At 45.5% G+C, this 143,645-nt stretch overlaps 4 protein-coding genes across 9 annotated transcripts; 3 read left to right on the top strand and 1 right to left on the bottom strand.

The window, feature by feature from the left end:
- Positions 1-54,698: 54,698 nt before the first annotated feature.
- FAM210B (family with sequence similarity 210 member B) lies at positions 54,699-66,060 on the top strand. The gene is made up of 3 exons (XM_060079044.1): positions 54,699-54,922; positions 63,307-63,482; positions 63,697-66,060. The coding sequence occupies exons 1-3, from the start codon at positions 54,737-54,739 to the stop codon at positions 63,911-63,913; spliced, it is 579 nt and encodes a 192-aa protein (XP_059935027.1). The 5' UTR covers positions 54,699-54,736; the 3' UTR covers positions 63,914-66,060.
- A 1,122-nt stretch (positions 66,061-67,182) lies between these two features.
- AURKA (aurora kinase A) lies at positions 67,183-85,720 on the bottom strand. Of its 2 annotated transcripts, XM_060079325.1 has the most exons (10): positions 85,619-85,704; positions 83,248-83,396; positions 81,709-81,752; positions 78,925-79,204; positions 76,876-76,930; positions 75,588-75,779; positions 74,657-74,795; positions 69,993-70,141; positions 67,966-68,140; positions 67,183-67,824 (listed from the first exon to the last, which is right to left on the bottom strand). In XM_060079325.1, exons 2-10 carry the CDS (start codon positions 83,339-83,341, stop codon positions 67,645-67,647), a joined length of 1,308 nt encoding a protein of 435 aa, XP_059935308.1. In that variant the 5' UTR covers positions 83,342-83,396; positions 85,619-85,704; the 3' UTR covers positions 67,183-67,644. The 2 variants fall into 2 exon arrangements, with proteins under 2 accessions (XP_059935308.1, XP_059935309.1); XM_060079326.1 differs by lacking the exon at positions 83,248-83,396 and having other exon boundaries at positions 85,619-85,720.
- A 122-nt stretch (positions 85,721-85,842) lies between these two features.
- CSTF1 (cleavage stimulation factor subunit 1) lies at positions 85,843-97,279 on the top strand. The gene is made up of 6 exons (XM_060079327.1): positions 85,843-86,173; positions 88,310-88,510; positions 90,218-90,495; positions 90,660-90,857; positions 91,616-92,006; positions 95,054-97,279. Exons 2-6 carry the CDS (start codon positions 88,342-88,344, stop codon positions 95,311-95,313), a joined length of 1,296 nt encoding a protein of 431 aa, XP_059935310.1. The 5' UTR covers positions 85,843-86,173; positions 88,310-88,341; the 3' UTR covers positions 95,314-97,279.
- A 5,472-nt stretch (positions 97,280-102,751) lies between these two features.
- On the top strand, positions 102,752-140,083 carry CASS4 (Cas scaffold protein family member 4). 5 transcript variants are annotated; one of them, XM_060077774.1, is made up of 8 exons: positions 103,050-103,092; positions 112,312-112,443; positions 125,396-125,818; positions 130,505-130,606; positions 132,435-132,518; positions 133,253-134,557; positions 135,993-136,070; positions 139,081-140,083. In XM_060077774.1, the coding sequence occupies exons 2-8, from the start codon at positions 112,426-112,428 to the stop codon at positions 139,489-139,491; spliced, it is 2,421 nt and encodes an 806-aa protein (XP_059933757.1). In that variant the 5' UTR covers positions 103,050-103,092; positions 112,312-112,425; the 3' UTR covers positions 139,492-140,083. The 5 variants fall into 5 exon arrangements, with proteins under 5 accessions (XP_059933756.1, XP_059933759.1, XP_059933757.1 ...); XM_060077773.1 differs by lacking the exon at positions 112,312-112,443 and having other exon boundaries at positions 102,752-103,092; XM_060077775.1 differs by lacking the exons at positions 103,050-103,092; positions 112,312-112,443 and adding an exon at positions 103,109-103,233.
- Positions 140,084-143,645: the final 3,562 nt, after the last annotated feature.

Genomic DNA, 143,645 nt, shown 5'->3' with positions numbered 1-143,645 from the left:
GCAGGGTATAAGGCAAAAGGGAGTGGTGAGAGTGTGGCAAACTGAGGGCCATGTGGTCCATCTAAAGAAGAGAGCTGCTCTTCAGCACCAAGGGCTGTCATATGGGAATTTTAGGACCAGAGTCGCCTGATAATCTGATTTTCCTGGGGATCTAAGAAATCCAGATGTTTAGGTGAAATTGCCCAATTTTTAAAATACTATATAGGTCAACCATAAATGCCTTCTAGGCCACAGTGGACCCTGTGAGGGCCAGTTACACCTCGTGGCAAGATGACAGCAGCCTGTAGCCAATTGGCTTCCAGATTCAAGTATGAATGAGAGTCTCCTTCCCAGGATTCCCAGCCCAAGCCTCCTTGCACTTGATTGGCTCTGACTGGGTCACATGTCATCCCTGAACCAATCACTAAGGTCAAGAGATTATGATGTGGTGATTGACCTCCCTCTGGGTGGTGGGCCACTGGTAGAGTTATGAGCTACCCAAGCACATGATGGGAGAGTGGAGGGAAGATTGCCAAAAGAAAACTGAAAACCGGAGAAAGGGATGCTGAGAAGGCAGATAGATGTTCACCATAAGACACTTCTAAAAGCCCTCACTCAGTACCCTGCTTTGCACAGCTGCTTCAGAGGAGCTTAACAATTCTGAAGCCAGTGCAGAAAGACAACCCCCAACTACTGACATTTTGTAGCATAATAATTCAAATAGGGCCAGCTATGTAATTTGCAGGACCCAGTGAGGTGCCTTTTTCAAAGAGTAGGGGAGAAATGCTGTTAAAGGTACTAAAACATAAAGTCTTTTCCTTTTTACCGTGGTCTCTCAACTTACCATGGAACCTTTTATTTGTTACGTAATGTCCTAAGTAAGGAAAAATTACAATTTTAAACTATGAGCATGAATTTCACTGTTTATACTATGCAATGCCAGTTTAAATGCAAATGAAAGGGCATTTAACTCCTGTGTAGAATTACCAGAATTACACAATTTGTATTTTGTAGTTCATATGTGCATATGCAATTCATCCTTACCAGAACAGCAGAAACACTGCAGAAAACTAGCTTGGCTGTTTTTATTTCACTTTTTGATAAATGCACATTCTACCAACACTGTCTACCTTCAGCTACTGATGGGTAAAGAAGACAGAAAGGAAAGGATCTCTGGGGCACCCCCATCCTTCTCTTTCCTCCTGTAGCATCATTTTCGTTTTCTTTTCTTTTTTATTTTTTAGCACAACACGGGTCTTTTTTATAAATTTTTAAACAAAGTGCTCAAATCCAGGAAAAATCTCACAGATGAACTAGAAAAGGAAAGTGATCATTAGAGCCTAACTGAGGAATACGTCCTTGGAATTTTTCATTCTTTCTTTGGTAAACATTGTTTACCATATATATTCCCCCATCTGAAAAAGCCTGTAGATGCAGATGAAATATCATTTTTCTTTCTAGTTAAGTGCCTTAACCTTTCAGGTGTTGAAATTAGATATGCTAGACATCATATCAAACTAAATGGCAGCAAAGCTGACATGATCAGCCCAAAGGTAAAACATGCAGCTTAATTCATCCAAAAATCCTTCCTTCCAGATAATTCAAAACCAGTAATGACACTAAACCTATACTGCATTCTAATGAGTCAGCATATTTTTATCTAATTTTAAAATTCCTCCAGGTAGCAGTTGTCTTGGTGTCATGAAGAGAAAAATTATAGTGAAAATCATAGGGTGCTTTTCAGTAACTCTTCAAAAACAAATGTGTCTCAAAGGAGAGAAATAACCAAGATTTCAAGATGTAGAGGAAACAAATAATTTGTACACATATAGTTGCTTGCAAGCAAAAATTGAGACAATTAAGAAAACTGTATATGAAAAAATTAAGTTCAACACAGCTACAGTCTAGTTTCTAATAGTATACCAAAGGAAATGTTAGTACGTAATTTTTATTTTTAGAAAAAATGTTAAAGGGTAGACCCATCTGGAGCCCATGAGGAAATTTTGTTAATTCTTCATAAAAAGAATGGTCGGATGGTCTTCCCTGGTGGCGCAGTGGTTGAGAGTCTGCCTGCCGATGCAGGGGACACGGGTTCGTGCCCCAGTCTGGGAAGATCCCACATGCCGTGGAGTGGCTGGGCCCGTGAGCCATGGCCGCTGAGCCTGCGCGTCCGGAACCTGTGCTCCGCAACGGGAGAGGCCACAGCAGTGAGAGGCCCGCGTACCGCAAAAAAAAAAAAAAAAAAAAAAGAATGGTCAGCTCATACAGGGAAGTGAAAAAGGATAAGACAGGATCGCTTGGTCATTTGTGTTTCTTAGCACAACACTGTCTTCCTTCTGCCTTCAAAGCAGGTTCTGGTTTGAATAGAAAAATTGGCCTCTCAAGGCTGTCAGTGTCCCTGCTTATTCAGATGCACGCTGCTTATCTCGTACTCTGAGTCGTGCTGAATTCCCGTGCACTGGGTCCGCTGGAATTCATAGGGCATCGTGGAAGCTGTGTGCAAATGGGGCAGCTAGGAACTGCAGCTGCTACGCACATTCTATGTGTCTCCTCTACTCACAGACGTGTGACTGTCCCATCAGACTTCACTTGCAAAACGAAAGCTCAAAGACAGAATTAGGGCTTCCCTGGTGGCACAGTGGTTGAGAGTCCGCTTGCCGATGCAGGGGACATGGGTTCGTGCCCCGGTCCGGGAAAGATCCCACATGCCTCGGAGTGGCTGGGCCCGTGAGCCATGGCCACTGAGCCTGCACGTCCGGAGCCTGTGCTCCGCAACGGGAGAGGCCACAACAGTGAGAGAGGCCCACGTACCGCAAACAAACAAACAAACAAAAAAAAAAGACGGAATTATTAAACGGTATCAGGATGGTGACAGCAGGACATTACAGTGAGTGCAGAGCACCTCTGGACGTGGCATCGGGACAGCTGCCCAGGAAGCTGGCGCTGGCTTCAGGAGATACAGCAGCCCTCATGTTGACACAGACACTGTATCATTCCCGATATTTCAACCCCATCATCACCACCCAAAACAACAGACTCCCAAAAGGTAGTAGTTTAAAATAGGTTGGCAAATAGGAAAATAAAAGCTCTGTAAAAGCTGATGCGAAGTCCAACAGCATTGCCTCTCGTCTAATTATATGTTGTTCTTCTCCCTAACGCTCCTTTTATATCCATCATCGTCGAGTTGATACAGACTGAGCTGTGCCGCCTGCTTGTTTTCTCACAGAAAAATGTCCAGAAATAAATCAAGCCACCATGTGTACCTTTGCTAAAGAAGTTTGCTAAAGGAGCCTGGGTCCATGAATCAAGGCCCTGGAGACCTATCACTGACCGGTGGTCCACAAAGAAATGACTCACGCTGAGTGCATTTGGAACAAATTGTCTCTTGTTTATAAAGGGTCTATGGAGCCCTTGATCAATGCCAGTAACTCTTTTAAAATTCTCTCATTAATCCCCAGGACAACTGTAAAAGGTAAGAAACTATTATCATGCCCACTGTATAGATGGGCAAACTGAGGTACGGAGAGATTCATTAACACCTGGCAACACAGCTAGTAGGCAGTTGTCCAAAAGGTCATTGCAATGGTCAGAAAGTCCAAGGTCTAAGATAATCATTTAGTCCTGTTTTTCTCACCAGGCATAACACAACCCAGCCAAAGAAAATAAATCTTTACCCAGCTTGTCTGAAGCTAATGGAGGCTTCCTCTAGCCCCAGCCCTGACTATATGTTGTAATAACCTGGGCTGCTCTTAAATATCCAGATGCCCTGGCTTCACCCCAGACACCACCTCTGTGGGCGGGGCAGACCCAGGCATCAGTATTCTGTAATGCTGCCCCCTGGTTCCAGGGTGTTGCCAAGGTTGAGACCCAGAGGGGCCTGGCCCGCTCTCCCTGGTCGGTGGTGAATGATTGGGCACCGGCACATGAGAAGAGCCACCGTTTGGGAATGACTTATATTTTAATATAACCTGCCTACCTCCTCCTCCTCTTTTTTTTTAAGAAATGATTTATTGCACCAGTGATAGCTCTGACCCTAACACTGGCATGACCTAAGGCAAGAGTCCAAATTGAGGTCCACACACCATAAGTCTCAGTATTTAAGTTATAAATCGAGGTATTAAATTGTTAAATAAATATGTTCTATCCTCCCACCTTGACCAATACATCCACCTAACCACAAAATGGAAAAACAAAACAAACACACGTAAAGCAACAGTTCATCCAAACAATCACGGACATGGACAAATTTGAAATAAATTTTATTTTCTACCAAAGACCAAAGACTGTGATTTGCTCTGGAGCAGGCCCGGGAATGGGCAAGTGCATTACAAAGAACTCCTCCCTCCCTCGCTGGGCTGCCATCTGGCTTCCTCAACTAATCCCACGTGCAACCCGTAGACACTGTTTTCCTTTCCTCCTTTTGAGAAGGGAGGCCTTCCATCCACCACCGAGGCTCATGTGCTCTCCCAGCCCCACTGGTACCACCTGGGTACCTATAAAGGGCACCCAACATGGAAGCCATAAGGTTTCTCCTGACTTCCTTCTGGCCAGGCCTGGAACCTGCTGCCCACGAGGTGCCCCAGCTCCCAACCCCACCGACAATACCCCTGGTCCTGGCCACCCTTCTTCCCTTCCTAGACTCAATCTTGTACCCCAAAGGGCCTTGGCCACCCCTCAGGCTGATGGGGTACCCACTGATGGCTCCCAGGGAGGTGGACCCAGAGGAGAGACACATGCAGGCCCTGTGAGAAGACCTGGGGACCTGTGACCAGGGAACCCTGGGGATTCTCTGGTACCAAGGGTCCTGGTACCCCAGGGTGGTACAAAAGAGAGGGCATGGGCTGGGGTGGACCTGCCCCCTTGTCCCCATGGACTCCTTGCCCCAGTGCAGCCAAAAGTCCCCTCCCTTAGGATGAAAGGATGTTGCTGAGGACAGGGACCATCCTTTACCCCTACTTTGCACGTGAGCAAGAGGCTGATAAATGTAAAGAACTCCCAAAAGTCTATACCCACTGGGTGGCGCCAGGATTTGAACTGAGCTCTAACTCCAAAGCCCATGTTTCTAACCTATTCCTTTTCTCCCTCTCCCCACTGTCAAAATGCACCCCTTTTACATGGGTTCTGCAAAGCCCAGCTACCCCGACAAATGTCCTAAGCCCCCCCCACTGACCGTGATCTTCCCAGCCCTGACCCGACATGGTCTCTAACAGGGATCAAACTAGGATCTGAGCACCTCAAAAACCCTGGGGTCAGCCTTAGAGGAGAGTTCTAAAAGAATCTACTTCCAAGCTCTCAAATGCCAAGGGTGGTCTTTCCAAACCTGGATCTGAACACATTCTGGGTGCTCACCCAGGAGTGCTCTGAGCAACCCGCTAACCCCCCTTTTCCTACCTTGCCTGTCTTAGCCACTCTTCTCCCACTCTACAAAAGGAAAAACCCAGAGCTTCCCTGGTGGCACAGTGGTTGAGAGTCTGCCTGCCGATGCAGGGGACGCGGGTTCATGCCCCGGTCTGGGAAGATACCACATGCCGCGGAGCGGCTGGGCCCGTGAGCCATGGCCGCTGAGCCTGCGCGTCCAGAGCCTGTGCTCCGCAACGGGAGAGGCCACAACAGTGAGAAGCCCGCGTACCGCAAAAAAAAAAGGAAAAGCCCACATCTCCCCACCCTGAATTTCACTCTGGTGCAGCATCCCCATGTCCAAACCATGAGGGGCATCACACAAAAAAAGAACATTCTAAATACTGGAGCAAGTGTTGAGAAAACAAGGGACCCAAAAGTCTGGGGATCAATCCTTCCCTGAGTCCAGTAGCTTCCAACTCTCTGCTTTCAACAATATTACAGCAGGACTTGATTGAGTTGTCAGCTCGCAGATCATTAAAAATAAAATTTCTGACAAACCAACATGTGATTTTTGGCATATAACTCAGGAGTTTAAATAATTGAGTGACATTGCTGTAACAAAACCCTTTCATTTCCATCCATGCAGTGTGAACAAGTTTTCTCAGAACTTACATCTATAAAAAATGAAAACTAAGAACAGAATTAATGCTGAACTCTGTATCATTATGGTAATAAGTAATTTCCTCCTTCTAAACAGCCTTTCTAAAAAGCCCTATCCATCTTATTAAGAGATGAAGTCCAATAAAATATTAGTTTTTAGGCACAATAATTATTTCTCATATTTTAAAAGGAATTTGTGTTATGTGGACCAATTATATTAATACTAATTAAATTGCAAATTCAATCTAGAGGTTTTTTTAAGCCCTGAAATCCTTAGGGTGCTAACAGACCATGATTTTGCTTCAGTGTATATATGTCTGCTTGCAGAGAACTATGATAATCAATAAACTTTCTGAAGCATAAAAAAATATTTCATTACAATAAAACTCTCTGTGGAAATGAAAAGAAAGATTGTAAATTCAAGGAGGAAAAGGGACAATGTAAAACCTTAAAGAATTGGTTCATCCATTTTTAAATAAATCATGGTGGGTATCAAATTGTTATGCTGTTTAGGTTCCATTAGGTACAATTTCTTAAAACATGTAACATTTCTATTTTAGAACATCAACATTTATAATATGCCAGAAGGAATATTCTTTGCAATCATTTACACTTACAAAGAAAAATTATGAATGTCGGCCTCAAAATGTGTGAGGGGAATTCACCATTTTTCAAAATGCTTTTGGGTGGCGTGCAAGCAAAAAACTACTGAAACCGCTGGCCTGTACCATTCACTTGGTCGCCACTGCCCACCTTGGCACATGGCTCGGTTTGAATGGCTACTTTGTGCTGTATTGTTTGAATTCCCTCATGGCAGCCTTGTTTCTCCAGCTCAACTAGAAGAGGAGTCACAGGCTGTTTTGTGTCCCCAGTGTTGGCAAAGTATAGAATAAAGCTGAGCCCTGACGCCAGTGTCTCTTGATCAGCCTCTTTTAACTCACAAATAATGTGAGTTGAAATCTCAAGCCTGCGGGCTATTGCACGTGCTCCATGGTCACTTCATAAGCCCCTCTGGGTCTTACTTCCTCATCTGTAAAACAGGGTCGAGGCCACACACCTACGGTATTGATGTTACAGGATTTTTACAAGGCTCAGAAAGAATCATCTTCCCTCCTAGCTTTAACTCCAATTTTTCAAATATTACCTTGCAGCCTATCTGCTTGTACTGAGCTCACAAACCCCCCTAAAACAGAAAAGCCAAAAGCCCTTCCCCCAAAAAATCAATGTTCCTAACGACCACCACCCCAAACAAGGGAACCTATTCCATCTTCCTTCCCCAATGAGCCAAACACGGCCTAAAATTCCTTCACAAAACTCCCAGCTCTCTAAGCCACCACCGATTGATCTGTGAGGCCAATTTCTCTCTGTTGTGTTTGACTATTGATTGTTGAGTGTCGGGTATATTGATTATTGAGCTTTTGATAACACCTCCCTCCCGGGAATTCAGAGGTCTCGTGGTCGAGCCCTTGGTCCTAGAGACCCACACTCTCTCCAGCACTGGCCTGGAAAGCAAGGAAGGCGTGAGGGTACCAGGAAAAAGGAAACCACAGAAGTGGTGCCTCCCCCTCCCCTCCAAAAGAGAAGCTGGGAAATGTCTCCACGTGCTTACAGACACTATGCAGCGTCTCTGTTCCTTTTGTGACTCTTCCCCCTACAAAGCCCGGTGGTGCTATTTCAGAGCTGCCTTCCTGTGGTTTGTTTCAAGAATCTGACTAGGGCAGCATCGCTGCCCCGCCTTCTGCTGCTGTTGTGCAAGAGGCTGGGTTGGTTTTGTTTTTTCTTTTCTTTTCTTTATAGAATTTTTAAAGGTTACTTTCTATTCACAGTTATTACAAAATATTGGCTCTATTCCCTGTGTTGTACAATACATCCTTGGGCTTATCTTACACCCAATAGTTGGTGCCTTCCACTCTCCCACCCCTCTATTGCCCCTCCCCCTTTCCTCCCCCTTCCCTCCCCCCACTGGTAACCACCAGTTTGTTCTCTGTATCTGTGAGTCTGCTTCTTTTTTGTTATATTCACTAGTTTGCTGTACTTTTTAGATTCCACTTATAAGTGATATCATAGAGTATTTGTCTTTCTCTGTCTGACTTATTTCACTTTCTTCCGGGACCAGGGCTCGAACCCGTGTCCCCTGCATTGGCAGGTAGATTCTTAACCACTGTGCCACCAGGGAAGTCCCAAAGCTGAATTTTCTGTCCCAAGCTAAGGTAAGCATGAGCAGAGACCAGCAGGCATAGATCATGGCAGAGATAAATCCTGAAGCCCCTGCCAAATATCTCCTCCTATTCTGCACTCCTTGTCTGGATGTGGAGACAGTTATACTCAAATATAAGATGTATTTCGCTCCCCTACAACATGGAGAAGAAGACAAACGACAGTAGCCATAGATTATCCCTCTGCTCTTATACAGTGGGACAAGGGAGATTATCCCTTCCTTACAGGTCCTGGGTGGTTATACCCAGATCTTCATGGAGCCCCAGTGAGCTGAGGTCCAGACGTCAGTCCTTGAGGTACCCGTCAAGCCCTCCTTGGCTGGGATCTCTAAGTCTGTGGTCCTGCCCGCTACATCCTACATGACACCATCCTGAGCCTCTAAGGCAACTGGACCCCCCAAACCCAGGCAGGAAGTGCAGTGCCTCTTTGGTTGGAAAGCTACCAACTATGGGGCCGCAAGGACACGAGCCTCATCCCATAATCCTCCATAAGCATGTAAGACTTCTCGTGGGACTTACCACAGGATGCCCTGCTCTCCAGCATGATTTGAATACCCAGGTCATCTCCTTTCTACCCTGTATATTTCATCTCCTGCTTAGCTAGCTATGCCTGCCTAACAGATTACCCTCAACGCTTAGTAGCTTAAAACAACAAACAGTTTCTGCAGGTCAGAAATCGGGTAAGTGGTTCAGCTGGACGGCTCTGGCCCAAGATCCCTCACAAGGTGGCAGTCAAGGGAAGCCACCCCTGATGGAGGGTCTACCACCAGGCTCACTCTCAAGGCTGTTGGCAGGAGGCTTCAGTTCCTCCCGTGAAAGCCTCCCCACAGGGCTCCTCAACAGTGTGACTTCTTCCCTCAGAGTGAGTGAGTGATCCAAGAGTAAGAGATACCAACATGGAAGCCACAGTGGCTTTTGTAATCTAAGCACAGAAATAAGGCACCATCACTTCTACCACGTTCTGTTGGTCACACAAACCAACCCTAGGATAACATGGGAGAGGGCCACACCGGGCATGAATACCAGGAGGAGGGCATGATTGAAGGTGGGCTACCATGCCTGGCTACCTGTCTGTACCCTCTACCTAATGAGCCCCTTGAGAGTGAAAGCTGGGTCTTGTCCACCATCGTGTCTCCCGCACCTGACACATAGTCTTATCCTCTGGGTCAACAAATACCAAGTTCCAAGGGCAGGTATCATCCTGTCAATCTTCACAGCCACCATAGTGCCTTGTCTCCAAGGAGGGCAAGGTGGCAGCAAGGAAAGCAGGCAAGAGCCAGCTTCTCTATTTAGGACGAGGAAGAGAAAAATCAAAATAGGCAGGAGAAAAACCAAACACCTTCTCTCCAAAGGAGACGTTGTGAGCAGCTTCCTACTGTGGAGATATCCCCATAACTGTGGAAAGACATGTGGGACGATCATTGTAGCCAGAAGACAAATTCAAATTCAGGATCTCTGCCCTGTTGGGGGCAGGGCAGGGGTCCTCTTTGATAGAAAAGCTCTTACAGAAGACCATCCAAATTATTACTAATATTAATAGCTGTAAAATGGGGATAATAATATCACCAACCTCACAAGGTGTTGTATGGCTCAATCGAAATAAACGTTTGTGACTGGCTTAGCAAGGCATCTGGCAATCAGGACAAAAACCAATAAATGATAGCTACTTTTATTTGGTGGATATGAGTACCAAGTCCCAGACAGCTACAACCTCCGCCAGCCACGGAAAGGGCAACATTCTCTTCTCTGAGGAGTTCTGCAAATCCTTTCAGACAAATGAAAAGGAAGGAAAAAGTATTTACACTAGAGCTGGCTGGCTATGGGCAAACAATGAGATTATTTTCTAATTAAGTGGCTGCTAGAGAGATACTTCCTCTGAAACCTTTTGCTTTTCATCTTCAATGAAATGTAGCTGCCCAGAAAAATAATTAAAACATTGGAATGTCACACAAGTACGTCATCCCATTTATTAATTTACAAGAAATTTTTTGTGGGGGAGGGGATTTTCATCAAAACTGAAGATAAGGGTATCACATCCATCAGGATCCAGGCACACTCAAGTTGAGTCATTTGAAGAGGCAATAATAAAATACCTATCTACAAACGTTGGGGAAATCACAAAAGATAGGGAGGTACCCCAGCTCTAGAAAGCATACACAGATACCACCTGTAGGCTCAAAGGGACATGGGGAAAGAATGGTTATCAAAACCTGGAAGGAGAGCTTCATGTGGAGAGGGCTGCCCAATGCCTGATTGGAGCCATATTCTTTAGCCAAGGCATGCAACCATCTCAAGTCAAACCTGCAGGGAATGAGGCGGGGGAATAGACACCCAATCTCATTCCTCACTCTCATCCCTCCCTCCAGTCTCCTGATGGAGATCCCCATTGGTCAAACCCAACCTGAAGCCAAGAAAAGAGAGCCCAATGCGTTTCCAGGGGTAGAGAGCAAGGTGGAGAAGAGTGGAGAGGGGATCTGGAAGGTCAGATAGAAAATATCCAATACATATATTTACGAATTTATAAAGAAAAATAGCAGTAACACATGTAACAAATACGTATGTTTACATAAGTACATCATGCAATCTTTTTTTTCTAGAAATAAACAGCATAACCACTGAGAAAAGATCGGAAAAGACAGAGATCGAATAGCTAAGCATACAAATTCAGGAAGGGCAAAAATACTACTGTAAAGGTGCAACAGATTATCATAGGTTGAGTGTAAGGCTACTCCAGAACTTAGTGCAGTTAGGACACTGTAAACCTATCCACAGTATTTTTTTTTCATGTTTCTGTAGCTAGGAATTTTGTGCTTAAACAAGATGCACTAGCACCAGATACAATGGTTTGCTACTTAATTTAATTCATGATATCCTATGGGGTTTTTTAAAATTCATCTTTATTGGAGTATAATTCCTTCACAATACCATGTTAATTTCTGTTGCACAAAAAAGCGAATCAGCTATATGCATACACATGTCCCCTCCCTCTTGAGCCTCCCTCCCATCCTCCCTATCCCACCCCTCCAGGTCATCGCAAAGCACCGAGCCACTTCCCTGTGCTCTGATGCTGCTTCCCACCAGCCAACTATTTTACATTCGGTAGTGTATATACATCGATGCTACTCTCACTTCGCCCCAGCTTTGCCCTCCCACCCCATGTCCTCAAGTCCATTCTTTATGTCTACTGCTTTATTCCTGCCCTGCAACTAGGTTCATCAGTACCTTTTTTTTTTTTAGATTCCATATATATGTGTTAGCATACTGTATTTGTTTTTCTCTTTCTGACTTACTTCACTCTGTATGACAGTCTCTAGGTCCATCTACCTCACTACAAATAACTCAATTTCGGTTCTTTTTATGGCTGGGTAATATTCCATTGCATATATGTGCCACATCTTCTTTATCCGTTCATCTGTCAATGGACACTTAGGTTGCTTCCATGACTTGGCTATTGTAAACAGTGCTGCAATGAACATTATGGTGCATGTCTCCTTCTGAATTATGGTTTTCTCAGGGTATATGCCCAGTAGTGGGATTGCTGGGTCATACAGTAGTTCTATTTTTAGTTTTTTAAGGAACCTCCATACTGTTTTCCATAGTGGTTGTATCAATTTACATTCCCACCAACAATGTAGGAGGGTTCCCTTTCACCACACCCTTTCCAGCATTTATTGTTTCTAGCTTTTTTGGTAATGGCCATTCTGACCGGCGTGAGGTGACACCTCGTGGTAGTTTTGATTTGCATTTCTCTAATAATTAGTGATGTTGAGCATCTTTTCATGTGCCTCTTGGCCATCTGTATGTCCTCCCTGGTGAAATGTCTATTTAGGTCTTCTGCTCATTTTTAAACCGGATTGTTTGTTTTTTTGATATTGAGCTCCATGAACTGTTTGTATATTTTGGAGATAAATCCTTTGTCTGTTGTTTCATTTGCAAATATTTACTCCTTTGCTGAGGGTTGTCTTTTTGTCTGGTTTATGGTTTCCTTTGCTGTGCAAAAGCTTTTAAGTTTAATTAAGTCCCATTTGTTTATTTTGTTTTTATTTATGTTACTCTAGGAGGTGGGCCAAAAAAGATCTTGCTGTGGTTTATGTCAAAGAGTGTTTTTCCTATGTTTAACTCTAAGAGTTTTATAGTGTCTGGTCTTACATTTAAGTCTTTTATCCATTTGGAGTTTATTTTTGTGTATGGTGTTAGGGAGTGTTCTAATTTCATTCTTTTACATATAGCTGTCCAGTTTTCCCAGCACCACTTATTGAAAAGGCTGTCTTTTCTCCATTGTATGTTCTTGCCTCCTTTGTTGTAAATTAGGTGACCATATGTGTGTGGGTTTATCTCTTTATTCTTTCCTGTACCACTGATCTAGATTTCTGTTTTTGTGCCAGTACCATACTGTCTTGATTACTGTAGCTTTGTGGTATAGTTTGAAGTCAGGGAGCCTGATTCCTCCAACTCTGTTTTTCTTTCTCAAGATTGCTTTGGAGCCCGGAGGAAGATGGCGGAAGAGTAAGACGCGGAGATCACCTTCCTCCCCACAGATACATCAGAAATTCATCTACACGTGGAACAACTCCTACAGAACACCTACTGAACGCTGACAGAAGACCTCAGACCCCCTAAAGGCAAGAAACTCCCCACATACCTGGGTAGGGCAAAAGAAAAAAAAAGAATAAACAGAGACAATAGGATAGGGACGGGACCTGCACCAGTGGGAGGGAGCCGTGAAGGAGGGAAGGTTTCTACACACTACAAGCCCCTTCGCGGGCGGAGACTGCAGGTGGCGGAGGGGGAAAGCTTCGGAGTAGCGGAGGAGAGCACAGCAACAGGGGTGTGGAGGGCAAAGCGGAGAGATTCCGGCACAGAGGATCGGTGCCCTCAGGCACACACCAGCCCGAGAGGCTTGTCTGCTCGGCCGCCGTGGCGGGCGGGGCTGGGAGCTGAGGCTTGGGTATCGGCTTTCAGTCGGAGCGCAGGGAGAGGACTGGGGCTGGCGGCAGGAAGAGAGCCTGAAGGGGTTAGTGCACCACGGCTAGCCCGGAGGGAGTCCGGGGAAAGGGTCTGGAGTTGCTGAAGAGGCAAGAGTCTTTTTTCACTTTCACTTTCGTTTCCTGGTGTGCGAGGAGAGGGCATTAAAAGGGCTGCTTAGGGAAGCGCCGGAGACAGGCGCGAGCCGCGGGTAAGGCGTGGACCTCGGAGACGGGCGTGGGCCGCCGCCGCCGCCGCCGCCGCCGCCGCCGCCGCCGCCGCCGCCGCCGCCGCCGCCGCCGCCGCCGCCGCCGCCGCCGCCGCCCACCGCCCGCCGCCGCCCGCCGCCGCCGCGGCCCGCCGCCGCCGCCGCCGCCCCCGCGGCCCGCCACCGCCGCCGCCTGCCGCCGCCCGCCGCCGCCGCCGCCGCAGCCGCGGGGCCTGTGTGCGAGCGCGGGTCACTGTCCGCCCCGCCTTCCGGGGGACCTGTGCACCCCGCCACTGCCGGGGTCCCGAGACCCGGGGACGGCTTTCCCGGGAAAGCGCACGGAGCGCCACGGGCTGCTGCAACGTCACGCCGGCCTCTGCCGCCGCAGGCCCGCCCCACACTGCGCGCACCTCCCTCCCCTCTGCATGAGTGAGCCAGAGCCCCCGAATCAGCGGCTCCTTTAAACCCGTCCTGTCTGAGCGAAGAACGGACGCCCTCCGGCGACCTACGCACAGAGGCGGGGCCAGGTCCAAGGCTGAGACCTGGGAGCTGTGAGAGCAGAGTCAGGGAAATCTCTCTGTGCAGCCTCGGAGGCAGCGGATTAAAGCTCCACGGTCCATTTGATGTGCCCTGCGTCTGTGGAGTGCATGAATGGACAGCGAATCATCCCAAATTGAGGAAGTGGACTTTGAGGACAAGATTTAAGACTTTCCCCCCTTTTCCTCTTTTTACAACGAATTATTCCAAAGTAAGGAGGTGGACTTAGAGAGCAAGATTTCAGACTTCTTGCCCTTTTCCTCTTTTTACAACGAATTATCCCAAATTGAGGAGGTGGGCTTGGAGAGCAAGATTTTTGATTTTTCCCCCTGCTCTCTTTTTGTGAATGTGTATGTGTAATCTTCTGTGTAAGATTCTCTCTGTATAGCTTTGCTTCCACCATATGTCCCAGGGTTCTATCGGTCCGTTTTTTTTTTTTTTCAATAATTACTTTCTAATTTTAATAACGCTACTATATTTCATACTTTATTCTATTTTACTTTACCTGCTCTTTCTTTTTTTCCTACCTTCCCTTCCTCCCTCCCTCCCTCCGCTCTTCCTTTCCTTCTTTCTTTTTCTTTCCTCCCTCCCTCCCACCCTTCTTCTTTCCACTTTCTTTTTCTTTCCTTCCTCCCTCCCTCCCTCCTTTCTTTCCTTCTTTCTTTCCATCCTTCCTCACTCCCTCCCTCCTTTCTTTCTTTCTTCCTTCCTTCCTTTCTTCCCTTCTTCCTTTCTTTCCCTCTCTCTTTCTTTCTTCTACTAATTCTTTCTTTCTGCTTTTTCTCCCTGTTATTCTGAGCTGGGTGGATGAAAGGCTCTTGGTGCTGCAGCCAGCAGCCAGTGCTGTGCCTCTGAAGTGGGAGAGCCAACTTCAGGACACGGGTCCACAAGAGACCTCCCAGCTCCACATAATATCAAGCAGCGAAAATCTCCCAGAGATCTCCATCCCAACACCAGCACCCAGCTTCAGTCAACGACCAGCAAGCTACAGTGCTGGTCACCCTATGCCAAGCAACTAGCAAGGCAGGAACACAACCCCACCCATTAGCAGAGAAGCTACCTAAAAACATAATAAGGCCATAGGCACCCCAAAACACACCACCAGACGTGGACCTGTCCACCAGAAAGACAAGATCGAGCCTCAACCACCAGAACACAGGCATTAGTCCCCCCCACCAGGAAGCCTACACAACCTACTGAAACAACCTTAGCCACTGGGGTCAGACACGAAAAACAACGGGAACTACGAATCTGCAGCCTGCAAAAAGGAGACCCCAAACACAGTAACATAAGCAAAATGAGAAGACAGAAAAACACACAGCAGGTGAAGGAGCAAGATAAAAACCTACCAGACCTAACAAATGAAGAGGTAATAGGCAGTCTACCTGAAAAAGAATTCAGAATAATGATGGTAAAGATGATCCAAAATCTTGGAAATAGAATAGACAAAATGCAAGAAACAGTTAACAAGGACCTAGAAGAACTAAAGATGAATCAAGCATCGATTAAAAACACAATACATGAAATAAAAAATACTCTAGATGGGATCAATAGCAGAATAACTGAGGCAGAAGAACGGATAAGTGAGGTGGAAGATAAAATAGTGGAAATAACTGATGCAGAGCAAAATAAAGAAAAAAGAATGAAAAGAACAGAGGACAGTCTCAGAGACCTCTGGGACAACATTAAACGCACCAACATTCGAATTATAGGGGTTCCAGAAGAAGAAGAGAAAAAGAAAGGGACTGAGAAAATATTTGAAGAGATTATAGTTGAAAACTTCCCCAATATGGGAAAGGAAATAGTTAATCAAGTCCAGGAGGCACAGAGAGTCCCATACAGAATAAATCCAAGGAGAAATACACCAAGACACATATTAATCAAACTGTCAAAAATTAAACACAAAGAAGTCATATTAAAAGCAGCAAGGGAAAAACAACAAATAACACACAAGGGAATCCCCATCAGGATAACAGCTGATCTCTCAGCAGAAACTCTACAAGCCAGAAGGGAGTGGCAGGACATAATTAAAGTGATGAAGGAGAGAAACCTGCAACCAAGATTACTCTACCCAGCAAGGATCTCATTCAGATTTGATGGAGAAATTAAAACCTTTACAGACAAGCAAAAGCTGAGAGAGTTCAGCACCACCAAACCAGCTTTACAACAAATGCTAAAGGAACTTCTCTAGGCAAGAAACACAACAGAAGGAATATACCTACAATAACGAACCCAAAGCAATTAAGGAAATGGGAATAGGAACATACATATCAATAATTACCTTAAATGTAAATGGACTAAATGCTCCCACCAAAAGACACAGAGTGGCTGAATGGATACAAAAACAAGACCCATATATATGCTGTCTACAAGAGACCCACTTCAGACCTAAAGACACATACAGATTGAAAGTAAGGGGATGGAAAAAGATATTCCATGCAAATGGAAATCAAAAGAAAGCTGGAGTAGCAATTCTTATATCAGACAAAATAGACTTTAAAATAAAGACTATTAGAAGAGACAAAGAAGGACACTACATAATGATCAAGGGATCAATCCAAGAAGAAGATATAACAATTGTAAATATTTATGCACCCAACATAGGAGCACCTCAATACATAAGGCAAATACTAACAGCCATAAAAGGGGAAATCGACAGTAACACAATCATAGTAGGGGACTTTAACACCCCACTTTCACCAATGGACAGATCGTCCAAAATGAAAATAAATAAGGAAACACAAGCTTTAAATGATACATTAAACAAGAGGGACTTAGTTGATATTTATAGGACATTTCATCCAAAAACAACAGAATACACATTTTTCTCAAGTGCTCATGGAACATTCTCCAGGATAGATCATATCTTGGGTCACAAATCAAGCCTTGGTAAATTTAAGAAAATTGAAATTGTATCAAGTATCTTTTCCGACCACAATGCTATGAGACTAGACATCAATTACAGGAAAAGATCTGTAAAAAATACAAACACATGGAGGCTAAACAATACACTACTCAATAACGAAGTGATCACTGAAGAAATCAGAGAGGAAATTAAAAAATACCTAGAAACAAATGACAATGGAGACACGACAACCCAAAACCTATGGGATGCAGCAAAAGCAGTTCTAAGGGGGAAATTTATAGCAATACAATCCCACCTTAAGAAACAGGAAACATTTCGAGTAAACAACCTGACCCTGCACCTAAAGCAATTAGAGAAAGAAGAACAAAAAACCCCCAAAGCTAGCAGAAGGAAAGAAATCATAAAGATCAGATCAGAAATAAATGAAAAAGAAATGAAGGAAACGATAGCAAAGATCAACCAAACTAAAAGCTGGTTCTTTGAGAAGATAAACAAAATTGACAAACCATTAGCCAGACTCATCAAGAAAAGAAGGGAGAAGACTCAAATCAATAGAATTAGAAATGAAAAAGGAGAAGTAACAACTGACACTGCAGAAATACAAAAGATCATGAGAGATTACTACAAGCAACTCTATGCCAATAAAATGGACAACCTGGAAGAAATGGACAAATTCTTAGAAATGCACAACCTGCCAAGACTGACTCAGGAAGAAATAGAAAATATGAATAGACCAATCACAAGCACTGAAATTGAAACTGTGATTAAAAATCTTCCATCAAACAAAAGCCCAGGACCAGATGGCTTCACAGGCGAATTCTATCAAACATTTAGAGAAGAGCTAACACCCATCCTTCTCAAACTCTTCCAAACAATTTCAGAGGAAGGAACACTCCCAAACTCATTCTACGAGGCCACCATCACCTTGATACCAAAACCAGGCAAGGATGTCACAAAGAAAGAAAACTACAGGCCAATATCACTGATGAACATAGATGCAAAAATCCTCAACAAAATACTAGCAAACAGAATCCAACAGCACATTAAAAGGATCATACACCATGATCAAGTGGGGTTTATTCCAGGAATGCAAGGATTCTTCAATATACGCAAATCAATCAATGTGATACACCATATTAACAAGTTGAAGGAGAAAAACCATATGATCATCTCAATAGATGCAGAGAAAGCTTTCGACAAAATTCAACACCCATTTATGATAAAAACCCTGCAGAAAGTAGGCATAGAGGGATCTTTCCTCAACATAATAAAGGCCATATATGACAAACCCACAGCCAACATTGTCCTCAATGGTGAGAAACTGAAACCATTTCCACTAAGATCAGGAACAAGACAAGGCTGCCCACTCTCACCACTCTTATTCAACCTAGTTTTGGAAGTTTTAGCCACAGCAATCAGAGAAGAAAAGGAAATAAAAGGAATCCAAATCGGAAAAGAAGAAGTAAAGCTGTCATTGTTTGCAGATGACATGATACTATACATAGAGAATCCTAAAGATGCTACCGAAAAACTACTAGAGCTAATCAATGAATTTGGTAAAGTAGCAGGTTACAAAATTAATGTACAGAAATCTCTGGCATTCCTGTACACTAATGATGAAAAATCTGAAAATGAAATCAAGAAAACACTCCCATTTACCATTGCAACAAAAAGAATAAAATATCTAGGAATAAACCTACCTAAGGAGACAAAAGACCTGTATGCAGAAAATTATAAGACACTGATGAAAGAAATTAAAGATGATACAAACAGATGGAGAGATATACCATGCTCCTGGATTGGAAGAATCAATATTGTGAAAATGACTCTACTACCCAAAGCAATCTACAGATTCAATGCAATCCCTATCAAACTACCACTGGCATTTTTCACAGAACTAGAACAAAAAATTTCAAAATTTGTTTGGAAAAACAAAAGACCCCGAATAGCCAAAGCAATCTTGAGAACGAAAAAAGGAGCTGGAGGAATCAGGCTCCCTGACTTCAGACTATACTACAAAGCTACAGTAATTAAGACAGTGTGGTACTGGCATAAAAACAGAAAGATAGATCAGTGGATCAGGATAGAAAGCCCAGAGATAAACCCACGCACATATGGCCAACTTATCTTTGATAAAGGAGGCAGGAATGTACAGTGGAGAAAGGACAGCCTCTTCAATAAGTGGTGCTGGGAAAACTGGACAGGGACATGTAAAAGTATGAGATTAGATCACTCCCTAACACCATACACAAAAATAAGCTCAAAATGGATTAAAGACTTAAATGTAAGGCCAGAAACTATCAAACTCTTAGAGGAAAACATAGGTAGAACACTCTATGACATAAATCACAGCAAGATCCTTTTGGACCCACCTCCTAGAGAAATGGAAATAAAAACAAAGATAAACACATGGGACCTAATGAAACTTCAAAGCTTTTGCACAGCAAAGGAAACCATAAACAAGACCAAAAGACAACCCTCAGAATGGGAGAAAATATTTGCAAATGAAGCAACCGACAAAGGATTAATCTCCAAAATTTATAAACAGCTCATGCAGCTCAATAGCAAAAAAACAAACAACCCAATCCAAAAATGGGCAGAAGACTTAAATAGGCATTTCTCCAAAGAAGATATACAGACTGCCAACAAACACATGAAAGAATGCTCAACATCATTAATCATTAGAGAAATGCAAATCAAAACTACAATGAGATATCATCTCACACCAGTCAGAATGGCCATCATCAAGAAATCTAGAAACAATAAGTGCTGGAGAGGGTGTGGAGAAAAGGGAACACTCTTGCACTGCTGGTGGGAATGTGAATTGGTACAGCCACTATGGAGAACAGTATGGAGGTTCCTTAAAAAACTAAAAATAGAACTACCATATGATCCAGCAATCCCACTACTAGGCATATACCCTGAGAAAACCATAATTCAAAAAGAGACATGTACCAAAATGTTCATTGCAGCTCTATTCACAATAGCCCGGAGCTGGAAACAACCTAAGTGTCCATCATCGGATGAATGGATAAAGAAGATGTGGCACATATATACAATGGAATATTACTCAGCCATAAAAAGAAACGAAACTGAGCTATTTGTAATGAGGTGGATAGACCTAGAGTCTGTCATACAGAGTGAAGTAAGTCAGAAAGAGAAAGACAAATACCGTATGCTAACACATATATATGGAATATAAGAAAAAAGATGTCATGAAGAACCTAGGGGTAAAACGGGAATAAAGACACAGACCTACTTGAGAATGGACTTGAGGATATGGGGAGGGGGAAGGGTAAGCTGTGACAAAGCGAAAGAGAGGCATGGACATATATACACTACCAAACGTAGGGTAGATAGATAGTGGGAAGCAGCCGCAGAGCACAGGGAGATCAGCTCGGTGCTTTGTGACTGCCTGGAGGGGAGGGATGGGGAGGGTGGGAGGGAGGGAGATGCATGAGGGAGGGGATGTGGGAACAGATGTATATGTATGACTGATTCACTTTGTTATAAAGCAGAAACTAATGAAAAAAATGGAAAAAATAAAAAAAATTAAAAAATTAAATGTAAAAAAAAAAAAGATTGCTTTGGTTATTCAGGGTCTTTTTTGTTTCCATAAGAACTGTAAGATTTTTTGTTCTAATTCTGTGAAGAATGCCATTGGTAGTTTGATAGGGATTGCATTGAATCAGTAGATTGCTTTGGGCAGTAGAGTCATTTTCACAATATTGATTCTTCCAATCCAAGAACATGGTATATTTCTCCATCTGTTTATGTCATCTTTGATTTCTTTCATCAGTGTTTTATAGTTTTCTGAGTACAAGTCTTTCACCTCCTTAGGCAGGTTTATTCCTAGGTATTTTATTCTTTTTGTTGCAACGGTAAATGGGAGTGTTTCCTTAATTTCTCTTTCTGATTTTTTGTTGTTGATGTATAGGAATGCCAGAGATTTCTGTGCATTAATTTTGTATCCTGCAACCTTATCAAATTCATTGATTACCTCTAGTAGTTTTCTGGTGGTATCTTTAGGATTCTCTATGTATAGTATCATGTCATCTGCAAACAGTGACAGTTTTACTTCTTCTTTTCCAATTTGTATTCCTTTTCTTTCTTTTTCTTCTCTGATTGCCGTGGCTAGGACTTCCAAAACTATGTTGAATAATAGTGGCAAGAATGGACATCCTTGTCTTGTTCCTGATCTTAGTGGAAATGCTTTCAGTTTTTCACCTTTGAGTATGATGCTTGTTGTGGGTTTGTCATATATGGCCTCTATTACGTTTAGTTAGGTTCCCTCTGTGCCCACTTTCTGGAGAGTTTTTATCATAAATGGGTGTTGAATTTTGTCAAAAGCTTTTTCTGCATCTATTGAGATGATCATATGGTTTTTATTCCTTAATTCGGTAATGTGGTGTATCACATTGATTGATTTGCGTTATTGAAGAATCCTTGCAACCCTGGGATAAATCCCACTGGATCATGGTATATGATCCTTTTACTGTTTTGTTGGATTCCGTTTGTTAGTATTTTGTTGAGGATTTTTGCATCTATGTTCATCAGTAATTTTCTTTGTTTGTAGTATCTTTTTCTGGTTTTGGTATCAAGGTGATGGTGGCCTCGTAGAATGAGTTTGGGAGTGTTCCTCCCTCTGCTATATTTTGGAAGAGTTTGAGAAGGATTGGTGTTAGCTCTTCTCTAAATGTTTGACAGAATTCACCTGTGAAGCCATCTGGTCCTGGACTTTTGTTTGTTGGAAGATTTTTAATTACGGTTTCAATTTCATTACTTGTGATAGGTCTGTTTATATTTTCTAATTTTTCCTGATTCCGTCTTGAAAGGTTATACCTTTCTAAGAATTTGTGCATTTCTTCCAGTTTAATGGGATCATACCGTGAGAGAGACTCAGAAGATTGCAATGCAGGTTCGTGGCTTGGCTCCCCTAGCTCTGTGACCCTGGAAAAGTTTCTCAGCCTTTCTGTTTCTCAGTGTCCTCTCCTATAAAATGGGGATAATAATAGTGGCCACTTCATGAGGAGCAAATGAGTTAAGGTTTTCAAGCGCTTAAACTAGCGTCTGGCTCATGATTGGCGTTCAATGGATATTTCTTAATTTGTGTTCTACTTAATGACTGGGAGACAAACCGAGTCTGATACTGGTCTTATGACCAGGTCCCACTTACTGATGAACTGCAGATGCTCCCAAAGAAAACTGCAGAGGAAATGGCAGAAAACTACAACAACAACAACAGTCAAAGATCTTGTGCAGACTGGCATTTGCAAAGAAGCTGTTTTCTATTTATGTCATCAATATTTGAGGCACAATTTAGAAATAAAGATGTATCATATAACTGAGAGTTCCATTTGATAAATAAGATACAAATATTAACCACCACTATTTCGACAGTCTCTAAGAGAAGGATCTTCATTATTAAGGTAGCTCCCACTTCCAGGACTTCTCAGGTCACAATTAATATCAAATCATGAAATTAACATCAAAATATGGGTAAGACACTTGGGAGAAGCAGCTACTGGAGGAAAGTCTGCTGTTGTATTTTCTCCTAGTGCCCTTTGCTCTAATAACGGCCACAAGTGTTATTACATAGTACTTGTGGGATTTTTAGTATTATCCTCCTTTGCCTCTGTAGACTACAAATTCCATGAGGGCAGGAATAATGTCTTCCTTTTTAACTTTCACATCTCCTTTGCCTAACACAATGCTTGCCACACGGTAGGCATTCAATGGATATTTCTTGGATGGACAGATATAAAGATGAATGGATAAAAGAAAAGATGAACACATCTCAGGACCAATCTTTGTAGGTTTTACCCTCTAAATGGAGATATCTGTGCATGTACCATAGTGCAACAGTTAAACAGCTCTCAGTGCTTAAAGCAGGACACACTGAGATGTCTTGATCAGTTGTGAGGTAGGTTGTAACAGCTCCAAAGTTTGTGTTTGATTTATCATTTTTCCCAAATTACATCAGATGCAAGATTTTCCTTATAAGAACATCTCTCCTTGGTGCTGGGTACCCACCTCCGGGAGAGTTCATATGGATGAGTACTCCCCAGTGCACCTGCCACCAGCTTTTGTGTCCCCAGGGGGGCGGGTCCTGGCTGCCCACACGCACATACTGACTCCCCAGGAAGCCCTCCAAGACCAGCAGCATACTGAGTTGTTTTTCAAAGAAAACAGAGCGAATACATAAATCATGCAGCAAGCACACATGCAGAGGAGAAAATTTTGACTCAACACCTGCAACCAAAGTTTCATCTCTCCCATGGAACCAAAGGACCTGAATATGACCAGAACTTGAATGCCAGATCCCTCTCAGAAGCAAAGTGTCCCATGTACAAGAAGATGCTGTCTTGCAGAAAAACAAATATCATATGATATCGCTTACATGTGGAATCTTAAAAAAAAATGGGGGTACAGATGAACTTATTTACAAAACAGAAGTAGAGTCACAGATGTAGAAAACAAACGTATGGTTACCAGGGGATAAGGGTGGGGAGGGATAAATTGGGAGACTGAGACTGACATATACACACTACTATATACAAAATAGATAACTGATAAGGATCTACTTTATAGCACAGGGAACTCTACTCAATACTCTGTAATGGCCTATATGGGAATAGAATCTAAAAAAGAGTGGATGTATGTATATGTATAACTGATTCACTTTGCTGTATTTGAAACTAACACAACATTGTCAATCAACTATACTCCAATAAAAATTTAAAAAAAAACAACAAGATACTATGTAGAAGCCCCTTTACTACCTTACCATAAATGGCTGGGTTCCAAAGGCGTCCAAATGAAACCTGCACCACCAGCACTTCAGCATAACAACCCTCCTCCCTAACTCATGAAAGTTTGAACAAACCCTAGATCAGGGAGATGAATTTGAGCCCTGCTTCCTGTCTTCTTTCCTGTCCACCTTGCAATAAAGCTCTTTCTTTTCTAAAAAAAAAAAAAATCTCCCATCCTCACTTGCATTCAAACATGCTTCCTCAGATAGGAAAAGGGGGAATGACATGACAGCGAGAGTCCCTCAAACAAAACATAAACCCTGTGATGGAGCAGAGACCTTCATTCCCCACCGAATATCCACGTCCTTACTTCCCAGCCCCCTCGCAGTAGGTTAGAGCAATGTGACCAGTTCTGGACAACAGACTGGGAGCAGAAGTGGCGTGTGGCACTCCACAACCAAAGCATGTAAGACCCTCCAGATGATGCAGCTACAAGACCATGAAGCCCCTCTCAGCCTGAGTCATCAGGGACTACAAGAAGCAAAGGCTCCCCACCAACCCATGTCGGACATGTGGAGCTAGAAAAAAATCAACTTTCACGGTGTTAAGCCATCAAAACAGATAGCTGCTTGTTCCCTCAGCATAGCCTTGCCTATCCTGACTGGTGCCATGGTCTGGGGATGCCCTGGAAGAGGCTCAGGCACGTGGTTGACGTCACTCCCTAACTATGAATGTTAGGAATTGTTTTGCCAACAATCTTGGGTTTTAGGAAATGTTTCTTTAGAAACATTTTGTAATTATGAGAGATGTGCTACATGCAGAAAATAACATAACAGGGTACCAACCACACAAATTTGAAAAACTTTCACATTTTGCCATATTAGCTTCAACTCTTTTAATTAGTAAAACGTTACAGCTGTAGCTAATGCCCCACTCCACACCCATCCCATTTGCCTCCCAGAGATAACCACCAACCTATGTGTCTGTGTGTGTCCTTCGAGGAAAGTTTACTCTGCTCATAAACAAAGTAAACTTGGCATAAACATAGCAATCTGATACCTGAACTTTCTGCTTTGGGGGAAAAAATGAGAAAACATGATGATCTTATGCTTTTCTTTTAAAAAGAAGGATTTGTGACATTAACTACCCTTCCTCTTTTTCCATTTTTTTCCTTCTTTCTCCTGGTTTGCAAAACTATTTTAAGGTAAGAAATATGTGACTTTTATTTTTAAACACTGGCTTCTTAAAATCAAGGATATTTTATTAGTTTCAGTTTTCTCGAGGAGAAAAAATACCAGTTTCTGTTTTTGTTTTTGTTTTAGATTTTAGTGAAACCTCTATTTAGCTCTTGAATCAACTGCTTCTGTTCTAGTCCCCACATGGCCTCCTATGAGCTGGGTAACCTTGACCAATTTTCCTAACCTTTCTGTGCTTCAGCTCTCTTGTGTATCACTCAAGGTCCAGGATGAAATGAATGGCACACTTGAGAGAGGCCACTGAAGAGAATTTAATAAAGGATCAACTGACGAAGGCACAGGCATGACGAAGAGAAATCAGTAAGAAATGGGAAGATCCCCCAGAGCTGGTCATAGCAGAAAGCCATCATTAGCCTGAACAGAGGGGCAAGGGAAAGCAGTGGGGTCCAGAATCCGCTGTGACCCTCAGCTGGAGGAGAGAACCACTTGCCAGGAGCTGTGGCCTTAGGTGAGGAGCTCAGCCTTTGCCCTCTTATGACATTATGACTTAACGTTCAGTCTCCTGCAGGCCGCCATTGGAGAAACACAACTAGAATCCAGAGGACAAAGGAGCAGGATGGATGCTGCCCCACGGGCCATGCTGCCACAGCACCAAGCCTAGTAAGGAAGATCTGAAGGGCACACAGAAAATCGAGCACAGCCCACCTGTACAATTAGGACAATAACAGCACCTCTGTCACAGAGCTATTCTGATGATTACATGAAAAAACATATAAAGGACAGTTTCTGGCACATATAAATGCTCAACAAACGATACCTTATAGCAGAATTATTAACTAGCCCACATAATCAATATATATCTGAAGTACTGAATATGCCTACTGATATTAAATAACTATAGAAGTGAATTCTTTCTGAAAACCTGGGGGATTTATTTGTTTATTTATATGTTTGTAGCAAGAAATTTGCCAAAGAAGTCATTTCCAAGCTGAATGTTTTCACCACACACTCAAAAAGAAAATCTTCATTTACTTTCACTGGGTCTGTACTGTGATCTAATATCCATTGTCCTTCAGGAAAAAAAGCAGCTCTTACAAAATGGAGATGATTTTTCTTCAAAGAAATGGCCACTCCAGATTTGCTGAAAGTGATTCAATATTTGGTTCAATATTTGTCCCCACGCTTGTGTCAAAATCTGGTTCAAAGAGAAGTTTTAGGTTTAACTATGGCCTAGGGAATGCAATGCTGGCAGGCGTTTCAGTATAAAGGATTCCTGCAGAAAGTTTCACTTGGTCTTCTCCCCTTGAAAGCAAAGGATGAGTTTTCAAAAACCAAAATACTGATCAAGATCTCAACCCTAAAATGCAAAATGGAAGACTGCCATCAATATCAATATATAATATATATTATGCTATAGTATCTAGAATATATAATCCAATATTAACTCAACATATAAAACATATCATCTAATATGTAACATATAATCCAATATTAAATATTGGAGGGTTGTCGTATCTTGTGGCCAATGACTTTGTACCAGATATAACCAGTGATTTGTGTAAGCCTGTAGCAACTCTAGTTATACAGCTTGAGCAATTCATTCATAGCACTCAAACCCTAGTTGCGTAACGTTACTCACTACTCGTCCTTGGGCAAACCACCTCCATTCTCTCCACCTCCCTCTGGATTGGGGTGGGGGGTGGGGCAGAGTGCCCACTTCAACCTGTAGCTCTACCACTTATGAACTAAATGACCTTGAGCAAATTATTTAAACTTGAAATGTGACAGAAAGAGGAGTTGGGAGGATTCTGAGGGTTTTGGCTTGAATAAGTATACAGGATGGTGTTTGCCCTTTCTGGTGTCATCGAGTCAGCAGCCTGTTCTTTTTTATTGGTTTATAATGAAAAGTTCCAGGCCTCGATCTGGACTCTCATCTAATGCCAAAGCCCGTGCACTTTGGTCCTTTATACCATATTCCCATCATGGTTTGGCAAGTAAGCCTGGACACTGAGTCTGAGCTAACAAGTCAGTCAACAGCAAGCTCTGAGGACACTGCCCACTCAGCATCAATTTCTGGACTCAGCAAGGTTGACGTGATTTGCCAAGGGTCCCACAGGTCAGAACTGGTGCTTTAGGCTTGTACAAACGTATCCTGCTTGCCCTGGGTGAAGCTTCCTCTCTGAAGCAGCAATTATTAACCTTCTAGAGATGCTGGACCACTCTGAGAATCTGATGAAAATGATGGATCCCATCCCCTTAAAAAGCTAGGCATACAATAGCTACACAGACAATTTCTGGAGGTTCACAGACCCTTCCTTTAAAGCTCATCTGTAAACCCACTCGGGAACCCTGGGCTAAGAATCCCTGCCTTAGAAGCAAAGTTGAAAATAAGTAAATTATTACCAAGATACTTTTAATTGTTTTGAATAGGTAATAGACACACCTGAGAAAAAATACTAAAATAAAGGAGTACAAATGAGTATTAGATCGTCTCTCTCCTAGTTCTATCTTTTAGCATCTCAATTCCCCTGATCGGATGCATCCACTCCTAACAGATTCTCCTATAGACATCCAGAGACGGAGTGTGTATGTGTGTGTGTGTCACCTTTCTTTTCACACACAAAGTAGCATACTGTACACATTATTCTGTTTCTTGTTGCCTTACCCTCCTATGCTTGCACAGCTGGCTCTTACTGATGAACTTTGGGATGTTTTAATCTTTTCCCATAAAGAAAATACCGCCCTGGATAACCTTGAGCATCCCTGTTTGTGCTCATTTCGGAGTATATCTGTAGCAAAAGCTCCCGGAAGTGGGATTGAGGGTCCAAGGACACGTGCGTTTTACGTTTCACAGACTTTCCAAATTGCCCTCCAAAGGAATGCTACCTATTCACACTCTCACCAACAAAATCACCAAGCATTTTAATAACACTGCCACGTTTTCCCCAGGATGGGAAGTATTAATTGTTCAATTAAAAAAAAGAAATCCACTACATGAAATGCTTTCTGGCTTCTCTTGACTAAGCCAAGTTATTCCACAAATTATTCTCACAAACAAAAACAAATCATCTAATCCATATGTTCACATTTAGCACAGGCCAAAAAAGCAAAGGCAAGCCCCAGGTAAGCCTTCAGAACCCTTATCTATCAATGCGGGGCTCTTTCTTGATAATAGCCCTTTCATCCCATAATTAATGGATAGACAGACCGATGTCTTATCAGAATCAAAATCTGTTTCAATTCCAAAGGAACCTCATATGAACAACTCAGAACAGAGAGAAAAGTTTAAAAAGATCAAAATCCCCAGGGAAATTAAAAATGCCAAGGCCAGAATCCATTCTCATTTCAATTAGTTCCAGCAAAGAACTACTGAATCAGAGTTTCCAATGCTGCTAAAGCAATTGCTCATTAAGGCAAATTGAGAGAAGGCTCAACCTTGCCGTTTTCCCTTCAGGCCGAGCAGAACATCCCATGCATTCCGAATTGGACACATGGTACCAAGTACATATAAAAATGAACAAGAAATTGTATTAAAGTACAATGTGGGGGAGAAAAATAAACTTGAAACTGGATATATGGGCCAAGATTCTGTCCACGAGGTGCAAGGGACTGAAGCTCAAGCTGGCTTCAGGAGAAAAAGTTAAAAACTCAGAAAGAGAATGTGCCCCCTCACCCTCTGTTAAGGCCCTCTGACGCTGCACCGCTGCCCAGTGGGGTTTATGACTTCCTGTCTTGCCCCAGGGTTACTCCTCTGGGATCCCTTGCCCTGCGCTGTCTCAACGGGACACACACTCAGCTACCTTCCGCAGCCCCCTCTTGACCCCTGTCAATGTGCATTGAGTCCCCCCCAAGCTCAGCAAATACAGTCAGCTTCCTCTGCTGCCCCTGCCTTCAGGCTCCTCCAGGCCAAAGAGGGGCACATGTCCAAATGCCCACATGGCAAGCTCCCCCAAGCCCTCCCTTGTGTTCTGCTGCTGCAGCATTCTGGGGGTTGGGGGGAATGAGGGTGGTCTACAGGTTTGAAAGCTCAGCAAGGATCCAGCCAGAGATGAGATGCCAGGATCCCTCGAGGAGGCACCATTTAGCAGATACTGTCAGTGCCCTGGCCCCATCCCCCCAGCCTTTCCATTTCTGTGCTCTCTGGTATGACTTAAAACTGCACACATGCAACTCTTTTCTCTGTCTGTGAAAGCCTGCTCAGCCTGCACATGGCATGGTGGAAATTTATTAAAGAATTAACATCCCTGGGAAGCAGACTCCAATCTACGACTGATAGGGGTTGGCGGATAAGTCCCCCATCCCCCTCAGCCCTTGGGTGGATAACTCTTAAGTGCGTGGTCTGTACTATCTCACGGCACTGCCCACAATGGTAACTTGCTTGATGACACACCCTGTATTGACTGCCTTTTCTTCCCTGTTCTACCTCCGCACCCGCTACCTATGTTTTCTGAGACGACCTCTCAAATAAACTACTTGCACTTGAATCTGTGCCTCCGGGTCTGCCTCTAGTAGAGCCGATGTCAGGAAATCAAAACTTTCCCAGAAGACCCCACAGGCAGAATTCTGCTTATGTCCCACTGGCCAGAAGTGAGTCACATGACCACCAGCTGCAAAGCAATCTGAAAGTCAAGGTTTTTAGCTGGTGACATTGCATTGCAAACAAAATCAGTGCTGTCTTTCTGTGTTTGGCTTATTTCACCTAGCATAATGTCCTCTTGGCTGATCTATGTTGTTACCAGTGACAGGATTTCCTTCTTTTATGGCTGAATAATATTCCACTGTGTGTGTGTGTGTGTGTGTGTGTATACATATGTATATACATACACACACACACACACACACACACACACCATCTTTATCCATTCATCTGTTGATGGACATTTAAGTTGTTTCCATATCTTGACTATTGTAAATAATGCTGCAGTGAATATGGGAGTGCAGACAGTGATTTCATTTCCTTTGGATAAATACCCGTAAGTGGGATGACTGGATCATAGGGTAGTTAATTTTAATTCCATGAGAACCCACATACTGTTTTCCGTAATAACTGAATCAACTTACATTCCCACCAATAGCGCACTAGGGCTCCTTTTTTCCCAAATCCCTGTCAATACTTGTTCTCTCTCATCTGTTTGGTAATAGCCATTCTACCAGGTGTGGGGTGCTATCTCATTGCGGCGTGGATGTGCATTTACCCATGACTGGTGGTACTGAGCACCGCTAAGCTCGTGGTGATCCGTTCCACCGCAAGGGAAAGCTAGCCTTTGAGGAGCAGGAGAGGTTGCCTGATGGCTCTGTGCATCTCTGAGCTCCCAGTCAGCTGAGGAGGAGAGGCCACCTGTTGGTTAGGATGGGCCTGGGAGAAAGTGCCTGGGCTCAACATGGAATGGACGCAAGCTGGAAGGCAGCCACCACCAACAGGATGAAAATGGAGACCACCGAGCCACACAGCTGGTCAGGTGACACAAGGAAAACTGTAAGCTCAGATGTACTGCAGAGGCTGGAATATCCAGATCCTCCCCTGTCTTTCTTTTGCCTCTAGTTTATTCTAAGGCAAGACTCCTTACCATGCCCACAAGCCCCTGCAAGGGCTTACCCTGCTGCCCTCCCTGACCTCCTTCCTCTCCACACTGCCCCTTCACAGATATTTTATTTATTTATTTATTTATGCATGCATGCATGCTGCGTTGGGTCTTCATTGCTGTGTGTGGGCTTTCTCTAGTCGCGGTGAGCCGGGGCTATTCTTGGTTGCGGTGCGCGGGCTTCTCATTGCCGTGGCTTCTCTTGTTGCAGAGCATGGGCTCTAGGCACACAGGCTTAGTAGTTGTGGCACGCAGGCTCAGTAGTTGTGGCTCGAGGGCTCTAGAGCGCAGGCTCAGTAGTTGTGGCACATGGGCTTAGTTGCTCCGTGGCATGTGGGATCTTCCTGGACCAGGGCTCGAACCCATGTCCCCTGCATTGGCAGGCGGATTCTCAGCCATTGCACCACGAGGGAAGTCCCCACAGATACATTCTTATCTCATCATCTTTATTTCAGTGCCTGGAACATACCAATCTCTTCCCACATCTAGGCCTTTGCAATGTATGTTCCCTCTGCCTGGAATGCTCTTCTCTTGGCTCTTGCTTTGAGTGGCTCCTTAGTTAGGTCCAGCAGAAATGTCACTTCTTTTTTTTTTTTTTTGCGGTACGCGGGTCTCTCACTGCTGTGGCCTCTCCCGTTGCAGAGCACAGGCTCCGGACGCGCAGGCTCAGCGACCATGGCTCACGGGTCCAGCCACTCCATGGCATGTGGGATCTTCCCGGACCGGGGTACAACCCGTGCCCCCTGCATCGGCAGGCGGACTCTCAACCACTGTGCCACCAGGGAAGCCTGTCACTTCTTTTATTAGAAGGCTTTCAAGCAGCCTTCTCTAAACGCTCCATCCAAAGGAGGTCCCTCCATCTCATACTCTATCTCTGCACCCTGTTTCTTTCCACTGCAGCACTCGTGAGAATTTGCATTTAGATAATGTATTTGGTTGTTTGCTTTTTCACTATCTATCTTTATCACTAGGAAGTACGCACCTGTGGCAGCTGGGATTGTGTCTGCCTATTTAATCTCTGCTTCCCCAGGACCTAGCAGGGTGCCAGGTCCTAGAAGACACTCGATCATTTTAAGTGGACAAATGGCCTTCCTACCTGAGCAGAAGTGCTCCCCTGCCATCCCTTTTCCCCTCCTCTCATAAGACCAGCAAGGCCCAGAGCCTTCAAAGTTCTGCTTTCTGAATCCCAGACATGCTCTTCCCAAGTCTTGGTGATCGTTCACCAAGGTAGAACTATTGATTAGCCCCATTTTACAGATGAAGAAAACGAGTCTCAGAGAAATGAAGAGATCACAGAGCACCTGAAATAGCAGACCCAAGACTTGGACCCACTTCCGTCCAACTCCAAAATCCATGTTCCTCCCATGAGCATCTGTCACCTCCAGTTTTCCAGAGAAGGCTTCTCGAGAAATCTTAACATCCCGAGTACTCACAGCAGCCAGTCCGTGCCAACCCAGGTGGAGGAGAAAAGTGTAAGAGAAATCTGGCTGAAAGGAATTTGAGGCAGGTTCCAAGGCAACAGACAGAGAAGGAGTCCCCACCAGAGGAAAGTGCTCCCTGGAGACTGTGGGCTCTGTACAGACACGGGCTTGGTCTTGCTCAAGGCTGCACCTTCAGAGGTAAGAACAGTGCCTGGTAGGTGGTGGGCATTCAGTAAATATGGTTGAAAGAACTTAAAATGCTAATATCAAACTGTTAGGAGTTCATAGGTAGGTACACAGCAAGGGTCTCAACTTGAGTAGAATCCCCACACATACGGGCAGGCTTGCCAAGCATCTCAGTTATACTGGGGTTTCTCAACCTGGACACTATGGACATTTGGTGCCAGATCATTCTCGTCATGGGGGCTGCCCTGTGCACCACAGAAGTGAGCAGCATCCCTGGCCTCTACTTTAGAGGCCAGCACACCTCCCCCTCCACGTGGTAACAACCACCAATGTCTCCAGACATTCCCAGAAGTCCCCTCGGAGGGCAAAACCACGTTCCTAACTCATGAGAACCACTGACTTACGTGCAGTTGAGCCTAATCCTTATTGAAACATGGGCTCAGACCCTCAGAGATTTTTGCCAGAACAAGGAAATAAACTACCAGGATGCTTGGCTTGCCTTCCTTTCTTGTATAAAATTGACAATCTCTGTTTCAGGAGAAATAAGGGGAGGGAATCAAGAAGACTCTGCAGGTCACCATGAGACAACTGACTCAGGACACCGCTGGGGCTAGTAGGGGGCTTGGAGCTGCAGTCATGTTGATTCCTGGAGAAGCTGCCAAGGTAAATTTTCCAAGTGTATGGCTAGGTAACATCTGGACTTAATCTGAAATGAGGTTTCACTGCCTTCTCTCACCTTGGGATAAAAAAAATTTTTTTTTTTTTGTTCAGCCTAAATCGGAGTCTCTAACACTTAAAATGAGAGATTCTTGAACAGAAGGAGTAAGCCATACTACAAACCACAAAAAGATAGTGGGGGAAGGATACTCCCTCCATCTGAAATGCTGCCGGATTAAAAAACAAAGATCAAGGTTTCTCTTACTTTGGGGGTGTGATCTTTCTAGGAACAAGCAGTGCAGAAAACATGGATAAATCAAAAGAATTTTCTAAGTGGCACCATGAAAGCTCTGTGCACTTAGAATCCCATTCTCCCGAGAGTTTCTTATCTGAATTGTTAAATACGCTAATCAGTCCAGCAGAACTGATGCCACCTTCCTCGTGAACCTTGAGGAAAAGCAGACTCTGAGTCCCAAACAGACTTTCACACCTGCCCCTCCTCCACTCTTTAGAATGTAAAGAGGAATGAATGTGTTTTCGTCTTAACTGTCAGGCCTGCTCCGTGGGGGGCATCAACTCGACAGAACATCAGAGGAAACAACAATCACAGGAGGGTTTTCTATTCCAGGTTGTGAAAGAAAAGCTCAGGTTGGAGTTCACCAAGCGTTTTGCTTAAACGTGACCATTTAGTTCCAGACAAGGGAGCAGGTGGCGGTGAGAGGGCTCTCGAGGGTGATTTTTAAAATAGGCTTCTGATATCTGGAACATTTTCTTCTGACAAAAGCTTAAGGGAGGGTGGGAGAGAGGGAGATGCAAGAGGGAAGAGATATGGGAACATATGTATATGTATAACTGAGTCACTTTGTTATAAAGCAGAAACTAACACACCATTGTAAAGCAATTATACTCCAACAAAGATGTAAAAAATAAATAAATAAAAATAAAAATAAATCTTAAGGAGGATCTCAATAAAAAGCAGATACAAGAGGAGCCTCTGGGACTTCCGTGGTGGTCCAGCGGTTAGGACTCTGCGCTTCCAATGCAGGGGGCGAGGGTTCTATCCCTGATCGGGGAGGAAGTTCCGCATGCCACACGGTGCAACCAAAAAAAAGAAAGAAGGCTTTTTCAGAGAAATGGGAGGTCTAGAAATCCACCCCAGGCAACACTTTGCACCAGCAACTTCCCCAAAACCTCACCATGGTCTGCCAAAACAACTTGGAGCTCTGTGCTCTCGGGGACTGGGTTTTCCCTTTGGCACTGGGTTGCTCCATGGGTTTCCAATAAACTGTCCTTGCATCTGGAGCTCGTTTCTCTGTCCACCTGCTCCCGCTCGGTGGCCTGGGAGCCGATTCTAGAGACTGGCTTACGAAAGTCCCCTGTCGCAGCCAATGGGAGGCAACAACAGGAGGTCCAAGGGCAGGAGGAGAGAGCAGTCAGGACATTTCTTCCCCACGGGCTCCCAGGATTAGTCAGCTCGGGCTAGTTTTGAACATGGCTATCTAAGCCCAATTTTCTGAGTCTGTTTCCATTTCAAACACCGTGGTTCGGATTTGGAGCTGAGAAATGTGGTCCCTGATATAAATGTGCCTTAAGTTCGATCCTTCCCTGAAGAACAGTCACATTTTTTTACCTGGAAGTGGAATCTACTTTGTTGGTTGCCTGAGAGACAAAATGCACTGTTTTGTACCATTTAAATGTTAAGAGGGCTCAGACATTTTTCTGCAAAAAGCCTATTTACCTGGCACTGAGTTCCCCAGGTCTCCCAGTTTCACAGGTTAGGGAGTTCTCTTTCATTAGAAAGTTTTTTAGAAAATGTTAGGGATGGATTTCATTTATATCAATTTCTTGCTGTGCTTTCAACTAAATTCCAAATTAATGCCAGCCCAGGGTTTAATAGATCAGATCCCCGAGGTCACCGTGACTTTATATCTTACATTAAGCCTGACCGCTATTAACTGAGCACTAGCTTTGTGCAAGGCATGTTCTATTCACTGTCTCTCATGCTCCTAAAATCCCCAAGGTAAGCAGCATTCTTCCCAATGGAAAAACTGAGGCTTCGGAATAAGTGAAGTCACTTAGAAGGGCTAGAATTTGAACTTTTATGGTCCTGAAGCCCGAATCTTTTGTACATCTGGGGAATGACTGTTAAGGTATGAGGGTTCTTTTTAGGGTGATGAAAATGTTCTGAAATTAGATCGTGGTAATGATTGTACAACTTTCTGAACAGAAGAAAACCACTGAATTGTATACTTTAGAAGGGTGAATCTCATGGCATACGAATTATGTCTCAAAAAAAATATTTTGAACAGCACTCAGAACAATGCTTGGCTAAGTGCTAAGGAAGTTTTCATTAAATAAATTAAAATAAATTGCAAAAACAATAAATGATTATTTCAGATTTTAAAATCTTTACTCATCAAACCCTTCGGCCACCCCACCACACGAGATTTTCCAGAACTGTCTTCAGTCCTTCAGAGCCTGCACCCTCTTCCCCGCTTTCCCATATTTTCTGCGATCCCTCCCTCCCAGTTGGCTCCCTTCCAACTCCAAATTTCCCTCTTCCTGTTGTACGAAGAAATCCTGCTTTATGTAAGTTGGTGCAGCCACTGTGGAAAACAGTATGGAGGATACTCAGAAAACTAAAACTAGAACTACCGTATGATCCAGCAGTCCCACTCCTGGGCATATATCCAGACAAAACTATAATTCAAAAAGATGCATGCAAAAGATGGCGGTGTAGAAGGAGGTGCGTTCACTCCCTCTTGCGAGAGCACCAGAATCACAACTAACTGCTGGACAATCATCGAGAGGAAGACACTGGAACTCACCAAAAAAGATACCCCACATCCAAAGACAAAAGAGAAGCTGCACTGAGACCGTAGGAGGGGCACAATCACAATAAAATCAAATCCCGTAACTGCTGGGTGGGTGACTCACAAACTGGAGAACACTTATACCACAGAAGTCCACCCACTGGAGTGAAGGTTCTCAGCCCCACGTCAGGCTTCCCAACCTTAGGGTCTGGCAAAGGGACAAGGAATTCCCAGAGAATCAGACTTTGAAGGCTAGCGGGATTTGATTGCAGGACTTTGACAGGAATTGGGGAAACATAGACTCCACTCTTGGAGGGCACACACAAAGTAATGTTGCATCGGGACCCAGGGGAAGGAGCCGTGACCCCATAGGAGACCAAACCAGACCCAACTGATAGTGTTGGAGGGCCTCCTGCAGAGGCGGGGTGGCTGTGTCTCACCGTGAGGACAAGGACACTGTCAGCAGAAGTTCTGTGAAGTACTCCTTGGCATGAGCCCTCCCAAAGTCTGCCATTAACCCCACCAAAGAGCCGGGTAGACTCCAGTGTTGGGTCGCCTCAGGCCAAACAACCAACAGGGAGGGAACCCAGCCCCACCCATCAGCAGACAAACAGATTAAAGTTTTACTGAGCTCTGCCCACCCAAGCAACACTCAGCTCTACCCACCACCAGTCCCTCCCATCAGGAAATTTGCACAAGCCTCTTACATAGCCTCATCCACCAGAGGGCAGACAGCAGAAGCAAGAAGAACTACAATCCTGCAGCCTGTGCAACGAAAACCACATTCTCAGAAAGACAGACAGAATGAAAAGGCAGAGGGCTATATATCAGATGAAAGGACAAGATAAAACCCCGGAAAAACAATGAAATGAAGTGGAGATAGGCAATCTTCCAGAAAAAGAATTCACAATGATAGTGAGGATGATCCAGGACCTCAGAAAAAGAATGGAATGTCTATCAATGGATGAATGGATAAAGAAGATGTGGCACATATATACAATGGAATATTACTCAGCCATAAAAAGAAATGAAATTGAGCTATTTGTAATGAGGTGGATGGACCTAGAGTCTGTCATACAGAGTGAAGTAAGTCAGAAAGAGAAAGACAAATACTGTATGCTGACACATATATATGGAATTTAAGAAAAAAAAATGTCATCAAGAACATAGGAGTAAGACAGGAATAAAGACACAGACCTACTAGAGCATGGACTTGAGGATATGGGGAGGGGGAAGGGTAAGCTGTGACAAAGTGAAAGAGCGGCATGGACATATATACACTACCAAACGTAAGGTAGATAGCTAGTGGGAAGCAGCCGCATAGCACAGGGAGATCAGCTCGGTGCTTTGTGACTGCCTGGAGGGGTGGGATAGGGAGGGTGGGAGGGAGACGCAAAAGGGAGGGGATATGGGAACATATGTATATGTATAACTGATTAAATTTGTAAAATAAATAAATAAATAAATAAATAAATAAATAAATAAATAAATAAAAGACACATGAACCCCAATGTTCAATGCAGCACTATTTACAACAGCCAGGTCATGGAAGCAACCTGTCCATCGACAGACGAATGGATAAAGAAGATGTGGTACATATATACAATGGAATACTACTCAGCCATAAAAAGGAATGAAATTGGGTCATTTGTAGATATGTGGATGGACCTAGAGACTGTCATACAGAGTGAAGTAAGTCAGAAAAAGAAAAACAAATATCATATATTAACACATATATTTGTAATTTAGAAAAATGGTACAAATGAACTGGTTTGCAAAGCAGAAACAGAGACACAGATGTAGAGAACAAACGTATGGACACCAAGAGGGGAAAGCGGCGGGGGTGGGGTGAGGGGGGATGACCTTTGAGATTGGGACTGACATGTATACACTGATGTGTATAAAACAGATAACTAATAAGAACCTGCTGTATAAAAAAATAATATAAAATAAATTTTTTTAAAAAAAGATACATGCACCCCTATGTTTAGCAGCACTATTTACAATAGCCAGGATATGGAAACAACCCAAATGTCCATCGGCACATTAGTGGATAAAGAAGACATGGTACATATATACAGTGGAATACTACTCAGCCATAAGAAATGAAATAATGTCATTTGCAGCAACATGGATGCAACTAGAGGTTATTATACTAAGTGAAGTAAGTCAGAAAGAGAAAGACAAATACCATATGATATCACTTATATGTGGAATCTAAAAGATGACACAAATGAACTTATCTATGAAACAGGAACAGAATCACGGACATAGAGAACAGACTGGTAGTTGTGAAGGGGGAGGGGGTTGGGGAGGGATGGAGTGGGAGGCTGGGGTCAGCAGATGTAAGATATTATCGAGAGAATGGATAAACAACAAGGTCCTACTGTACAGCACAGAGAACTATATTCAATATCCTATGATAAACCATAATGGAAAAGAATATTTTATAAAAGAATGTATATATATATATGTGTGTGTGTGTGTGTAACTGAGTCACTTTGCTGTACAGCAGAAATTAACACAACATTGTAAATCAACTATACTTCAATTAAAAAAATTTTAATTAAAAAAAAGAAATCCTGCTTTCCCGAGGCCCTTCCCTCCAATCCAGTACCATGCTCATTTTTGTGTATCCAAACCAAGAATCAAAGCACTTTCCATTTAACAAGATTCCACCCTGATTAAAAAGCAATTATGATTTATGTTTTTTCTCTTTTTCTTAAGCAAGTTATTGTAATAGAGACAATACATGTCTTCTCTTTTTCTTTTTTTTTTTTTTAAAGAATTCAGAGGCTAGAGTGGAAAAGGAAAAAATGAGTCAGTAAGCCAGAGACTGAGGAAGCACAGATGGGACTGAAAAACTACGAACTTTTTTCTTCTCGTTCACCTTTTCTCCCCATCGATGACAAATTTCAGACACCTTTTGGCCTCAGGACTTTGTATTTACTGTTCCCTCTACATAGAATGCTTTTCCCGCAGGAAGCCACATGGCTCACTACCATAATCCACGCAGATCTCTGATCAAATGTCCCCACTCTGTGACATTCCCAGGGTTCCCTGATTGCATCTCATCCCTGACACCCACAATCCCTCTCGCCTGCCTTCTTTCCTCTCAATAGCTTGCATTATGATCTGCCATCCTATGTATTTCAGTATTTGCTTGTTTAGGGTCTCTCGCCCCACTAAAATGTCAGCCCTCTCAAGGCAGTCTTCCATCTTTCTTATTCACAACAGTATCCCCAGCACCGAGAACAGTATCTGGTACATAGTAAGACACCCAGTAAATATTATTTGGGTGAATGAACGAATGAACAAATAAATGAATGACACAAGAAGCTAATTTTCAACAGGTGTTCTAGACAAGGGGTCGTATTTTGCACAGAAGGCAGGTATTACTCTATGCTGGGTGGTATTCCAGTTCATCTGTATTATTTCCCTGGGTACCATGGAGACCTCTAAGAAGCCATTGTTCTGAAATACAATTACAGGGGAAAATTAGTCACTTAATTCAAAAGTGTTCATGCTTCTGTATAATAATTTGATGTGAAAAGAGAGACGTGGAAAGATATTAGTCTTATTGTCAGCACACTTTTTTAAGTTTTTAAAAATCAAGTCTCCTCTGTGCTTGTCTTGCCAGTTCATCCATCAGGTTGAGAACTCCCCAAGGGAAGGGCCAGGCGGGAGCGGGTTTCAGGACAGCGCCGAGTGTCTGGGGAGGGGTGGATGCCAGCTTTTCCCTGAGTTCTGTGAGCTGTCCCAGCAAATTATCAAACCCAAGGAGGGGGTCACGGGAACCCTGATTTATAGCCGGTTGGTCAGAAGTACAGTTGACAACCTGGGACTTGTGATTTGGCATCTGAAGTAGGGTCAGTCTTGTGGGACGGAACCCTGAACTTGTGGGATCTGACACTAACCCTAGGTAGACAGAGGCAGAACTGAATTGAGTTCTAGGACAGCCAGTTGAGAATTGGTTGGTGTGTGTGTGGGGGGGGAAATACCTACACTTCTGGACCCAGAGGTGAGTAGTAGAAGAAAAACATGATAGCCTTTTTCTCTCAGACCAGTCGGGACTACTGAAGCAGAAACTGGGCATGGGGCCCAGCAGTCTTGTTCTCACAAGCCCAACAGGTGACTCTGGTATGAACTCAAGTCTGAGACCATTGCTTGCTTCCCCCTGGGAAGTCCCCGAGGGTCTAACCCTCCTCCAGGTAGTCTAGTATCCACGACTCTCCCTGGGCAGCATCGTCCCATCTGGGCTCACAGTACCAATCTCCAACAAACCCCAGCGTTCACCTCCAGCGCTCAAAATAATATGTTGGTACCATTATTCCTGATTTAGGTAACACATTACCTCCCCACCAAGAGGACTTAGCCCATAACTTCCCCTCTCCATCTCAATTTTTGATATTTATAGTTCTGTGACTCTCTAGAATTTTAGATGATATGCTCAATCCTCTATTTCTTGTTCCATCAACAAGGGGATCCTGGACCCCCTGCTTTATAAGATGCTCGTCAGCGCCCATCCCCTCCCTGCCCTTCTCCTCCCTCCAATCCATGTCACAACTTCTGCCCAAGACTCCTTTGCTTTTATGTTTCTAAACAGATCTTATTTACAGTTCATTCCCTCTCAAGGCAGTCTTTTGTCTTTCTTATTCACAGAAGTACCCCCAGCACCAAAAACAGTATCTGGTACATAGTAAGATGGCTGGTAAATATTTATTGGGTGAATGAATAAATGTACAAATAAACGAATGACATGAGAAGCTAATTTTCAATAGGTGTTCTAGACAAGGGGTCATATTTTGCACAGATGGCAGGTATTACTCTACGTTGGGTGGTATTCCAACATAGAGTAACACCTGCCATCAGGTATTACTAAACTTATAAGCTAAGTCTAAATACTGAAAACCAGTGAATAGCCTTTATATTATTACGAGAGTATGTGTGTAAACAGCATGGCACAGTGTTTGGCAAGAGTAAGCCCCCCATCAATGGTAGTTCATTATTATTTTTATGACAAGCTAAATATTGTTCAGGTTGGTAGCCAGACTCCAAAGCGGTCCCCAGTGATGCTCACCTCCTGGTATTCACGTTTGTGTGTAATCTCCTCCTACACTGAATAGGGTTGACCTGTTTGACAAATGGGATGTTGCAGCGGTGACAGTGTGTAATTTCCAAAGCTAGGCTACAAAGGGCATCGTAACTTCTGCCTTGTTCTCTTGGGATTCCTTGGGTTGGGAAAAGCCAGCCACCATATTGTGAGGACACTCAAGCTGCTCTGTGGAGAGGAAGCTCCAGCAGTAGACACCAACTGGCCTGCCATGTGAGTGAGCTACTTTGGAAAGGGATCACCCAGCCCCAATGAAATCTTCACATGGTGCTAGCCCTGGCCTTTGTGTTGACTGCAACCTTATGAAAAATTTTGAGTCAGAACCACCCGGTTATGAATTCCTGACCCAAAAAAACTATAAGCGATAATAAATGTTTATTATTGTTTTAAGCCACTAAGCATTGGGGTAACTTGTTACGCAGCAATAGATAACTACTACACTTTACTGTAGTGTCAGCCATCTTATTGAATGGCCATATTTCACAGTACATGACTAATTCCAAATGACATTATTCTAAGTCAGATAAAAAGATGCGTCTCGGGACTTCCCTGGTGGTCCAGTGGTAAAGAATCTGCCTTCCAATGCAGGGGATGGGGGTTTGATCCCTGGTCAGGGAACTAAGACCCCACATGCCACGGGGCAACTAAGCCCGCATGCCACAAGTACTGAGCTCGTGCGCCTCAACTAGAGCCTGTGAGCCACAAACTACAGAGCCCATGCACTCTGGAGCCCGTGTACCACAACTACAGAGCCGCCCTGGAGCCTGCACGCCACAACTAGAGAAAAGAAAACCCACACACCACAACTAGAGAGAAGCCCGCATACCACAACGAAAGATCTAGCATGCCTCAACAGAGACCCTGCGTGCTGCAACTGAGACCTTACACAGCTGAAAATAAATTAAATAAATCATACATAAACATGGGGGGGGAGAAAAAAAAAAGATGGGTCTTTTTCAAACGAAGTGGTCCTTTCAGCCTGTACTAAGACATGGTTTTAATTATCTACAAAATTCTTTCTTGATCCTAGTGGTAAAAATCAAAGCCAATTCTCTGTCCTAAGTTACAGGTCAGCATCTCACTGAGAGCTTTCAGCTTAGACATTTTAACAAAGGGGAAGGCTTTCCAGAGCTCAACCTTGCACCACACTGCCTGCTCCCTCCCACCTCTAAAGCACTGCAGAAAACCACCTAAGTATTGATAGCTTGCTAAACTATACATCCCCAGACCCCATTCCCAGGGATTCTGAATCAGTGGCTGTAGCCTGGACCCAGGAATCTGCTTTATAAAGAAATCATCCCCCAGGTGATCCCAATATAGGTAGAGATGCTCTGAGAGAAAAGATGCTCTAAAGGCTGGCGTCTCCTCTCCCCTGATCCATTAGCTGAGCCATCACAGCTGGTGAGATGGGAATAACACTGAAAGCATTTGCCAGCATGCTTTCGAGCCAGGCCTTCTCCAAGTCTGAAGTCAGGGGATGGCAAGCTGAGAGCCACTGTGTAAAACATATACAATCACAATCCTTTTCTCTGTCTCAGAAAAGATCCACCAGTGAATAACTCAGAGAAAAGTTCCTCTGGAAGAATCTGTAGCCATTCCTACCTCTTGTAGGCTTTTTATTTTCTTTCCCCATTTTGCAAATCTGAGGGAATTACATCTGTTTCATTATACCAGATGTTCGGGACCAAGACTGTTTTTTAATAGTTCTTTAGAGTCTCGTGGACAATGCAGGCAAAACAACATGGAAACCTTGAAACTCTAAAGTGTGAAAAGAAGAGCTGGTTCTTTCCTGCCACCTTACCTCTCTCAGGGACGCTGATTCAAAATAATCACTTCCTGGCCCTAGTCAATACCCACTGATTATTCACCACTGCAGTTATTAAAGCAGGTTGATGTGAGAAAGCTAGAGCTCGGCTGGTGCGAAGCATAAAGATTCTATTTTCAGGGGCTTCCCTGGTGGCACAGTGGTTGAGGATCTGCCTGCCAATGCAGGGGACAAGGGTTCGAGCCCTGGTCTGGGAAGATCCCACATGCCACGGAGCAACTAGGCCCGTGAGCCACAACTGCTGAGCCTGCACGTCTGGAGCTTGTGCTCTGCAACAAGAGAGGCCGTGATAGTGAGAGGCCCGCGCACCGCGATGAAGAGTGGCCCCCGCTTGCCACAACTAGAGAAAGCCCTCGCACAGAAATGAAGACCCAACACAGCCATAAATAAATAAATAAATAAATAAATAAATATTTTTTTAAAAGATTCTATTTTCAAACAAGACCAGAGATAATCTTGATCAAAGAAACCCATGGATGCAAAACTGAAAGTCCGCACCCCAAGAGGCAAGCCCGCATCGATGCAGGCCCTTTGAGAGCAGTCACAATAAACCATTCTCTACACTCACATTCAATCAGTATCTATAAATTCTCTAAGATTTACATGTGTCAAGATTGCCGCAAGCAGAAAACCAAGATTTGTTTCTATTCCATAGTCTTTATCGCATTGTTTGCAAACTGGTGATTCCTGGGGCCCCATCTGGAGCTCAGAAATATTTGGTTACACCTGTAGAGGTTCTCTGTTTGTTTGAATTCATTGCCAACGTTTTAAAATCAGGAGGTTTTACACTCAACGCAAATGGCAAGCCTGGGTCAGTTAGCATTTTCTGTGTAATAACCATTTATTGTCCTATGATTCTGGGGTTCAGGAATTTGGGCTGGGCTCAGCCAGGCAGCTCTGCTGGTCTGGGCTGGCTTGACTGATCTCTGCCAGCCATGTTCATGTGTTTGTGGTCAGCTGCCGGATCAGATGGGGGCTGGCTGGTCTAGGGTGGCCTCAGCTGGGACAACTGGCTCTGTTCCACCTTGGTCTCGTCCTCCCTCAGGCTAGCCCGGGCTTGTTCACAAGGCAATCACAGGTTCCAAGAGCCAGAGCAGGTGTGCAAGGTCTCAATGCCTGGGCTCAAAACTCACACACCATTACTTTAGCTGAATTCTATTGCCCAAAGCAAGTCACAGGCCAGCCTAGATTCAAAGGGTGGAAAAACAGACTCCACCTCTGGATAGGAGGGGAAGAAGTTGAGGCCGAATTTGCAACTTGGCACACAGCTTATCTTAAGAAATCAACAGATGGAACCACACAGTGTGCTAGAGTATAGAGGCACCTGCTCCCTTAAGGGCTATGTCAGTGCCCTTCTGCACAAGGCTTGCCCTTGTGATTCATTTACACAACGGTCTGGCCCTGAGGGCATGGCAGGGTTTGTCATTCCTAATCCCAGAAGAAGCTCCCACCCTGTGTATCCCAAAGATCCGTCCCCAGCCATGACTGCACGCACTGTCAGTACCCTGGAATCACTTTTCCCTTCTCAGAAAACGTCTCCTTTCTGTTTACCCTGTCTCCCCTCCCCAAATAAATATCCCATTTTCTGCTGGGAAGGGGATGTGAAAGGGGGAAGGAGGGTGACTCTTCAGTAGTTGGAAGACTCAGGAAAAGAGCAGCTTTGGAGCCAACAGAGTTGGGTTCTCCTTGTAGCTCCAAGACCCCATGAACTTAGTGTCTCTAAGCCTGTTTCTCGTCTGTAAAACTGTCCCTGCTACGTTTGCTTACTTCTCCTTGAAAATGCATTATGTTTGTTGATCCATACATTTTGCATAAATATGGACCCATTTTTGATGTAACAAAGTTAGGCAAGAAAACAAAAACAAAAAGGAAACAAAAGCAACAATAACCCAGAAAAGCACTCAGAGAAATGAGTGGTTAAGGTTATTTCCCAGCTCAGCTGTGAGTTTACACCAGGCTTCCTACCAAAACCAATTCAGGACTCATGTGCAGAAGCGATTTGCTGAAAGATCCAGAGACTTAATGGCCCAGGGAGCTGTTTTATGTCCTTGCATTTACAAACTGTAACTTGCCTCAAAGCTCAGAATCCCTGGTAATGCCTGCCTCTCCTTGGTGGGAGCCTTGGGAGGGCCTGCAGCGCCCCCTGCTGGGTGAAGGCGCCTGGGACAGGGTCACCCGGGGCTCAGAGCAGGGTAATTGAGGTAAGTCCGGAACAGATCCTCACCCTAAGGGACTTACAAGCATCACTCAGCTGCAAGCCGGTGAAGCCGGGGTCCCCTAACACCCACTTCCGAGGCCCAGCTCTGCAGCACCTGCCACCTTCAGAGCCCCAGACCACCTTCCCCTTAACCTCCCTAAGGCTCAATTCCCTCATTTGCAAAATGGAAATGATAAGAATGCCGACCCCATGAGGTGCTTGTTAGGTGCAAATGTGACAATCCAGAGGAAGCCCTCAAAGCCTGGAAGCAGAGTGCACAACAAGTAGCAGCTATTAAGGTTAGGCCTGAATCTCCTCTGAATAAGAGTAACATAACAAGAATAATCTATAGCGGTCCCCTTCCCCACCCACCAGGAGTGTGGTAACAAGTACCGGGGATTTGCCATCTGCCAAGCTCCAAGACCCTTAGGTGTTTTGAATGTTTTTAAACCTCAAGCATTTCCATAAAGTCCATAACATTATTATCCCCATTTCACAGATAAGGAAAACTCAGATTAAGTAACTTGGCCAAACTCAGCTAGAAGCAAGTAGCAGGACTAAAATTCAAAAGCCAGCAACCTGTGTCTAGAAGTAATAAAAAAATTTTCTTCCTGGATAGATATTAGCAAGTCAAAACTCTCCCCACCTCCCCCATTTTTTCCTTGATAATCTATTAAAAAAGGGAAACTAAGTGAATCAAATGGCTTTGTTTTCCCCCAAAGACCCTCCGTGGCGCTTTTACTACATGCAGAGCTCCGCACGGGCCTGGCGGCCCTGGGTATTTGTCCTCATCTTACAGAAAGAAAATGGAGAAGCCAGGTCAGGCTAAGCAGTTCCAATCACTTGTCACTCCCAGAAGCCAGGGGCGGGTGCCCAGGCCAGAACCCCGCGGTCTAGGCCGCACTGACCCTGTTCAAGACCCCAGTCACATGCACAAAGCTTGCCAGGGCGTTAGCTTTCGTAGCTTCATTGAAGCCAAGTGAGGGAGGCTGAGGAAAAACGCCTCCAAATTGCCGGGAGACAGATGAGAGACTGGTGAGCACACACACCACACACAATTCTCACACACACACCACACACATACACCACATACACACCACACATACCTCACACTCACAACACACACACCACACACAACTGACATCTCACACACACACCACACACAACTCACAACACACACAATTCTCACACACCTCACACACACCACATACACACCACACACACACCACACATACCTCACAACACACACACCACACACACACCTCACACACACACCTCACACACACTCACACACACACCCCTCACACACACACCACACACACCTCACACACACACCGCACAATTCTCACACACACAACTCACACACACCACACACAGCTCACATACACCCCTCACACACACACCACACACACCCCTCACACACACTTCACTCACAACACACACACCACACACACGCACACACCTCACACAACACACACAACACACACAATTCTCACACACACCACATACACACCACACATACCTCACACCACACACACACCACAGATACCTCATACTCAACACACACACCATACACACAACTCAAACACACACCTCACACACACACCCCTCACACACACCACACAATTCTCACACAACTCACACACACCACACACAGCTCACACACCCCTCACACCCCTCACACACACACCTCACACTCACACCACACACCACACACACAGTTCTCACACACACACCACACACAGCTCACACACACCCCTCACACACACACACCTCACACACACACACACCTGGTCAACCAAGAATCAACATCACTTTTCAACGCCCCTGCGTGCTGAAGTCTGAGAACTGGCCCAGCGTGCTGAGACAAAGGAGGCTCTGAGTTCCCACAAGGTCTCAGGCAGAAGCTAGACTCACCCTGTACGTGGGCGCTTCCCCAGTCCGCCCGGCTCGGCAGATGCCTGTCGGTCTGTCTGTCCATCCGCCCTGAGCATCAGGACCGGCATGAGTCACTGGGTTCGCAAGCACCAGAGTTGCGGGGTGAAATCCGAAACCAACCCCTGTGGACCGAGGGCCAGGGGAGGCCCAAGAAAGGGGCGGACCCTCCAGATGGGTGGGTGGTGCTTTCAACACGCAGGGAACTTACACACGAGGCTTCAAAGTTGTAACAAGCAGTTCTCCACCCCGCGCCCGAGAATCTTAAAAGTTTATGTCGAGGCCTTAGCGGGGCTTCGTCATCCAGACCGTCTCAACAACACATGACTCTCAGGCTGCCTCCTCCAAATGGCTCCCACTGTGAGATGGTGGGCGGAAGTGCATTTCAAGGCCGTGGGAGGAGCCTCCAATCGTCGGGGCTTAGTTCAAGGGTCCAGCGGAGGTTACGTGCTCTCGGTGACCTCCTCCTACAACCCCGAGCCCTCCCTCTCTTCACCCCACTTCCAGGCTTCGCTTGTGTCTCCCAAGTCCTCCCACGCAGCGCCCAGGGTTCTGCATACGCTGCCCGAGGGGACCCCGTCTTCCATCTTCCTCCCCCACCCTGACCTCCAGGCGCCAAGCAGAGGGGCCTGTTTAACGTGGTCATCAGACTGTGTGGCTCCCCTGATTAAGATCCTTCAGTGTAGGGCTTCCCTGGTGGCACAGTGGTTGAGAGTCCGCCTGCCGATACAGGGGACACGGGTTCGTGCCCCGGTCCGGGAAGATCCCACATGCCGCGGAGCGGCTGGGCCCGTGAGCCATGGCCGCTGAGCCTGCGCATCCGGAGCCTGTGCTCCGCAACGAGAGAGGCCACAAAAAAAAAAAAAAGAAAAAAAAAAATCCTTCAATGCTTACCCACCGCAGCTAGAATAAACTCGGCTGATCTGGCCCCTGGCAACTTTTCCCAAACCCCTCAAGCCCCTCACTCCTTGCACACCGGCCACTCAGGCCTCCTCTGACACTCCTGCCCCCAACCTGCCACCCACATCGCTTTCTTCCTCCTTTGGACCTGCACCCAGTTGTCCCTCTGCTTGAGCCCTCTTCCCCCTGGAAGCTCCACGTCTGCTCCTGGGCACCTTCCAGATGTCCAATGCCTCCTTCTCCGGGAAGCCTTTCTGATCACCCCTCGCCCAACACAATTCATGATGCTGTCCTCCCCTGGCTATCTGTTCTCTGCCCATCAGGCCCACCCAACTCGAAGCTCCCTAAGAGCAGGGACCATTTCCAAGCCACCCACCTGCATAACCTGGCAGAGTAGAGGGCAGATCGTAGATGTTCAAAAACTATTTGAGGGAGGGAGGGAGGAAGGGAGGGAGAAAGGGAAGGAATGAGGAGACAGACATGGGAGAACAATCAGTAATTATTAACGTAATTTGTGATGATAATAGCCAACACCAGGATGGGCCTGCTCTGAGCCTGGAGCTCTTCCATACACTTCACATGTGTTAATGCATTTAATCCTCACTGCGAGTCCCCATCTGACATGTGCAGAGGCTGAGGCTCAAGTGTGGTAACTTGCCCAGTGTCCACAGGAAGCAAGCGGTATGGCTCAAGCTTGAACCTGGGCTTCACTCCAGAGTTCATGCTCTCAGCCTCCAGGAAGGAGGCCCTAGATGTCCACCACATAAGGGAAAGGACACCCTCTCACAGGGAATACAAGGCAGCCGCTTAAAGAAGGATTTCTGTATTTACTGACATGGACATGTGTCCTTGATGGGACACTGGGTGAAAAAAAAGAAAATGAAGGACACATGTTATAATCCCATTTTTTGGGAAAACATCAAAGAAAACAACAGCCAGATGTGATTGTTCACACACAGAGACGTGGCTGGAAGGACACACAAACCTGGCTGATGCTGGCTACTGCTGGGAGGGCTTCCCGGGTCTCTCGCTCCAGGCTCTAAGCACATGGAGCTCTTCCTCGAGACCTAGCAGGCTGCCCTATTCACAGTCACAGAGCCCCAACTCCCCAGCCCCTTACTCAGCTTCCACGCTGCATTTGCTGCTGCCCGACACCAGAGGGCACACTTATTTGTCTGATGCCCGTCTCTGTAAGGATAAGAATAAACTGAAAAAGAAAAAAGTTGATTTTCCCTGGTGCAAAAAAAGAGGAGAACCTTGGCATTCCCACTCTCCTTTTCTTAGAGCATGTGATTCTTTCTCTGCCCCTTTGAGATGTATGTAAATCTTTTTAAAGGCGAAATAAGCCGCTTGCAGGTTTTTAAGACCCAGGAATGTGTTAAGAGTCTGAGAGCTGTCTCCTTGAAATGTAAACATCAAGGAAGATAGCAGCCTATCTCCTACGCCAGGTGAGGGTTTAACTTCGGTGACTAGCTCTGTGCTATAATTACATGCTTGACACAGAGGCACAGGAAGTGTATTATTCCTTTGGATAAAGACAATTAGCAAGTACAAACGAGGGTGAACGATGTGTGACAAATGGTGCTGTCAAGTCCTCTTACCTGAGAACTAGTTATTTTTTGTCTTTGGATGAAGCATCTGCTCAGCTGCATAAAACAAGGCGCTTTCTTCCTGTCTTTGAGATCTCTTTAGTGAATTGCCCGTGATCTGCATCACGTTCTAGCTTAATGTTTACTCAATAATAAAACTCTTTTCTTTCTCTTCTCCTTTTGTGGAAAGGTTTTCTGTCAGCAGATTTTGTTTTGAATTCTCCCCACCACCCCTCTCCACCGCTTGTCTTCCCCAGTAGAACATAAGCTCTGGGGGACCTTGTCTTCCTACTTCACAGCTGTGTGCCCGGCACTGAGGAGGTCCTTAAAACCTGTTTATTGAATGAATAAAAGAAGTTGCTGGCTGTGTCCTTTGAGTTTTCGTTTTTTACAATGATCAAATGTTAACCTATGACAATAATTTTGTTAAAAAAAACAATTAAACTTTTAAAGACTCCACAGTTGTGCATACAAAAGGCAGCCGCTGGTTTGCTTAACAGATATTGATTTTATTTCCTGTTAATCCCCATGCTTCTCAGGCATGAGTCAGTAATCTTTAAATCGTTATTACCAAGTACTTAAGACATTCTTATTAGCAACATATTGAGACATCGAATGAACAAGAAAATCTTCAAACATCATAGTTCCAGCTAATCCAGATCCTTCCTGAGTACCGAGAAGTGATCGTTTCTATCTCCAAGGCAGTCGAGAGGAGATTCTTGGAAAACCATATCAACACCCTCATCCTCAACAAGCTACCGCTTTTCTTGGTGGTGGTTTTACAAGTAGCATCTCTCTCCCTGAGTGGCCTCATTGGACCGCACAGCTCGGGTTCTACGCCCTGTGCCCCCCACCCCGAAGCTTTGTGTCCAGCCCACACCATTCATACTCTTCTCGGAACGAATGAATGAAAAGGAACGATAATAGTAATGGCCACTGTGTTCACCATGATCAGCTTTCGGGAAGGCACCATTATGTGCTGGTCCCTGTGCCGAGCATACACGTGCATGAAATTTCTCTTATTCTTCACAGCAACCTTGTGATATGGTGCTATTATTATTCCCACCTTACAGATGAGAAAACTGAGGTCCCAAGATGTTGAGTGACTTGACCCGTCACACAGTCAGTGCACCATAATGGGGGGACACACCCCCAGGCAATCTGACCCCAAAGCCCCAGCTCTTGGCCCCAAGCCATAAAACACCATTTGTTTCAAAGCGTTGGACTAATCTTCTACCTTATTTGTGGAAACAAGAGAAAAACCCAGCCAGGCAGTAACCTGGGGCAGGAGGAACCCGAATTCCTCCTAATAACTCACATTTTCTGAGCTCTTGCCATCAACCAGGCACTAGGCACAGCATTCAAAAGGTGTCATCCTGGGGCTTCCCTGGTGGTGCAGTGGTTGAGAGCCCGCCTGCCGATGCAGGGGACACGGGTTCGTGCCCCGGTCTGGGAAGATCCCACATACCACGGAGCGGCTGGGTCCGTGAGCCATGGCTGCTGAGCCTGCGCGTCCGGAGCCTGTGCTCCGCAACGGGAGAGGCCACAACAGTGAGAGGCCCGCATAATGCACACACACACACACACAAAAGGTGTTATCCCACTTAAGCCTCACACCAAACTAAGAGAGGTTCACTCACTGTCCACATCCCAGAGGTGAAGCCTGAGAAACAGAGAGGTGTCGTGATTTGCCAAGGTGCCGCAGTCAGTCAGTGGCTGAGTTGGAATTATATCCAGGTCTCTCCGCCTCCACGGCCCATGTTCTTACTGACGATTTTCCCCCAAAATGATGAAGAAAAGCAGAGATGATGATCCAATGTCAGCCCAAGTTCAGACAAGGACAGAGCTCCCACAGGGCGGGCCACGAGGAGAAAGAGGTCGCTCGGAAGTGGGTGGTGGCATCTACCACTGGTGACATTCTCCACGCCCCCTTTGGTGCCTAGCAGAGCCCCGAGCATGACATGGATGCTGAATTAATAGTGACTGAACAACTGAGAGCGAATGCACCTCTCCCTACAGAGACCTACAGTGCGTGCCTCCGTGGTTCCCAGTTCAGACGTGGTCTGTGGGGCGTGGAAGCCCGTTTTCTCCTTAGCGCTCCTCCTCCCTTCGTTGTGCCCCACAGGCCATCTGTGTCGTGCTGGAGGGAAAGGGGGTGGGGAGTGAAGCCTTTGTGGGGACTGATACCATGCCCATTGCGTACACATGGGATTGCTCTTCATTTTTTCAGGAAGTCACAGACACATGCGTCGTTATTCCCATATCACAGGAAAAGAAAGCTGAGGTTAAAGCAAGTTACATACTTTCCTTGGGGCCGCACGGCTAGTGTTACAAGCTCCCAACCTCCACCCTGACCCGTTTGCCTCTGAAGACCCTGCCTCCCAGAGGCAGAAGAATCAGTAGGTGCCACATGATGGAAGAAAATGTGCACACGTGGTCGGCACCCAGTAAGTGCGTGTTGACAAGTGAATGGGTGAGACTCTGTCAAGGAGAGGGTTACTAACAGGATCTACTGCTACAAGATGTCGCTAACGATAGTTCAAGTTACAATAGAGAAAAAAATGGAAATCACGTATATATTTATCATAACCTATATTAGTCAGCTCAGGCTCCCATATCAAAATACCACAAACTGGGTGGCTTAAACAACAGAAGTTTATTTTCTCACAGTTCTGGAGGCTGGAAGTCCAAGATCAGGGTGCCAACGTGGTCCAGTTCTTGGGAGCATCCTCTTCTTGGCTTGCTGATTGCTACTTGCTGTGTCCTTAGGTGGCAGAGAGAAAGAGTTCTGATGTCTCTTCCACTTCCGATAAGGGCACTAATCCCATCATGAGGAACCCACCCTTACGACCTAATCTAACCATATTTACCTCCCAAAGGCCTCATCTCCAAACACTATCATCCTGAGAATTAGTGCTTTAACATATGAATTTGGGGGGAGACACAAACATTCAGTCCATAACACCCATTACCAGGACACTGGATTAAATAAATCATGGAGCACCTATACTATAGAATGCTCTGCAGCTTTTAAATAATAATATTGCACAATTATGGTTTCAACAGGAAAGACATTAGTGACAGATGAAGTGAAAAAGTCACATTAAGATACATATATACAACATCACCCCATTCCTACCAATACTAGGGGCGTGGGGTACTTTGGCAAGATCTGGATCTCACACCCATACCCTGACCAGAGGGCCACCAACCATTGAGATTGGACAGCTTCATACAAACTACAATAGGGTGAGAGGGGCATCTCCAATAGAAAGAGGGAGCTGGGCAGACAAAAAGGACAGAAACGCCAGCCACACTGCCATGTCTTGAGTCCTCACTGTGCCACGCCCGGTTCTACAGGCACTGAAGTATATTACACGCCTGGTTCTACAGGCACTGAAGTATATTACACGCCTGGTTCTACAGGCACTGAAATATATTATCTCCTTTAACTTTCACAGTAACCCTTTGAGATGGGTATTATCACTCTCACTTCTTGCAAGTGAGGAAACAAGAGACTTAGATCGTTGGAGTCACTTAACAAAGATTCTAAACAGGGCCTGCACCACACCAAAGCTGTGATGCTAACCAACAAATCATGAAACCAGAGCCTTACTTTTACTGCATTGCCCGCTGCTGGCGCATAGCAGGTGTTCAGAATAATGAATGCTGATTGGACATGAACGGAGAGGAGGCAAGAAGTGATGTATGGGCTACAGGTAGTTGGATTTGCTTTGGGAAAGGGGACAGAAGCAGGAGGTGGGGAATGGTGGAGGGAAACAGGGACGTGGGCTGGAGCCATCAGTTAAGACTCAGGCTTCCCCTGAGAAGTAGGAGGCCAGGGTATGTGCCAGGAGAGAAGGCATCAGGGCAGGAAGGAGGACTCCAGGTGGGCAGAAACTGTTTAGAGCAGGCACTGCAGAATCTGACAGAGAAAGAGAACGGGAAGAAAACTGTTCTCGTCCTCAGGAAGACTCAGGTATACAACCAGAGAATATGTAATGGGAGAAAACGTGGCAATGTGTCCCAAACACTGTTCACTTGCTATTTTATCACAGTTTATCTGCTTATGCTCCAGAATCTACCTTCCCACATTCTTATAGAAATGAGCCACAGTGAGTAACCCCGAGGCCCTGGACCCCTGAGCAGATTAACCATGGTTCCCTTGGTAACTGGGAAGAAGTAGTTCCTCCTCCACCAGAAGGGAAAACTCCTTTTTCTTCCTCCAGCACCCCGGCCCCCTTTAGGTTTCAGCCCCCTCACACACACACACACACACTGATGTGTGCCCCTTCCCCCGGTACACGTGCACTTCCTGTGTGACACTCACCGCCATGCACCGGCACACAGCCCTGTCGCACTGCCTGGAGTTACCACCCCCGTCCCCCGACAGCCACCCCCTCTACCTCCCCGCCAACAGAACCCCGATTGTGTTCAGGAAGACGATGTGCCTGCTCTGACCTAAGCCAGGCCTATTTCTTTTGCCAGATCCTCAAATTCCAGACTCCCTTGCAGCTAAGAGTGTCCTGTGACTCAGCTGTAGCCAGTGAGACAGAAGGGGCTTCTCAAGGTGGGGGGAGGGTCCTGAGGTATTGAATTTGGGCACACAGATTCCCATCTCTTTCCAGTGTAGAACGGCTGAACGGCTGGCAGAATAGCTATAATTTCCCTTTGCACCTAGGTTTCTGGATACGAACTCATTTCTGCCAATTGAATGCACTCTCAGAATATTTCGAAGGCAGAAAGGAGGCGGAGGCATCCTCCTGCGGTTTGGGCTGTTTGCTGCTGGTAAACAACTGTGTGGAGACGTGAGGCTTTCTGCAGCAGAATTCAGGTGTGCAGTCGCCAGCCCATGGGTGTGGACCGTTAGTTGTGGCCGAGGCAGCCGCCTGACCCTGCTTTCCGGTGTCCAGTGATCTGTTCTGTAGAAGCTGGAAAGCAGCTGCAGTGGCAGTTTCCTGATCCTGGGGTCACGGCTCTGGCAGTGTGCTCTAGAATTCATTCATTCCACTGGCCGACCCCTGACACCCACCTAACGGCTTGTGGCTTGTGTCCCCCCTCTCGCCGGCCCGTGTTGCTCTGTACAGAGAGCCTTTCCTGGGGGGCCAGCCTAATGTCCACTCCTCCAGCTTTTCCAATGGTTTTCCAAGCAACCGTTCCCTGTGGTTAAAAAAAAAAATTTTGTCCGCTTAAAATAGCAAAGATCTAGAAATATTCTGGATCCTCTAGTTTGAACCCAAAAATGCTACCGGGGGGTCAGGCATGACAAAAGGATGAGGATAAGAGGCCTCAGGGAAGGTTTCATTTCTGTGAGCCTCAGTTTCTTCTTCTGCAGAATGGAGACCAAAGATTATTATGATTGCATTTCCCAAACATGGTCACGACAACATTTCCCATTCCACAAGCCCTTCCACACGTGACCTTGTCACTTCCCGTCAAGTCGGAGGAATCTGACCCCCTCCTGAATCAGGGCTGGGCTGGCCTCTGACTCGCTAGTAACCAACATGATGAGTCAGGATCAGCCGACTGGAATTCGCAGGCTGTCGGAAGGGGTGCACGTCTCCAGCCCCTCCCATTTCTCGCGGGGCTTCAGCTCCGGCCCCGCCCCGGCCGCGCGGGGCTCCAGCCCCGCCCCCGCCGCTCAGGCGGCGGAGGGGCGGGGGTCGGTGGGCGGGGCCAAGGACGGCGCGCGGCCCCGGCCCCACCCCGCCCCTCCGGGCTCGGGCTCCCGCGGGCCCCGCCCACCTCGCTACTCCCTCTGCTGTCCGCTGTGCTGGCGGCGGCGCAGGGCTGCGCACCATGGCCGGGCTGCTGGCGCTGCTGTGCCCCACGGGCAGGGTGGGCGCCCGGGTCGGGTCTCGCGCCACCTGGCTCCTGGGCGCTGCCACCCCCCGCGCCCCGCCGTCCGTGTTTCTGCCGCTGCTCGGGCCCGGGCTGGACGCCCCGCTGCTGCGCGCGGCCCGCGGGAACTGCCAAGGCCGCCAGGTAAGCCTCCCCGCCTCCACCCCGAACCCCGGGCGCCCCGATCGTCGCCCCATCTCCGCCGAAGGAGAGCCTGACTTGCGCAGCTGCCCGAGACCGAGTATCTCCAGGGTCCGCAGGCCTCAGATCTCTACAAGTCAAGGAAGCGAGTTCCCAGTTGACAGCCGGGGAAACTGAGGCTCAGAGAGGTGTGGTGACTGCCCAAGGTCACAGCCTCCAGGGGATCCCAGGATCCTAAAGCGTAAGGCTGTACTGTGGTGGTGGCCGAGAGGATTGGAGATGGGGCCTGGGCTTGGTATCGACGTTCTCACTGGGCGGTAGAGTTGTTCCCTTTGAAGTCGCGCCAGGGCCTCCTCCCTGGGCTGAGGAGAAAGGCTTGGTGGGTGCTGCGGTCTCTAACACCCCCCAACACTTGCTGCCACTCCCTTTTTATCTAACCTAGAGGGCAGGCCTCCCTGTCAGACTGCAGGAAGGACGCGCACAAGAAACCTAGTGTTACTTCATTGCATCAATATTTCACTTCGGTTGCTTCTGTGTATGCTAACTGAACACTGGTTTCCATTCAGAATGGTAATGCAGACTCCCTTTTTGAAAGTTTTGAAGTGGGTCTCCTTAAAGAAAAAAGGTGGTAAGCAGTGAAGTCTGGAGATCCAGAGCTAACAAGTTGGGACAAGCAGTGCCTGGAGCTTTGCACCTTTGGTCCCTTTGCTTGCCTGCATCCACTCACCAGCGGTGCAGCCCTACCCCAAGTGCTGAAGGCCTCTGAGCCTGTTTGCTGACCTTGCAGGCATTTAAAATAGCACCTTCCCAACAATAGTTTGGGGAACAGTTCCATGAGCTGATGTGGGCCTCAACATGGTGCCCCCGGGAGCCAGTGCTTCCTGAATGTTGCATAGGCATTTGACCCATGACCTTACCATGCCTCTGCCACAAGTGGAGAAACTTCCTTCCCCGTCTTCTGCTCCCCCATCGGACAGGCGGTAGATCTTGTCTCTGCCTCCTGAGCCCAGTTAGGGGGTCCTCATGCGTCTGGCACCCTCCGCGCACACCCAGCTGTCTCCTGGTGATTCTCTGTGGATCAGCCCAGCTGTCCCTTCCTCCCGGAAGCCTTCCCTGACCACCAGTGATACCTTGGGTGCCTCCACTGGCCCCCTCCTCAGCCCCATGGCTGTGCATCTTCTATGCGCTCATCATATGTCCTCCTGACTTGCTGGTCTGTCTTATGAGCCTGGCACTGGCAGGTGTGTGTGTGTGTGTGTGTGTGTGTGTGTGTGTGTGTGTACTGCTCCCCCACCCCATATTTATTAAAGTAAGAAGCCTGTATTAGAAGGGTCAGGAAGGTTTGAGGAATGAGCCAAAAATCTTGCTCACAAGTTCAGATTGTTTAGAGTGACACCTGTTTTCATTCATGCAATAAGTAATATTAATAATAAACACTATATTGTGTTTACTTTGTACGAGGCACTGTTCTGAGTACTTTGAAAATATTAACTCATGTAATCCTCACAACAACCCTGTGACGTAAGCAATACTGTCATCCCCCCCCTTAAGCCCAGAGAGGTTGAGTAACTTTCTGAGAATCACACAGAGGTTACCTGTCAGAACTGGGATCCAAACCAGTCTCGTTCCAAGGCTCTGCCCTCAATAGCTGTGCTGTGTTCCTCACTTACTTGTGAGTGTCTGCACTGTGCTAGGCGCTGCTCTAAGTGGGGAGGATAGAGCAATGAACAAAACAGACATAACCCACCCTCAGGGAGCCTGACGTCTAGTGAGAGGGGAGGGACAATAAACAGAAAAGGAAAATATCAGGCTTGTTGATGTGACAGGTGCTACTGAGAAATGCCAAGGGGGGAGGGAGGGTGCAAATGGGCAGGACTGCAGGGAGGGATGCTGCCAGTTTAATAAATAAGGTCATCAGGGAAGGGCTCCCTGAAAAGGCAGCGTGTGAGCGAGAACTGGGAGGTGAGGAGGACACTGGGGCTCAGAGAGCAAGCCATCTGCAGGTATATGAAAGCACTTATCTAAGAACAGACACAGGGGGAGGTACGATGTTGTCTGCATCCAGGGCAGCGACTAAGGATACATCACAGGTTCTTAAGGTGATATTTCACGAAGAAATGAATGTCTGAAAAGTTTCCATTCCTTGCAGGTCATCGCCTCATAAATTCCTTTATTTCAGTCTCTTTATTCTCCTGCAGGGATAGGAAGAAAAATGCATGACCCACATGATTAAAGAGATTTCCAGGATAAAAGGAAGAAAATTGTCCATATAAGATTCTAACTCTAGAAAGTTAAAAACTAACCACAGCACCGGCTAACAGGAAATTGTCTGTTGTGTCTGAATATTTTGTCCCTCCCATTGTCTTGCAGTAGATACTGGTTATTCTGTAGCTGGAAGTCTGGCTGCCTTTTCTTTTTTTTTTTTAAGGAACAACTTTTTTTTTTTTTAACTTATTTATTTATTTTTGGCTGTGTTGGGTCTTCGTTTCTGTGTGAGGGCTTTCTCTAGTTGCGGCGAGCGGGGGCCAGTGTTCATCACGGTGCGCAAGCCTCTCACTATCGCAGCCTCTCTTGTTGTGGAGCGCAGGCTCATTAGTTGTGGCTCACAGGCCCAGCCGCTCCGCGGCATGTGGGATCCTCCCAGACCAGGGCTCGATCCCGTGTCCCCTGCATTGGCAGGCAGATTTTCAACCACTGCGCCACCAGGGAAGCCCTGGCTGCCTTTTTATTTTTCTTTTCTGGCCAAAAGGCCTTTTGCCAAAATAGAGGTCGTACAGAAAAGGGCTCTCAAGAAAGAGAGACAGTTCCGCCCGGTCCTGGCAAGTAGACAGAGGGGACATAATGAAGTCCGGTTGGGCCAGATGTCCAGGGTGGGAAGTGAAAGGGGCTTTCACCCGTCATCAGCCTCAGGACGTTGTTTGGCTCTTGGAACCGGGGATTGTGCACTGCTCCTCCTATCAGGGCCTGGCAGCTCTCCCATCCGGGCACTTCATCCGCAGCCAAAAGGCGGGTGGGGAGCTGTTTATCAGAAGGAGCCTGAACTCGCAGCGGCCATTCTGGCTGCTGGGCGTCAGAGAACAGGGAGGGCGCGGTGCCGGCCCAACCGAAGGGTACTGGTGACAGTTTCCCTTCTCCCCTCCAGAGCCTTGACGTTCTGGAACAGGCTCTTCCTCGAGGAATGGTCAGCTCTTGGGGGACGTGAAGGGGAGCGCCTGCAGCACAGAACTCAGTCTGGGCGCTGCCAGCCAGCTCACAGCTTTGCCCCAAACCTTGGTCTCCCATCTGTCAAAGTGGGAGCGACAGAGGTGCCCACGTCGTGGGGTTGTGAGGGTTTTTACGGGATGGCGCCTTTAAAGTGCTAAGCCCGGTACCTGGCTCAGTAGAAGGGGCCTCTCCTGAGGACGCTGGTGGTTTTCCTAAAACCTTTCAAAAAATGTTATGCTTTCCTGCCTATCAGAGCCAGTCTCTGGGACCCCATAAATGGATACTGGATTTGAGTAGCCACTCCCCTTTTTTAAAGTGTTTGTTTTCATAAGTCTGAGAAAAGCCCGCAGAAGTCAAAGCTAAAGGCAGAGAGGAAATACAGTTCGTCCCCCGCCTTAGGACCTTAACACTTAATTCCCAGGGACTGAGCAGCCTTTAATGAAACAGATTTAATTTTAATTTAAGCTTTAATTTAAAGCTTCCAGGTGTTTTGGGGTTTTGGTTGGTTGGGTTTTTTTTTTTCAGTCCCAACTGCAGTTTGGGAACAAAAGAGATGCTCTTTCAGTTGGGAGGTAATGAAAAGACTCTTTCAACTAATAAATCTGAGTTTTGTACCAACTTTTTTGGGAGTAGGGGCAAATGAGTAGCTGCTGTGTATGATTAAAAATCAAGGATGATCCTGGGAAAGGTTTTTTTTTTTTTTGGCCACGCTGTGCGGCTTGTGAGATCTTAGTTCCCTGACCAGGGATTGAACTCGCGCCCTCGGCGGTCAAAGCGCAGGGTCCTAACTACTAGACCACCAGGGAATTCCCAATTCTGGGCAAGTTTTAATCCAAGACTGAATTCCACCCCCTCCTCACCATGCATGGAATGTGGCCCTTCACTGAGCCTTACTTAGTTCTTTTGGGGACAGTAGGAGAGTCTGCTTTTGTGCCTTCTTATCTTCTACGTACGTGCAGCAGCCACGGTTTATCTTCCATTCTGGCGGCTGGTCCAGAGCCAAGCCCTCCTGTCCAGCATGAAACCAAGCTGAGAGGCTGCCCCAGGGGTTACCAGACACAACAGGGCTCCAGACACTGCAGACATTCTTTGTAGGGCAAAATGTACTGTGGCTCCCAGCTTGCCCTGAAGAGTAAATTTTAGAATCTGTACTTTGTATTTCAGTTGAATCAAATTCTGCTTCATAAAAAGGAATGAAGTTTGATACCTGCTACAACGTGGATGAACCTTGTAAACATGATGATAAGTGAAAAAAGCTGCCGTAGTCTGTTCGGGCTGCTATAACGCCATAGACTGGGCGGCTTAAATGGCAGACATTCATTTCTCACAGTCCTGGAGTCAAGAAGTCCAAGGTCAAGACGCGGGCAGATTCAGTGTCTGGTGAGGGCCTGCTTCCGAGTTCACAGACAGCTGTCTTCTGTCTTCTTGCCGTGTCCTCACATGGTAGACGGTTCGAGGGAGCACTCTGGGGTCTCCTTTATAAGGGCCCTGATCCCATTCGTGAGGGCTCCACCTTCATGACCTAGGCACCTGCCACCTCCAGATACCATCCTGGTGGGGATTCGGTTTCAACATACGAATTTGGGGCGGGGGAGGGTTTCCACCAACATTCAGTCTGTAGCAGAAGCCAGTCACAAAAGGCCCCATGCTGTATGGCCCCATTTACATGAAACGTCCAGAAAGGGCAAATCCATAGACAGAAAGGAGTTTTGTGTTTGCCTTCCCCCATCAGGATGTGGGAGAGAGGAATGGGGAGTGACTGCTAATTGGGTGACAAAAATGTTCCAAAATTATGGGCCTCCCTGGTGGCGCAAGTGGTTGAGAGTCCGCCTGCCGATGCAGGGGATGCGGGTTCGTGCCCCGGTCTGGGAGGATCCCATATGCCGCGGAGCGGCTGGGCCCGTGAGCCATGGCCGCTGGGCCTGCGCATCCGGAGCCTGTGCACCGCAACGGGAGAGGCCACAACAGTGAGAGGCCCACATACCGCAAAAAGAAAAAAAAAAAAAAAAAAAAATGTTCCAAAATTAGATCCTTGTGATGGTTGCACAACTGCAAACACATAAACCATTTGACTGTATGTTTTAAGCCTTAAGATGGACTTTATGGCCTGTAATCTATATACCAGCAAAGCTGTTACCAAAGTGGATGGGCCTCCCTGGGGAGGAGGAAGAAACGCACGTGGGGCGTTAGGTGGTGATGGCCCGATGGAGGGAATTGCACAGGAGCGGCTATGTGAGGGTCTCGGTTTTAAAGAGGGTGCTCCAGGAGGGCCTCCCTGAGGTGATGTCGGAATAAAGACCCGGAGGCGGGGCTATGAGGACGTCTGGGGAAAAGCATTCAGGCAGAGGGAGCAGCAGATGCCAAGGCCTGGAGCAGTCCTGGCCTGGCCTGCTTAAAGCAGCAAGAAGGCCACGTGGCCCCAATGGGTAGCAGGAAGGAGAATGGGGGGTGGGGCCTGGAGGGCTGAGCGGCTGGTGCTTCCAGGAGGCCTCTGACGGGGGTGGTGCTGTAATCCCACCTCGGTTTTTACAGGCTCCCTCTGGCCACTGTGTTGAGTGGTCTAGGGTGGGATTGGGGGACCAGCTGGGAGGGAGGCCATCAAGTAACCCAGGGGAGAGATGAAGGGCCTGGGCCAGGTGGTCCTGAAGCAGCGTTCCCTAAACCCACCTAGGCTGGCACCGCTCAGCGCCCCTCCGGTCAGTAGCCCTGTCTGCTGCTCTGTAGGGTCAGCCCCTCATGGGAGACCTGCGAGGTCAGGCCCCGGGCCCCTGGGTGGCCCCTGGTCTCTCACGTTCCTGCCCACAGCCCGGGCAAGAGTAGCTCGGGAGGTCTGGTCCGAGTGCCGTCAAAGAAAGAAAACAGCCCAGGAGGCCGACTGCAGTGGGCCCGGTGGAGGGCGGGGCAGTGGATTCTGATGGGCAGACACCGTCACGTCCTGAGGATGGAAGGGCAGGGGTGGGCCACCGGGGCTGCTGGCTTAGGGGACAGCACGGATGAGCACGAGGGATGGAGGACGCAGTGCGGGCCTGGCGTGCGATGGGGGGACGAGGCTTGGGTGGGTAATGGGAGAATCTGAGGAGGAAGGGGACCTGCTGCACTTCAAACTCCTTATCAGGGAGTTCCCTGGCAGTCCAGTGGTTAGGACTCCGCACTTTCAGTGCCGAGGGCGCAGGTTTAATCCCTGGACGGGGAACTAAGATCCCAAGGCACAGCTGTGTGGCGTGGCCAAAAAAGTAAAAACTCTTGATCACATCCTAGTACCTGTGCATGCAATCCAGCTCGACCCCTAATACACCGGGCAGAGATGGTCCCTTCACCCTCGCAGTGCTAGGAGCCTGGCAAGACGACCAGGTCCCTGCTCCCTGGAACCACACATTCTGGGCCTCTGGCCAACAGCAAACAAGCGAAGAACGGAATGCTTACCTACATGTATTTGTTAGATTTGTTACGTTATAAGCAGGACAACTCCTGAAGATGGAAATCTCAGAGAGGGAAGTAGAGATGTGATAGCATGGCTGCCACTGAGGGCAGGCAGCTGAGGTGGTCAAGGAGGGCCTCTTGGAGGAGGTGACGTTTGTGTTTCCAGCTTAGGAAGTGGCGTCACTCCAGTCTGTCGCAAGGCAGGTACATCAGAAGGGAAGGCCGCGTGGAGAGTCTGCTGAGGGCGGGCAGGAGCAGGGCAAGGGGAGGCAGGAGTGCTGAGCAGGCACTGGCTGATCACTTAGAAGCACCAGGAGAACTGATATCTAATTGCAGTGCCCAGGCCTCACCCCACATCTATGAAACCAGAGGCTGGGCGCCTGGGCATAGACAGATGGATCAGCAGCATCCGGGTCCCCTGGGAGCTCTTGAGAAAGGCAGCGTCTGCGGGGAAGCCCCAGACGTGCTTGGTCACAGCTCCCGCCTGCCCGCCTGGCAGGGGCTCCGAAGCAGGGCAGGGCCGGGAGGACCTGTGCCTCGTTGCGGTTGGAGGCTGCTTCCCTGGGCACCTGTGTCATTTCACTTTCATCCCTGGGGATGCCACGCTGCATGCCATGTGTCCCCACCCCCCCCCCGCACCCCCCACCGCAGCCTTTGAAGCATGGCTCCACTGCAGCATGTTCTAAAAATACAAGAAAGCAGCCGTCCCGCTGCAAAGTCAGTAGCCGGAGCTGACTGACCCAGATGCTGCCTGTGAGAAGAGCTCTGAGGTCTGCCGTTAGAGCTGAAGAAATCCTTTGATGAAAAAGGCACTCTCCATATTGAGGAGTTTTGTCGTTTTAATCCAAGGTGGTGGTTTTTATTTCTCCCAAACATTCCAGGCCTTGTAGATGCTCAGTAATTGTTAACAAACACCCCACACAATGAATACTTTCTGTACTAACCCGGCCGCTGCATTTATGACCCGGGAACTAGCCCTCCCTTTCTCCGTTCAGATCTCAGGGGTAAATCTTGATTCCAGAAGTAAATACGTCGCGGCTCCTGCTCCGTTTTGTCTCGTACCCACTGTCCTGTAGAGTCTGGCATGGTTGTCACGTCACCACAAACCTGGTGGCATGAAACGACACACATTAATTCTTTTACAGCCCTGGAGGTCAGAAGCCCAAAGGGGGTCTCACAGGGCTAAAGTCCGTGTGTGGGCAGGGCTGGTTCCTTCCAGTGGCTCTACGGGAGAATCCATTTCCTGCCTTTTCCAGCTTCTAGAGGCGCCTGCATTCCTTGGCTCGTGGCCTTTTCCTCCGTCTTCAGGGCCAGCAGCACAAACCTCTGCACATCTGCCTGCTTCTGTCCTCACGTCTGCTCCTCTGGCCCTCCTGCCCCTCTCTGTCCACCCACAGGACCCTCATGATTAAGGTCCCACTGGTCCCACTCAGAAAATCCAGGATGATTCGCCCATCTCAAGATCCTTAACTTAACCCCACCTGCAGAAAATCCTTCTGCCATGTAAGGTAACATATTCACAGGTTCTGGGGACCTAGACACCTTTGGGGCCACCGTTCTGCCCATCGTACCTGGTACCCAGCCCTTCACTGCACTCAGTGGCTTAGCGGGCATTAGCCTCAGCTGACAAAGAAAGATAGTAACTCATCCCTCACTGGACAGGAAAGAGCAGAAGGCTGCCTGAGTCGGAAGCTGTTGATGACCAACCACTAACATCCTTGCTCCTGCCCTAAAGCGTCTCCCCTTCTTTGGCTTGTGCGCAGGACACCAGCAAAATCACTGTGACACCAGGCGGCAACATCAGCGGTACAGAGGAGAAAAAGCAAAGCAAGTCGCAGCAGCTGAAAAAGATTTTTCAAGAATATGGTGCCGTTGGCGTGTCGCTGCACATTGGAATCTCATTAATCTCTTTGGGCATGTTTTACATGGTTGTTTCAAGGTACGATTTTGACAGTAATAGATATTTATTTTTCGCCGTCATCCAAGTGTCTTTGGGAATAAGAACTTTTTTCCTAAGACTTTATATTCATCTAGCTACTCTCATCACATTTTTTAAAATACTGTAAATGTCATAGCCAAATTGATCGGTTAACCGTATCCCTTGCTGTAGTAAACATCTTTTGTGTTTGTCTGTTTGCCTCTCTCCCCTCCAGTGGTGTGGACATGTCAGCCATCCTGCTTAAACTCGGGTTTAAAGAGTCACTGGTACAGTCGAAAATGGCAGCAGGCACAAGTACTTTCGTGGTGGCCTATGCCATCCACAAGCTGTTTGCACCCGTGAGGATCAGCATTACCGTAGTTTCCGTGCCCCTGATTGTCAGATATTTTCGGAAAGTGGGAATTTTTAAACCTCCAGCTGCAAAGCCTTGATGAACTCTTCAATTGTGGGCCTGAAAACCTATTTCTTTGAAATGATACATTTTGGACTGGTTTTATGATGTAGGGTTTATGGTGGGGGTGAGGCACGGGCTAGCTGCTGTCTTCACATGAATAGCATTTACTTTTGCCAGCAAAAATTCAGGGTTTCAAATCACTGTAATTTTTTTGCTTTATAAGTTTTGGTAATGCTATTCATCATAGGGCTTGTCTGCATCATCTAAAATGTCAGCAAAGCATCACCTTTGAGTTACCATCTGAAACAAAACTGTCAGCCAGGAAATGTTCCTTCTGGAAGATCATTGGTGAGGGTCTGCGTGCAGAAGCCTCAGGGGTTCATCTTTGCTCAAGTTCTTAAAGGGCAGCGATTCATTAAGCTGGTTTTTAAAATTCCCCTTCCTCCAATATTTGCTGTCAGGCTGCCTTCGTTTTAATATGCAGTATTGTGCAAAACAGCTGCCAGTGCTACAATTAATGAAGCAGAATTTAAGACGTCACAATATGGGATCAGGATCTTAATTAGCATCAACACTTTGACATTCATTACACTTGTTTGGGGGGAAAGAAAAACAAGTATTTCCGGTACGTTTTACTGATCCCAAGACACCTTCAAATCTGGACGTGATGGGGCCTGCCTCGGCTGATTTTTCCCAAACTTTATTAAAGTAGGTCAGAATCATTTGTCTCTGTTTCGGTAACATACGGAAACTTCATCCAATCGTAATGGCATCAGTTGGCCCCGGACGCCTGTGTCCTCAGAGGAATCTGGATACTGCGCACATACGCAAAGCTGAGACAATCTTGGCCTAACTGTCTCAGACTTCAGACATTCCAGAACTAGTGTCACAGTGTTTACATTGTGTTGCAACTTCTATTTTTTAATTGAGTTAAAACTATGTATGCAGAAAAAGATTTTGTATCACTCTCTAAAAACGTAAAATTACTAGCAGTTGCTGTCAATGGGAGACAACCGCAAAATAATAATACAAGCCGGGCAGGGACCGAGCTAGTTTACCAGATAAAGGGCGTGTGACTTTAGGCCCCTCATTCTCTGTTTGGGACGTTGGTTAAGATAGAAATGCAAGCACACAGATCCCAGTTGAGACTTTCTCCTTGAGACAGTCAGGAGCAAGCAACGGCGAAGGAATATATCCCCGTGGGCTTCAGCATCGCTGACGGGACACTGGCTGCACACCCCAGGAACCCCAGTGTAACCAGCCTGCCCTGACACCATGGCTCAGGGGTTGCATTTATCTTTCTGGCTCCCAGATTTATTTTTTTATTTTAGTTTTTTGGTTTGATTAACTACATTTGTGACAATCAGAAAACTCAAGGAACTATAAACTGATCGTCCTGGTTTTACTGAGATCTGACTATTGGCAGTTTCGTTAGCCCGTAGTAACCCATGTCAATCAGTTATTTCAGTTAACTTTTATGAGAATCTTTGTGAGCCAGATTCTCCACTTACGAGATCTTTAAAGTGGATCTGTTATTCCACCCCCCACCCCACCCCCTTTTAAAGCAGTTAGCCCACTGCCAAAAGGTTTTAGCAATTCAGAGTTGGAATTAGACTGCCTTTCTGGGGTCTAATCCCCAGGACACGTTCACAGCAGAGAAAGATGGCACCAGTGCTAGGTAATTCCTCATGAGGGCAGGACCAGCACTTTTGTGTTGCTGTCTGTGTGTGAACAGTTGGCTCTGGGCTCCTAACCACCTTCCTCACCGGCCTCCCAACCATAGATCGTGAGTAATGCCTATGCAAAAAAGCCGATAGGGATTCTTACAGGTTTAAGGGCTTGAATGGGAGTGGACTGAAAGGGCAAGCAATAAAACAAATTATACCAAATAGCCATAGCGTTCTCTTTTAAGCCCCAACTCCACTCCACTCCAGTGGCCAGTTGTCAGAACAGAACAGAGTAACTAGAGAGGAGAGGCAATCAAAGGATCAGGGAGTTACAGCATTATGTGAATTCACCAGCAAGATGTACAGATCACTTGTATTTACATTGTTTTTATGGAACTAGGGGAATAAAACGGATGATCTATTTTAAACACTAAGCCATTGTTCACCTCTAATTTTTTATCTGACAAAATGAGCAGCTTAAATTCCGTGAAACAAATAAACATCTTTGTAAAGTTTATGAAGGACTTTTTATTCTTAAAAAGCCATCACTGCTGCTGATTATGAAGCAGCAGTGCGTGTGACTAGTTTATCAATGCTGTGCTGCTGCAGCAGTGAGCTCTTTTCTGTGCCTGTGTGGGATTGTCTGGGGAAATGACAGCTTAGCTAGTATCACCGGTGGGGTTAGTCATGTTGTGTTGACTACAACCGGGGTGAATGGATGAACTACTACTCTGGATGTAAAAGCTCAAGACTGTGGGAACCAAAAGCTCCTTTGTCCCAAGGGGGCTAACTGGACACAGTTTTACTCAGTTCTTAAGTTTCCACGACTACTTCGGCAACTCTGACATGGAAGCGTATAGCCACGTCCTTCTGTGTAGACATTTCTGATCTCTGTAGGCCTCTTGCACTGAAAGTCGGCCAGGAAAGCATATTTCCTCTCCTAGTTCTAAGTTCAACACTTCCACCTTTGCCTTCATCATGGTCAAGTTCACCATCTTTGGTTGATGCACAGATGTTGGCAGCTAGAAATACGTCACTTTACGTGATAGGAACACATAGAACCTGAGACCAGCTCCTCTCATGGCACCTCCTCATTTCTAGGCCAAGAGTGAACAGGTGGTGAAAAGAATTACCCATGCACTGCAGACAGGTGTATTTGTGGACTCAGGTTTCAAGTTCACACAGATGCCACAACTCCAGTGTGTCCCATGGGAAGCAGCCTCTGCCGGCTGTACTGCAGGGGCAGCAGGCGTCCACTTTATAAGCCATGATGAACACTGACGTGCCCAGACCCAAGTACGGCTGGGGAGGAGGGATTCCGTGTAGGCAAACACTCCACCACCAGAGAATCAAGACAAAAGCCACACTTGGAAAATCCATTTGCCAAGAACTGGTTCACCCCACGTGTGAAGCCCTTTGCCATCCTGTTGAGAACACAGTCAGAGGCCAGAGCTGGGCAGGTGTGGATGTGGAGGACTCCTCCCCTCCGTCCGGACCACCTGCAGCTCTGGTGGTCCCCCAGAGGCCCCCCCGCTCAGTCTCACCAGGAGGCAAGCGGCTGAGGACCAACAAGCAGGCTCGGCGGGGGTACTGGACGGACACTGAGAGCGGTCCTAAAGGAATGCCATGGAGGTAAAAATACAAGTCTATACCAAAGTCTTTATTTTAACATTTAAAAGAAAGAATCACATGTTCATTCCGACAGCTTTACCAGACTGGGCCACCCGATAAGTTACACGCACACAGGGACTTGGAAAGTTATTGCACAGATTTTCAACGGGTCGAGTCAGGACCAAGCAGCCGCCCTACCCCACAGCCAGGCTGCAAGTCCATCTTCCACAAGGACACCTTACTCAAAACAGGCTGCGGGGTGGCTGCACTTGAACCTTGCCTCCAGACTGATTATATAGCCACGGCTCCCACTGCAGTGTCGTGTCTGCAGAGGCGGAGCTCTGAACTGGGAGGCCGAGCACTGCCTGCTCATCAACAGTGTTTCCTGTAGCATCTCGATGGCGGGCAGGCAGCAGGGAGATACGCCAGCAGCCTGTTCCAGGCAGATTATCAGCAGCCCTGTCTCAAGGATTTCTGCCCCCAAAGATTCTTAAGATTGTTTGCTAGCTGATTCTTTTTTTTGACTACTCGATGGTTTTGAATTTGCCGTGATCCAGGGGTGTTCAAGTACTTCTTTGAGGGTGGGCCGCTGGCTGGGATTATGCTTCAGCAGTCTGGAAATGAGGTCCCTGGCTCCCTCTGGCACAAAGTCAGGGAATGTGAATTCCACCTGGGTAAGTGTACAATAAGTGACAGAGTCACAAACGTGGCTAAGAGAGAACAGGATAAATACTCAGATCGTAGCCTAAAGTCAAGGCTGATAAGGAAGGAGTTCTAACAGAATGATGGGCCCTTTCTAGTGATGTCTTACCCGTGATATTCTTTTGTAGGTCTCTTGGTATGTGTTTGCCTCAAAAGGAGGCTTCCCAACTAGAAATTCATAGCAAAGCACCCCAAGGCTCCAGAGATCCACCTTCTCATCATGCATCCGGCCTTCAATCATCTCAGGCGGCAAGTAGTCCAGGGTACCGCAGAGGGTGGTTCTCCTAAAAACGGAGACAGGTTCAGGTTGACGTGCTTCTGTTTCTGATGCACAACAGCTGCTCAAAATCACCAACCATTACACTAACGTTGAGTGCTTTTCCTAGGCTAGATCCTGTGCTACGAAGCAGGTACTATTATAAATCCCCACTTTTAGACAGGGAGATGGACAAGATCTCACAGCTAGCAATCAAGCTGCACTCCAAATCTGTCCAACTCCAGACCTTCCTTAAATGATATAAAATATAGGATTTAAAGTATCACCACTATAAAATTTTGTGGACAACTAGGGAAATTTGAACATGGACTAAATAGCAGATATTAACAAGGCTGTTAATTTTCTCAGGCGTGATAATGGTTGTGATTATACAGGACAATGTCCTTATTTTTAGGACATGCACACTGAAGCACTCAAAGGACAAAGCACGTTGTCTGCAACTTATAAGTAGACGACACACCCAACATGGCAAAATGTTAACAACTATTTGAGTGTAGGCACTGGATAGACAGGTGACCAATTCAGCACGTCTGTATGTTGTTTTTATAACAGAGGTTGGAAACAAACATCAAAACAGGAGCAAAGACCATGCAGGTTTTGCTGGTTTATATCAGTTATTCTTTGCCTGGTGCCCAGTGAGCGCACAAATGCTCGCTCGACTGCATGGTGACCCAGGATTAAGGAGCTACCTCTCCAGACATCTAGCCTCTCTTCACCACTGAGATTCAGGAGACGGCCCGAATCGGGGGGTTCTCAAATGACAGCACAATATCGCAGGAGCTCTTACAGTTACCAAGGTACGGGAGGCGAGGAAAAGTGACCAACATTTATAGTGTCCTCTTCAGAAAAGGATCGGCTACCTTTCCTATCACGATGACACCACTAGGAGGGTTAAGGTACAGTTTAGCCCTGCGATGCCACAAGCCAGGTGCCAACAGCTCCCACCCGCAGCAGACCAGCAGGTTTTTGTTTTTTTTTTTTAAACAGAGACTGCAGCAGCAGGTTCAGTGCCTTGCTGGAAACAGTTAGGAGTGGTCTGTAACAAAAACAGAGCTCCCCACGCCCAATGGCATCTATTTTAGACCATACAATTTTTTTCAACTGGCTTTAAGGTAATCTGGCTAAAACTTTTTAAAGACCTACCCCAAAGTCGACAAACTCTTATTGGTGGATGTATGCTTTTAAATGCCCCACTTCACACGTGGTTCCAAAAGCTCATTTAAACTCCACTTAAATTTTAAAAAGGAGAAAATGTTTTAGCTCCGTTGACAAAGTTCACTTAAATTGTTTCATTAGGTTGATCTCTCCACTTTAAGAGGAGACAGGAAAGGACTGTTCTGTTGACAAACAGAGGACGAAAGAATCTTTGCCCCCCACCCTGAAAGCTCCATCCAAACCAGTCTGGTTCCTTTAAGTTCCCTGAAGAACCGTGCTCTTGGTTCTAGATCTTTGCAAGCGATGCCCTCAGAAACTTCTGTCTCCTGGTCCGGGAAGCAGTGGAGTCTCCCTCACACCAGTCAGTCAGGTGTTACTGCCCCTATACACATGCTGCACTTCACCTGTCATACACCTGTCATATCTTTTACTTATTTGTCCCCTTCATTAGTCTCTAAGGACATTATGCATCTTTTAACCCCAGGCTTAGGACAGGATAAACAGCCCAAAATGGCTGCAGAATAAAAATGTTCTTGAAGACACTAGTTTACTATCAGGCCTAAATTACACCAAAGTACGTGTGTCAGTTACCTGCCCCAACTCAGCACACATCTATACTTTACGTATTTTACTATTTAGCTCATGATTAGCCCCTGGGCTTTTGCTAAACCAAACAAACAAGTTCCACGTCTGAAGTTACATACCTGGAGGATGGGGCATGTACTGACCACCCAAAATCTGCAATCTTAAGCTCTCCGGATGATCCAAGGAGCAGGTTCTCTGGCTTAATGTCTCTATGAATAACTCTCTTTGAATGACAGTAAGACAGGGCATTTGCCAATTCTGTGATATACTATTCAAAAAAAAAAAAAAGTATTGAAAGTCTGTGTTTTAGATTTACATAACACAATTTTAGACATCTCTTCTGAAAGGAAACCCAACATAGATTTTAACATGTTTCGTAGATTTTTAAAGCCAAAACTAGAGACAATGGATGACTCTACAAGAAAACAAACCAATTTAGTGTGCAGCATTAAGTACAAGTGATTCTGTGCTACGTTATTTGCTCACACAGCAGATGTGATATTGAAAGACAGGAAAACACCAAGACAGCACTACATCCCCACGTGGCAATATATGGCCCAGCAGCAATGAATTAAGACAATATTGAAAAAACTGGTATAAATTAGGGAGTCAGACGTGTAAACGGTTTTTAACATTTAAAACAAAAACTCTTAAGTACAGACCATTCCCATTTTTAAACCAAGGCCAATTTACAACAAAAGGATTTGTCTGAAGCTAAAATTCTACTCTAAGAGCACCGGAGGAAAAAAATCCTGAACAATAAACTGAGAGCAGCTGTCCTGGCACGTTAAGTAGTGGGCTAAATTTGGTGACACACTACATAGTAATTCATTAGTCAGCTTCAAAGTACACAAGCAAGTCAGTCCTCTCGTTCGTTTTGTTTCCATTTCAACTAAAAGATCTAGCAAGCAGGTCCAGAATTTGCTTTAACATATAAATAAGAATGGTTTTATAGTATACTGAAAGAATATATTTAGCTCTGACTTAAGTTAGAGAAGTGTTTGTTTCCCAAAAGTAACTCTAGACAGGACTGAACATTATTTTATACTAAAAAAGGTGTACTAAACAAATGGGTAGAAACCAGATGTTATCGTCAGAAAGGACATTTTTCATTATTTTCAGCCAAAGCCAGAGACCAAAATTTAGACCATAATAAACTGAAAGTGAAGGCAAAGAAAGCTCGTCTCCTGCACCAAAGTTGGGTTGATGATGCTCTAGGAGCACACGTTACAATTCCGGGGGGCAACAGGCTGTGCCTGCTCAAACCTCGGCAAGAACCAGAGCTCTCTGGCACCCAGCTCCCTCCACACCTCCCACGTTAGACTGTGGGTACACATAAAGGTCCCTAACACTTCTCTAGAATGTTTTATTTTAATTAATCAGAAAAGAAAAACAGGTGCATATATATATCTCTAAACTACTAAGGAATCTAGAAAGAACCAATCTTTTCTTTCAAAGAGCTATCTGTTTACACCAAAGTAAACTCCATCTGCACTGAAGAAAACTGAGTACTACAAATAGTAATTGTCAATTAAATAAGAAACTAGTTTGGTTAACTAATATTTAAAAAGCAAATAAAATAGATTCCTACTTACCCAAAGGGCAAATATTTAAGTTTAAAATAGTACGTCCTCGTTGCACAGACAGGACCGGAGGGTCATTCACCAATAGTGCTGTGATTTCAGCAGAAGATAAAAGTAAAACCACCTGAACTTAATGCCACTTACATGAATGCCAAAAAGAAAATGAGTGTACATACTACCCAGAGACCTCCACCAAGAAACAGAACAAAGTAACCACCATTCAACAGGCCCATCATCGGCTAATTCAACAAAAAACAGCCCAAATTAAGACTCAGCTTCTTCAAACAATTTTCACACAATAAAGGAGAGTAGAATTCGTGGGGGGGCAAAACAAAAACCTGATAATGTTGAACTTTATTAAGATTAACAACGTCTGCCCCCGGGGCTTCCCTGGTGGCGCAGTGGTTGAGAATCTGCCTGCCAATGCAGGGGACACGGGTTCGAGCTCTGGTCCGGGAAGATCCCACATGCCACGGAGCAACTAGGCCCGTGAGCCACAACTACTGAGCCTGCGCATCTGGAGCCTGTGCTCCACAACAAGAGAGGCCGCGACAGTGAGAGGCCCGCGCACCGCGATGAAGAGTGGGCCCCCGGCTCGCCGCAACTGGAGAAAGCCCTCGCACAGAAATGAAGACGCAACACAGCCAAAAAAAAAAAAAAAAAAAGTCTGCCCCTGAAAAACACAGTTAAGAGAATAAAAACACGAGCCACAGACTGGGAGAAAACGTGATAAAGGACACATATCACAAATACACACGAACCCTTAAAACTCAGTAAGACAACAACAAAAATATTTAATGGGCAAAAGATCTGAAGAAACACCTCAAAGATGATATACAGATGACAAACACATTAAAAGATGCTCAGGGCCTCCCTGGTGGCGCAGTGGTTAAGAGTCCGCCTGCCGATGCAGGGGATACGGGTTCGTGCCCCGGTCCGGGAGGATCCCATATGCCGCGGAGCGGCTGGGCCCGTGAGCCATGGCCGCTGGGCCTGCGCATCCGGAGCCTGTGCTCCGCAACGGGAGAGGCCACAACAGTGAGAGGCCCGCATACCGCAAAAAGAAAAAAAAAAAAAAAAAAAAAAAAAGATGCTCAACATTGTAGGTCATTAGAGAACTGCAAATTAAAACAGTGAGGCATCACTGTACACCTACTGGAATGACTGAAATCCAAAAAGCTCACCACCACCAGCTGCTGGTAAGGAGCAACAGGAACTCTCATTCATGGGTGGGAATGCCAGGATGGTGTATCCATTTTGGGAGACAGTTTAACAGTTTCTTAAAAGCTAAATGTAGTCTTACCATACAAGCCAGCAATCGCACCCCTAAGTATTTACCCAGCCAGTTTGAAAACCTATGTCCCACAAAAACCTGCATGCAATTGTTTATAGCAGCTTTACTCGTAATCACCGAAAACTGGAAGAAACCAAGATGCCCTTCAGTAGGTGAAGAGATAATAATGGAACAGTATTCACCAATAGAAAGAAATGAGCTATCAAACCCTAAAAAGATACAGATGAATCTCAAATGCATACAGTTGTTTCCCACAGGGTAACTGGTTAACAATGCTACCACTACACATGAACACTGGAATTGAACAGATAAATGGATGGCGGAGGGTGGAACCCAAGTTTCTCAATGTTGGGGTGGAGGTTACAGATAAGCAAGGGAGGAGGGTAAAATGATCCATGCGATGATGGACTCATGTTTTGCTTAATATAGATACGGATGGATAAATATAGAAATACTTTTAGATACATGCATTTACATGGATTACTATACCCATATTTCCTTGCTTTCTGTCAGCTGAAAGCCTAGAAGTAATGACACTCAGTAGCAATGGTCATATCCAGCGCCCAGATCTTGGTTTCTAATAACATTTTCCAGTAAAAGGAACCAAAGCTCCGTGGAGAAATAACAAATTCTAAGACGGGGATAGGAAATGTACAAGATGAAGCTGGAACATCTTGTAGCACCAGGAAACAAGAAAGTGCTTTTACATGCACGCACACACACAATGATAGGGACATATCCAAAGGACACAGGAACCACGAGAGAGCTCCCAGTGGCCAAAACTGGAACAATGAGAGCAAAGTGGTATTAGATTATACTCAATGTATAAAATAATCCATAAGTCCATGTTAATAAAGGATTGACTACATTTTCTGACTATTTTAACATCACTGTGCCTTTGGTGTGGATATCTGTTGTTGTTATATGTCTTTTATGTCTATGGATTAATTTTGTCTGGTGAATCAAAGGATTTATATCATTTATCAAATTTGGAAAATTCCCAGCCATTATCACTTCAAACATTACCTTCTGCCCATTTCTCTATTATTTTTTCCTTCAGGATTACAAAATTTATTACCAAATTTATATAAGAAGTAAACATTACTTCCAAATGTCAAAAATAAATAAATAAAAATGAGTGAGTAAATAAATAGTGGAGAATAGAGAAATATCTGGTACAGAATTCCAAATAACTTATGTCGATACCCTGCCCTATAGGAGATGAAACATAACCCCCCATGGGCTGTTCCTCTGAAAGGACAGAGCATGCAAAGGGAGAAAAAGAGTAACTTTACAGTGGAGAAACCTGACAAACACTACCTCAGCCAGGTGGTCAAGGCCGACGCTCAGGGATGAGCCAGGTTAATAGTATGTACCCTTGATATGAGAATGCATTTTACCTCTGATCTTCCTCTCAAAAACCCATAACCCTAATCTAATCATGAGACACTAAAGAAATCTGGATGAAGTATGGATTTCAGTCAATAGTTATGTACCAGTATTGGTTCATTAGTTATGACAACTGTACCACACTGATAAAATATAAATAGGAGAAATTAGGTGTGTATTAATAGGAAAAAGTAAGTCTGTACTATCTTCAGTTATTCTATAAGTCTAAAAACTAATCTAAAACAAATTTTTCTTTTTTTTTTTTAAAGGGAGCAACTATACATTTCCACAGAAACAGCTGTGGAAACCAACCACAATATTCCATTTGGTACCTGATTTTATCTGTATATAAAAGGTACACCTAAGCTATTTTGATTTTTCCATTTCAAATATTTGATCTGATTAAGCTATCTTCCCATGAGACAAAACCCCCTCTATTATATAATGAAAGGTACACTGCTAGGTAGGACAGGTATAGAGGAAACAGAACTAGTCTGGACAACAAATGAAAACTTACAGTAGCAGTTCTCTGCTCATCAAACTTTGACAGTTTCTGAAGTTCTCTATAGACAGCTCCGAGGGGTGCATATTCCAGAATTAGGTAGACTCTGGTAGCATCATGGAAATAACCATACAGCCTGAGAATATTTGGATGCCTGCAACGAAGGATGAACACTCTAACACCTGGTTTTGGAGCTGATATGTACTGAGTATCAAACAAATCCTCATGTGAAACCAGTGGTGAAAACTGCTGCTGGCCACAGATCCCACCTTCCACCCCCCTTGAGAATTTGAAACTACAGACCCACTGTAAGAAAAAGATGTACACTGCTATCAATTTACATGCATTTCAAGGTATTAATGGACCTTGGGTTTAGTTAAGACTATTGCCTTCCTTTAGGCCATCTATATTCTTAGGTGGGGAAAGAATTCAGATAAATATTAAGTCTCTGCAAATTGGGAAAAAAAAAAAAAAGACATGGCATTCCCACAGTAGTTGAAACCCAAATACCATGAGACAGACAACACAGGCAGTGTTCACGAATGGCACAGGATGTGCTGCTGACAACTTTGGGCAGCTGAGCACAGGCTATCTGTTTTTTTGTTTTGCTTTTTTTTTTTTTTTTAATTCACTGAAAGCAAAAAGAACAAGATCCACTGGCCAAAGTCAACCTGTAGGCTGCCAGTTTGCAACCTGGACTCAGAATAAAAGGTATCATTCCCTTTAATTATCCACCAAAACAAAACAAAACAAGAACACCTCCGGTAAATTACTCCATCAACAAAACAAACCTTCAAGCGATTTTTCAGGACCTCGGCACTTAAGTCTAGTGAATTTAGTCACTCTCTGCAGTACTACAGAGCCAGCCTTCTACAAAGAAGTTTACAGTCATTTAACTCTTAAAGTTCTGTACACCACTCTCCTGGACATCAATCTGAAAACTTACCTAAGGTGGGACTGTATTTCTACTTCCCTCCTCAGCTGATGCTCAACTCCTGCTTTCTCCAACTGAGCTTTAAATAATACCTTAAGAGCCAGGATAAACTTGCTTTGTTTTTCTCTCGCCAAGTAAACATTACCAAACTTCCCTTTACCCAGCGGACGACCAATTTCAAAATCTTCCAAAGCCCACTGCCTTCTAGGAAAGAATTGAACATTTTAAAATGTGAAGAAAACACATCTTTTCTAACAATGTATATTAGTGAGTAGTAGACATCCTGTAAATTTTATATTCAAAGTTGTATTGAGTATGTACTCTCTGCAAGAACCAAACCAATAACCACAATTAATGAGTCACCACAGACATTAAGCCCCCATGCCCCCACCCGCCATCAGCTGAGTGACTCTGTGACGAGGAACAACCTGGACTGTTAGAGCTGAAGCACTCACTGGAAAGTGTCCCAAGGCAGTACTACGCTCTGGAGCACAGACCTATTAACAACAACACTTAGGACCATAAGAAGGATTAGATGAGTAATTGGAGAGGGAAAAATGCTGCAGAACCACCTGCGAGCCTCTTTCAAACCAAGCACAGCCTCCTCCAGCCCCGGAGATGTGAACATTCTCAGTTGGAGAACAACCACTCTGGTTAAGCAAGCAGGATGGAGGCCACAGGGCAGTGGGGTGAGAACCATTGGATGTAGATTCTCAGAAAGCCTCCGGTAGGCGCTAGAGCAAAAGAGGCTGTGGGTTCATTCCTGGCTCCTATCACATTCTAGAATCTAGACAGTTCAGAGACTGAGAGCAGGGGAAAATACAGCCAAGCTTTATTATGAGGAACAAGTATAATAATTCTATCAAAACTTTCAAAATACTCAGACAGTCATGTATTAGTCCATAGCTCTGCAATAGGACCACATTTTGTTGTTGTTTTTTTTAACTTCCACCTCTTTACTAGAATAGAAAAAAGGATAGAAGCATACATAAACCATATGTAGTAGTTACTTCTGAAGGTAGAGAGGAATTTTTACTTCACACATTTCTGTAACAGATTCATACAAGTCATTTCTAAATTTGGAAAGCAGTAAGAAAAACTCGGGTCCCTAACAAACATCCATCATTAAAATTCCTTCTCCCTGTTTTTAAAGATTGGAAATTTGAAACATCTATATTTTCTAGGTGAAAATACAGTATAAAGACCTATTTTAAAAGTGTTCCCATAACTAAATTTGCAATTACACGGTGTATTCTAGTAGAATGATGGCACAGAACTCTGTAAACAAGATAAAACTTACCTTTTTGATTCTTCATTTTTCTGTTTTGATGCCGCTTCCTTTTCAGGATTATTTCCTAGATAGAGTAAGTTAAAAACCTGTTTTTAGAATAACTATACAGAATAAGTTAAAAATATTTGATTAGAGATGAATCAAAGTATAGCCACCAAAATATTAGTGTATGTCCAGAATGATAGATCTGAACTATTTCTAGTTTTCTTTCTTTCTTTCTTTCTTTCTTTCTTTCTTTCTTTATTTATTTATTTATTTTTGCGGTATGCGGGCCTCTCACTGTTGTGGCCTCTCCCGTTGCGGAGCACAGGCTCCGGATGCGCAGGCCCAGCGGCCATGGCTCACGGGCCCAGTCGCTCCGCGGCATATGGGATCCTCCCAGACCGGGGCACGAACCCGTATCCCCTGCATCGGCAGGCGGACTCTCAACCACTGCGCCACCAGGGAGGCCCTATTTATTTTTTTTAAAAGGGACTTCCCTGGTGGTCCAGTGGTAAATAATTCGCCCTGCAGTGCAGGGGATGCAGGTTCTATCCCTGGTCGGGGAACTAAGATCCCACATGCCGAGGGGCAACTAAGCCCATGCGCCACAACTACTGAGCCCATGCGACCTGGAGCCCGTGCACCACTACTAGAGAAGAGAAAACCAGCGTGCTGCAACGAAAGATCCCGCATGCCTCAACGAAGATCCCGCGTGCCAAAACTAAGACCCAACGCAGCCAAAATAAATAAATAATAAATAAATAAAATATTAAAAAAGACTACTACACTGTAACCTGACTCCTGCCATTTCAAGTCTTTATAGAACTTCGAGAGTAAAGACAAGCAGATACGTATAGCTAGGCCCTTAGATAATCTCCGTGAAGCCTCAGTTTCTAAATGAAGAGCTTCTAAAGCAGAATTACCAATCTTCCCATCCATTACAAGCTCCCATCTCGTCACCTTTTCCCCAGGAGGTGGGCCAGCCAGCTGTCCATTTGTTACAGACAACGTGCAACAAAGCATAAGCCAACCACCACCCTCCTTCCACTGTATTGGTGGCCAAGGGGAAATTACACGGGACATTTCCACTTGTCTATTTCCAGCACTTCAAACTGTTAACAGCAGCACATTTTGCTCTGGTCAGGTATTTGAATTCAGGCCTCAACTGGACTCTTCCCCTCCCTGGTTCACAGTCTCAGTTAAGGCCACCAGTGATAACCCCCCCCCCCATGTCCGGTTTATTGCCCAGTTCTGTCAAGTCTGCATCCTAAGTGAGCTCTCGGATTTGTCTGCACCACTCCATCCTGGCTGTCTTCGAATAAGTTAACACTTCGAAGTCTTAGCTTCCTCCTCCCCAAAACCAAGTTAAAAACCATGGCTGCCTTTGTAGAGTGGTTACGAGTACAGAATGACACAACGCGGATGAAGGAAGCCTGCTGTGTGGGCGCTCACACCTGGTAAATGCTAACTATTAGCACCGACCCGCTCCGCCTAGGTCAGGCCGCTGCCGTATCGGCCCCAAACCACAACGGCTTCCCTCCTATCTGGTACCCCTGGGTCCAGCAACGCTACTCTCCAATTCACGCCCCACATTCAGATGAACCTTCTATAAAGGCAAGTCAGCCCGTCCTCCGCTCAAAAACCTTTCAGCAGCTTCCCAGTGCACACGGGATGGAGCCCCACTCACCGCGGGCAGCAGTGCCCACCTCGACCTGACCTGGCCCGCCTCAGTCCACCCACTCCCCACGCCCGGCACTTCCCTCCACGCCCCAGAACCCTGGAGCTGTTCAGCTCCAAGAGTACCTGCTACAAGAACCCCATCCCTCCCCTCCGCCCCTAATATGCAATCAAAGAACACGGCCCTGGTGCTGTGTCATCCCCGGCTGCCAACTCTTCCTTGAGGGTGGGAGTCCGGCCTGGCCCACAGGAGACACTGGTACTTCACCCGGACACCAGATTTTCTCCCCATCCTCAGTAGAACGTGACGTAAAAGCTAGGGTTCCAAACAATAAACACACTTGCTTTTTTAGCAACTAAAAAGAACGGCTCTCCAAAGAGCCTCAGAGCGCCGATTACCAGGTGCTGGGAGCTGGGGCTGCTCGCTCTTTTGGGTATTACTCAGTGGCCTGGAGACAGGACGAGGGGCGCTGGCTGCCTGCGCCGGCTTCTGCTTCAGGGGCTGTACGGGTTTTTGGCTGGAGACAAGCTTTTGCACTTGTGAAGGAACACGCTGCGAGGAATTTGAAGGACACAAGACCCGCTGAGCCTGGCCACTGTTCGCAGACACCGGATTCTGAGAAGGAAATTGCTGAGTCACCGGAACACGTTTTGGGCCATCACCAAGTGGAACTGTCGTCTAGATTGGGGAGGAAAAAGGAACTTTATGGTCTCCATGATCGAAAGCTGAATATCATGAGAATATTCCAAAAGTCTGTTTTCCAATATAAGAAAATGAGTGTCACTCACTGATAACAGACGGAAGGGGAAAGCGATTTAATCAGCACTTCCAGAGCATACAGTCAGTATACGGCTGCAACACCTGAATGACACCGCCTCCCCTTCCCCAACAGCCACCCCTAGAAAGCACGCCCCCATAAACAAATGCTTGTGAACTAACTTTCATCGGAAAAGGGAGGCGTTAAACACTAAGAATTCACAATGACTTGGGAATGATTATTTAGCAAGAAGCTGCAATTTGGAAACTTTATACCAAAATCCCAATTCCAACAACATTTCTTTGACAATACCTATGTTTAGAAAAAAGACTGAAAGAAATACATCAAAATATTCAACAGTGATTTTTTTTAATTAATTAATTAATTAATTAATTTTTGGCTGTGTTGGGTCTTCATTTCTGTGTGAGGGCTTTCTCTAGTTGCGGCAAGCGGGGGCCACTCTTCATGGCGGTGCGTGGGCCTCTGTTGTTGCGGAGCACAGGCTCCAGACGCACAGGCTCAGTAGTTGGGGCGCACAGGCCTAGTTGCTCCGCGGCATGTGGGATCTTCCCAGACCAGGGCTCAAACCCGTGTCCCCTGCATAGGCAGGCGGATTCTCAACGACTGCGCCACCAGGGAAGCCCTCAACAGTGATTATCTTTGAGTAAAGAAGTTTTGGAGAATTTCTGTACTTGCCAGATTTTCCACAAAAGCTAATTACTACTTTTTTTTTTTTTTACAATAATGACCACAGTTTTAATAGTCCAAAATGCTAATTACTACTGATTTAGTAGTGTTTCAATTTCCAAGTGTTCAATACTGACAAAATGCATCTGAGGCAAAAGACAAAATCAACACAGGCTCTTCAAAAAGTTACTACCAAAATATATTATTTACATGCCTGTAAGTTGGATGTCACACGTTTCTAAAATACTCAAATTCTAAGGCCCTGAGCTAATCAAACACAGGGCAGGGGGCACTTCCTCTAGCTTCAGTGGAGGAAATTTCCTCATCAACAACAGTGCCAGAAGAGAAGCCTCAGAATCCATCACCAGCTTGCTGGTACAAGTGCTTTCCAAGAGAGGGTTTCCAACTTACAGGAAAAAGAGATTTGCTTCTGAAATTAGCAGCATCCACAACACAGCAGACATTCAGGCAGCAAAAAACATTTTAAACATCAAGCAACTTTCTTTTTATATAAATTTATTTATTTATTTATTTTTGGCTATGTTGGGTCTTCATTGCTGCACACGGCCTTTCTCTAGTTGCGGTGCGCAGGCTTCTCATTGCGGTGGCTTCTCTTGTCGCAGAGCACCGGCTCTAGAGCACAGGCTCAGTAGTTGTGGCGCACGGGCTTAGTTGCTCCGCGGCAGCTCGAACCCGTGTCCCCTGCATTGGCAGGCGGATTCTTAACCACTGTGCCACCAGGGAAGTCCCTAGAGCAATTTTTTAAAATGATTTTTATCATCAGAATTGAGAATCAAATACAGTGAACCCATTTAGCCTTTTTCTGGTTGGTCATTTTTACACTTTCAGCCAGTAAAAAAGGCTAAGTATCCATTTTTCGAAGATGAAGACTTCTAAAACCAAACCCCTTCCCTCAAAAAAAAAAAAAACCCCAAAAAACAAGCAGTATTTATATTCTTCTAATTTCCTAGAAGGAAAAAAAAAACCCGGGGATTACTTATATTAAAAGGATCTTTCTGTGAGAGACCCATTCACCTAACTGCTCCACAAATATTCATCAAATGCTAAGTAAGGGCCAAGGGGGGTCTCTCCTCCTGGATTCCAATCTACCCCAAGCTGAACTGAGCACCCCTCCTAGGAATTACTCAGGTTATATGTATATATAGTACGGTCCTGGCTCACACACCTACCCAGAAGGGCTCTAAGTCCTTTAAAGTCAAATACCACGTGCTTTTCACCGTTGTGATCCCTGCACCTGACACAGAACCTGGCTCCAAGTGGGCTCCCGGGAAACGCCCACTGAACTGCTGCTCGACATTCCTCTAAAGCGTGAGCAGAACCAACTATGGCAAAGAAATTAATTTCTGGCAAGCAAGGAAGTGTGGGCAAGTATTAAGCACCTACTACGTACATCATTATCCAGCATGCAATGGAGCAATACAGATACTTAAACAGCTAACTGTAAGACAAAGCAGAGGAAATAAAAGTTACGGTGAAAGAAGCAATGAAGTGTTATTGAATGCGTAGAAAAATGACTAATTCCCACCCAGGAACGTGGTAGAGGGATCTAAAGTTACAACCCAAAGTAAAGGTAAAAAGAATTCTAGATTTAAAAGCCAATCTCAAACAACTATACCCCAATAAAAAATAATAATAATATAAATAAATAATAAAATAAAACCCAATCTCCCTTTGGGTTTTATAAATGTGACTTGAGATTACAGATTATTCTATTTACCTTAGGCCCCAAGATGCTGTTTTCTTTACATTTGTCCATGATGCCTGAAAAGAAAAAAGAACCACCTTTAACTTGTAAAAATCCACCTGCTTCCAAGTGTTATGCGGGATGAGGGTTATAAATCCTGATGAAAAAGCCTCAACATCACACAGAATTTTACATGTTTTGTCATCCAAATGAGGCTGATAAGGGAGCAATGTTTTGTTGCCTGATACCACGTGCAGGCGTGGGGCCCTTCCCCCCACCTCACACACTGCAGCCCGCCCCTCCCCAATACTCAGACTTCACTCCTGAACCGCCCTGTCCTGCCCCGTGGTCTCTCTAATGGACCACTTCCATCACTGTACAAGCCAGCTTCCACACCTGCCGCCTTCAGAATAAAAAAGGTCCTCTTTACCCCAAAACTGACTCAAGCTATGACCACATCTCTGGCCTCCCCTTTCAACAGCAAAGCTCTGCAGGTCTCTACCACTTCCCTCACGCTGCCACAAGCCCCCTCCCACAGGGCTTTTATCCCCACCGCCAGCCCAGCTCCAGACTGACCCCTGCTGTTGCTAAACCCAAAGGTCAATTCTCGGCCTTCCTCGAACGCGCATTCCCTGCGTTCCAGGGGATCCTGCACTCTTTCCACTCCTTTCTTCGCTCAGCTCGCAGATTTGTCTTCACCTCACTGCTGTCCCACCGCAACCGCCTTTGCTGATCAGCCTCACGTGTACCACCAATCTCAGTGTCTGGGGCGACGCCGGAATGGACTCCGCAGGTCTCCATCTACACCTGCCTAGGGCCCCAGGGCTCTGAACATCTTTATCAAGAGACCTCGAATTTGCCTCTCCTGCCCTCCCCTCTCCTGCGACTGCCAGGCTCTCTAACAACCTGCTCAGGATCCCCCAGGAAGGTCTGCCAGGCGTCTCAACCCAACACACCAAATGAAACCTCTTCTCTCCGGCACACTTCTTTTCCCCTTTGCCATGGGGGATGCCCAGAAACACTTCTTTCCCAACTACACTCACTCCCTCGGTGAGCTCATCCCGTCTCCTGGCCTTCAGTACCATCCACAGGCTGAGGATCCCCAAATTTCCATCGGAACTCTGACCACCTGGTAATCTGAGAGCATCTCAATCTTAAACTGTCCCCAACTGAAGTCCTGCTCCCTTCCCCACCCCCATCTCCGGCAACCCGCTCTCTCGGACTGCGGACTGGGCTGCCCCCATCTCAGTAGACAGCAAATCCATCCTGCCAGTTGCTCAAGTCTAAAGTCTTCGCACAATCTTTTACACGGTTCTCCCTCAAACCCCTTATCTGATCCATCAGCATATCTTCAAAATCACTGCTCACAGCCTTTACTACTCCCACCTCGTCAAACCAGTTTTCTCTCCCTGCAATTATTTGCAAAGGGCTCCCAATGGTCACTCTGCTTCCACCCTTCTCCCATTAAGTCCATTCGCAACACTGTGCCCAATGATCCCATTAACAAGTCAGATATATGGTCCTCGGTTCAGAGGCCCCTCATGGTTGCTCAACTCAAATTCAAAATCTTACTTGCACAGGGCTTCCCTGGTGGCGCAGTGGTTGAGAGTCCGCCTGCCGATGCAGGGGATACGGGTTCGTGCCCCGGTCTGGGAAGATCCCACATGCCGCGGAGAGGCTGGGCCCGTGAGCCATGGCCGCTGGGCCTGTGCGTCCGGAGCCTGTGCTCCGCAATGGGGGAGGCCACAACAGTGAGAGGCCCGCGTACAGCAAAAAAAAAAAAAAAAAATCTTACTTGCACATATAGGCCTATAAAGTCTCACAGAATGTGGATCTTGACCACCTCTGTGACCGGATCTCCTCCTCTTGTCTATTGCACACCAGCCATTCAGGGCTCCTCCCTTTCCCTGGCAGAGAAGTCCCCTGCCACAGGGCCTTTGCACTTCCTGTTCCCTCTACCTATGAGGCTCCTCCCTATAACAGAAGTGTGGCTGTTCCTTCATTTCATTCACGCTGAGATGTCCCTTTCAGATCATCTCTCTTTTACTTTTACTTAACACATTACATAACATTATTTGTACTTGTTTACCATCTGAGTCCCCAGACTCAGATACCCAGCTACCTGCTCAGTATCTCTAAAGAAAGTAAGCTCCACAGGAGGAAGAGCTTAGTCCCATTTTGTTCACTGTTACCTCCCCAGAACATGCCTGGCACACAGTATGTACGCTCATCTTTTGGGAATGAATCAATCCATTAACAAAGCAGATCAGTAATAAAAAAAATAGTTTCTAACACTTAGGAAGTGTTAGAATCACTTCCTGTGAGTCAGGCACAACAACCTATCGAGTAAGTAGAACATAAACTCCAAGAAAGCAGAAACCTTTCTCTATTTCTCTTACTCAGATGCTCCCTATATTCTAGAATCCAATCAGAAAGCACTCTTCAGCCCCACACATTCACATCCACTTTATAAGTAATCAGATAACTCCACCTCGAAGACGGGACCAGGCTAAAGAGCCTGGAGTCCTTATATCAAACAGCCATTTAGACATAATAGACAAAAAAGAAAAGGAAATACATTCTCCTATTATGTGAATTTCACACACGCTCTGATGCTTTCTTCACTCTCCCTAACAGTTACAAGCAGCAGGCTCACGAGAGCACACAGGCCAATGAACACTGATTCAACAGTCTTCAACAGAAGCTACAGACATTCACTCCAATGTAATGCACTTTCCTTCTCAGGAAGAACAATAACGGAATGGAACGTGATTCTGATCCAGAAATTCTGGAGAAAGCCGCAAGAAGACTGCTTCTCAGGTGATTCTGGCCTGCAGCCCAGTTCAGGAGTCACATGTCCAGACGACCTGCACAAGGTCCCTGCAGTTCAAACCAGAGATCCTACTAGTCTAAACAGCAAAACAGATTTAATAGCACTGTGGGTTGAGACTTTTCCTTCCTTCATTAAACCTGCAAACGTCTGCACAGATGCAGGAGAGTGGAGAGGAAATGAGTATGTTGCTGAGAAGCATTTAATTCAAAGAACTAGCAAGGTTAAGGATGAGAAGGAAACAGTGAAAGTCAAGGGTGATGGCTACATCTACATCAGGAGGACATGTGCTAGAAATGGAGACTTTCAGGCCCAACCCCAGACCTAACAACTAGATCCTGCATTTCAAAGACACCCCCAGATGACCAGTATGTGGCTGGGCTAGACCACTAGTTCTCAACGAACCATAAGAATCACCTGCAGAGCTTGATATAAATACAGACACCTGAGTCCTACACCCAAGCGCTTCTGATCCCTTAGGTGGGTTCACATTTTTAACAAGGACGCTCAGATAATCCCGATAACGGTAGTCCAAGGTCTATGGTTTGAGAAGCACTGACCCAGGAAGGCTTCTTTGAGGAAGCTAGTTATTCACCCACTCATCCGTCCCGCCCGGACAAGGGCCTTTCCTGGCTAGTCTACCCAAAGTAGCCCCCGGTTCCTAGCGCTCATCCCTAGTGGAAGTTTTGCTAGTTCATCGTCTGTCTCCCCACCCCCCAGAACGTAAACTCCAAGACAGCAAAAACCTTCTGTACTTCCTTACCCAGATGCTCAATCAACACGAGAATCCCATCAGAAAGCACCCCCCAGAGCCTCCCCACCCACGCCACACAACCCAACGCGCTCCAGGTGTTTAATAAACACCTGGCGGCATGTTACAGGGCGTCTAGGGACCCAGGAGCTGATGGGAGGGCGCTGGAAAAGCACGGGGGGACGCAGGGAGGAACGGGGTGGGGAACGCAGGGAGGAACTGGGGGACCAAGGGAGGCTTTCTCGCCCCGACCCTCCCCTCGCCGGCCCAGCAGCCCCAAAGACCGCTTCCCTCCCACCCACCCCCAAAGGCCACCCAGGGTCCTCCAGCCCGCCCCACAGAGATGCCCCAGGTCTACGTACCTACGGCCTCCCACCTCCAACCCGAAGCCTCCGAGTCCTCCTGAGAGCTCAGCCGTTAGGAGTCAAAGTCTTCATTTTAAATAGGAGTTAAACCCTCGAACCCGAAAGCTGATTGGTCGGGGCTAGAGAGGCGCTGCCTTTTCATTGGTTCAAAACCAACTCGACGGCTTGAGTCACGGCCCTGCGGAGACGGCGCGCAGGCGCACTTGCTTCGTAAGGCTCCGGAAGTGATGGAGACAACGGCCCGCCACGTTCGCGGCCGTTTTAGCGCCCGCGGTGCTCTCCGGATCCGACATTTGCCCGTGAGGCAGCAGTCCCTTGGCGTCAGGGTTGTCGCGTCGGAGATAAAGTCGGAGAAGGTGAACGAATCTCTAGAACACGCCCGTAAGATGGCGAGAAGGGCAGGAGCGAGTGGGGTCAATCGATAGCGCAGCGCTCGGCGCGGTGCCCTTTGTGCGTGCGCAGTGAAGGTGCGCCCGGAGCGATCGATCGGGCAGGATTCGCGTCTCCATTTTTCTAGGAGAGAGCGGGAGACCGAGAGAGCAGGACGAGCAGGTATGGGGGATCCCGGGGTGCGTGGAATGGCGGGTGCGGTCGGCTAGCGCCTTTGGGGCACCACAGGAAGGACGCGGGCGAGGCGGGAAGAGTCAATAGTGAGCGGGGCGGCATGCGCCCTGAGTTGCCAGGCTGGGTCCGCGCTGTCCCTCCTCTTCCTCAAAGGCCTCTTACCCTCACTCCATTCTTCGCTGGCCTCTAGCTCGGGGTCATAGCGGAGCGTACGGTGAAGGGGGCGTTTGTGTTCTCTCCCTGGTCTTCCTTCCAACTACGGGTACAACCAGTCCTGGACTGGGTTCTTCCTGTCTTCGGGCCGCAGACCCTTCACCTGCAAATTGGGGACGGTAATTAGGCGCTTTCTAGCGCAGCGAACGGACGTTCTATGGGAGTTGAGAAGCAGGGCTCGTTCTCTCTTTTCCTATTTTAATCTCTTGGTAGCCCTATGATGCGCCTGGCACGAGTGAAGGATGGAATAGTGGTTAAGCTCTGGGCTCGGGTGGGTAATCCTGGTGGCCACTTTAATCTTGGACGAGTTACGCAGCCACGTTTTACTTGCAGTATTTCCTAACCTCTTTGAGCCGGTTTCATCATCTCTGTTGTGTCCTAGTGTTGTCTACACAAGCATGGATTTATATATATTTGCTTAATACCCATCAGTAGAGCACAGTAAGAGCTCAGGCTCTGGGTTAGGATCCAGGCTCCGCCATTTACAAGCTGTTGGATCCTGGGTGAGTTAACCCTCCTGTGCCTCTCCGGTTGCCCGCCTCTAAAATGGGATAAGCTGAAGATTGAATGAGGTAATGCATATTAGTTGCTTACACCATGTGTGTTATATGCGGAATGTCTAATGAATTTTAGCTAGTTTATCATTAAGTTTTTAAGGAGCAGTACACGCAGCAATTAGAGCAACACCATCTCTGGAGTCAAACCGCCTGCGTTCTAATGCTGGTTCCTCCAGGCACTAGTTCTGAGACCTTGGGCAAGTTATTTCCCCTCCTCACCTGTAAACAAGATTACTGGACCTCCTTTATAGGATGTTGTTGAGGATTGAGATGAAACATGGTAAACACTTAGGAAACATTGGCTATTCTTATCATCAGTAGCCTCAGTAATTCTCCAGAGGGCCTTGGGTAGTTAAAAACACTGTACCCCGCCCCTTTCCTACAGCACCTCCCACTTCCAGAATCACCCCTGTGAAGTGGTGTTAACTGCCCACTCCCCGCCCTTCTTTCTTATATTCTCTCTCTCCTGTGCTCTGCCTTCCAGTTTTCTTCCGTGCCACAGCTACCTGTCTGCCTGTGACTTTTATTCTTTATTGCTGTTCCCCAGCTCCTGCAGCCTTCCAATACCTGTACAGATCTACACGTGTACAGACGTTGATTTTTATAATCAGATTATCTAATCATGTCAACCAGTTGGAGTTCTTTTTTTTTTGGCATAAACTGGAAACCATCTGTAATTTTCTCTTTTGCTTTCTGAGCCTGAGAGAGAGCTTAAACACTTGTAAATCAATCTAAATGCACAGTCCTTCCAATTTTTCCATTTTTTATAGTTATTTTGGCCATATCCTATTTGCCAATATTTTATTCAACAATGCTTTCCAAAGTATTCTGTAATTAAATTATGTAATGTAACAAGCTCGGTTGCCTTGAAACATGTTTTAAGAATGACCATAACTGACATTAGTAAACATAACAGCTTAGCTGGTGGAAGCAGTAGTGTTTGGACGTCCAACAGTAGCAGCTGTTGTACCTATTGCAAACATTAGCCAGGGTTTCATTAACAGAAGAAATGGAAGATTCTGGGGTAGCGGTAAAGAATAAAAATTGCAGGTGGGTAACTTAGCAGAGAAAAAATGTTCGTGAAGAGAGGTTCTACTGTAAATGTTGGCTAACATGATTTGAAACATTTCTGTGTGCTACTGTGCTCAATGCTCTACATGTATCATCTTGTTTAGCTTTCACTGACTTATTTAACAGCTGAGGACCCTGATCTCAGAGAAACATAGTTGCTGACCAAAGATAATGCTGATAGAGCTGGGATTTAAGCCCTGGAAAGGCTGACCGGATTCCTGTGTTGCTTCTGTGGTTTACTAGTGCCTCTGCCCCTCATCATCACCTGTTTTCTCTCTTGCAGCTGGCAGGGAAATTATCTTCCTCTTCGCCAAGATGTACAGAACCAAAGTGGGCTTGAAGGATCGCCAGCAGCTCTACAAGCTGATCATTAGCCAGCTGCTCTATGACGGCTACATCAGCATTGCTAACGGCCTCATCAATGAAATCAAGCCTCAGTCTGTCTGTGCACCCTCGGAGCAGCTCCTGCACCTTATCAAACTAGGTAACTTGTGAACGCAAATTCATTGAGCCCATGACAAGGTTTCAGATGTTTTTCAAGATTACTGCCCTTTAGTTTTAGTGCCTAGTATGTGTCGAGCACAGTGCTAGATACTGAAGGAGAAGGCAAAGTCCAGATTGTGAAGGCTTTGAGCAGCTTCTGGCCTCAGGGTCTTTATGTGAATTATCTGGAGCTTTCTGCCGCTGTATTATTGACTTCAAGGCTCAGCTCAGATGTCGTCTCAGAGTCCTCCTCATTTCTTCTAAAATAACCCGAACATCTTCCCCGTACCTCCCCAAGGGCTTTAAAACAACAATCCCATTTCCTTCATAACAGAATCACTGTCTGAAATTTTCTATATTGTTTTGCGTTTCCCACACAATCCATACCACCTGCCAAAAGACTGCAAGTTGTTTTGGTTTGGGTTTTGGTTTGGGTTTTATTATTTTGGCTGCGTCAGGTCTTAGTTGTGGCATGCAGGCTCTTTGTTGTGATGTGCAGGCTTCTCTCTAGTTGTGGCACGAGGGCTCTGTAGTTTGCAGCACGTGGGCTGTCTCATTGCGGCTTATGAGCTCAGTAGTTGTGGTGCCCGGGCTTAGTTGCCCCACGGCATGTGGGATCTTAGTTCTCCAACCAGGGATAGAACCCTCATCCCCTGAATTGGAAGGCGGATTCTTTATGACTGGACCACTGGGGAAGTCCCAGACTGCAAGTTTAATAAAGATATTGAACCTTGTCTTGTTCAACAGTGTATCCAGGTGCTTGCCTGTGTCATAGCAAGCACTCAGTAAAATACAGAATTGCCAAACGTATTTATTCTCTTTGACTTGGCAGTGTAAACTGTTCGAATTTGCCTGAGGAAATAAAATGAATTCCACTGAAATGCCCAACAATATGGAATTGGTTGTACATGTTCTCATATTCATAAAGTTGGATCCAACAACATGATATGGGTGAACGTTTATTACACTGGCCAGGTGTTTATTCCATATGAGTAAATGACCGAGTATGTCACACCACATTACATATCGTAATTTTATTTGTGTTTTAAGAAATGAAGCAACTGTGTGCGTGGAGAAAGGTCCAGAAGAATTCATACCGCCATGTTAACAGTAATTATCTCTGGGTGATATAATACAAGGTTATGTTTGTTTTTTGTTTTATCTGCATTTCTGATTTTTCCTATATTAATAAAAATTGTTTATATGGTATGTCGTTATTTTTCAATTTAAAGTGCATTTTCTTGTTAAACTTCAGTTTGTTTAAACCTCAACATTCTTTCAAAGATGTTTCATTAATGTTACTACTATCGATATATCTGACTTAATGAGCTTCAGAGCTGCTACGAACAGATCTCAACACTAAAAATATTAAAATTTGGAATGGGGAAAAATGGACAATTTAACTACAGAACTGCTGTTTTTCAGTTTCTGTAGTTGTGGTTAAAGTAGAAACTTTTGGAGGCAAGTATCTGGGGAGGTGACTTTACCTGTTGGAGCCTAGCCTGCCACAACGCCTGTTGCCTTACAGCGTTGTCACTGTGTGTGCACCCAGGTCACAATACATAACTTTGTACAGTATTAAGTACCATGCAGCTCCAAGAAAGAGTAAGTTGACATCAGCAAACACCTTTCCCAGTTTGGATCCAGAACTTTGTCCTGTCTTTTTAAAATAACGTTTTTTCATGCCCTTAATTTTTATTCCTTTCAGGAATGGAAAACGATGATACTGCAGTTCAGTATGCAATTGGTCGGTCAGATACAGTTGCCCCTGGCACAGGAATTGACCTGGAGTTTGATGCAGATGTCCAGACTATGTCCCCAGAGGCTTCAGAGTATGAAACATGCTATGTCACATCCCATAAAGGCCCATGTCGTGTAGCTACCTATAGTAGAGATGGGCAGTTAATAGCTACTGGATCTGCTGACGCTTCCATAAAAATACTTGACACAGAAAGAATGTTGGCCAAAAGTGCCATGCCAATAGAGGTAAAAATCCTGGTAATGTACTTACCATTTGCCTTTTGTTATTCATTCTTGGGAGAATGAGAGCATAGTTTAAACCAGTTTTAACTTAGCATGGCTGTAGAATGTATACTTTGAGCCAGACAGATTTTACACTTTGAGATTCTCTTCTCTTCTTGCTGGCCTAGGTCATGATGAATGAGACTGCACAGCAGAACATGGAAAACCACCCAGTGATTCGAACTCTTTACGACCACGTGGATGAAGTCACGTGTCTCGCTTTCCACCCAACGGAACAGATCCTTGCCTCTGGTTCAAGGGACTATACTCTTAAATTATTTGATTATTCCAAACCATCTGCAAAAAGAGCCTTCAAATATATTCAGGTTAGGAATGTTTGGAAAGGAGCTGTATGCATTTTTTTCCCTAAATACAATGAGCTGTTGTGTGGCTCTTCTCTTTTTAAAAGTCGTCTCAGTGGTCATCCTGTAAATAAAGAGGATGGCAGCCAGGACGCAGCGCCCGCTGCAAATGGCATGGCTCTCGTGCTATCATGCGCCCACTTCCTCTGGCCAGTGAGGATGGCTGCCGGTCACAGATACAGTTCAGAATCCACATCCCTCTTTAAAGGTTGCAGATTCCTGTTTAAAGACAAAACACGACGAACTTCTCTAACTTAGGGGAATTTAAAAATTATTCAGTTGAAATTCTCAGGTGTTTGCTGGAAAAGCGACATTTGTTGCTCTGTTTTGAATATGCAGTTCAGAAAGACTAATGTTTTAGTAGTGGCTTCCACCTCAATATTTGGAGCCCTGGGACAAATTAAAGAAACCATTCTTATAGTTTATTTTTATTCATTAATCGTATGTGAATGTGTCATAGATTGATAGTATTCCCTTCTGAGTTTACCCACTGTTTACGTGCAAATGATGAAGCGCACCTGTGATCTTTGGAATAATCTCACCAGTAGATAGTTTCGGAAATCTTTGTTCAGATGGTCCTTTTGTGTATTCCAGAAAGTTCTTTGTTCTTCTCTTACCTGTGTAATATCTAGTCACCGTTCTATGGATTCTTTGCATCAGCCCAATATTTTCCACATTTCCTCTGGGTTTAATTGTTCACCGCTTGGTCTCTTTCCCAACAGGAGGCTGAAATGTTACGCTCCATCTCTTTTCATCCTTCTGGAGACTTTATACTTGTTGGAACTCAGCATCCTACTCTTCGACTTTATGATATCAACACATTTCAGTGCTTTGTCTCTTGCAATCCTCAAGATCAACACACTGATGCCATATGTTCCGTTAATTACAATCCTAGTGCCAATATGTATGTGACCGGCAGCAAGGACGGCTGCATCAAGCTGTGGGACGGGGTTTCAAACCGCTGCATCACAACCTTTGAGAAAGCACATGACGGTGCTGAAGTGTGTTCCGCCATCTTTTCCAAAAATTCAAAATACATTCTGTCAAGTGGAAAAGACTCTGTAGCTAAACTTTGGGAAATATCAACAGGACGAACCCTGGTCAGATACACAGGTATGTGAGACGTTGATATTACTTCACGCTTCTGAGGCATTTTAGGTTCCAGAACTCTCTTTTAGATCCTCGAACTAGATCCACACAATACATCTGTGTGAATCAAACAAGAGGCAGAGCCGGCAATGGAACCCCCGTTTCTTCACTTTGCCCTTCTCAGTAGGTTAACAGCTCAAATTGGGTCTGATTCCATGCAAGGAACACTTGAGAATTAGGTGGTCCGTTTGCAGACCCACGGCCTGCCCACTTCCCACAAAAACATGAAAGCAGTCCAGAGAGGAGACTCAGTAAGCGAGAGGAAGGATCTGGGCTCATGCCTGAGAGAGGAGAAGGAGCCCCCAAAAGAGACCCCAAGTGTTCTGAACCTAGATATAAAGTGGGCCCTTCAGACAGAAACACAAAATTGTTAGTCTGATAGTCTAATTCACGTTGGTCTCTAATTGTAACAGTTGTGCCTGTGAGCTCTTTTTATGAGATCTGTTTCAATTTATCCTATCACTAGTAGTCAGTGTTTGTCTAATTATTTGATAGTAAGTATTAAAATATTGTGTTTCATTCTTCTGTTCCTTGTAGCAGCAAAGGCTGTTTGGTAGAAAACTTCAGCTAGTTTCCTCTGTTGTGAGATGTTTGTGTCATACGCTGAAATTGCCATAACCAGAACTTCAAAACTCACAAGAAAACAGCACTATTGTAAGGGACTGCTGGGATGTTAATAAGTGAAGAAAATTGAAGAGTTGGTGACATCTGAACCACTAGGGTGCAGCGTAACCTACCGTAGATTTATCTCATTGTAACCAGAGTGTGCTTCCTGCCATCTCTCTGGCTTCTGGTGTAGATGGTATAGCTAGCAAGTCTTGGGAAGAGTCATTTTTGTTTTATGAATGTTTGGGATGTTTTATGGTTATATGTGGCTGATTGGTTTGTTTTTCTGGAGAATTGGGATTTGATTTTAAAGTGAGATTATAATGAATTTATATGCAGATTCCCTCTTTTTCTAATTCACAGTTTAAGACCCCTTCATGTCAGCACTTTTGGATCTGCTTTTCCAGTTTTAATCTTTAGTCAGAATTCAGAGGGCTCTTGAAATAATGAAGGAAAAGGGAAAACTATCAAGTAAACATTAAAAATTTTTATGTTAAAAATTTAAAACACTCTAAACAAAATTAAATGCTGGCTAGGGAAAAAAAAATTCATAGCATAGGTAATAAACATAGGTCAGACACTGCTCAGTGAACCCAAGAAAAGATGACCAGCTTCACTATAAACCTAAGAAATGAATGTGGAAGTATCTTTTTGCTCATCAGATTTCAGGAATTGGAAAGATCGGTATTATACAGTATTGATAAACGTTCCAGGAAATCAAATGTTGTTAGGAGTGTGGTTGGTAAGATATTTCTGAAGGGCAGCTTGGTGTCATATTATCAAAATGTTAAATATACATTTTTTTGACTTGCTATATCCACTGTTAGAAATTTAACCTAAAAAGATTCTTGGGAAGCATGCACGTGCACACAGAAAAAGATATTCATCCCAGCATTATCTGGAGTAGTGGAAAGTTAGATAGAATATACATGTCCAGAAGAAGCACTGAGTAAATTGTTACATGGCCTTTCACGGCATGCAGCCTTTAAAAATAAACACTCAGGGCTTCCCTGGTGGCGCAGTGGTTGAGAGTCCGCCTGCCGATGCAGGGGACACGGGTTCGTGCCCCGGTCCGGGAGGATCCCACATGCCGCGGAGTGGCTGGGCCCGTGAGCCATGGCCGCTGAGCCTGCGCGTCCGGAGCCTGTGCTCCGCAACGGGAGAGGCTGCAACTGTGAGAGGCCCGCGTACCGCAAAAAATATAAATAAATAAACACTCATGGTAATGTTTGTTGAACACATACTGCAGAGCTGAATGGGCATTACACCTCATTTTAATCCCTGCAACATCTTGTGGGCAGGTGCTGTAATTATCCCTGCAGAGCAGAGGAGACAGTTAAGGCCCAGGGATGTTAAGTCATTTGTTCAAAGTCACATCGCTAATAAGTACTGAGTCCAGATCCAGCACCAAAGTGTGTATTTTTTTTTTTTTTTTTTTTTTTTTTGCGGTACGCAGGCCTCTCACTGCTGTGGCCTCTCCCATTACGGAGCACAGGCTCCGGACGCACAGGCTCAGCGGCCATGGCTCACGGGCCCAGCCGCTCCATGGCATGTGGGATCTTCCCGCACCGGGGTACGAACCCGTGTCCCCTGCATCGGCAGGCGGACTCTCAACCACTGCACCACCAGGGAAGCCCAGTGTGTATTTTTATCCGTTAAGCTATATTCCCTCTTTGTAGGTCTCCACCACAAACTGTTGAATAAAAACTGTATGCCGTATGCCCTGATTTATAAAAATTACAAACGAGTATACAACGCACGTACATATTTGGAAAAGATATTCATCAAAATGTTGACTCTGTAAAATTATCAGGCAGATTTTTTTTAATAGTTCATATAATACTTGAAACATAAAATAGGCTTTTTTTAATTCATGGTCAAAAAAAAAAAGCATAGAGTTTCCTCTTGGAGAATGGCTGTTCATCCATCCCAGTGATTCTAGTTCTAGGAATTTAGTCCTAAAGAAATAACGTGTTCCGCACAAAGAATGTTTGTCACAATATTACAGTTGGATACAAACTAACTGCCTAGCAGGAAAAGAATCATTACCTAATGGTGCTTCCAAACAATGGGATACTTTGCAGCCAGTAAAAACACAACGTATCCAACATGAAGTTAGATAATGTGGCACCACTTTTGTATTTTTTAAGGTGTTTTTATGCCTAAAAATACATCAGAACATTAACAGAGTTGCATTAGGTGGTGGGCCCAAAGGTGATTTTCTTTTTCATACTTTTTTTAGAGTTACCAAAATTGCACGATAAATGTATATTACTTCAGCAATTTTAAAATGCAGTTTTTACGTCAACAGAGCTAATAACAAAAGTAGAACAGTCTGGGCTCTAAGATGTGAACTGGAAAGCTAGCCCTGGCGCCCAGTCCTTAACCTCTCGGTCACTGCACAGGTGCTGGCTTGAGCGGACGACAGGTGCACCGGACGCAGGCCGTTTTCAACCACACGGAGGACTACGTGCTGCTGCCTGACGAGAGGACCATCAGCCTCTGCTGCTGGGACTCAAGGACGGCCGAGCGCCGGAACCTGCTCTCGCTGGGCCACAACAATATCGTGCGCTGTATCGTGCACTCGCCCACCAACCCCGGCTTCATGACCTGCAGCGACGACTTCAGGGCGCGGTTTTGGTACCGGAGGTCAACCACGGACTAGAGCCGCCGGCGTTAAACAGGGTTCTTGTCTCGAGGACTCTGCCCCTCCTTGCCCGTGTGTCCCGTCATCAGCCTCAGTAGTAAGTCATTGGACCATCTTCGGCAGCTGCGCTGCCACCTCTGCGTCCTTCTGGGATTTGTATGAAAGAATTTTTTTTACCTTGATGGAGAATCATGGTGGAAAAAGTTGGAAACACAGATCTGTACGGTTGTTCTGCAGTCACTGATTATTACAGTGTGATTTTCATCAGTTTTGTAAATACAGGACTTGCTATTTCCCTTGATCATTTGAAGAAGGATAGAGTATTCAAGTGCTTTCTAGATCTCAAGTGGATCTGTCATGAGGAATGTTCATCTGGATATTTTGTCAACTTTTGTGCCTGTTCTACATCCCCTTTGTACATTTCCTTTCAAAATACATTTTGGCAGATATGGGGGCATATGGCTCTGAGAATCAAGAGTTCTATGCCATATTACAACCATGTTAGAAAATCGATAGTATCAATTCTATCCTAAAGTGACATCATTCTGATAATAAAGTTCAGATCTGTGACATTACTGTTAACACATTTTTCACTTAATTGAAACTAATGGCCAGCTTTTCCTGAAGATTTATAGAAGGTATATCTCCCATCACACGTCCCACATTATCCTTTCACAACCTAAAATGCTTGTCCTCAGTAAATGTGTTTCTGATGAGATTACTACCATTTGATAGGAAACATTGAAAACACATCCAGTGTAAAATCAAAATTAGGTGAGCCCGCTGAGCCCGAGGTGTTGCTCGCAGGTGTTGCTCATCTTCAGGAATGATTACTATCGATTGACTTCGTTCTTATGTAATTTTAAATCTTATTTTTCAGTTCCCTTCAGCATGAGCTGTAACTACTCATCGTGGATACACCCAGCAGCTGCACTCTCAGAAGTTTTTGTTTTTTTTTTTTTTTTGCAATTAACAAACTAATACAGGTTTTCTGGTTCTTGAAACTTTTTAGGCAGTGACAGTGGTTCTCTGGATTCAACTCTAGCTAGGTCAGAGAGCCCTGAGCTCCCCTTACAGAGAGAAACTTTGGTTTATCATTATCTCCCAATACAAATACCTCATGGTCTGGGTAGGAGTACCTAGAAATACAGTCTGGGATCATTTGATAAAGATATGAAATATATTAAAGTAATTGTCTTATGTTACAGGAATTTTATAGTCTTCTGAAGTTTACTGTATAAAAATTCTGCTTTAGACTTCATCCTTAAGGATCATTTTAACTCTTTGGTTTATAAAACCATTTTCAGCATTCTTAACGTGTTAAGTCACATGTTTTAGTTCAGATTTCCAAAGAGCTATATTTTTTGGTCCGTAGTGAGTTTAAATTTATTTTGTGTTCTCATTCTGTGGTATTTGAGCTTGGCCATCTGTGGGTGCTCTTCTTGTACGACCGAAAGAAACCTATTGAATAGAAACAAGGATAACCAATTCTACCCCAAAATTACCAACCAAAACTACCCACGTTTTCCAACTTTCAGCCTATGAAACTATAAAGCAAAGGTTCAACTTTTCTGCTTATTCTCTCTGGCACACGCACTGGGATGACCACACTGCACGCCTGATACAAGTTCCATTGGACCTTTTTAACTGTTCATGAATTTAAATGATACTGCCTACTTTTTCCAGCTTTTGGAATAGTCTCAGCAATAGATCTGTAGTTTCAGGACTTCTGTTTACAAGATCAAGATGCTTTTGTGTGTTTCCAAAATAGACTTCTTTTAAAATTTTTTTTCTTTTAAAAATCACATTAATGTTTGAAACTGGTGTAAATGCCAGGGATATTACATGGACTTGGTTTCATCACATCATTAATTGTACCGCTTAATTTTACCACATAACACCCTGACATTCAGATGGTGAGTAATATCCAGTTAAGATAAGAACTCATAACATCTATGTTATTTTTTAAAGATATGTGATTTCTAAAATAAACTTTTTGTATATAATGATAATTTAAAGCTAGTGTTTGTTTATTTGGTTTTGGAGCTTGCCTTGAATGTTTCTGTATTTGAACGTAAGTTCTCGAACAGCAGTTGTGACTTTGGACTGACACTTTTCACACTGTTTCTTTAGTGCTTTGTTCTAGAAGCCAGATTTTCATAGCTTAATCACCTTTAGCTGTGTATCTTTCCTCTTCTATGAATGTACAATTTTTAGTATAATCTATTTCTTTAGATCGTTCAGAGAAATCTGGCTTTTGCCTTAAGCTTTGGTTTCTCTTAGGAAAGGAGATGTTGGGGGCATCTAAGTCTCAGGCAAGTCATTTCCAGGCGATAGCTTCCTTTTCTGTGATTGAAGAACTTTATCAAAATCATCCCCAACATGCACTTCAATCACTGAACCTCCTTTTTTAAAAAAACATGCTATAAACAGAATTGGGGGAGGGGAATAACATTTACTTCTTGCAGGACACTTCTACTGAAAAAAAACAGCAGGCCAGACAGAACCCTTTCAGTACGAACCTGGATAGAATTTGTTTTTAATCACTAAGTAGATAGCTGAGCTAGCAAGAAAGTGAGGGGGTTTCTGAGGCAGACCCCACACAAAGCACAAATCCAGAGGATTAACAGTGACAGAGCTGCCGGTTGCACCAAGGACATTTGTCAGTCCCTTGTAGCCTAAAGATTTCTGGGCTCTGAGTCTTCACGGGGTTAGGAACTTTGATCAAGACCCAGAAAGAAGACCCAGAAAGAAAACCCAGAATCCAAAAGGTGGCCCCTCAGCAAAAGGGTGAACTGGACAAAATCCCCACCTCAGAGAAAGAGGAATGCGGCCCAACACTACTGGCTCAGGTTTGCAGGGAAGGGTCGAGTGTTGGCACAGGGGAGGGTCTTCGAGAATCCCACCCACAAGCAAGGTTGAACCAATCCACACTACCTATGTGGTTTGGAGAAAAGCAAGCTGAGAATTTCAAGCAACTCCAGCTGATAGTGGCCATGAGTGCCAGACAGGCCAGCACCAGTTCTTTATGGATGAGCACATCTTAACACCGGGCCTCAATTCCTTCTCCCAGAGAGAGCGCTAAGAATCACGTGTTCACAAGTGAACATAGGAAACAGCCACTGTGATGAGAATCAGAAACGAGTCAGACTTAGTGGAATTAGCAGATGCACAATATATATGTAGAATATGTTTGAAGAACTAAAACAGAATAACTAAAATGGGGCCCGGGATCAAGAGACGTCAAAAGTAACCAAGTGGGTTTGAACAACAAAAACTGTAAAACATTCAACACGTCCATAGCTTTCGTACCTCATGTTTTTGCCCTTTTTCTAAAGCCTTTGCCTTTGCCTTGCTACTCCCTTAGTGGGTGTTTTCATCTATGAAGCCTCTTTCCCAGTCATTTTCTGGCCAATTTGCTCTTCTCTTCCTGGCTGCTCACCCGCAATGACTACTGGCCTGTGGTGTCATTTTCTGCCCCGGATTTTCTTGATCTTCCTGTCTGCATTCAGCCTTTTCCTCCAGCTTTACACCCCCTCTCCACCTGCAGTGTTTCCTTTGCATCCGTTTTTTCAAGTTTTGCTCTTACTCTTTTTCCCTCTCAACCTTGGGATCAAAATTCAGGCTCTTAAGCTCAGTTCTCACTAATAATTAGTAGCTGTAGAATCGCAGTCCTCCCTGTATTATCCCTATACTAGGGTATTTAGATGAATTTGTTGGCAATTTATGAAATCCTACTTTGACCAAAGGAGCTGGGTTTTTTGTTTTTTGTGTTTTTGCGGTTCTAGGGCCTCTCACTGTTGTGGCCTCTCCCGTTGTGGAGCACAGGCTCCGGACGCGCAGGCTCAGCGGCCATGGCTCACGGGCCCAGCCGCTCCGCGGCATGTGGGATCTTCCCGGACCAGGGCACGAACCCGTGTCTCCTGCATCGGCAGGCGGACTCTCAACCACTGTGCCACCAGGGAAGCCCAAAGGAGCTGTTTCGAGTTATGTTCATGAAGTTAAAATCTGCCAGATAATCAGGTGATTTTAAAGCAGCAGAGTCTGAAATGTCCTGCCAGGCCTATAAGGCTCTGGACATTATGAGTGGTGTTTGGCTGGACTTGAATAAGTCAGGTATTGAGCTACCACTCATGGAGCTGAATGGCTGAAAGTCCACACGAAAACAGTATAAAAGCATATAAAGAGCAGTACACAAAAGCCATCTGCCTTCTTGTACATTTATTTATTTACTTATTTTTAATTTATTTATTTGGCAGTGCCGGGTCTTAGTTGAGGCAAGCGGGATCTTTAATTGTGGCACATGGGATCTAGTTTCCTGACCAGGTATCAAACCCGGGACCCCTGCATTGGGAGCATGGCGTCTTAGCCACTGGACCACCAGGGAAGTCCCTGCCTTCTTGCACATTGATTGGGAGCTGTGGAGGTGATCTGACTCCCTAGGTTCTGAAAAGAAAATCAATTCAAAATTCTGTTCTCTGGAATTCCCTGGCGCTCCAGTAGTTAAGACAGAACTCTGCGTTTTCACTGCCGAGGGCCTAGGTTCAATCCCTGTTTGGGGAACTAAGATCCTGCATGATGCTCAGCCAAAAAAAAAAAAAAAAAAATACTGTTCTCAGTGGTACCTTAGTTAAGAGAGGAGGGGTGGGAATTACCTTATTAGAAGCTCTCTCACCTGGTTCTTTTGAATTCTAACTGTTTCAGACTTCTGCCTGCAGTGTATTGTGAAAACCACCCAATTTTCTAGAATGATCAACTCTCACAATATTTGTGCACGCAAGAGACTCATTTGCCTTAAGATGTAAATATGAATGGATTGCAGCAAAATGTCTACAGGCTTTCATTCAGAAAAATCTTAGCAGGGTCAAATAGGAGTCTGAGAACTCAAGCCCCTTGTTCACAAAATACTACACTAAATATCTATGTAGGGGTGAGTATTTAATTTCAAGGCCAAATCCTATTACTTTTGTGTCTTGGATTTTGGTTCTGATTGTTTTTCCTTAAAAAGGCATGCAGGGACTTACCTGGTGGCACAGTGGTCAAGAATCCGCCTGCCAATGCAGGGGACATGGGTTCGATCCCTGGTCTGGGAAGATCCCACATGTTGCAGAGCAACTAAGCCCGTGCGCCACGCTATTAAGCCTGTGCCACAATTACTGAAGCCCGCGTGCCTAGAGCCCGTGCTGCAAAACAAAGGCACCGCAATGAGAAGCCCGCGCGCCTCACTAGAGAAAGCCCATGCACAGCAACGAAGACCCAACACATATGAATTTATTTATTCATAAATAAATAAACGAAATAAATTTTTAAATAATACATGCAAATTACAGCATTCTAATCTGTTTAGGGACCTTTGAAGTCAGCCCTTCAGTATAGGGAAGAATTACTGTCTGGAGTTCGAGAAGGTGATAGGAACCGTCTAAACTTGAATTGGTGTGAAATCTGTCTGTTGTCTTTTTTTGTTCATCACTGTGTGACCTTGAGTGAGTATATCCATCCTTTCTTTTTACTTTTTTTCAAATATATACGAAAGTCAATAATACAGTAGAAACAATGGTTGCCAGGGGCGGGGGCAGAGGAGACCAAGGAATGACAGCTGATGGGTACGGGCTTTCTCACTGGGGTGACGAAAACATTCTGGAATTAGTGGTGATGGTTGCACAACTCTGAATATACTAAAAAACACTGAATCGTACTTTTGTGGTATGTGAATTATATCTTAATAAAGCTGTTATTTTTTTAATTCAATATCAGCAGTACAGTACAATGAATCCCCATGGACTCATCACTCGGACTCCCCAGTTTTCAACTCATGCCCAGTATTGTCCTACCTATACCTCTATCTGCTTTCCCCTTGAATTATTTTGAATTTTCAAATTTTATCTGTAAATATTTCAGTATATATCTCTGAGAGATAAGGACTTTTTAAAATGCAATCATAACATTTTTCCGTCTCAATATGTATGTGGAAACATGGAATCTTGGTTTAATAAATTCCCACTCTGGAAACATGAACCTCAGCCTTAGCTGGACAGTGCTTGCCTCTTCTTCATCTGAGGTGCTACATGGCCCATGGCCACTGACACAGAGGAGCTGCTGGAGCCAGAAGAAAAAGCAGGAGGGAAGAGGTGCACCCAAGAGAAACACCCAGATTCACATTTAACAGCATGGAAATCACCTGCTATTTTGCAGCGGCCTTTGCCTCACAAATATCACCTGTTACATGCATTGCAGTGGTACTACTTTAATGAGTTGTCTCAGCTGTAAAGACTAACAGGATAAACTACTTGTTAGCTCAGGCTCTATACTGCTCTGCCCCTGCTTCTCGTACCTTGCCTTCCTCGTGAAGCCTTCCCTAAATTACTCCCCCACTCTCCCATCTCTGTCCTCCTCTCTATGGATCTCCACCTTGAACTTGTTGCCAAGTCAGTTTGTGACCCTTCTGTGCAATCACTGTTCCCTCCCTGTTATCTGCTCCCATCAACAGCATGTCAATTAATTGGCACTGCAAGTTAACTTCCAACACTGGTAACGATTTAAAATATAGGTCGTGGGGACTTCCTTAGTGGTCAGGTGGCTAAGACTCTACACTCCCAAAGCAGGGGGCCCAGGTTCAATCCCTGGTCAGGGACCTAGATCCCACATGCCACACCTAAGAGTTTGCATGCTGCAACTAGAAGATCCTGCATGCTGCAACTAAGACCTGACAGAGCTAAATAAATCTTTTTAAAAATAAATAAATAAAATAAAATATAGATTGTCTCAGCCAGAAATCAGTCAGCTATTTCCACCTGTAAATCCTTCCTGGTGCTCAGACTTGTAGGGGCTACATGTGGGACAGCCAGCAGACAAGACAGTGCTGTAATCACAGGAGAGAGACAGCCCACTGGAGGTGGAAGCTGAGCCCCGCTGGGAAGGATGGGTACTAGTTTGTTTATGTGAAATAAAAGTGTGAACATGCCTAGCAAGGAATCTGCTCTCGGGTAGGTCCTCTTTGGATGTTTAGTCTGAACTTAAGGAAAGTGGAAAGACTTAGCAAGTCGTCCTGAACTGTGTGAATTAGTGTGGCATCAAGTGGGTGGGTCGGTGAGATTTGAGAGATAATGTATTGATAAGTGCTCAGCATAGCTCTGCTGCAGAGCCAGCACTCAAAGACCAGGGGGTGAGTATGGGGGTCAGAGGAGGGGGAAGTGGAAGGGTGCACCTGACGGGGAAAGATGTGGGATGAGGTCCCTTGGGCACGCCCCCCCACACACTGGACTCGTTTTCTTCGGCTGTTGCAGGGTAAGTTTTAGGGGGCAAGAAGGAAGAAACACTGACCGCTATCACAAATTTGTCCTGGCGGCGTCTAATCAGAGAAATATGCTTGGTCTGTCCAGGGGGAGTTGTTCCACCACGTTCAAGGGATGAGAATTCCGTGCGTTCATAAGTAGGAACTTCACCCTATAAAGCAGAAGACTTTTTTTTTTTCCTTTTGTGGTTTATCGTAGCAAATGTGTGACAATTTGTACTTACAGACATCACACATTGAGGAGTGAGTGTGGCCTGGATTTCTGGTCTCCCTTCCTTCACCTCTTTTCTTCTCGTCCTTTCCAGAAAGTTTGCTGCTCGGAGAATCATTCTGACAATTTCCTGTGCAGTCAGCTCCATAGAATTCAGTTTCTGAGAACCAGCCAGAGGCATGCAGTGACATTGCGTAACCACCTCTGAAGTCGGAGATATCAGCCGTGGAGCTCAAAGGAACCGTTTCACACCAGCAACATGAAAGAAGCCAGCATCAGGGACGGAGCGCCCAAGGTGAGTGGCGGGGCTGTCTGCAGAGGCAGACGGAGCAGCCTGTGTGTGTTATGAGGACAGCGGCCAATGTCAGGGCTGAGCTTCTGATGAAGTCAAAGATGAATACCACTGACATCTAAGTTTGAGAAGAGAAAGTTTCACGTGAGTTTAAGTATAGAAACTATATGTGCCGTAAAGCTCCTGACCAGTCTGACTCAGAGATGGTTGCAAATTACTTTCTAGCAAAACCCAGTTTATGCAGTTGATAACACAACCCATCCCTTTGAATCCATTCACCTTCTAACAAACTTCTGAGCGAGACATGGGTCTCTGCCCCAGCCCTGAGTCCTCAGCGGGGCTTCCTAGTGCTGTTTTCACGTTACCTTCTGTACTGACATGCATGAGTGGAGCTCAAGTCTGTGACAGGAATCAAAAAGGATTTGCTGTTTAGAATGTTGAAATGGCTGCTAAAAGAAAACTGCTTGGATACAAGGAAAAGTGAAGGTCAGGGTTATTTTGCTACATCTTTTAAAAATTTTAAGTAGAACAGGAAAAAAAATGAAACAATTATGAAATGGGGAGCTTGCTTATATGATTAAATATGTGTTATTTATTATTATAATAATAACAATAGGTGTCACTGGTGAAATGTACAGCTGAATAACCCATGACAGTCTCTGTTACGTAGATTGCTACCCTAGAATTTTGTACCTGACTATTTTCTTTGAAAATTTTTAAACCATTGGGAAAATAGAAAAAAAAATTCAGTAAACCTGTGCGTATCCTTTACCTGGATTCACCGATTCCTGGCACTTTGTCACATTTGTGTGCATCTATTTGTATATATTTAGACACAGGCTACATTCACATTTTCCAAAAATCCAAAAACATCCTTTCTAGCTTTTTTGGCTGTTATTATTTCTTTGCATGTTTATTTGTTTTTTTTTCCAACCCAGGACTCATTCCAGGATCACACATTTTGTTTGTTAGGTCTCTGTCATCCTTAATCTAGAACAGTCCACTACTTTTTTTTTTTTTTTACATCTTTATTGGAGTATAATTGCTTTACAATGGTGTGTTAGTTTCTGCTTTATAACAAAGTGAATCAACTCTACATATACATATGTCCCCATATCTCTTCCCTCTTGTGTCTCCCTCCCTCCCACCCTCCCTATCCCACCCCTCTAGGTGGTCACAAACCACTGAGCTGATCTCCCTGTGCTATGTGGCTGCTTCCCACTAGCTATCTATTTCACATTTGGTAGTGTATATATGTCCATGCCTCTCTCTCGCTTTGTCCCAGTTTACCCTTCCCCCTCCCCATATCCTCAAGTCCATTCTCTAGTAGGTCTGTGTCTTTATTCCTGTCTTACCCCTAGGTTCTTCATCAGTCCACTACTTTTTTATTTCTTTAATAACACTGACATTCTCTACAAATATCCAGATTTTTTAATGATTTATACTTTTTTTTTTTAGAGAAATCTATATTCTTTTTTTTTTTTAATTTAGTTATTTAGGGCTGTGTTGGTCTTCATTTCTGTGCGAAGGCTTTCTCTAGTTGCGGCAAGCGGGGGCCACTCTTCATCGCGGTGCGCGGGCCTCTCACTATCGCGGCCTCTCCTGTTGCGGAGCACAGGCTCCAGACGCGCAGACTCAGTAGTTGTGGCTCACGGGCCCAGCCGCTCCGCGGCACGTGGGATCCTCCCAGACCAGGGCTCGAACCCGTGTCCCCTGCATTAGCAAGCAGACTCTCAACCACTGCGCCACCAGGGAAGCCCTATACTTTTTTTTTTAATGGGCCACTTATTCTGTCCAATTTCTATAGCACTTTACAATGTGTAATTGTAACATGTATATGTGTAATTAACATGTATATATACATATAACATATATTTGGTAGTCCCAGCATCCCCATGAATTTCTATTATCGATATTATACAGATAATAACAGCCGACCCTTACTGACTGTCCATCTGTCAGGCCTGCTGCTGAGTGCGCTTCTTCCTTTTTCTCATTACATCCTCTTGACATCTCCATAAGGTAGACGTGTTACTCTTATCCCCATTTGACAGATGAGGAAAGTAGGGTTCATTGACTTGCCAAGGTCATTTTCTAGTAAGTGGAACGCCAGGAGCCAAACCCAGACAGACTGACACAGACCCAGGCTTAACCAGCTCACTATATGCTGACCCTTAGGCCAGAGGTCCACAGTCTTTTCATAAAGAGCCAGCTAGTATTTTATGCTCTGTGGTCCACCTCTGATCTCTGGTGCATATTCTTGTTTCTATTTTTTATTTCTGGCCGCACCTCGGGTTTCGGGATCTTAGTTCCCGGACCAGGGATCAAACCTGGCCCCCTGCTGTGGAAGATCAAAGTCCTAACCACTGGACTGCCAGGGAAGTCCCTCTGCTGCATATTCTTTTTTGTTTTTACAACCCTTTAAAAATATGAAATCATTCTTAACTCTTGGACTGGTCATGTGGATTTGGCCCACAGGCCCTAGTTTGCCAACCCAAGTCTTAGATGAATGATGTCTCAGCTCGTACGGATGCCCCCCCTACCCAGTAACAGCAGCACCAGGGCAAGAGCCCAAATCTTCCATTCCTAGCCCAGAGGCAACCTCAGTTCATGCTTTCTTGGGTATCCCTACAGAACTGCCAATGCACATATAAGATAATATGATTTTTTAAAAGGTTTTTCAAGAACAGGAGCGGTAACTGAACAACTGTTGAGCTTCTTGTCTTTTACAGTGAACAGTACATATTAGAGCTCCATCTGTTTTAGCACCAGTGACCTACCTCAGTATTTTCAATGCCTACGTTGTCATTTAGGTGCTTTTGATTAAATGGTAACACAGTGCTTGAAGGAGTCATACCATGTGAGTGGTTCTCAGCATTGGTGCATCTGACTTTAAAGCAACCCTGACTTTCACTTAGGGGCACCCAGACTCCTTTCATGCCCCAAGGTCAGCCTGTGTACGTCATGTGGTGAACTGTGCCTGCCCTTTCAGGCTGTTCCCCAGTGTTGCTGCTTGACAAACAACCAAGGGTTCCTCGTCAGTAGAATTTCACCTTTGTGCACAGCAGATTTTGTGTAATTGTCTGACTTTTATTAGGTTTCCGCAAACTGTCTTACAAAATGAAGAGAAAACTGAAAAATAAACATGGTGATATTAGAGCTAGGAAACACTGGTCTCAAACAGTGTAATTGCAAAAGGTAGAGACCGTTGTGTTGTTGCCAAGGTGGTAAATCCAACATCTCATTGGACTATAGCTGATTGACTCCATGTTCAACTCCATTCATGAAACGCTGGAAAATGAGGTCTGAAAGACAAGGTGAATAACTGGTTTTACTATATGTAAGTCCTTGCTTTGGATTTTTGGTTGTTTCAAAAGTGCCTTATTTATGAAAATAGAGTCTGCACGAATTTTAGTGATTCGGTCCCGTTTGTTGCACATTGTGTTTACTTCTGAGTGTACGTGTCTGTGTGTGCGTGCAGATGTCCACACCATTAGAGGTGATGATGCAAATAGCATCTTTGTGTACAGGCATCTTTGTCTCCCTGGACTGAATGGCCAGGAAATGAAAGAGGAATCCTGGGTCAAATAAGCATGGTATTTTGTTTTCCATCACTTTCTGAGAACTTCTAAAATTTGAAAACTTAGTTTCCATAGTATTTTCTCTACAATCTATATATTTTCTCTCTTTTATAAATAGAGCCATAGGCTGTTTGCTCACTTGGTTTTCTGAAGGGAGTTTTCAAACCAAGTGTCTTTACCATGTTACTGAAGGGTGGATGTTCCAGAGCACTGATCAAAATAATATTTATGTTTTAAGAACGTTTAAACGTCCTGAAATGTTCTCAACATTTCAGATTCAGCTTCAGTTAAAACGCAAATATCCTGTGGTCCTCTTCCATCTCAACTCTGAGTGGGATGGTTCTAGATTCACTCAAGGAAGGTCTAGGTAAAGACTCAGAATAATAAAAAAAAAAAAATCACCAACACTCCCAGGGTTAGTTTAGACCCTGACAGGCTGCAGTGGCATCGGATGAGTCTGCTGCTCGCCAAGACTCTTCTGCTCTGGTGCTTCTGGGCAAGAACACTCGGCGAGGCTTCGTTTGTGAATGAGGAGCAATTTCAGGCTCTCCTTGTACCTTCAAAGCTCTCAGATGGTGAGCAAGACACTTTCAACTCAGTCTTTGTTGAAGAAGGGCAAGTGCGATCACGGCAGGGAACTCACCGTCACCCACCAGCCCTGCCGCATGCCCCTCCCACCAGCTCCCACCAGCTCCCACCAGCTCAGTTCCTTGCCCTTCTCCCCTGCTGTTCCTGACCTGGGAATGCTCCTCTCTCCCTGTGGCTTCACCACTGGGTCCTCCTCTCAAGCATCTCCCCATCCAGAGGCCTCTCTGGACCACCCTGTCTAAACCACCTCCCTTTTCCACACCCATCCCATCATTCTCATCATCCATCTCAGCCTCAGTTATCAAGATTGGAAATTGTCTTGCCTTTGTTTCGCCCTTTGGAAAGTCAGCTCCATGAGGGACAGATCTGGCCTTTCTTATTCAGTGCTGCATCTTTAGTGCCTACAGCAATGCCTGCACATAGTAGGTGTTCCAGAAACACTTTGGTCGGTGTGCGTGTGTGAATGAATGGGAGATTACCGGGAGTGCAGATAGAGCCCTTGCAACGTGGCCACGAGGACAGGAATGGTACTTCCTGCTCACCAGATGTCTGGGAACAGAAGTCACCCCTGACTCTCAGCTCTTCTAACCCCTACCTGGCCCCATCCTGACCTGCCTCTCAACCTAGATGCTTCAGAATTACCCCCCTCCTTCTCCCATGGTCAGATGTTGCCTTAGATCTGAGCCTGTGCAATTGAAGTCATGGCCACAAGGACCTGTGGTCTTCCTCTGACCTCATCCAGCAGCCTCATCCCTTCACCTGCCTCCCAAAGCAAAACAAGTAACCACAGCACCCAGCTTGAAAACACAACTCATGGTCCACTGTTTAGCCTCTCACTCAAGACAGAATCATTGAGCTCTGGGGTTTCAGGCAATCAACACAGAGCCGACATTCCCGTGGGATCAGACAGTCGGTAAATGAGTAAATGGACACAATGATCTCGGGTGCTGACAACTGCCCTAAAGCAAAGAAAACAGGGCTTCCCGGTGGCACAGTGGTTAAGAATCTGCCTGCCAACGCAGGGGACACGGGTTCAAGCCCTGGTCCGGGAAGATCCCACATGCCGCGGAGCAACTAAGCCCGTGCTCCACAACTACTGAGCCTGCGCTCTAGAGCCTGTGAGCCACAACTACTGAGCCCGAGTGCCACAACTACTGAGGCCGTGAGCCACAACTACTGAGCCCGTGTGCCACAACTACTGAAGCCTGTGTGCCTAGAGCCCGTGCTCTGCAACAAGAGAATCCACAGCAATGAGAAAAGCCCGCACACTGCAACAAGGAGTAGCCCCCACTCGCCGCAACTAGAGAAAGCCCCCGCACATCGACGAAGACCCAACACCGCTATAAATAAATAAATAAATTTATTTATTTAAAAAAAAAATTAGTATAAAAATTAAAAACAAACAAACAAACAGGATGACCTGATAGAGATGATCCACAGAAAGGGCCTCTCTGGAAACCAGAATGATGGGGAAAGTTTTCCAGGCAGAGGGAACAGCAAATGCAAGGGCAGGAATGAATTCAGCAGAGCAGAGCATCCATGAAAACGCTAGTGTTGTCAGAGCAGAGTTAACAAGGGGAGAAAGTGTCAGAAACAAGATCTGAGGGGTAAGCAGGGTCTGTTCACATAGGGCCCCGTGGACGCCTTAAGTACTCTGAAGTGCATTCTAACTGCAGAATGCACTCGAACTGCATGCAAACTGCTACTTTACACAAGCCACTGGGCTGTGTAAAGTAGGAGATAACATGGGCTGATTTACGTCTTTTAAGACATCTTAAGGCTGCTGTGCACACACAGACAGTCAGTAGGAAAGAGCAGGAGCGGGGAGGTGAGTCAGGAGGCAGGGCCAGGGCCTCATTTTCCATTTTGGACGGTACCGTGCTGTTCTCAGCGCACATGGAGAAGCACCGTTTGCTCAGTCTTTTGAAGAAAATAAAACGTTTAGTGTTTGAGAGTGTCGGGAGATGTGAGCAGAAAGAAGAGTAAATAAAGGTATAAATAGCTTTTATTGAGCTACATGGGCTGCATGCTTTATTTTTGACGAAACGGATGTTTATTTTCCACCAACTTTATTTCCATTTTCTTTCATTCATTCCACAAATATATTGAGCCAGACGCTGCTCTAAATGCCACAGAAGACAAAAGTCTAGTCCCTTTTCTCAATATTTAATAAACTGTCATTAACGTTAAAAATCCATTACCTTCTATTATTCTTTCCCCTGTTCGGTAACCTTTATTCTCTCTCTTTTTTTTTAAATAAATTTATTTTATTTTTATTTATTTATTTTTGGCTGCGTTGGGTCTTCGTTGCTGTGCACGGGCTTTCTCTAGTTGCAGCGAGCGGGAGCTACTCTTGGTTGTGGTGCGCGGGTTTCTCATTGCGGTGGCTTCTCTTGTTGCGGAGCACAGGCTCTAGGCACGCGGGCTCAGTAGTTGTGGCTCGTGGGCTCTAGAGCGCAGGCTCAGTAGTTGTGGCACGTGGGCTCAGTAGTTATGGCTCGGGGGACTCTGGAGCACAGGCTCAGTAGTTGTGGCACATGGGCTCAGCTGCTCTGTGGCATGTGGGATCTTCCCGGACCACGGCTCGAACTGGTGTCCCCTGCGTTGGCAGGTGTTTTCTTAACCACTGTGCCACCAGGGAAGTCCATAACCTTTATTCTCTTAACATTGTATTTGCTATAGAGCTCACATGGTGGGGCGGGGGTGGGGGGTGCGGGAAAGGCCAGACAGAACACCAACTGCTTATACTACAAGTTAAAAAAGTTGCCAGGACACTTTTCAAAGGAGAGTGGCCTGCATGATAATGGAATGAGGAAGCAACCGTAGAAATGTGTGTGGTCATGTTGGAACTGTGATGACTCAGGGGGGAAATGACAAGAGCCTGGAGGGGAAATAGCTTCAAAGGAGGAAGGTGGGAGGCTGGTAACAAAGAAGAAAAAAGATACCACTACAAGTGATATTCGAAGACTCCAACATGAGTTGCAAAAAGGGGAAATACGTATTTTAGGAACCATTTCCAAACGTATTGCCCATAAACCATGTGTTTACTGGAATGGAAGAGGGCTCCTGTGTGCACATGGCGAGGACAGAGATAGGAACAAGAAGGCGGAATGTGCGCCTGAGCCTGGGACCGCATCTCCTGGCTCTTTGCGGGGAGGCTTTGCCGGCTCTTAAAACTCTAGGAAATGTTATTCCTGGTCAAGTCTGGGCTCTGCATCCGCCCACCCACTCCAGGGTGAATCGATTGTTCTTTTTCTTTAAACTGTTGCTTCTCCTTAGAATCAAGAGCAGTTTTGTTTGTTACAGGCAGCTTGTCTTTTGGGGCTTGGAGGGGGTGAGAATTGGGGTAAGAAAGCAGTAGGGTGGCTCTCCCTTGGAGACGCTTGCCATCTGGTTCACAGAAAGTAAAAAGTGCCTGTGGAATGTTCTCTTGGGTTCAGAATTTAAACTCAGAGGAGGCTGAAAGGGCACGAGACTGAATTACTAAGAGCGAGAATGTCAAGTTGCTTCTGTCCTACACGGATGTTTCCCAACATGGAGGGGATCAACAGCCCTGGGGAAATCAACAGGGACAGTTACAAAGCACATTCTCTCTAACCTTCCTTGTGTGAGGCTAGCCATGGGTTTATCTGTGACTCATTATTGACAACAAAATGAATAAACCCAGTGAACTGGAATAAATGCCCACCAACAGACTGAGAGAAGAACTTAAAGAACAGGTGGCTTGCTGCTTTCCTAACACCCCTAAAAATGACCCTAGCAAATGGAGAATTCGGTGAACAAGTATGAATGTTCACTCATTTCTCTGTGATCCATTAAATAGCTTGGACCAGTTTTGAATTCTTCCTGATCAATCAAATGGAAAATAATCACACCCTGCAGGGACTTTGACCGCATTCATACAAGATGATTTTGGGTGTGGTACACAGATAGAACATTTTTTAATGTTAGCTCTGTATTTTAATGTGCATTGGAAAAACCTAAAACTAGCTCATCAAACTTGTAATTTCATAGGTCATATTGCTTTGGGAGACTTTTTTTTTTTAATGGCCTTAATTTAATATTTTCCTTGAAGTTAAAAATATACAGACAGCACATGGATATGACAGGAAACATGCAGTTAATAGACACGGAAGTTTAAGAAACACAGTCTTAGACAAAGCTTTCTCCTAATCGAAGGTGGTATAATCGCTTAAGACCAATCAAAGGACACGAAACACCTTCTTTCGTCTCCATGCCTTTGATCCCCTTTACGCTTCAAAACAAGAAAAAGCGAAGGAAGGAAAAGATGAGAAAGGAAAAGATTCCACCTTCCATTTTCTTTAATCCCTCTGATGGCTTTCAGGAAGTAGGAGATAAGAGCAAGACAAGAAACCATGCAAAATGCAGGGGGTTGCAGCTGGATGGGAACCCTACACTTTCAGGTGAGGATACTGAGGCCCAGGAAAATTCTCAGCTACTTGCCCTCCCCCCTCCATGTGTTTCTCACAAGAGAGGGCTGAATTCTCAAACACTTACCTTGGCCCAACATTGCTCTCAACTCCTCTTTTCCCCAAACCAAATATCTGAAACAAGAATTCAGAAACTTGTCTAGCAAGGAGTGAACTTGGAGGTGGGGAGGGGGTTTGGGGGACGGATGAATAAATATGCTGGATCTCTAGGGCACTACAAGCTACAGAAACAGTTTGGTATAACATGGACCTGTCTTGGGCCACATCCAAAAATATCAATTACTTAGAAGACCTGGGAGATCTTTATTGTTGCATCATTTCAACCCTGAGCTTAGACTAACAGAACCTTGTTCACCTTCCTCCCCCCAGCACACGTTGTCAGACATACAGTAGGTGCTTAATAAACAACTCAAATCAGTGAAGCAAGACAAGTGCATTTTAGCGAGGGTCCCATGAATAGGGGAAGTATATTCAAACAATATACCTTCCAGCAGGACCCAAACCTGTTGGAAACCACAGCATTCAGGCATCAGGGAAGAAAATGTTTCATTTCCACTGGGTGGCTTTGGAATTTTTTTCTGACCACAGACTCTTCCTCAAAGTCTCATCAGTCGGCAGTGCCTTCTGTGGCTACCCAAGTCTCCGTGGCGAGAGGCCTTTTCATCTGAACCATTAGGAAGAATTCAAAGCTGGAAGGATCAGAGTTCAACGTTATCATGGAGAAATCAGTTAAGGTTTGTGCGTGTTCACTGACTAAACCATGGTCAGGATCATTTTTAGAGGTGTTGGGAAAACTAGGAATCCTTCTTTTACTTAAGTTTTGCTTTTTCTCTTATATCCCTTCTCATTTCCAAGTTCACCAGGTTTATTCCCTTCTTAGTCCCCAGTGCCCACAGCTAAGCTGGAGACAATGGCTATTTGCATCCAGATGGGTGGAAGAGAACCTATGTGTTATGTAACCGGCCCCAAACTTTCCCACCCATGGCTGTTCGTTTCAGCCCAGATCTCCCACCCCACCTCCGGTAGGGACAGCTGCAGAAAGAGCAGTGCTCAGGCACAAGTGTTCTAGACCCCAAACCTCACAGTATGCCAGCGCCAGCTACTACAGAAGGAGTTCCCTTCTGAAGTGATTTCTGCCAGTGTTTTCCAGGGTATGGACTAATCACCTTTAAAAATAATTTCTTTAAAGGATCAAGACGAAGGTGAATGTGAGTATCTGAGTTTCTCTCTTCTGGAATCCATTTCCTGCAAGAGTTCAATTGCTTAGGACTCAGAGTGAACTGTGTAAATGCATCCATTACTTGTTATTCTGCATTTTTTCCACTAAGTTAAGGAAGTAGGTAATGATGTTTCCCAAGCAAATATCCCATCAGTGGAAATTATCAAAAGTTGTTTTATGTCCCACGTTTTGAAGCAAAAAAGAGAGAAATAGAATTTTGTTTAGAAAGCTCTATTCTACTCAGTTAAGTTTTTGGGGTTGTTTGTTTGTTTGCGGTATGAGGGCCTCTCACTGTTGTGGCCTCTCCCATTGCGGAGCACAGGCTCCGGACGCGCAGACTTAGCGGCCATGGCTCACCGGCCCAGCCGCTCCGTGGCATGTGGGATCTTCCCAGACCAGAGCATGAACCCGTGTCCCCTGCATCGGCAGGTGGACTCTCAACGACTGCGCCACCAGGGAAGCCCTAAGTGTTTTTTTTAAAGCTTAAAGGTGACTCTAAATATAAAAGTAATCTGGAAAAGGGCATTTCAGTATCTCAGTTAAATGACTTCAGATCACTTTCTACACACTTTCTGGAGTCTTTTAGTCCAGAACTTTTCAACTTTTTCAAAAGCGGAGCTGAAGCTAAAACTCAGTTATTTTCTAGCCTATCTGGCAAATTAATATTAACCACAAGAAAGACAGCAGTTTTCCCTCAGCCTCTCTCATTTAACTGCTTTGCTAAGTTTTTTTTAAAAATAGCTCCAAGAGAAGCAACTCTTCTTTATGCTGTGGGATGATGCAAGAAATTACTTAGCTGTCCCCTCATTTAAAAAAAAAATTCTAAGTATTTCTGAAAATGAAATGCAGATCATTGCAGCCGAGCTGTGTCAAGTTCTACAGCACCATGTTAGGCATGACACATTAAAAGGAAATAATTTAATATAGTTGCAAATCTCAAGGCAAGTTCTGGTTGTGAAATATACCATTTTGCTATGTTAAGTGACTCAGTTCCCTGTAACTTGTGGAATTTTAATTTTCAATGTAAATGTGGCTATGGAAAGCTACTGAAATTCACGAAAGGAAAGAAAAGTTAACTTAGAGAAGAGAAAGAGGAGGAGGCCTGATGGCCTGGGGGCCCATCTCAGCTGCAGACCTCATAATACAACTCCATGTGGAAGGAAAGCAGCAAATGGTTATCCCAACGCCTTCCCCAGTGGTACGGGAGTGCAAGGCACAGCTACAGTGTCCTGGGGCTGCTGGTCCTAATTTCTGGTCTTGGGAACAGTCCCCTCATGGGGGGGCCCTCCCACCTGGCCCAGGTGTTTGTGCCCAGGACCATGTCATTCTGCAGCTGACCTCAGGGGAGGGGGCATACTGGTGGCAAAGGCACCCAGCCTCCCCTGTTTACCTGGAGACTTATTCGATGTCTCTCTAACTTGCCTGGGCCAGGCTAGAAAAACCCTTAAAGCTTCGCCCCACCTAAACTTGTGTGATTCTTAACACACCTGCGGTGAGACCCTGTTGCCTTTAAGTGGTAGGTTTTTGTTGCCTTCTCTGGATGTCTTCTGTGGCCCTACTCTCAAGGAGCTGGGGAGAAAGAAACACTCACAAAATCAGCTGGTTCTCAACAACTGTCCAAGCACTTCTCAGCATTTTCCACGCTGTAAAGGGTCCTCTGATGGATGGGCAATAGAGTTCCATCAATGGTGTGAGTTATCCCGGAAGTACACAGAGGGTTTCCCCAGATGCCAGATGCTTTTGTGTGGCAAACTGCTTTTGGCTGAGATGAAGACTGACTGGGTCAAGGTTCCCTTCTATCAAATCTGGGAGTAGAACAAGCTTAAGTGATCATGGAAAGCAGGAGCTCAAGTTCACCAACGCAGAAGCAATTCTCTTCTAACAGAACAGAATCTTTTTGAAACACTAGATTTTTATATTGAAAAAGCAAAACATGTACATATGGCTTTAAACATTCCAACTGTACCAATGAACATGGACTGAAAGCATGTTTTCCTTTAATCCCAGAGCTCTGTAGTTTCCTGGTCTCCGGTTCAGCTAGCCAGAGGGGGAGCCCCAATGACTCCCCAGAAAGATCATCTTCCAGAAAGATGCTGTACTCATAAAAGCATACATGGGGGGCTTCCCTGGTGGCGCAGTGGTTGAGAGTCCGCCTGCCGATGCAGGGGACATGGGTTCGTGCCCTGGTCTGGGAAGATCCCACATGCTGCCGAGCGGCTGGGCCCGTGAGCCATGGCCGCTGAACCTGCGTGTCCGGAGCCTGTGCTCCGCAGCGCGAGAGGCCACAGCAGTGAGAGGCCCGCGTACCGCAAAAAAAATGCATACATGGGGACATACTGTCTGCACAGTTTCTCATCTTGCTTTTTAAAATATTAATCCTTGGGAATTCCCTGGTGGTCCAGTGGTTAGGACTTCACACTTTTACTGCCCAGGGCCCAGGTTCAATCTCTGGTCAGGGAACTAAGATCCCACAAGCCACATGATGCAGCCAAAAAAAAAAAAAAAAAAAACGTTAATACTCTTATTTTAGAGAATGTTCCACTTTGGCTCATTTAAACTCTACCTCATTATTTCTAATGGCTGTACAGTATTTCATTATACAAATGTGTCATTATTTGCCAGTAATTACATTGAAGCCATTTCCCAAATTCTTAATGGAGAATCTAATTCTGATCCTCTAACCATACAACTTACCCAACTGAGTTAAAAATGTTATTATCAGCTTACCATGCCTCTCTCCAGAGGCACACTTTGTCATTTGCTCATCCATCAAAATGCACATGCCATCTCATGAAGGTTAGCATGCTAAGCACTATGATTTGTAGGCTAAGAGGGCAGACTCCAGGGTCAGAACTGCCTGTGTGCCAATCTTGGTTCTATTCGCTGCCCTCCGAGCAACCTTAGGCTAACTCACTCACCCTCTCTGTGCCTTAACTTTTCATCTTTTAAATGGGACATTAGTAACAGTCCCTGCTTTATGGGATTGTGACTATCATGTGAGATAATCAATGTTAATTACTTATCCCTGGAACAGGGTTGAAAAGCTGTGAGCAATCTTTATTAATGAGGCATTTGCTACATAGTGAACAACAATACAAACGTGACTCAATATGCATCCAAAAGATTAGAGAGGATTTTTTTTCTCTTTGGTTAATTATGGGAACTTAATATTAGTTGACACATACAGTGTGTAAGAAGTCTGCGTAGTTATGTGGGGTTTGCAAAGTGGGGAGCCTTCCCAGATAGTCCTTGCTGTGACTCCTTAAAGCCCATTGAGCCCTCCCGTATCTCTCCCGAGATTGCCTTGCAGAATGCTGTCACCCATCCACATCTCTCATCAAAAAAGAGTCATGTGGGTACTTTGTTTCTTCCTCAGGGTTGTGTTCCTTCCTCTGTCTTTCTTCCCTTTTTGGAGAATGTGGGTGGGAAAGGGAAAATGGAGGTGGTGAGGGGATTTTTCTTACGCTCTTGGAATCTTTTCTTTCTCTCTCTCCTCTCTCTATTTTTTTTAACATATGCGTTTTAAAATATGATGGAAAATAAACATTCTCAAGCCAACAGATAGCACCATTCTCTCTGCTTTGATCTTTCTAAGCCTATCTATGTATTTATATAATATGAAATACTTCCAAGTACATTGAAGGGAAGACCTTTGTCTTTAGAGATGATCAAAGAGCTTTCTCCATTCTGCGTTTACTCCTATGTTCTGAGTCTGGCCTCAGCAGCCTCATAAAAGATGTATAAGAGAATATCTCATTGAACTCAAAGAAAAAGTTCCTACATCCAGGGAAGACCTTCATGAACTTCAGGGGTTCACATTTCCCATACATCACAGGATTTGAAATATTTACAGTGCATGCATTTAAAAAAAATTGTGGCTTATGTATAACTATTCTCTTTCATGGCCCTCAGAGGGGGAGTATCAATCATTCCATCACCTTCCCCTAAAACTAACTACTACTTCCAAGAATTCTTGGAAGTAAGTCATGGAATCTGTGAGAAGGAAGCTAAAATGCTAAACATGGATGCTTTTCAAAGAAGGATCTTAGTAGAAGAAAAATGCCCGTCTTGTTAATGGGGTTCCACGATGTCGTACAGAGCAGGGACCCAGCAACAGCTTGCTGCTCAGGGTTCCTTCCACACTTATGATCTCTCTCTCTTCCTGTCTGGGACACTTATTTATTTACTACTTCCTGCCATGAGCTGGTGTCCCTGTGGTATGATTTACCTTCCCAAGGAAATGAAGATTTTCTGGCTACTTTAATGGAAAACATTCCAGGATCTCTACTCTCCTATCCCCTGGCCGCTAACTCTGTCATTTCAAGAATACAAGAGTCTGGGGGCCGGGGGAGCACTTGTGAAGGATACAACGAGGAGAAAGCAGGACTGGGTTGTGATGCTGATCTGACCCTTGTGAGGGGAAAGAGGGGAGCAAGCAGGGGAGGGTAGAGAGAGCCTCAGACTGTGAGCATTTTGCACATAGTCTTGGATAACATAATGGAGGGTGGTGGTGACGGGGGGCTTCAGAACAGATTGCCCATTAGAGGAGTCCTGCACTGGGCAGAAATGCTCCAGCCCCTGCTTGTTAACTTCGAGTTTGCAAAGGAAACCAGTGTGGGGCCTCTAAGAGCCCAGCAGTGGGCTGGACTCAGCCGCAGAGTACTTCATTTGTCCCAAGTAGTCATCTTTTGAAATCTGCCTGAGCATGCCGCAGTCTCCACCACTCCCAAACGTCTGACACCTGGCCTGCCTCCCTGACATAATACTGCTTGCCCGGCTCCTATGACCATTTGAGTTTGCCTCTCCTGCCCATAGATGTCATTGACCCAGCTCCTTCTAAGTTTACATGCATCTAGACTTTAGCAGATTAGAGTAGGAAATTGACTTGGACTCGGGGAGGCTGTGCACTGAATTGACAGGCTTCAGAGTCCGAAAGACTCGAGTTTGAATCCCCACTCTACTGACCGCTGCTGTGTGACCTTAACCTCTCCTAGTCTCGGGCACCATAAAGCTCTAAAATGAGGCCAACACAGCAAGTGAGCCCCCCACCCCCACCCCATCCAGCTCGAACACTCTGAGTCTCTGCAGCTTTGCTCTTTCAAGTGAACTGAAGAAAAGTGGAAAGTAAAGCAGGAAGGCAAGCCAGGCTCTTGCAGAGCCAGCATGGGGCAGTCACTGCGGAGCTGTGCCCACCCTCCCAGCCCAGAGAGGGGATGACCATCCTGGCAGTGGGAATGATGCAGAAGCCCCCAAAGAAGCTTCAGCAGGTGGCATTTCTACAGGCTCACCTGATGGGGTTCTGCTTAGAACTGTAGCTGCTGGCTCTTCACATCACTGCAGAAGACAAAGTATGAGAACCAAATCTGTCTCTCTGCATCTTACTTCCCTTGGTCCACAGCGCGCCTCTCTTCCCTTCTCTGGCAGTTACAATCCTGCCCTTCTGTCAAGACTCACCTTAGGGTTGCCCGCAATCCCTTGCCAACTCCTCCTGGCAGCACTCCTAGAGCCAACTGCCACCCTCATCTGAGCCTCAGGCATCTCCCGCCTGGACTGGACTGCTGGCTTTGATGAGCCTCTTTGGCTTCACACTGGCTCCGTGGAATCCCCTTCCCACCCAGCAATCAGAGATAAACATCAACCAATATGGAACCCAAGCCCCAGGTTTTTGTTTACTTCTCTCCAGACAACCTGGTCATCTTTCAGTTTCCCCGACTCACAATGCACTTCGCATAGACACACAAATTCACTCCCTCCCTCCCTCCCCCACTTTTCTTCCTCTGCCTGGATGATTTGTCCCCCTTTCTTTCTTGATCTGACTAACTTCTACTCACTCCCAGATTGCAACTTCCATGGCCCGTTTCTCAAGGGAACGTTCCCTAAGCCCTCATCCATCCCCACTTCCCCACTGCACTCATAATTCCTCATACATTTCTGTATCTTCCTTCATTGCACTTAAGAGAAGTAGAAACCCTACGTTTATTTCTGATGTGACTGGAATGTGTCTCCTCTGCTAGGGCGTACACCGGCATGAGATCAGGAACTGTTTTGTTCACCGCTGTATCTCTAGCGGAGTGCTGGGCGTATAGTCGATGCTCAACGCAATCTTGATGTATGAATGATTGAATGAATGAATGAATGAAGCTAGCTAATTACTCCCATGACTCATTGCTGATCCAGTATAGATTAGCACATTGCACCTGGCCATTGTGTGAACGTCTCCCCAGAGAGGGAATCTCTTATTTGCCTTCGTTTCCCCAGTCTCCTTTCCCTTCTCCCAACTGTTGTATGAAGATGGGCATTTGGGGGAAATGTCCTTTTTGGAAATTGGTTAAGGTTTCTTCCGTTGTACCTAGAACCTAACTGTCTTTGTGCCCAAAGAGAATAAAAATATAAACATATGCCCTCTTTCATCTCTTAAATATCTACACGAATGTTGCCAAATTATCACCCTGTTAAAAAATAACTTGGGAGTGGCCTCAGTGACAATTGCAGTTGTTATCAGGATGCTTTGCAGTCCTCGTCAGTCCCTTCCATCTGTTGTCTATAAAGCGTTTAGCACAGTGCCGGGGCATGGGTTCACGATGCCTGTTTGCTGCGGCTGCTATTTCTTGTTCTCCCCACACGGCCAGCCTGTCCATAAAAGCCTGGGTTGCCCCGACTGGACTGTTTCTTAAACATGCCTAGAGGGTCATCATCTCCAAGTCCCGTGGATGCACGTGGAGGAGCCCAGCCTCCAGCATGTGGTCAGGGACATTCTCTTCAGGAGGTGACTCGAGCTGAGATCTGAAGGAGGATGAGTCATTCGTGCAAAGATCTGGCAGAAGAGCATTCAGGGCAGGAGGACTAGCATGGGCAAAGGTCCTGAGGTGGAAGCAAGCTTAGTGCATCGCAGAAAAGTAAGAAAATGATGCAACTGGAGGGAAATTAACGGGAGTAGTAGCGGCCCAGGAAGCCAATCAGGCAGGGCAATCTGGTAGGGAGTTTAGGTTTTGTTCTAAATGGGGTTCTGAGCAACTGGACATTTTTAAACAAGAGACCAAAAGTCTGATTTATGTGTATAAAAGACCATTCTATGCAAATCAAAACTACAATGAGGTATCACTTCACACTGGTCAGAATGGCCGTCATCAAAAAGTCTACAAATAATAAATGCTGGAGAGGGTGCGGAGAAAAGGGAACCCTCCTACACTGTTGGTGGGAATGTAAATTGGTGTAGTCACTACGGAAAACAGTATGTAGGTTCCTCAAAAAACTAAAAATAGTGCTACCATGTGATCCACCAATCCCACTCCTGGGCATATATCTGGAGAAAACCATACTTTGAAAAGATACATGCACCACAATACTCACTGCAGCACTGTTTACAATTGTCAAGACATGGAAGCACCCTAAATGTCCATCGACAGAGGAATGGATAAAGAAGATGTGGTACATATACATTATACAGTGGAGTATTACTCAGAGTCATAAAAAGAATGAAATAATGCCATTTGCAGCAACATGGACGGACCTAGAGATTATCACACCAAGTGAAGTAAGCCAGACAGAGAAAGACAAATATCATACAAAATATCATTCTGGCTGGTGTCTAGAGACTGAATTGTAAGGGGAAGCGTGCAATAACAGATGTGAGGAGAAGGCTTAGAGTCTACGTGACCTCGGACAAGTCATTTGACCTCTCTGACCCTCCATTTCCTCATCTGTAAGATGGAAATAAGAAAACCTACCTCTGAGGCAGTTGAAAATTAAGTGACATAATGGCTTCAGTGCCCCCAACACAAAACAAGTCCCCATTCAATATAGTCCACTGTTACCTACCTTTTCTGGGAGAGGAACTCCCCAAGATTTCTCACATTTTAAAAATTCTTTTACGACACAAATTTTCATAGTCTTTGTTATTAAAACTCTAAGACATTAATTGACTGCAGGAGATGTCTCTGGACCAATTATAATGAAATACTATTCTGAAGGGAATCATGTTATAGCAACATATTTAGGATTTTCCTTTGCTAGGACTTTATATCCTTTAAGATGTTGGCTGCTGCTCTGAAGGCTTCAGGCTGCAAGTGCAAAGTAAACTGTGTCTCCATTTTGGACAGCTGTGGGTGCCCGATGGGGTGAGTGATCACACAAGCCCATTGTTCTCTGGACAAGCATCCCCGCCTTTTGCAACAGGCAAATCCACCAGCTAAAATGATGCCAGTCTGGGCACTTCAAAGCAACTGCCATGTTGAAGCAACTGCTCTGTCTAAAGATACACACGATCTTATTTCTAGACAGGTGCAAGCACGTTTCAGATGATGGGCTTTTTCTTTTCAGACTATGTTAGATGTATTTCATGGGAATTGTGATGATGGGTTGGAGATTGTGTTTTGTTTTCCCATTTCTTCCCAGTGTGGACAGTTACAGTATCATTTTCATAAAGGTAAAATCATGACTCTCGTGCGAATATAAAATGAACTCATGTCAAAGATTTTATTAAACTGAGTAATTAATGAAGGAACCAGAAAAAAAGTTAAAATCAGGTCAAAGAGCATTTGAGGATCTAGGTATCTGGAGACAATTCAATACAGGAATCTTAGGATAGGATTGCAGGGCTAGACACAAATCTGGTTAAAATCCAACCAACAAGATAATAAACCATTAACATTTCAGGTTCTCTTTTCTTACTGAACAGAAGTTACTGGCTTCTTTAACTGGAAAAAAAAATCCACAAGGTAGCAAGTAACTTTACTAAGTCAGGACCTTTAATCAAGACCCTTTATAAGATTCTAAACCTCTCTTCCCTCTAAATGCTTCATCTCTGCTCGATTCTCCAAAGCTGAGCACCCATATTCATGTGAAACCAACTCACGGCACATTGAGGGGACAGTACTAGAGTGGGCAGACCGGCCAGGCCTCGGGGTCCATCTTCTGGACATCTCAGGGGTCATCCTTACTGAAAGCCATCAAAAAGAGTGGCCAGAGAGTCCGAGAGCTTCCTTCTTCTTAGACAGAAACAGGAGCTCTCACCTTGGTGCTGGGTGTCTCTTTACCTTCCAAAGACTTGAACATAAGGCATCACATCACTCATCCTTAAGCACCCATTAACTAACCAAGTAGCCAGTGAGCACCTACTGTGTGCTGGAATCTGGGGATACAGTAAGAGCAGGAAAGTGTGGCCCCCTGCTCTCCTGGACGTTATGCTCTGCAGGGAGACAGATACCAAATAGATGATCGCCCACTTAATACATTAAATACAAGGGTCATAAATCCTGATATGGAAAGGTGTTAAGAAAAAATAATGGGGAGAACTAGCTGAGTCTGGAGGACTATGGGTAACAGGGCATCCTCTTTCAAGGAAAGGACACTTTAAATTAATCTGGAAGGATGAGAGGGATTTCACGGGGAGCAGGGGGGGAAGGTGCTAACTGTTTTGGGTAGAGGGAACAGCTTGTGTGAAGGATTCGAGGACCCCAAAAGGGTGGCGCTCCTGAGTGGCTGGTGAGGAAGTGATGCCATGAGGCTGGACAGGAGAGCAGGGGCCTGGAAGTTTTGGCAGAGTTGGGGCTTCATCCAAAGTGTGCTGGGGAGCCATCGAAGGGCCATAGGGTGAGGAATGACACGATCAGAATTTGTGTTCCTGGAAAGTCCAGCACTGGGAACAGCGCTGGTAAATACTCAGTAAACGTTGGCAGGAACACAGGGCTGACCCGAGGGGATGCTTCTCAGGATCCCTGGCTGTTAGCTCTAACTCAGCTCTCTGCTGTCCAATTTAATCTCATAAACTCACTCAACCCCAGACAAGTAAGGCTTCATACCATCCCTCTAGCTGAGGATCTGTGGTTCACCATGGATGAAAGAGAAACTCTCCACAGGCAGCGATGACCCTCACTGTACACCAGCCCGTAACTCTTCAGGCCTTTCTTCCTTCTTTGACAAATGAGTTAACAGTGGAGATGCCCCAGGGAGGTAACGCCCTTCCCAAACTGCAAAAACATTTCAAGTTTTCTTGACAAAGATTTTAAAACGAATGCGCCATCCAACAAAGAGCTGATGCACAGGGTATGTTAGCGTGCAAGGAACTGGGCAGTTTCATTCAAGGGTCAGGGTGGGCAGATGTGGAAATGACTCAGACCTCGCTGGTGGGCCGTGAGCAGCCCGGAAGGGGAAGCCCCAGTGATTTCCACCTGCAACTCCCCTCCCACAAATGTGTCTGTGGAAATAACAGGGGGAGTTGCAGATAGTTGGCTATCAAGGTAATCATTTCAGCATTGTTTGTAATCGCTGAAAACTGGAATTAGCTAAAACGTCCCCAGATCAGGAAGTTCGAGTATGGGTCATTCATACAATGGAAAACCATTCTGCTATTTAAAAGGATAGTGAAGAAAACTGTTTATAGGCTGAGGAAGATGTTCACAATCCATTTTTAAGTGGGGAAAAGCAGATTATAAAACTGGATGTATCATAGATTCTTATTATGTTTTTTAAACATCTTTATTGCAGTATAATTGCTTATAGTGATGTTAGTTTCTGCTGTATAACAAAGTGAATCAGCTATATGTATACATATATCCCCATATCTCTTCCCTCTTGCATCTCCCTCCCACCCTCCCTATCCCATCCCTCTAGGTGGACACAAAGCACCAAGCTGGTCTCACTGCGCTATGCGGCTGCTTCCCCCTAGCTATCTATTTTACATTTGGTAGTGTATATATGTCCATGCCACTCTCTCACTTCGTCTCAGCTTACCCTTCCCCCTCCCCGTGTCCTCAAGTCCATTCTCTACGTCTGCGTCTTTATTCCTTTCCTGCCCCTAGGTTAAAATATAATTGTTACTCTAAGTATGTATATGAACATGTAAGTTCAAGAAAAGGTCTGGAAAGACACAACCAAAGAAGTAATAGTAGTGACCTGTGGTTGGTGGCACTGTAGGTGTTTTTGGTTTTTTCTATTTTCTTATCATCATTTTGTATTCTTTCTTTTATGAACTTTCATCGCTTTTGTAGCAAGGAAAAAAAGGCTCATGTACAAAAATGTGCATGATCTCCTAGGATCTCAGCTGCTGTAGATTTTATGGAGGATTTTCAGTGCCTATTTGCCTGCAAGGAGGATTTGATTCTACTTAGTCTTCTCAGATATACATGCATGTGTTTCCCCAAATCCACAGACCCTATTGTGGGTTTAAGATGGTATTTTTCAGCAGTTGGCCATCCAATTCCATTTTTGTGACAGAAAAAAAAACATTATTAGGCAAAAAAAACTGCATCAGTTCTCAACCAATGTAATGGGAGGATTGGTCGTTTTTGCTTTATTTATAAACTGTATATATTAGGGGCTAGTGGGTATAAAAAGTATAATTAACTAAATTTGATTTTTTTAAAAAGGCAGCCGGAAGGATGTATACCAAAATGATGTAAATAGTTACCTCTGAGTGGTGGGATTGTAGGTAATTTTCATTTTCTGCTTTTTGCTTCTCTACATTTCCTAATTTTTCTGTAATACATTGATATAATAAGGGAAGGAGGCGATTACTTTAAAACCCACAGGAACAAATTGCATTCTTTTATTTACAGCAGAAAATTCCAGTAAGAAGGGGTTTTACCATTGCTGTCGCTACAACAGGTGGTTTTTCTTTTTTTGGAGGACTGTGTGACTTACAGAAAGGGCATGGGTCTGAGAATTAGGAGACTGCCCGTGTTTTGATCCTGGCTGTATGGACTAGTCACTCACTCCCTGCGTCTTTGTTTCATTGCACGTGAATAAATGAACATTGATGGAGCCTCGCCTATGCTCCTGGGTACTTGCTTGATGCTGGGGAGAGAGCAGCAAATCGAGTGAGATCTGGTCCCAGAAGTCATGGAATTTCTAGTTCCAGTCAGGGGAAAAATAACAACCAGGCAAAGAGCAGTAGAATCATTTTGACACTTTACAGCCAAGCTTTACTGAGCACTTAGCAAATGCCAAGCACTGTTCAATGAGCTTTCTACACTTACCAACCCATTTAGCTCTCACAATAACTCCATCAGGTAGATAGTACTATTATTCCCAATTTACAGACAAGGAAACTGAGGCCCAAAGAAAGTAATTTAATTTGAGCTAATTTAAGTAATTTGAGCTAATTTACTCAAGGGCACACAGCTAGGAAGTCACAGAGTCAGGATTTCAACCCAACTCTGTGCTAGGCTGCCCTCTACCATATAACTAGGGGGGTCATAAATTAAATCAGGACCATGAGAGGGGAGAGACTGGACCTGGTCTCAGGGTGGAGGTAATACTTCCTGCAGGATCTGACATTTCACCTGAGACCACGCCCCACACTCCCCGAGGATGGGTAGAAATAAATCAGGCAAACAGCAGGGACAGGGCCTCTGGGGTCGAGGAAACAAGATAAATGAGCAGCTGTGACTGGGTGCTAAGCGAGTGGTATGGCTACAGTGGTCATTGGCAATGATCATGACCGTGAATTCTTTCTCCCCTGCCCCCAGATGCTCTTGGCCAGGGCACTTTATGACAACCACCCCGACGGCGCAGATGAGCTGGCTTTCTGCAGAGGAGACATCCTGACCATTCTGGAACAAAATGTGCCAGAAAGCGAGGGCTGGTGGAAGTGTTTGCTTCACGGGAGGCAAGGCCTGGCCCCTGCCAACCGCCTTGAAATCCTCGTGGAGGCCTCTGCCGACAGGCCCTGTCCCCCTTTCCTGAGAGGCCCGGAAGATGCTTCCACCAGCTCCCAGGAGACCTATGAAGTGCCCACCCTGCTCAACCCCTCATCTCCAGGCCCTGTGTACGAGCAGATGAAGAGCTGGGTGGAGGGGCCTCCACCTCCCACAGTCCAAGTCTATGAAGTCCCTAACCCACCTGCCAGCGCCAGAATCGTCTGTGAAAAGACTCTAAGATTTCCAAAGCAGGTAAGCCTGTTTCCAGACAGAAGAAATAGGTCAAGGGGTACATAGCACCCAGGGGCTTAACTACCCTTGAATTGTGGGTGTCCGTCAGGAGATCAAACATACAAATGGGAACCAGATGGCCGGGGTGAGTGGATGAGCTTGTGTTTGGCGCCCACTTTGGTTGTCATTAACACTCTGGGTACCTTGGCGGTTCCTGGCTCGCCAAGACACCCACACTTTGCAGGAAACTAAGTGCTTAGTCAAGCTGTGTATGAAAGCATCTCAACATTCATGGTGGTCTTTTTTTACACAGGAACACTAGGATGGCTAGTGGTAAATGGAGGGGTTGAATTTCCATGGGTCAAAGACAGGAAATCACTCATCAGATTTAAAATATGTATTCCTTTCAATCCAGAAACTTTACTTCCAGAATTGCTGCAGAAATATACAAGAAGGCAGAAATAGATCTGGATGAGGAGGCCATAGGCACTATAGCATTATTTGTTACAGGGAAAAATCCAAGATGCCTAAATGTGTATTCATGGGGTATTTGTTACATAAATTTCAGCATAACCCTATGATGAGCTACTATGCAGTTGTGAAAAAAAGATGAAGCAGTCCTATAAGGTATTTATAAGTGGGGACAAAGAACCATTTAAATAAAAACCAACCTAACAGAGAAAAGCTCAAAAAAAAAATTGTGCATGTATGTGTGCATTGAAAAGAATACACACCAACAGTGGTTACCCTTAGGAAGTGGAACTGGTTAAGGAGAAAGTGAAAGAAGGCATTAAGCAGGGACCTTTATTTTATTCGCTCCTGTGTCCCCAGCATCTGGGACCATGCCTGGCATGGGGTGGGTACTTGATAAATATTTGATGAACAAAGAGACTAGGAAGTTGATTTGTGCGTTATGTAGAGCATGTGTTACATCTGTAATTTTTTTAAATAACAATTTTAAAAAAAACAGAGGAAAAGAAGCGCTCAGTAAATGCAGAATGAAACTTTTTTTTAAAAAAGAAGGAAAGGAATTAAAAGAAGAGAAAAATAATGTACTGTTTTTCCCCAAGCCCTGGCCTTCATGAAGTGTTAACAGTGTAGAACAGAGTTGCATGGTCTTCAGTCACTGCAGGCATTTCCTGCCGTCACACACTTTGCTTTCAGCTCAGATGACACATCCCACCCGGCCCCAGCTCTGCATGGAAGTCCCGGCGAGGTCCGTGTCCAGGAAGGGCCACTCCTCCCATGTATGTGCTGGCCCCCACCCCCCAACCCCCCGAGCAACATCCCACCTACCCTCCAGGCCTCCTCCACACTAACTTCTTCAAACAAGAAGGTGTTGATTCCTTAAGAGATTTTGAGTAATTCAGATTTCCTAGCTCCCGGGGGCCGCCAGGCAGAGAACCAGCTGTTACACAGAGCAGCTGCCACCCGTAGGCACTGGCTGCAAACACCAGAAGGAGGCAGCTGAGTCTCCAGCAGCCATCCGTGGGGTGGACCCCAGGTCACTTTTCGGGAACAACTGGCCCAGATCTAGGCCTGGCACACTCAGCTGTCATCTGAGCAGCTGACTCGGTGCTGGCTTCTCTGAGAACAACAAGTGGCCTGGGCTGAAGTTAATTGAGTTGCTTTTCAAAGCCACTAAAAGAAACAAAAAAAAATCAAAGGCCCCCTAAAAGGACAGCAGCTGCAATGTCCACTGTTCCCCGGGGATCCCAACCCCCCAGCGCAGTGCCAGGCTCCTGCAAGATGCTCTGTAAACATTTACGGAAGGAATGAAACGACCGGATCCAACCTAAGGCTTCACAACCGCGGACTCACTGTCAACTCCTAGACTGACAATGGTATGAAAGGAGAGATGAGTTTACCATCCTAACTCAGAAAAGGGCCAGAGCATTAGCTGTAACATTTGTCCTTGACGTGAAGCGTGGAGCTCTCACTGGTGCAGGCTGCGGCCATGGACAGAAACCACGGCGGCCAAAGGGGAATTTAGAAGCGAGGGATTCCTCATCACTCAAGCAGGTCTTGCTGTGGCCCCAGTAAAACACCTGGGGAACTTTCCTGCCTTTCACTCCTGCTTACTTTCCCTCCATCGCTGCCCTGTCTATATTTTTCCTCCCTCCCCCCTCCCTTTTTTATTGCCTTCTCCGTGCTTGGGGGTCTTTTAAAGCAAGAGATGCCATCTGTGGCTTAGAAATCAGGAGTCCAGCTTCACTTGGCTTTGGGGGCAGCCACAGCTATGCTGGGTGATTGGAGACATCCCAGCACCCCTCTGGACTTCTCTTTCTTGCTCTGTATCAAGAGAAAGTACGGGGCTTCCCTGGTGGCGCAGTGGTTGAGAGTCCGCCTGCTGATGCAGGGGACGCGGGTTCGTGCCCCGGTCCGGGAGGATCCCACGTGCCACGGAGCGGCTGGGCCCGTGAGCCATGGCCGCTGAGCCTGCGTGTCCGGAGCCTGTGCTACGCAACGGGAGAGGCTACAGCGGTGAGAGGCCTGTGTACTGCAAAAAAAAAAAAAAAAAGAGAGGGTGGGGCTCCATCATTTCTAAGTTCACCTCAAGTTGTACCTTTTGGTGATTCTGAATAATTTTGCTTCTTCCTCTACTACAAGAAGGAAGGAGCTAGAAGAATGCAAGATGATAATCAGTTAAGAATCTTCTGATTCACAGAAAAGGCAGACATCTTCTCCCCGTTCGGGTAATCTAGCAGTGAGCCTTGAGTCTGAGACCACCCAGAAAATATTACATTCTGAGCAGAAGCGGACATTGGTAAAACCAAGCACGTCTAGCCATTAGCTTTGAGCTGTTTTCTGACGGGCTGTTCACAGGGTTGGCACACGGCCCGGGGGACCCATTTCAGAGATTCCCCGGGTTGAGTATCTCTAGATTAAGGTTGGCCAAAAATTAAAAACCAAGAAGGTGGAAATATGTCACTTGTCTCAAGTTGTCCTAATAAGGGATTCTCCGTCTTTCTAGCTGGAAGAGACCCGTGCAGATTAGAACAACTCTTCGCTTTAAAAATGAGGAAGTTGATTCCCAGGGAGGTGAAAGGCCCATCCAGGGTCACACCCTGATGAATACCAGAGACCAAAGTTTCTTTGTTGTGTCTGTCTCTGTCTACACCCCTGGACTGACAACACCCAAGGCAGAGCCCTTGGCCTACCCTTGATCTTGTTCACCTGGCTCTGTGGCTGACGCTATCTATTTTGTTTTATTGAAGTTTAACCTATAGATCCTAAGGGTACATAGTTCATTCGCTAGTATCCGGATCTAGAAAAAGAACGAAACTAGCATCCCAGAAGCCCCCTCCCACCTCTCCCACCCACTTCCCCCCAGCGTAACCACTGTCTTGAGCTTTGTTTTACTTTTTATTCCGACTTCCTTAATATAACATGCCAGCCTCTCTTAAAAAAATAATAAAATAAAATGACCGTACAAAGAAGGTATTTGATTTTGGTTTCAATTCAGAGAGGGTTATCTTTTGTATTTCAAGTAAAAAGGTTAGATTTCCTGATGAAATTGCTTTTAGACCCTCTAGTTCTCGAACTGTCCTCCAAACCTTTCAAAACCACGTTTCTCAAAACAGCTTCCTTAACTGACTGCCGTCTACATTTTCCAAGAAATACTGGGCATTTTTTTTTTGCGGTACGCGGGCCTCTCACTGTTGTGGCCTCTCCTGTTGCGGAGCACAGGCTCCGGACGTGCAGGCTCAGTGGCCATGGCTCACGGGCCTAGCCGCTCCGCGGCATGTGGGATCTTCCCAGACCGGGGCACGAACCCGTATCCCCTGCATCGGCAGGCGGACTCTCAACCACTGCGCCACCAGGGAAGCCCCACACTGGGCATTTTTGAACTGACTCCTTTCCACCTAAAATTCCAAACACAGGAAAGTCCCCATGTAGTCTGTAGGTTGTCTCTTGGGCAAGTGTGACCCACAAAGGCAGCTGCATAAATAAAATGGACCTGTGGTGATTGGGGAGTGGTAGGCAGTGGAACCTCATTTGGACAGGCTCTGCAGTGGGAGAGAGCTCGGTGTATTCCAATAAGGAGGTGGGGTGGGCAGGGAGGAAGGCGGGTGACGGCTGACAACTGGGGACACACCGTGCATAGTCCCTGGGGCTGGGCAGGGCATGGCCTGCAAGGAGCTTGGAATTAACCCAGAGCATAATGGGGAACCATTGCTGAGTTTGTCCTAGACAGATCAGCCGAAGACCAGCAGGGACCAAGTCCGGTTTACTAATCTGCGGCAGTGTAGGGGATCACAGAGCGGAGGATCAGGCAGCACCTGTAAAGCCCCCCTGCCTGCCTCATTCACAGCTGCATCCTCAGCATCATGAGACAAACATTAATAACCCAGCATTCGAATCACAGCCTGGGGTCCCTAGAGAACATCAGAATCACCCGGGAAACTTGATGATCCTGCAGTTTTTCAGTTTCTCCATCAAGACTCAGAAATGCTATACAGTGGACTCGGAGCCCAGGAATCTGCATTCCAACCTGCTTCCCAGGTGAGGCTGATGCAGGCAGCTATGGGCCAGCATGTGAGGAAGACTGCCCTCCACCATGGACCTCCCCAGCAGCGCGTCCTGCTGTTCCCAGACTCAGAGCGAAGGGTCTCCAATTAGAGGTCAGGGCTGCCTTTGCCGTCTCATGACCCGTGGGCTCAGCGGTGACGTCTCTTTCCCTCAACTCTTCTTCCTCTCCCCAAGGCCCTCTTCACAATTCCCAGACCTGCTCGCACCTCACTGCCAGCTCTGCCTTGCCAGGTGTACGATGTGCCTGCCCAGAGCCGGTGCCTCCCAGCCCTGAAGGTGAGTCTCAGCCGTGGCCCTGCTCTTCCCACACCTCTCCATCCATCGTGGGGTCTCAGGGTCACGCAGACCCTGCATTTCAGCTTTACCACTGAGATATCTCCTGGAGCATCAGTCCTGACTCCAAAGGACACATCTTCGCTCAGAGACCAGCTTTGTGCCCAGGGAGCCCAGACCTGCTCAGGAGAATAGTACTACTATTTGAATTCTGAATATTTAAAACTTTTTAACTTTTCATTTGTAATAGATACTTTATATCCACGCACATGTACACACACAAACATACACATACACATATCTGCACTTCTTGGGTTTTTTTTCCGGTTTCCAAAGCACTTTTACTTTGGCAGGCGCGATCTTTGTTCCCCTGCAGTGGGAGTGTGGAGTCTTTTTTTTAAATAGATCTTTATTGGAGTATAATTGCTTCACAATACTGTGTTAGTTCTGTTGTACAACAAAGTGAATCAGCCATCTGCATACATATGTCCCCATATCCCCTCCCTCTAGAGCCTCCCTCCCACCCTCCCTATCCCACCCCTCTAGGTCATGTGCTATGCAGCTGCTTCCCACCAGCCAACTATTTTACATTCGGTAGTGTATATATGTCGATGCTACTCTCACTTCACCCCAGCTTCACCCTCCCACCCTGCGTCCTCAAGTCCACCCTCTATATCTACATCTTTATTCCTGCCCTGTAACTGGGTTCATCAGAACCTTTTTTTTTTTTTTTTTAGATTCCATATATACATGTTAGCATACGGTATTTGGTCTTCTCTTTCTGACTTACTTCACTCTGTATGACAGACTCTAGGTCTATCCACCTCACTACAAATAACTCAATTTCATTTCTTTTTATGGCTGAGTAATATTCCATTGTATATATGTGCCACATCTTCTTTATCCATTCATCTGTCGATGGACATTTAGGTTGGTTCCATGCCCTGGCTATTGTAAATAGAGCTGCAGTGAACATTGTGGTACATGTCTTTTTTTGAATTATGGTTTTCTCAGGGTAAATGCCCAGTAGTGGGATTGCTGGGTCGTATGGTAGTTCTATTTTTAGTTTTGTAAGGAACCTCCATACTGTTCTCCATAGTGGCTGTATCAATTCACATTCCCACCAGCAGTGCAAGAGTGTTCCCTTTTCACCACACTCTTTCCAGCATTTATTGTTTCTAGATTTTTTGATAATGGCCATTTTGACCGGCGTGAGGTGATACCTCATTGTAGTTTTGATTTGCATTTCTCTAATAATTACTGATGTTGAGAATCTTTCCATGTGTCTCTTGGACATCTGTATGTCTTCCTTGGTGAAAAGTCTATTTAGTTCTTTTACCTTTTTTTTTTTGTGTGGTACACGGGCCTCTCACTGTTGTGGCCTCTCCCGTTGCGGAGCACAGGCTCCGGACACGCAGGCTCAGCGGCCATGGCTCACCGGCCCAGCCGCTCCGCGGCATGTGGGATCCTCCCGGACCGGGGCACGAACCCGTGTCCCCTGCACCGGCAGGCGGACTCTCAACCACTGTGCCACCAGGGAAGCCCTGAACTACCGTTTTTAACTGCAGCTGCAGCTAATTCTCTCTATACTTTGTCCCCACCTTCAATCGAGGAGTCACCTTTTCTAAAGCACAGAGTCCATTGTTGAAAATATACCCAGTAGAGCACACACTTCCACCATAAAATCATCATGACTGAAATCCCCTAGTCTTCAGTGATTTGTGTTTTCATTTGGAAAATAGAAAAGAAACGCTGGAGTGGAGAGAGTTTGTGATGTGCAGCCATCAGGAGGGAAACATTCAAGTTGTCCTTCTTTGCGGTCTTTCCCCAGGAGCCAGGGAAGCAGCAGCAGCTATATGACATCCTCCCCAGCCCCCCAAAAGCAGCACTTGGTCCCCCTGCCAGCCAACCAAACGTAAGTATGACGGGCGCTGAGATCCGATGCTATGCAAACCTGAACGGCCTCTGGGAAATGTTGTTTGCTTGGTCAAAATTAGGAATGCAGGGCTTCCCCGGTGGCGCAGTGGTTGAGAGTCCGCCTGCCGATGCAGGGGACACGGGTTCGTGCCCCGGTCCGGGAAGATCCCACATGCCGCGGAGCGGCTGGGCCCGTGAGCCATGGCCGCTGAGCCTGCGCGTCCGGAGACTGTGCTCCGCAACGGGAGAGGCCACAACAGTGAGAGACCCGCGTACCGCAAAAAAAAAAAAAAACAAAAACCTGTGCCCAAGGTGGCAACTCAGCAGTGTCACGAAGGATGCATAGGAGTTTGTTAGACAGAAAGCAAGGGGTTGGGAAGACATTTAAAGCAGAGGAACCAGTTGGGGCAAAATTAAATATAGTTCAAGGGAGCATTCTGTGTTCAGGGGAAGGTAAACAGCAAGAGGAGCTGGACCTTTAAGGAGGGTGGTGGCAGAAGCGGAGAGCAAGAAGGCTCAAAGGAGGTTGGAGCCCGACTGCGAAGGGCTTGCGTGATAGCAGCAGTGGGCAGCCACAGGAGAAGCTGAGTGGGGGAGCGTCGATCAGATTTTTAAGAAGCACAGGGCCCAGCACTTGGTGGGTCCTCAGTATAATACACATGTGTCACCTGAGTCGCTCATACTGCCTTCTTGTTGCTCCTAAACTGGGTGACTTTGTATGGTTTTTCACAGGAGCAGAGTGTTCCCCTGATGTCAAGCATTGCCTTAAGGAGAGGCAACTGCAACACGTTGCCAAGCCCTCAGACATCCGAATGGATTTATGACACGCCAGCGTCTCCGGAAAAGGCTGATGTAAGAAACGCATCTCTAAGCAGCTTTGTGGAAAAATCGGGGCACCGTGCTCTCCCCGGGTACATGTCCAGTTTTCACAGCCCTCAGAACAGCAGAGCAAGGACCCTCAGTCCACACCCGTGGAAAAACGTGCCCATGCAGAAAAAACTCAGCCTTCCAGAGATTCCTTCTTATAGCTTTCCACCACCCAGGGATGCATTCCCTTTGGATGAAGGTGTCAGCTACAAGATCCCTTCAAGCTTTCTGATCTACCGAGTGGAACAGCAGAACACCAAACTGAACATCTACGATGTCCCTAAAGCAGTGCCAAGTGTCCCCCAGGATGGGAAAGAGCTGGGAAAAGCCGATGGGCCTTCAGAGAATTCCGTGGACCATAATTCCTCATGGTTCTCTGGACGGGCAGCATCGCCGTCTCCTGAGCCAGACGGCTTGTCCGTTTCCAGTTCTGACAGCAGAGCCAGCGTCCTCTCCTCATGCTCCTCCACGTCTAGCCACTCTTCTAGCTCCTCAGAGGAGTCAGCCAAAGACCTCCCCTTGGACCTGGACTTGGCCAAAGAGACAGTCACAACTCTGCAACACAAGGTGGACAAGTCTGTCGCGGGCCTGATGCTCTTTGTCAGTAGACAGTGGAGGTTCAGAGACTACCTGGAGGCCAACATCCACGCGATCCGCAGGGCTGCCGACTGCACAGAGGAATCCTTGAGAGAATTTCTGGATTTCGCCTGCGGCGTCTGTGGGACTGCCTGTAACCTCACCGACAGTAAACTTCAGGCCAAAATTAGGGATCAGCTACAGACAATCTCCAACTCCTACCAAATCCTGCTTGAAACAAAGGAAAGTCTGGAGAGCTGCGATTGGTCCCTGGAAGTCCTCGTGACCAACAAAGTCCAAAACAGCCTGGATGACCTGGAGAGATTTGTCCTGACAGCGCGGATGGTTCCAGAAGACATCAAGAGGTTCGCCTCCCTCGTCATTGCCAACGGGAGACTCCTTTTCAAGCCGAACTGTGAAAAGGAAGACCCCGTGCAATTGACCTCAAATGCAGAATTTAAGCTTGCAAAATCCATCCGGCTTCCCCAAAAGGAGACTGAATCATACCAAAGGAATGCTCCTTTTCAGAAACAAAGGGAAGGCGAACACCCTCCTGAACTATTAAAGAAAAATAGGACAAATGTTTGTGAACAGGTGAGTTCAGAGTGGTATACTATAAGGGGACTTTCCATTTTTATCTGGAGTGGTCACCAGTAACTTAGATGAGAATCTGTTTTATCGTCTTTGGGGAGACAAGGGTTCCATTTTCCAGAAAATAAGATTCATGGAAGTAAAAGTCTAGGTGAGCTTTTTTTTTTTTTTTTTTTTTTTTTGCGGTACGCGGGCCTCTCACTGTTGTGGCCTCTCCCGTTGCGGAGCACAGGCTCCGGATGCGCAGGCTCAGCAGCCATGGCTCACGGGCCCAGCCGCTCCGCAGTATGTGGGATCTTCGCAGACCGGGGCACGAACCCGTGTCCCCTGCATCGGCAGGCAGACTCTCAACCACTGCGCCACCAGGGAAGCCCAAGGTGAGCTCTTGTAAGAAGTAAGATATGTATCTTAATATTAAGGCAGACAGGATGTCTTCTGGAAATTTTGGGATTTGGGGCTTACCTCTGATGTTAGGATTAGAAAGGATTTTGAAAACCTTGTGAAACCTGTTCTTTGAACAAAATTTTTCATCTCACCACCAAGTTTCTTTGCATTTTTGACAGTTATAAATTTAGTCATTGTCAGTGTGTTTCTTAGAAACAGAAGAGGAACTGTAAACACTCTTCAAAATTGTGCATGGTCCTAGCAGCCTCCAGACCCTAGTTACTCTTAGGAATACTTTGCTCCATGAGTCTAGACACTATAGAAAGAGACCCTTAGTTCAAGAATTGCAAGTTGCAGGGCTTTCCTGGTGGCGCAGTGGTTAAGAATCAGCCTGCCAGTGCAGGAGACACGGGTTTGAGCCCTGGTCTGGGAAGATCCCACATGCCTCAGAGCAACTAAGTCCGTGAGCCACAACTACTGAGCCTGCGCTCTAGAGCCCACGAGCCACAACTATTGAGCCTGCCCACTAGAGCCCATGCACTAAGAGCCCGTGCTCCTCAACAAGCCACTGCAATGAGAAGCCTGTGCACCGCAATGAAGAGTAGCCCCCACTCGCTGCAGCTAGAGAAAGCCCACACGTGGCAAGGAAGACCCAACACAGCCAAAAAAAAAAAAAAGAATTGCAAGTTGCAAGAAATGCAGCAGGTAACCTGGGGCCTGTGTCACGGAGATAACTCAGTGCTTTCAGCCCCAGTCTTGGTTTTCTGCTGACATGCCTGGAGGTGCAAGAGCTTTAACACACTCTAGAGAAGCTGGAAATTTGGATATTTTTCATTTCCCAATAAAATTGTGTGTCATTATATTAGGCCGTGTTGGTAGGCAAAATTCAGCCCTCGGGCTGCTGAAGTCTCCTTTGTTGGAAAAAGTCATCACTAGGTAGAACCATCAACAAAAACATAACGAGGAATGCTCAAGTTTTAAAGTGGACTTAAACAGCTATATAATAGTATAAAGACCATTCTAGTTGGTAATTTGAAGGGATTTTATGTTTCAGGAGTTGCCTAACCTAGAAGAGAAAGAAAAACCCATCTTGGTACAAAGGTTGGATAAAAACAAAGACTTAGAAACACAGGTAAGCGATGATGCTGACTCTCCAATACTTCTGATTGACTAATAGGCTTTATCCCCAGGGATGTTTCCTGTTGTGAATAATTCAGCTTTACAGCCCGGACCCACATGGGAGGAGACTTGGTTTTGTGACAGTTCTTCCTTTTTTACAATAGAAGGAACCCTGGAGATGAGCAAGTCCAATGAGCCCCAAAATGTGGAACCTGGTCCTTTAACCATCAGTGAAATAATTCTAGGTGCTCTGCGAGTTTATCACAGGAGATACTGACATGGCACGAAGTCGCACGGACTCACATTCTTGTTGACATTTTTCCCCCTTTGGCTTAAACAATAGAAATTTATTTTCTCACAATTCTGGAGGCTAGAAATCCAAGATCAGGGTTCATTTCTTCTCAGGTGTCTTTCCTTGGCTTGTACATGGTTGTCTTCTCCCTGGGTCTTCACTTGACCTTCCCACTGTGCGTGTACCTGTTTGACATTCCCTTTTAATGTTTCTGATTACAACAGAAAAAACATTTTGGTTTGGGGCCTGTGTATCTTCAACACCTCTTTGACATTTGATATTCTTTCTTTTTTTTTAAATCAAAAATGTTATCATTGTACTTATTTTTCATTGGTCACCTCCTATGAATAGCAAATGATAGTAGTTTTCCATTTACCAATTTTCAAAGTTTTTACTTAAGTAAAAACAGCTGATCACTTAAAAACAAAGATGAAGCTGACCGAAGTTAAGAGGAAGGTAGAAAGGGCGTAATGTGAGAAGGTTTTCTTTGAATAACTGAAGCTTGGGAACCAGTGAACCCATTCAACCTCCTGGCTGATGGGGGGTGGGGAGGGCAGCATGGGCGAGAAGGGACAGAGATATCCAATGACGTGGACAAGATTGTTTGCCTTCTCAGAGGTCAATTAAGATAACAACCCAGGCGTCCTGATGCTTCGTTCTGCAAACCCCAAACCCAAAACTTGGGGCCTGTCAGATTGCTAAAAGTCATGCTATTTTGTTCAGCATGAAGTATGCCTTGGACCAGTGGTTCTAAAACCTGAGAGTGGGTCATAGTTTCCCATAGGGCTTGTTAAAACCCAGAGGGCTGGACCCCACCCCAGCGTTTCTGATTCAGTAGGTCTAGGGAAGGGCCTGAGAATTTTCTTTTCCAACAAGTTCCCAGGTGCTGGAGGTCCAAGGACCACCCTTGGAAAAACCCTGCTTTAGACTGACTGGTTCTCAGTGGGGGTGGCAGGGGGACCACTGACCATCAGGTGGACAGTTCTTCATTGCATGGGATGGACTGTTCAGCATCCCTAGCCCCCTGCCCACTGGTAGCCTGTTGTGTTCCCTGGTCAATGTGACAACCAAAAATACCTCCAGAGATTTCCAACAGCCCAGAATAAAAATCATAGTACATTTTTGTTTACCTACAGGTAATACTCCCAAGCTAAGATGCCAACATTCCAATGTCCAGATGGTTGCTCCTCATTTCTAGCCTCTGATGCATTCTTCTCATGCTCCCTGCCCCCCGAGAGTCCATCTCAACCAACACCCCAGTCTTTTTCCCTTTACCTGTCTATCTTAATCTGTTTGTGCTGCTACAACAAAGTACTATAGGCTGGGTGGCTTATAAACAACAGAAATTTATTTCTCACAGTCCTAGAGGCTAGGAATCCAAGATCAGGGTGCTAGCAGGGTCAGATTCTGGTGAGAGCCCTCTTCCAGGCTGAAGACTGCCCACTTCTCATTGTATCCTCACCTGGCAGAGAGCAGAGGGTGGAAGCAAGCTCTCAGGCAACCCTTGTAAGAGCACTAACCCCATTCCTGGGGACCGCACCCACATGACCTCATCTAATGCTGGTCACCTCCCAAAGGCCCCATCTCCCAATAACTTCACAGTGAGGGGTAGAGTTTCATGATATGAATTTTGGGGAGACACAGTCAGACTATAACACTGTCTGAGTGCTTCTGAGCTGGGTGTTTTAAGATCGTAGGTTGATAAGAGTGCACAGTTTAATAGAAAGAATGAGAGTTTCAGACTCGCTGACTAGGCTAAGAGCTCCAGATCTTTATTTTGCTAATAGAGTGACCCTAGGCAGCCTCTTCTCTTCCGGAAGCCTCAGTCTCCTCACCTATAACCTAACAAAGGGGCTTTTTTTTTTAAAAAACTTTTTATTTTATATTAGAGTGTAGTTGATTAACAATGTTGTCTTAGTTTCAGGTGTACACAAAGTGATTCAGTTATACATATACCTGTATCTATTCTTTTTCAAATTCTTTTCCTATTTAGGTTGTTATATAATATTGAGCAGAGTTCCCCATGCTGTACAGTAGGTCCTTGTTTGTTATCCAATTTAAATATAGCAGTGTGTTTGATTGTCACCTGGAGTAGGATTTCCACTAAGTTTGATGCTGAGAATCTTTCAACAGTGAGTAGGCTTTGGTTCCACATTCCAGAAAATAAAATTCACGAAAGTAAAATTCTAAATAAAACTTTAATTAGCAAGTAAGATAAATATTTTAATCTTAAAGCAGATAAGTCAGTATATTTTTATTTCTTCTGGAAATCTGGGGGATTCAGATTTACCTCTGATACTGGAACTAGGAAGGGTTTTTAAAATGCTTTAAAACCTGTTCTTTGAGTAAATTTAAAAATCTCACCATCCAGTTTTCTGCATTTTTTTTAAAGTTATAAATTTAGTCATTGTCAACGAGTTTCTTAGAATGGGTTTCTAACAGTTTGTAGAGAGGATTGAATACGATTTTATATGTATCTAATATGAATGATTTTATATATATAATGCAATATATAAAATTATATACCTGAGAGATAATTTATATGTAACAGTGCTTTGCAAACCTTAACATTAACTTCTTAGGCAAATGTTGCACTGTGGGGCTTCCCAAACAAAACTGTACTTTTTCTTACAAAAGGTCTAGCAAATTGAGCAAAAACAGGAAAAGCGAGACAACCACAGCCTGTCGATGGAATCTCTCTCTTATCCGTTGTTTCCTTTCCCTTCTCTAGAATCCTAGCTCCCTTAGCCCCCGGCTTTTGAGTCAGCAGAATCCTGAGAAGAAAATCCGCCTTTCTGAACACAGCCGCCTCTATTTTGGGGCGCTCTTCAAAGCCATCGGCGTGTTGCACAGCAGTCTCGGCAGCAGCCAGCCCCCCGAGATCTTCATCACGCAGAGCAAGCTAGTCATCATGGTCGGGCAGAAGCTGGTGGACACGCTGTGCCAGGAGACCCAGGAGAGGGACGTGCGCAACGAGATCTTGCGCGGCAGCTGCTGCCTCTGCAGCCTGCTCAAGGACCTGGCGCTGGCCACCAAGCACGCCGTACTCCAGCATCCCAGCGCCGCCGCCCTGCGGCACCTCCAGGCCGAGGCCAAAAAGCTGGAGCGGCACACGCAGCAATTCAGGGCGACGTTGGAATGAGCCTCCTCCCTCCCTCCTTCTCCGTGTTAACTTCTTCGCTTCCGCTTCACACCCACAACCTGTGCAAGTCTGTGCTCTGGAAAAAGCCAGCCTGGGGATACACCAAGGGGTGGCAACAGCCGTGGTGCCCCAAACCGGTATTACCAAGTGGCTGAGCAACCCCAGGACATTGGCTTATCCCACAGAGAGTCAGAGAAGAGAATCAGGTGTGAACTAAGGACCAAAGTTTTTAGCCTATCATGTAGGGCCAGTGTGTGAAATGAAGTTATAGAAATCAATTTTTATATTGGCTAAATGTGTGCCTGTTTTAAACTCATTCATTCAGTACTTACTTATTGGGTACCTGTTATATGTCAAATTCTAGGTGCTGGGCATATAGCACTGAATCAGACTGAGGCTTTGCCCTCAAGGAGCTTACAATCTAATGGGGAGACAGACAAATGATGAAGAAATACATTCACAATGTATTAGGTACTAGGGAGAAAATAAGTAGGAGAAGCGGGGAGAGATTATTTTCAAACGATTAATTTCTGTTGCATCTGCTAAAAAATATAATAAGTTTTTCATTCTGGATTAAACTAATTCTGTGAGATTGGTACAAATTATGTATCTGCATCTTACACCAATATATATATATATATATATATATATATATTGCTATTTTATCTGAAATTAGTAAAACAGGCATGTTATAAGTAGCAATAAATTTGCAACATAACATGTTCTGTTGGGTTCCCTACTAATTTATTTTGTACATTATAGGTTCTGTGTTGATAAATTCAGTATGTTGGATCATAAAAGGTTTATACCTCAGTGGTCTCAAATGTGTTACCATTTATAATATTATGTAAATACAGTCATGAATTGCAACATCCTTTGTAGCAATCTTTTCTTTGGAAAAGTCTTTGATCCGTGTCACTTGGGTTCTGGTACCAAAGCAACATGTTTACTTGTGTCATTTAAACGCTTCTCCCCAAAGTGTTCAAGGAGCTACAGAAGAGGCCAAGTTCGCATGCACAAGGCTAGCTCAGGAAAAGCAAAGCCAGGAAGTGTGGTATAAACAGGATCCCTATCGCTGGGCACAGATCTGAGCAGGGCCCAGCGCTTCCCCTGCCACCCCCGCAAGTCAAACCACCTCCTCTTCCTTTCCTTGTAGCTGGGGCTTTAGCTTACATTGCTATGGTTACATCATCACTTCAAGTCTTCATGTCTCCTACGTGCACCTCAGCCACAAAGCATCTCCAGGCTGGAAATCACCTGAAATGGTACCAGCTCCGGTTCCTATCTGCTACTTAGTAAGTTCTTTTAAATTGTTGACTGCCAAAAGACTAATTATTTTCATTGAGTTAGTCTCGGGGTCCCTAAAGAAGGATCCCATCTTTGTGAGTCTTGGTTCCCTACACTAGAATGGAGAGATCCACATTCTGGGAGCAGCTGTGATCTGTATCAGCTAAGATTCCTTCTGTTACAAGGGATCAAAAACCATATACACTCTCTCTTAAGCAATAAAGGGAATTTATTGACTCATCTTAAAATAATCCAGGGGCAGGCTGGCTTCAAGAACAGCTGGTTTTAGCAATCCCACTACTGGGCATATACCCAGAGAAAACCATAATTCAAAAGACACATGCACCCCAATGTTCATTGGAGCACTATTTACAATAGCCAGGTCATGAAAGCAACCTAAATGCCCATCGACAGACAAATGGATAAAGAAGGTGTGGTACATATATACAATGGAATATTACTCAGCCATAAAAAGGAACAAAATTGGGTCATTTGTAGAGACGTGGATGGACTTAGAGACTGTTATACAGAGTGAAGTAAGTCAGAAAGAGAAAAACAAATATCGTATATTAATGCATGTATGTGGAGTCTAGAAAAATGGTGCAGATGAACCGTTTTGCAAGGCAGGAATAGAGCCACAGATGTAGAGAACAAACGTATGGACACCAAGGGGGGAATGTGGGTGGGTGGGTGGGATGAACTGGGAGATTGGGATTGACATGTACACACTAATATGTATAAAATAGATAACTAATAAGAACCTGCTGTATAAAAATGTTTTTTTAATTAAAAAATTTTTTTAAAAAGAACAGCTGGTTTGGGGTCCTCCAGCAGAATCATCAAGGCCCAGTTTCTCAGTCCCACTCTCTCTGTGTTAGCTCTCATGGTTGCCAGGTGGCTTCCCTGAGTTATGTCCTTCTTGGTTTGTGGTCAATGGGGAAGAGTCTTGATTTGTGCTTGGACTAGTTTAGATCAGATGCCTGCCCCTGAAAGCGCCATGATGACAGGGGCATGTAATACCCAAGTTGTCCTAGACCTGGAATTCACCCCTACACACACACGCACACACACACGCACGCAAACACACACACACACACGCACACACACTCCCATGTGTCCCGAGAGAGGTAAGGGGATGGATCTGACAAGAACTGTGACATGCCTGAGATTTTCTCCTACTTCAAATTCACAAGTTAGCCTGTGACAATTTCATGAATGCTGAGAGAAGACACGAGACTCTGGGGTCAGAGACTTTGTTAGGGTCCCCAAGACCAGGTCCAGTGATTCGATAGGAGGATTCACAGGTTCCCACATATAGCTGTGCTCACAGCTCTGAGCCATCACGGTGAAAGGAGACAAAGCAAAATCGACAAAGGGAAAGCGCACGGGACGGGGGTGTGTGTGGGTGAAGTAGCAAGGAAACCAGGCTCAAGCTGCTGAGACTCCCCTCCCAGAGGTCACCCAGGACACACTTAATTCCTCCAGCAGCGAGCTGTGACAAACACATGGGCAATGTTGACGGTTAGGGAAACTCTTGAGAGCCTGGCCCCCAGTGCCTTCACTGGGGCTGATCATGCAGGCAGCCTCTGTGTGGCGTGGACCAAAATTCCAGACTCTCCAAAGGAAAGCAGGCATCCAGCATGAATCATATCATTTGTACAAACAGTTTAGGCCCTGCACCATCCTTATCAACTCTGGGGATGGTGAAAACCCTCCTCAAGTCCAAATTCCTATCCAACCACCAAAGCCAACCTTGCAAGCAGGCCTTTCTAGGGAGATTAGTCAGGCCTGTTATGTCAACTCTCCTGCACAGTCAAGGGGCTTTTCTTACAGCCTCGCAAGCAGCTTATATTTCATCTTTGCATCATTTCCTCACATCCCTCAAGTCCCAGGGGCAATGCAAAGGTGGGCGCATGTGATGCTGTGCACACAGTGGGTTTGCATCAAAGCCAAAGAAAAAAAACCCTGAACACAGGAAGCCCCAATCTTTTATAGTGTCTGTGTAAACCTGACCAAGCTTTGCCTTGGAGGGAGACCTTATTTTTACCATATTGGACAGCAAACAAACCTGCCCTTCTGCTCTGGAGGGAGAGGTTATCTCTGTCTTCCAAGGGAGTTTGTTACAAACATCCTGGAAAAGATAGTCTAGAAAAAAATGTCAAGTCAATGCCTCTGCTCAGAAGATGTGCAGAAACACGAGAGATCCTTGGAGCGCTGTGTCCCAGCTGGAGCCCCTAGCAAAGTTAGCAATGGCGTTAGGAGGAGGGGTTGCTCCAGGGAGACACCAATAAGTGTTTACTCCAGGGGGCAAAATGATGTTTTACACATGAGTGGTAACAACAGGATGTATCTATTAAGGGATTACTATATTCCAGACACTGTTCTAATGCTTTAGATGTTTTAGCTCATTTAGTCCTTTAGAAGTGACATAGTCTCCAATAGGTAATGAACAGGTCCCAAATGGTTTCAGAATACTATGTATGTATGTATGTGAGTGGAGAGATCAAGCAACGGAGAGATAGAGCCAAAGAGAGAGAGAAAGACAGAGAGAGAAACACACACACACACAGGTCTGGAGCTGTATCTATCTATCTATCTATATTTCTTTTTTTGAGAAGAGCTCAAACCAAGGACCTTTGTCAACAAAGTACAAAACCATTGGGTTTAAAATAATGAAAACTGCTGCTCTTAGCTAAATGTGTTTCCTTCCTTTTTTTAAAAGAGAGCAGTTGTGGGATGAGTTTCCACTGATTAATTCAATAGGATAATTACTTCTGAAAAAAACCTGTAAAGTAGGATAAAATCATATTTTTTAGCTTTCAGCAACTTTTGGCTAAGTGTTTTTCTCTAATGCCCAGACTTCTGTA

This window comes from Mesoplodon densirostris, chromosome 16 (genome assembly GCF_025265405.1).
Source record: "Mesoplodon densirostris isolate mMesDen1 chromosome 16, mMesDen1 primary haplotype, whole genome shotgun sequence".
Lineage (NCBI taxonomy): Eukaryota > Metazoa > Chordata > Mammalia > Artiodactyla > Ziphiidae > Mesoplodon > Mesoplodon densirostris.
Note: the sequence above shows the minus strand (reverse complement) of the source record. Positions and strands in the feature narration are given on the sequence as shown.

Coding starts and splice junctions, on each gene's coding strand:
- FAM210B (XM_060079044.1), top strand. CDS start 54,737: ATGGCCGGGCTGCTGGCGCTGCTGTGCCCCACGGGCAGGGTGGGCGCC. Junction 54,923..63,306: donor GGAACTGCCAAGGCCGCCAG/GTAAGCCTCCCC, acceptor GCTTGTGCGCAG/GACACCAGCAAAATCACTGT. Junction 63,483..63,696: donor TTTTACATGGTTGTTTCAAG/GTACGATTTTGA, acceptor TCTCCCCTCCAG/TGGTGTGGACATGTCAGCCA.
- AURKA (XM_060079325.1), bottom strand. CDS start 83,341: ATGTGGGATCTTCCCAGACCGGGGCACGAACCCGTATCCCCTGCATCG. Junction 81,753..83,247: donor ACCAGGGAAGCCCTGTGCAA/GTAAGATTTTGA, acceptor TTTTCTTTTCAG/GCATCATGGACAAATGTAAA. Junction 74,796..75,587: donor GAAATACAGTCCCACCTTAG/GTAAGTTTTCAG, acceptor CCTTCGTTGCAG/GCATCCAAATATTCTCAGGC.
- CSTF1 (XM_060079327.1), top strand. CDS start 88,342: ATGTACAGAACCAAAGTGGGCTTGAAGGATCGCCAGCAGCTCTACAAG. Junction 88,511..90,217: donor CCTGCACCTTATCAAACTAG/GTAACTTGTGAA, acceptor TATTCCTTTCAG/GAATGGAAAACGATGATACT. Junction 90,496..90,659: donor AAAGTGCCATGCCAATAGAG/GTAAAAATCCTG, acceptor TTGCTGGCCTAG/GTCATGATGAATGAGACTGC.
- CASS4 (XM_060077772.1), top strand. CDS start 125,336: ATGGCTACAGTGGTCATTGGCAATGATCATGACCGTGAATTCTTTCTC. Junction 134,558..135,992: donor GGACAAATGTTTGTGAACAG/GTGAGTTCAGAG, acceptor TTTATGTTTCAG/GAGTTGCCTAACCTAGAAGA. Junction 136,071..139,080: donor ACAAAGACTTAGAAACACAG/GTAAGCGATGAT, acceptor TCCCTTCTCTAG/AATCCTAGCTCCCTTAGCCC.